This window comes from Ovis canadensis, chromosome 1 (genome assembly GCF_042477335.2).
Source record: "Ovis canadensis isolate MfBH-ARS-UI-01 breed Bighorn chromosome 1, ARS-UI_OviCan_v2, whole genome shotgun sequence".
Lineage (NCBI taxonomy): Eukaryota > Metazoa > Chordata > Mammalia > Artiodactyla > Bovidae > Ovis > Ovis canadensis.
The window spans coordinates 72,175,443-72,319,621 of NC_091245.1; the positions used below are offsets into that span (position 1 = coordinate 72,175,443).

The 144,179-nt window shown below is 39.1% G+C and overlaps 2 protein-coding genes across 2 annotated transcripts; one reads left to right on the forward strand and one right to left on the reverse strand.

Annotated features, from left to right (window-relative positions):
- The first annotated feature begins 34,111 nt into the window (after positions 1 to 34,111).
- Positions 34,112 to 114,461, forward strand: ABCD3 (ATP binding cassette subfamily D member 3). The gene is made up of 23 exons (XM_069598253.1): positions 34,112 to 34,689; positions 61,655 to 61,691; positions 68,796 to 68,894; positions 74,320 to 74,408; positions 81,982 to 82,051; positions 83,404 to 83,501; positions 83,859 to 83,982; positions 86,440 to 86,496; positions 88,771 to 88,913; positions 92,056 to 92,125; positions 94,320 to 94,389; positions 94,480 to 94,577; positions 94,692 to 94,783; positions 96,432 to 96,523; positions 96,610 to 96,673; positions 96,800 to 96,863; positions 101,988 to 102,065; positions 102,170 to 102,235; positions 102,332 to 102,421; positions 102,903 to 103,022; positions 108,449 to 108,553; positions 110,942 to 110,998; positions 112,991 to 114,461. The coding sequence occupies exons 1-23, from the start codon at positions 34,580 to 34,582 to the stop codon at positions 113,066 to 113,068; spliced, it is 1,971 nt and encodes a 656-aa protein (XP_069454354.1). The 5' UTR covers positions 34,112 to 34,579; the 3' UTR covers positions 113,069 to 114,461.
- An 18,608-nt stretch (positions 114,462 to 133,069) lies between these two features.
- On the reverse strand, positions 133,070 to 144,149 carry F3 (coagulation factor III, tissue factor). The gene is made up of 6 exons (XM_069573638.1): positions 143,799 to 144,149; positions 142,639 to 142,750; positions 138,639 to 138,829; positions 136,317 to 136,495; positions 135,403 to 135,562; positions 133,070 to 134,065 (listed from the first exon to the last, which is right to left on the reverse strand). Exons 1-6 carry the CDS (start codon positions 143,896 to 143,898, stop codon positions 133,929 to 133,931), a joined length of 879 nt encoding a protein of 292 aa, XP_069429739.1. The 5' UTR covers positions 143,899 to 144,149; the 3' UTR covers positions 133,070 to 133,928.
- Between the last annotated feature and the right edge of the window lie 30 nt (positions 144,150 to 144,179).

A 144,179-nucleotide genomic window follows, 5' to 3' on the forward strand; every position in this document is an offset into this window, starting at 1 on the left:
GTGGGACACGACTGAGCGATTTCACTTTCACTTTTCACTTTCATGCATTGAAGAAGGAAATGGCAACCCACTCCAGTATTCTTGCTTGGAGAATCCCAGGGACGGGGGAGCCTGGGCTGCCCTGGGCTGCCGTCTATGGGGTCACAGTGAGTTGGACACGACTAAAGCGACTTAGCAACAGCAGCAGCAGCAGCTTTTCTTGATCACACACAATAAATTTATTCTAATATTTTTACCTCCTTGAATCACTGGCATTTTCCCTCAATACTATGTCAAGGCAGTTCCAGCATCCCCGTCTCGTTTATGTTAATAGTAAGCTCTTAGTGCACAAGCTTCATAGAGTCATCTTAGCAGCACCATGCGAGATGGGCTCCTGGTGTCCCTGCCAGAACACCGAGCTCTAAGCATGGAGTGCTCCCACGTCAATAAACTATACTCCACCGAGCTTTATATCCCCACCAACCACCACCATCCCTGATCCAGTATCCTCAAGATCCTCATACATGTGTCCTCCTGAAATATTCATATTCACCAGGTCCTGAAATTTCTTTGGCATGTAGGCTACTTCCTCCCAGAATAGGAACTGTGTTTCTGCTCTGGGACTATGCTGAGCACTTACCATAGTTACCAGTCTGAAGGCAATGAGGGAAATAGGTCAGATCTTGAGGAAAAAAAGTATAACCTTGAGAGGAATCTGCCTCAGTTGTGATTTCTTTTTCAAGTGTCTCCAGACAAGGGAATGTTAATTTCATCTACTAAGTTCAAGAACTAGTGAAGAGAGGGTTGGCACCAGTTGCCACCAAGGAAAAAAGCAGTCTATCCCATTTACTATAGATCTGTGAGAACTTGGTTCTGCTCCACAGTACACTGGGGCGTGGACATCTTATAATCCTGGTAAGATTTGTGCAATGTGGGAAGTTGAAAAAAAAAAAGAATATAGGACTTCCTTGATGGTCCAGTGGTTAAGAATTGTCCTGCCAACGCAGGAGACATGGGTTCAATCCCTGGTCCAGGAAGATTCCACCTGCCACAGGGGCAACTAGGCCCATGTGCCACAACTGCTGAGCTCATGTTTCCCAGAGCCAGAGCTCTGCAGCAAGAGAAGCCGGCACACCTCAACTAGAGAGTAGCCCCTGATTGCCACAACTACAGAAAGCCCACACATGGCAACTGAGACCCTGCACAGCCAAAATAAGCAATAAAATAAATTTAAGAAAAGACTCCATTAAAAAAATAATATAAAATCTGAACATAACAAAGTCAATATATATAATCAAGCTTATTAAATACTGCACGAAAGAGAGGAAACTAAACTGGTAGGGCTAAAAATATACCTTGCGGTGCGGTTGATGCTGGGCACACTATATTCAGACGTGGCATAGCTGGAAGTCAGGACACAGAGTCAGGGTAAGACCCTGGGTAAGCAGAAGAGTTTGACTGCATTTTCTACATTATGGTTAAAGACAGATTCTTGGAAGTGTACCTTCAGTGCTTTCCACTGAAATTATATTCAAAGTTTCTTTGTGTCCGACAGAGCACTTTTAGAAGTCATCCCTCTTAATACGCCCTCTAATCTATAGTAACTCCCAACCATGTGGGGAAGGCAATGTGATTGTGGATATCTATGTAAACAGGTGAGCAGCCATGAATAAAATTTAGTAAATTTAGAAATCTGTATATATGGTAATTTGCTTGAAGTCGTTAAAAAAAATCTAGCTTAAAGAAGAATTTGTATACACCATTTGTATTTTAACTGAAAGCATTCAGGCCCGAGGAATTTGCTGAATTTGCCTGAAAACATTCTTCTCAATATTTAGTTGTATTGCAAGCAGTTTAAGAAAAGCTTTTTGGACTTACTGTTTCAGGAACATTTAATGCCCTCCACAGAAAAAAATTCAGTATTGTGATACTATTCTAAGCCTTTCCCCACTAGAAGGGAATCACTTCCCCACTGTGTGACACTGAGGTAGGGCTTACCCAGGTAATTCCATTTCTCACTTGGAGTAGGAATGGGGTGAAGTAAGCTTTAAGTTACTGAATTTGGAACAAAGAGGGGAGCCAAGACAGCGCCTTGGACAAAGATAGGTTATGGTAAAGGTTTAGAACATTTATAGCCTAATAACTAACACGGACCTATCGGATAGCACGTGAAACTCTGCTCAACGTTGTATGCCAGCCTGGATGGGAGGGATGTTTGTGGGAGAGTGGATGCATGTGTGTGTATGACTGAGTCCCTTTGCTGTTCACCTAAAACCACTACAACATTGTCAATCGGCCATACCCCAAAAGAAAATAAAAAGTTTAAAACTTGTAAAAAAAGAATCAGAGGAACATTTTGTGAGGCACCTCACGTCCCATAGCACAGAAATTTAGAACTCTTGTACCTCACATGATCTAAAGAATTTTGGAGCTCAGAGGGAATGAAAAGATCATCTTGATCAATATCTTCACCTGTCACACAAGTAAACAAGATCAGAGAGATTAAATGAACTGAACAAAATCACAAACAGGTTAACTGTAGGGTTAGGATTATAACCTTTGTCTACTTGTTTTTCTGGTCCTTTGTTCTGCTCTACTCTGTCAACTTTAATTATATAATATCCAGTTATTTTATCAGTACAAGGAAGTTTATTTGGGAACTGAAAGAGGAATTGCAATATGGGATATGAAGACTATGGCAGATCATAGCAAATCCAGAGAACAAGGAAGGGAAACTTGATTTTACAGGGAAAAGGGAGAAGCTGGGAAGGACTGTATAAGCAGGGTCCACTAGAGGAAACTGAGAGTAAAAAGTTAGATGCTTCTGATTCATTGGCCTGCTATAGTCTATGACTGACGGGCTGTTGTTGGGCAGAGAGACGTTTTCTGCTTCCTGCCGGGTAATAAAGTAGGCAACATTTTCCTGTCAGAGATGTAAATGTACATCTCTTCCTGATTGGAGTAATTTATGATGGCTGAGCATGACAGTTAAACCTGCAGGCCTGCCCCAACTCTAATTTTAACTGAAATTTCTTTAATTAATTCTACGTTCCCTCCTTTTGGTCAAGATCTTTCCCCTAAGGATTGCAGATCAAGTCAGGACCTCCACATGTACTGATTTGTCCCTCGGTGCCAGAAGGGACTTTGCCTGATTGTCATGTCCCGTATGAAAGAGAAAGTACACAAATCAGAAACCGCATGGAGCTGGAAAGTAGTAGGGAAAACTCTCATGCATTTTTTGGTTAAAAGTCCATTTAAAGTCAAGGTTGTAAGTGGTAGAAATAATCTCAAAGCGATGAGCTAGCACCTTCTTACACTGGGCAAGTCGTTTTTATAAAGGCCTGACAAGCAATAAATACAGAACTTAACAAGTATACAGAGCAGAATTTAAAACCACATAATAAACCCAGTGTGTAAGGTGGGTCTATACCAGGAACCCAGACCCGAAGGTAGCCAGGTGAATAAACTAAAAGACAGTGGGTTGTCTGGTAAAAGTTGATGTGACCAGTGTGTTTGCTGGTCACAAGAGAGACTCAATTTTATGTAATTTAGTCTCTCCTATTTCAGAGGCTTTTATCCAAGTGAAGCAAGAGGTGTTTGCTATTGCACAGATCCCTCCTTGCTCAGCAGATAGGTAATCAAGGACAATGTGATTATCTAAAACCACTTTGGCCAGGGATTTAAGTGACTATTGCTGAGCTAAAACTCTGTCTACAGAATCAACTAACTTTCTAATGTAGGGAGAGGCTCCTGACCATTTGTTTATTTGCACGCCAAAGCTCTTCCTAGGGAGGCAAAACCAGAACTACATACACCTCCCAGAAGTTCTCGCTTAAGGCAGTTACAGAAGCTTGATTGGACAGATCAATGAGAGGCTTCTCTTCAGTTATGTAGGGAGAATAGGACAGTGAACACAACAAAGACACCCGGACCTTGTATTCTCTAGCTACCAAGGCAATGGATTGCTCAAGCATAGAGGCCATTTCTCAAACTTCCATATACAAAAATAAAACCAGCTGGTATACTTAAGGTGCCCACATAAGGGATAGTATCTATGGATCTATTTGTTGGTGTAGAGACATTAGCATTATACTTAACAAAGCCTTAGACATTATATTGTTACACGCTGAGAGGTTACCTATGTGTATCGATATTCAACAAATTTATAAATAATCCAACTTGCATTTCTAACTCTGGAGAAACTTCCATATAAATATTCAAAAGATCTTGTTTACCCATTCTAGGACTGGGTCCAGTTGAAGCAAGGAATAAATTTCGGCAGTCACTGACTCTATAAAATGGACCCACAGAAGAATCTAGGCAGACAACAGCCTCTGGAACCCCAGTGAAATTACTTCTAGGAAGAACCAAAAGGTCATTGCAGTCTTGGACAGACTCAGCCAAAGGCTCATTGCCATCTTGGATGGACCGAGGTTTTCAATGGCACATCCAGCAATTAGAGAGCTTTCCTTCTTTTGCAAGGAATTGGGGGATATGGACCAAGGCATTGTCCTTCCATGGAGGGATGAGAAAATAAGGTAAGAGACAGTACTGAAAGAAAAGTATACAGGCCTGGCACAGACATCTTGGGACAGCTCCCAGCCTCAGATGTCTTCTACATCAGATCCTAGTGAGCTTTATCTTCAGGTTGCCATACAATATGCAGGTCCAGTTTGGGGTTTGGTGCCTCCTTAGGTATAGCATGAGCAAATGCTAAGAGTCTACTCCCTGGCCTTTGGTGGCACAGGGGTTAGTCAATGGGACCTGATAGTTGCCCTTCAGGCTGGAGGGAGTCCTGTTTGAGGTGCCTTTTCCAGTACACTAAATCTCCAGGTTGTAGCATGTGATGTCTGGAGTCTTTGTCTTCTAGGCGCATAATGAAAAAGAGTGCTCTACCAGAACAAGGCTGTTTTTAGTAGAAGCAATTTAGGCCTTTACAGTGTAGACGTCTGTCTCCATTTATCAGCTGTGGATCAAAAGATGCAGTAACTAGGTGCGTTGGGCATTCCATTACAAGGAGAACAGCCTGCCATCGAACCTACACAAATACTTATATTGTCATGAGAAAAAAGAATATTTAATAAGCACTTCAGAACACTTTGAGAGATCAAGTAGGGAGAAAAAAATAACTGTTTCAACCTTCGTTGTGAAGACATCATTTATTAAATTGCTGTAAGTTATAGGTAGCTTAGAGGAGAGGACAAAAGGTGATCCTTTACATCTGAAACATAAAACACTATGGCAATTAGTTTTCCACTGGAGTTTTAGAAATTCTTATCCAATTCAGTGCTATAATCTTAAACTTATTCAAAAAACCTTGTATTACGGAGTACCTATCAGAATCCTTTCCACAAAGTCTTTTGAAGATGAAATGCATTTTTCAAAAACACCAGAGTGAAGTAGTAACTTTCCATAAATGACAAAAAGACTTGAAGATGACCATTATTAAAGATCTGTTGAGATTTCATTATAATGAGATTGACAAGGGGATCTGCTTATTTCTGTGACATACATTTTAAAATATGGCCAGCAAAAGTGTATCAGGACAACTTAGAATTTTAGAGATTTCACACAACTTTGGAACACATATATTAATATGTACCTATACAAACAAAAGTTAACATCCCCTGGAGAAGAAAATGGCAACCCACTCCAGTATTCTTGAATCCCATGGACAGAGGAGCCTGATGGGCTACAGTCCATGGGGTCAAAAAAGAGTCAGATACAACTTAGCAACTAAACAACAACAACAACAACCACCCTACATTATGTGAACTTGAAAAGCATTTGGGGTTAGTTTCTGTAACATTTCTTTACTTCATATAAGTGCTTGCTTGTTTTTAAGTCAACTAAATAGAGCTCTTTACAAATAAATTTTAGAAATACCATCCAGAGATAAAAAATAGCACATATCAACAATACCTAGGTGTATATGAACACATGTTCAGTTGTTTCAGTCGAGTCCAAATCTGCGAGTGTATGAACTGTATCAGAATCACATAACCTTATCAATGGATACAGCAGGAAAAGCATTTGACAAAATCCAACACCATTCATGACTAAAAACTCAGTAAACGAAGAATAGAAGTGAATTTCCTCAACTTGGTTTTTTAAAAATATCTACCAAAACCTACAACTAACCTACTAAAACCTAACTAATAAGTGTTAGTTCTCAGTCGTGCCCGACTCTTTGCGACCCCATGGACTGCAGCCTTCCAGGCCCCTCTGTCCATGAGATTTTCCAGGCAAGGATACTGGAGTGGGTTGCCATTTCCTTCTCCAGGGCATCTTTCCAACCCAGGGATAGAACCCGGGTCTCCTGCACTGCAGGCAGATTCTTTACCAACTGAGCTACAAGGGAAGCCCCTATATCTATAGCTAATATCACACCTAACAGGAAAAGTTTGAAGTTTTCCCATTAAGATCCCAAACAAGGCAAAATGTCTTTCCCAGCTCACCTCTGCTTCTCAGCATTATACTGGAAGTCTTAGCTAATACAAAAAGGAAAGAACAAATATATATGCAGATTGAAAAGGAAGAAGTAAATTTGTGTTAATTTGTAGACAATATGATTACGTATTAATAGAAAGTCCACTAGAATTTACAAAACCAAGCAAACAACTGGAACTAATGAAAGATACAGCAAAGTTGCAGAATACAAAGTTAATGCACAAAAGTCTATTGTCTTCCTATATCAGCAGCAGTGAATAACTGCAATTTGAAATTAAAAGATGCTACCATTTACATTAGCACTAAATGCATGGACCTAAGATACGTATAAGACTTGAAGGAAAACAACAAAACAGGTGAAAGACAGTAAAGAAGGAATAAGTAAATGGAGCTGCACGTCCATGCTCAGGGACAGGGAGACTCGGTATCTAAGCTGTCACTTGATTATTACATTCAACTTGAGTCACAGATTCATAAGTTTAATTCATAAATTCAACACAATCCCAGTCAAAATCCCTGAAACTTATTTTATGGATACTGACAACTACTTCTCAAGTTTATATGAAGAAGAGAAAGGCTCAGAACAGCCAACACAGTATGGAAGGAGAACAACAAAGCTGGAAGACTGACATGACCCCTGCCAGGTTCCTCTGTCCACTGCATTCTCCAGGCAAGAATACTGGAGTGGGTGGCCATGTCCTTCTCCAGGGGATCTTCCTGATCTGGGGATCGAACCTGCATCTGCCTGTGACTCTTGCATTGCAGTTGGATCCTTTACCCACTGAGCCAACTGGGAAGCCCATACACGTGTATGTATACAGACAAACATAAGCATACAGACAGATGCAAACAGGAGCCTCATAGATTTGTTTTAAATTTTAGTCATGTCTCAGATACAAACTCAAAAGAATAGTTGGATACAAGTTGTGTTTTTGGTAGATGGACTAAGTTTACTTGCCCAGGTGATCAAAGTTTTTGTTTGTTTTTGTATGCTGTAAGGATCCTTTTAGAGCTATTTTGGAATCAGTTTGTCTGTCGGAAACTTGTGCATAAAAATTACAAAATGGATTTCATTGTCTCTTCTAAGTGTGCCTCTTAAGTGGACTTATTTAAAACAAAGTTTCCCCCTTTGAAACAGAATGGGTAACTTACCAAAAGGCTTCAACAGACTGCCAGAACCAGAAAGCAAGTTCTCTCCCAGAAGTTCCAAAGTATATTTGTCTACTATGAAGAATCAAGGGCCATTGCAATTTTAATCTTTCCTTCTAGTTGTTTATTTGCTCCAGTTAACTTAGAAACAGAATTGGGGGTTTTGGATTTGGATTCTTAGAGGGTCTGATTTGAAGGTGTCAAGTTTTCACAGAGACGGAGAGAGTAAGATGCTATCAGGCAGAGTTTGAGCACAAGATGCTTTCTGGAGAAGACACACAAGATGTCACCTGAAACAAAGAGGCTGGGGAAGAGGACCGTGAGGAAGATGAGGCTTTGAACATCATTTTGGTCTTCTTTAGCTTTTCAGTTGTTTTTTGCCAGTTTAGAAACTATCTCACCAGCAGGTATGAGAGCCCCAGACCACTTGCAGATAGCACTCTGTTGTGGTGAGAGTTCCCAGTCACTATCCAACAGCCTCCACTCTGCCAAGTTCATGGCCCTTTCAGGATGGAACCAGATGGAAAGCTGGCCCTGGGAAGGGAGACAAGCTTCTTCAGAAGGTGTATGAGGTTAGTGGTGATTCCAATTCCATTTCCTCTCTGAGTCTGAGATTTCTCTGTGTGTGTGTGCTTGTGAGTGTGTGTGTGTGTGCTTGTGTGTGTGTGTGTGTAAGGAGGTGGCGGAGAGCAGAAGTAAGTACTTTAATGTCTCTATGTCCATTGCCATTTCCTTATTTGTGCCAATGATAGGGCCTATACCTGGGAAACTCAGCAGTCTTTAGAAGTGAATCTCAGGTATTTGAGGCAAATACTAACCTCTCTCACATTATTCCTGCCTAGCCTTTCTTTGTTCTTGGTTCCTGTGTCTTTTCAGTTGCTACTCTTTTCATATTGTGGTTAAGAGCTCAAACTCTGAGGTCACATAAACTAAGTTCCAATTTGGCTTCCCCAGTTACCATGTGATATTTGGCAAATATTCTTAATGTCCCTAGGCTTTAGTTTCCTTAAAAGTAAATAAAATGAGCTATGTGCCTATAAGTGAAAGCTCCAATAATTATTCAGTCTTTCTCTGATAGCTCATTTGGTAAAGAATCCGCCTGCAATGCAGGAGTGGTTCGATTCCTGGGTAGGGAAGATCTGCTGGAAAAGGGATAGGCTATCGACCCCAGTATTCTTGGACTTCCTTTGTGGCTCAGTTGCTAAAGAATCCATGTGCAATGTGGGAGACCTGGATTCGATTCCTGACTTGGGAAGATCGCCTGGAGAAGGGAAAGGCTTCCCACTTCAGTATTCTGGCCTAGAGAATTCCATGGACTGTATACTTCATGGGGTTGCAAAGAGTCAGACACGACTGAGCGACTTTGACTTCACTCCCATTTTTAACTCTCAGACCTGACAACAGAATCTTGATGGTGGACTTTAACAGTCTTCCTTTACCAGGACATTGACTGCAGTTATTCTCAAGGGTTGCCTCCTCATGCAACCTCACTCTCTAGGGCACCACAAGAAGTTCAGCCATGAAGTCAGTGCCTGCCTTGGGGTAGCAGGCAGCTCCTCCTCCTCCCTCCTCCTCTCTCCTTTCCTTTTCATTCTATATACTTCCTAGTGTGAACAGAAGTTTGTCTTTTTTTCTACCTTCTTCTACCTTTATAGTAGAACAGATTCATGTAAACTCTTCTTAATTTTAAATGCACATGAGTATAACGTTACACATTTCTATCTCTGAAAAAACAACAGCAACTGAAAATGGCATTAAATCACTTTGTACTAATGCTTATGTTTTTCTATGGGTCTATTGGTCTGGATAGGAATGAAATGATTCCCCAGCCTGGGACTTGATGGACTCCTGAGGTTCTTTTAGCGATATGAAAAGCAAGCAATGACAAAATAATGAATTCCATGATGTGTAAGGTATGTGCACAGGTTTTGTTGATGAGTCCGAGATGTAGTTGGCTGGTATTCCAAGGGGAAAAAAAGCTATAGTGGCCTTTATTTCTTTACATTTAATTTTTTTTTCTAGGATTTTTAAAAATGCTAGTTTCTTTTTTGAGTTCTGGGTTCAACAATAGATACAGTACCTGATTAGATGTGCATATTTTTATATCAACACAATGCATTTTGTCATGGCATTTTTTTTTAACTTTTAATTTTGAAACAATTTAGATTTAGAGATGTTACAAAGATAGTACAAAGATAAGGTACACAGTGCAGAGATAAGTTACAAAGACAGTACAGAGAATTCTTGCATGTTTTATCTATCTTCCCCTCCTGTTATTACATTTGTGTTGTATTTATCAAAGCCTGAGAAATCAACTTTTGCTCAGCATTATTAACAAAATCACAGACTGTGTTTGAGTCTTTCCTCACTTATGCTTTTTCTGCTCCTGTGTTCAGTGGGATTCCACATTGCATTTAGTCACCGTATCTTCTTAGCCTCCTCCAACCTGCGATGAATCTTTCCTCATGTTTCATGAACTTGACACTTTTGAAGAGCACTGACCAGATGTTTTGTAGAAGGTTCCTCAATTTGAGTTTGTCTAATGTTTCCTCATGATTAGACTGAGGTTGTGGGTTAAGAATACCACACAATAAAGCACCCTTCTCATTGTATCATATCAAAGATTCATGATATCAACATGTACTAATCAACTTATTACTGGTGATCACTTGGTTACGTGGTATCTGCCGGGTTTCTGCACTGTCATTTTTCCTGTCTCCATGTTATATTCATCAGAAGTCGAAGTCCAGTTAACATTCAAGATCTGGGGAAATAAATGACATCTTCTGGAGGGAGGCATATTAAAGAATTTGTGGACATATTTTAAAACCATTAAAGCATTTAATAAATTCTAGGGGGAAGATACATTGAGGCTTTGCAACTATTCTGTTTCTCCTTAAATCTTCATTTACCAGTTTTTAAGCATACATCCTTGAATCTTGCCCACAGTAATTATTACTGTGGTGTTCAAATAGTGATTTTTCTATTGCCCTCATTCCTTCTACATGAAATTTTCTCTAAGGAAGAGTTTTCTCTTCTCCATTTTTATCAATTATTTATATCAATATGGAACAGACATTTATTCTATTCTCTAAGTTATAGCCCAACAATATTCCTATTAATTTCATTGCTCAAATTCCTCCAAGTTTGGTCAATGAAGTTCTTTTTATTTCTGTATCATTTCTATCTACCTATCTATATGTAAATAAGTTTATGCTGATATCTTTGACTCCCCAGATTCCACAGGGTTCATTCTAGCCTTTCTTTCTTTGCTTATTTGTAACTTGCTTTCTCTGGCAATGATTTCCAGTTATCTGTAATTTACTTGGTTTTGTTTACCGCTGGTATACTTGAATCAGAATTGTATCAGAGCCAGTATCAGAATTGCTAAACTGCATTCTTGTGTGCCACACAGTTACCAAGTAAAACACATCGGTGTTTTCATCAGTTCTTTTTGTCTTTAGTCTTACAGTTTCTGGTAAAAACACTCTTTTCTCAAATCACTTAGGCCAGCTCTTCTCCTATCCCCAGGCAGTTGTATAATGTATTTTCATACATTCTTTCCCTCTGCCATAACACCTTCTGGTAAAATGATGAACATTTTATACAATAAAGAATTTAGAAATCAAATTCTTTGATTTGATTTGGGACAAATTCCGGTCCAAAACTTCTCTATTTTATATATTTTTTTGTATTTTTATAATTTATAAAACACACACACATTTTTGTTTAATGGAAGAGAAAGTTGTAATGTGAAAAACAATTCTCCCCTAGTTGTTTGCATTTATGAACATGTAAGATCCTGTTTACATCTGTAGTTCCTTTATCTCCATTGGTGGGTCCTTATTTGCCCCAGTAGGTTATGGTTCCAAGCCCCATCCTCAGAATGAACCTTTATTTCCCATATGAGAAAGCTGAGAATCAGAGATTAAGGCCACATAAGTTTTGTTATGACATAACTTGAGGTGGAACTCAGACTCAAAACTCCCAGATTATTTTTCTTCTTACTTCCTGGTGTTTTGTTCAAAGGCATGTGCTCAGATCAACCTGCAACGCAAATATGTGTGAGTATGAAAAGGACAACAAGTAAAACAACGATGAGGTGTTAAGTAGAGCGTTTTGACCTCAGCTTCTGTAGCTGTAGATAAAGGGGCAGTCATGTGCTATCAGAGGGTGATTCTTATTTTCTGTTATGTCATGGAGGGTTGTAAAAAATCTTTACATATGATTATAGCTGTGAGTGCTTGAAAAATGGTGTAGATATTTAACATTATGTCCATTTTGCAGTTTAGTTTTTGTGAACTAATCCCTTTAGTTATTTGAATAAAATGAACTCCTTCTTGTACAGCTTAAAGACAGATGCCTGGATTGGGTGGAACTCAGCTAATGCGTAGTTGCAGCCTTGGTTGGTGCCAACCGTGGGCAAACCAAGAGAATACGCCCTAACAGGCCCCTATGAAAACATGCCACTCTTTATATGTACGAAAAAAAAAAAAACCCAAGTGGCAAAATCAGGACATTCTCCCAAGTTTAGCAATATACACATTGTTAACAAACTGGTTAGTTATGTTTTGAAATTAACCATAGATCCCGCAAAGACTTCTTAAACATTCTTAAATATTCTAAAGGTTGTTTGAGGGAAGGTTAAGACAAATTATTTCCCTTCCATATTTTCAGATACCCTAGGTCTTCTTAAGATAATTATCTCCCTTTCCTATTTTTAGAAAAACCAGGTCTTTTTCAGTACATAATGCTCTTAATATTGGAACAAATTCCAGGGATATTTAACTTCTCTTTCAACCTGAAATTTACCTTAAGTTATCTTCCTTAAAAAAACAATAATTAATTTGTTTGCTTATTTATTCATATTTATTCACTTAGTTGGAATTACAATTTACAGACCACAAAAGGCACAGATCTTAAGTGTTCAATTTGATGAGTTTTGACATTTGTGAACACCCATGAAACCACCTCTCCAAACAAAACGAAGAATATGTTATCACCCCAGAAAGCTTCTTCATGCTCCTTATCGTCGATTTTACTCCACTTCCAAACACAACCATGTTCTGACTTCTTTCATACATCTGTTTTTGTTATTGCTTTTGTTATTTTGCTTGTTATTGCACTTCACATTCACTGACTCAGGTAGCACGTGTGTGTGTGGATGTGTATGCGCGTGTATCTTCTTTCATCCAGCATTTTGGATATTCGTATCGCTGTGATTATCAGTAGTTCTTCCTTTTCCCTGCTGAGGTTCATGATTTGGCTATATTGCAATCTATTTACTCATTCTCTTGTCAATGGGCACCGGGGGAGTCCAGTTTTAGGATGCTATGAATAAGGTTTCTATGGATATTCTCAAATTATTCTTTGAATTTTCTCTTTTTAAAAACTTCTTTTAACAAACAATTTCAAACTTATCAATAGTGGCAAAAATTAAACTTGGTACTCAAATACTCAGAAAACAAAACACTCAAATAGTCTTTATCCAGATTTGTCCATTGTAACTATATAAACGTTGCTTTTACATTTGTGTGTGTGTGTTTCCTGAACAATTTGAAGGTCTTTTGCTTGAAAATTACTTTTACTCCTAAAAAGTTTAAGAATGTGGATATTCTCTAATATGGTCATAGTATAGTTACCAATTTCAGTGAACTTAACATCAATGTAATACTCTAATCTATCAATTGTATTCCAATTTTGTCAGTTATTGACTCAGTAATATCCTTAACTGAGTTGGACCATGGAGAAAGCTGAGTGCCAAAGAATTGATGCTTTTGAATTATGGTGTTGGAGAAGACTCTTGAGAGTCCCTTGGACTACAAGGAGATCCAACCAGTCCATCCTAAAGGAAATCAGTCCTGGGTGTTCATTGGAAGGACTGATGCTGAAGCTGAAACTCCAATAATTTGGCCATCTGATGCGAAGAACTGACTCATTGGATAAGACCCTGATGCTGGGCAAGACTGAAGGAAGGAGGAGAAGGGGGTGGCTGAGGATGAGATGGTTGGATATCATCACCAATTCAATGGACATGAGTTGGAGCAGGCTCTGGGGGTTGGTGATGGACAGCGAAGCCTGGCGTGCTGCAGTTCATGGGGTTACAAAGAGTCAGACACGACTGAATGACTAAACTGAACTGAACTGAATGCCCTTAACAAAGTCCCCTACTTCCCCAATTAAAAATAATCCCATTTAGGGTCAGCAATTGCTTTTCATTGTCACCTCTCATGAGGCTTCTTTAATCTGGAATATTTCTAAAGACTTTTTTTCCTAAAAGATTTTTCTGAAGTCTTTATACATTTGACAAATTGGTACCTCTTCTCTTTTTAAAAACGTCTTCCTCATTTCAGGTTCTCCTAATATTTCCTCACAATTAGATTCATGTTATGCAGACCAGAATACTGCGTGGGAGATGCTATATCCTTCTCAGAGTAGCACAGCTAAAAGCATGAAGTGTCCATCTGTCCAGCACTGGTGATGTTAATTTGGATTTCCCAGTCAAGATGTTTCTAATTTATTTACTATAAAATTACTGTTTTTCTCTAACTAATAGGTGGTCTATGGGAAGATAATTTAGAATCAAGAAAATATCCTGTTCCTTATGAAAGTCTCCTCCTAGATTTAGTATCATTGGTGATTCTTACCTGATACAATCTTTACTGTAATTATGGCAAAATGATCATTTTCCAACTTGCTAACTCCTCCACACTTACCAGTTGGTTCTCAATATTCAACTATAATCAAGAGCTCTTTCCTCTGCAATTTTATTTAGTTATTTATTTATTATAGGTACAAACTCATTAATTTCTATTTCCTCAATGGCTTACAATTCATTACTTACTTTGGCACACAAATTATTCCAGATTTGGCCAAGAGGAGTCTCTTTAAGATGGCTGTCATTTTCTTGTGACATTCTTTCCTCCATGATTTTTGTCGTATCACTTCCTTATTTCTGGCATAACTAGATGTTTCAGGTTCATCTAATACCTACTTTGCTCCATCCCTGGTGTTAATCATTTCTTTGAGGAGCCCTGGTTCAGCTTAGCAAAGAATGATATTAAAGACCAAGATTTGGATATTAGGTATAATCATTGCTCCCAGTATCTTTGCTTCTTGGTCTGTGCAGTGGACAGAATTAAAAACATAAACTTACATACTTAAACACACACACTTATGTATGCACACACCCCATATACATATTTTGTGTGTGTGCTCAGTCACTCAGTCATGTCTGATTCTTTGCAACCCCATGGACTGTAGCCCACCAGGCTCCTCTATTCATGGAGGTAACCACAGAGAAGGGATGCTTCTTCACATGCCTTCCACCCTATTTCCTCCCATTCTTGTGTGCTTTCACTTTCATTATTATCTGGTTTCTCCTTCAGTATTTCTTTTTGTAAAGATAAGCAAATATAGGTATGTATCCTTACTTTTCCTCTTTGGCACATAAAAGGTAATATATAAGCCGCTCTACATTTTAAAACTGTCATATCACCTAAAATTATGCTATTTCAATTCACAGAGATCTTTCCTATTATTATTTTTTACAGCTGCATAGAATGCATTGTGTGCCCATTCCAGAGATTCTTCAATCAACATCTGACATTTGAATCTTGGGTTCAGTTCAGTTCAGTCGCTCAGTCATGTCCGACTCTTTGCGACCCCATGAATCACAGCACGCCAGGCCTCCCTGTCCATCACCAACTCCAGAGTTCACTCAGACTCACATCCATTGAGTCAGTGATGCCATCCAGCCATCTCATCCTCTGTTGTCTCCTTCTCCTCCTGCCTCCAATCCTGCCCAGCATCAGAGTCTTTTCCAATGAGTCAACTCTTTGCATGAGGTGGCCAAAGTACTGGAGTTTCAGCTTTAGCATCGTTCCTTCCAAAGAACACCCAGGACTGATCTCCCTTAGAATGGACTGGTTGGATCTCCTTGCAGTCCAAGGGACTCTCAAGAAGTCTTCTTAGTTTCCATTATTTTGCAGTTTCAAATAATGCTATAAGAAAGAATTTTGTGCGTATACAGTTTTGTATTTCTGGAAGTGGATCTATTTCCTCTGACATCTTGATCCCTAGAAGTAGGGCAAGAGGCAAATGCATGTATATGTGTGTATAATTATGCCAAACTTCTCTTATTTTTTTTCATTCCCTTGGTGATGTATGAGGGACAAACATGTGAGAACATTTTCCTCATAGTATTGCCACAGGGTAACCTTGTTAAGCTTTTGAATTCTTGCCTCAGCATAACATTGCTGAGCTTTTGAATTCTTGCCAATGTTCTGGGTAAGAAATGTACCCCCAGCTAATTTCTTTTCAGTTCAGTTCAGTCACTCAGTCGTGTCTGATTCTTTGTGACCCATGGACTGCAGCACGCCAGGCCTTCCTGTCCATCACCAACTCCCTGAGTTTACTCAAACTCATGCCCATTGAGTCGATGATGCCATCCAACCATCTCATCCTCTGTCTTCCCTTCTCCTGCCTTCAATCTTTCCCAGCATCAGGGTCTTTTCAAACTAGTTAGCTGTTCACACCAGGTGGCCAAAGTACTGGAGTTTCAGCTTCAACATCAGTCCTTCCAGTAAATATTCAAGACTGATTTCCTTTAGGATGGACTGGTTGGATCTCCTTGCAGTCCAAGGGACTCTCAAGAGTCTTCTCCAGAACCAGAGTTCAAGAGCATCCATTCTTTGGTGCTCAGCTTTCTTTATAGTCCAATTTCTCTTGTTAAACATTTTTCAACATGTTCAAAGACCATTTTTTATCTCTTTTTGTGAACTGTCTGGGTTTTGTCATTTGTTCATTTTTCCCTCAAGTTTTATACATACATTATTTATAAATTAGGAATATTATTAACTGGGATGTAGGTTGCAAATATTTTTTTTTCTATCAATAGTTTATGATTGTCTTTTGACTTTGCTTATGCTGTCTTTTGGACATATTGAAGTTTTAAACTTTTTATTACTTATATTTATCAATTGTTTTCCTTTCATTGCATTTGGATTTTTAGTCACAGTTAGAAAAACTTTTCTGATACCTGGGTTAAAGAGAAATTAGTCTATGTTTTCTTGCAGCACTTGTGTAATTTATTTTTTACATTTGGAATATATTCTGGTGTATGATGTGGGAAATGGACTTAAGATGATGTTTTTTCAAATCATTATCCAGTTGTCTGAATATACTTTATTTTTAAAAAGTATATAATATTTGCCCAGTGATGAGAGATACTACTTGTATCAAATGCTAGATTGTTATACACAGTTAGCTCCATTTCTGGATTTTCTATCTATTCCATTGGTCTATCTATTCATGTGTCAATGGCATCACTTTTAATTATAGATGCATTATAGTATGTTTTAATATTTGAAAAGGTTAAATCTTTTCTTCTCAGTTACTCTTGTGTGTTTATTTTCCCATATGAACTTTAGAATTAACTTATCCACTTTCATACAAAGCTCACTGGGCTTTTTCTTGAAATTGTACCATTTACTAAGGGAGAACTGACATACTGATGATGCTGAAACACCCTAACCAAGAAACAGGATGTCTTTCTATTTGTTGAAAGCTATGTTTATATCTTTTGGTGGTGTTTTATAATTTTCTTCATATGGGTTTTGAATATTTTATTAATAAGTTTATTCTGAAATAGTTTTTCTTTTTTATTGCTGTTGTTAATGGAATTTTCTCATCTATTATAGTTTCTAAACTGGTTGTTATTTGTATATATGAATGTTATTGATTTTTGCATGACAAAGTTATATCTTGCTATTATAACTTTTTTATGGTTTGAGATAATTTTGTCATTGCTGCTTTAGGTCAGAGGGGGGCAAACATTTTATGCAAAGAACTGGAGAGTTAATATCTTCGACAGGAGGATCTAAAGGTCTCTAATGCAATGACTCAACCCTGTTGATGCAGTGCAAAAGCAGCCATAGACAAGTCACAGATGAGTGGGCATAGCTGTGTTTCATTCCATTGTTTTTCCCTATTGCTTGGCATTGCTCACTTAAAAAGGCTTTCTTTTCTCTCTTGGCTGTTCTCTGAAACTGCATTCATTTGGGTATATCTTTCCTTTTCTCCTTTGCCTTTCCAATAGAATGGGAAAGACTAGAGACCTATTCAAGAAAATTGGAGATACCAAGGGGACATTTCATGCAAAGATGGGCACAATGAATGATAGATACGGCAAGGAACTAACAGAAGCAGAAGATATTAAGAAGAGGTGGCAAGAATACAGAAGAACTATTTTTTAAAATCTCAATGACCCAGATAATCAAGATGGTGTGATCACTCACCTAGAGCTTCACATCCTGGAGTGTGAAGTCAAGTAGGCTTTAGGAAGCCTTACTACGAACAAAGCTAGCAGAGGTGATAGAATTACAGCTGAGCTATTTCAAATCCTAAAAGATGACGCTGTGAAAGTGCTGCACTCAATATGCAGGCAAATTTGGAAAACAGCAATGGCCACAGGACTAGAAAAGGTCAGTTTTCATTCCAATCCCAAAAAAGGGAAATGCCAAAGAAGGTTCAAAAACTGCCCTACAATTGCGCTCATTTCATATGGCAGCAAGGTCATGCTCAAAATCCTCCAATCTAGGCTTCAACAGTATGTGAACTGAAAACTCCCAGATGTACAAGTTGGATTTAGATAAGACAGAGGAACCAGAGATCAAATTGCCAACATCTGTTGGATCATAGAAAAAGCAAGAGAATTAAAAAAAAATCGACTTCTCCTTCATTCACTACGCTAAAGCCTTTGACTGTGTGGATCAAAACAAACTGAAAAATTCTTAAAGAGATGGGAAAACCAGACCACCTCAACTGCCTCTTGCAAAATCTGTATGCAGGTCAAGAAGCAACAGTTAGAACTGGATGTGAAACAACAGACTGATTCCAGATTAGAAAAGGAGTACATCAAGGCTATATACTATCAACTGGTACAGTCAAATAAATAAATATTTGTTAAAAAGAAAAACTATCCATCCATTATTGTAGCACAAATGAAACTATGAACAAAGCTGCTATCAGGTATATTAGGAACAATTAAGACCAAGAGAATGAACAGACCAAAAGATGAACCTAGCCTTCCAAGCAGAAAATAAATAACAATTTTAAACAAAACAATCAAAACCTTCTTAATGATCAGAGATTGGTAGTCAAGTCAACTTTTTCCTATGTATAGTATTCTTTAAAATGATTTAATCAACTATTTGTTGTTGTTTGTTTGCTAAGTTGTGTCCGACTCTGCGAACCCATGGACTGCAGCATACCATGCTCCTCTGTCCTCCACTGTCTCCTGGAGTTTATTCAAATTCATCTCCATTGAGTCAGTGATGCCATCCAACCGTCTCATCCTCAATTGCCTCCTTCTCCTCTTGTGCTCAATCTTTCCCAGCATCAGAATCTTTTCCAGTGAGTCAGCTCTTCGTACCACATGGCCAAAGTTTTGGAGCTTCAGCATCATTAAAGAGTTACAGTTAATAGTTAATTAGCTATAACTGTTTAATTAACTATAACTATTTAATTAGCAATTTCTTAATTTGTTTAATGAATCTCATTATTTATTTTCTAATAATACTGCTTTGATTATTAAAATCTCAACTTAACAACTTTAAATAGAAATATCTGAATTCAAGTGTGTAGTAACATTAATACGCTACTTTGAAAGGGTCTGTCTTCTTAATATAACTGTATTAAAGAGGAAAGAAGTGAGAAAGGTACAGAAATTAAAAAAATGGAACAGGGAAGATTATACTGATTCTGTCACTAATTAATCACAGAATATTGGCCAAGGTACTTCACTTCTCCTTAATTTAGTTCCTTCATCTGTAAACAGGCCATGGGTCTAAATATAAAGGTCCATTCATCTGTTGCTGGACATTTAGGTTGCTTCAATGTCTTGCTATTGTAAATAGCAATGTACTGAACATTGGGATACTTTTGAATTATGGTGTTCTCCAGATATATGCCCAGGAGTGGGATTGCAAGATCATACGTAGCTCTATTTTCATTGTTTAAAAAACTTAATGTTGGGACTTGCCTGGTAGCTTAATGGTGAAGGCTCCATACTCCCCATGCATGGGAACCCAAGTTCACTCCTTGGTCAGGGAACTAGATTCTGCATGCTGCAGCTAAAGAGCCCACAGGCTGCAATGAAGATTGAAGATGCTGTATGCCACAACTAAGACCCTCAGAGCTTAATGAAATACATACATATTTTTTAAAAATTAAATGTTTATTGACAGATGAATGGATAAAGATGTGTATATACATATATAAATGTATATACACACATATATGTGATGTGTGTGCATGTGTTAAGTTGCTTCATTTGTGTCTGACTCTTTGTGACCCCATGGACTGTAGCCTCCCTGCCTCCTCTGTCCATGGGATTCTCCAGGCAAGAATACTGGAGTAGGTTGTCATGCCCTTCTCCAGGGGATCTTCCCCATGCAGGGATCAAACATGAGTTTCCTGCAGTTTCTGCATTGCAGGCAGATTCTTTACTGCTGAGCCACTGGGGAATTATACAGATCCAATAGAATATTACTCTGCCATAAAAAAAAAAAAATTGTATCATTTGCAGCAACATAGCTGGACCTAGAGATTATCATACTAGATGAAATAAGCCAGACAGAGAAAGCCAAACATCATATGATATCACTTACATGTGGAATAAAAAAAAATGATACAAATGAACTTATATACAAAACAAATAGGTCAATAGACATAGAAAACAAACTTAAGGTTACTAAAGGGGATAGAGAAGGAAGGATAACTTAGAAGTGTGGGCTTAACATACTTCTATGTAGAAAATATGGAGAAGGCAATGGCACCCCACTCCAGTCCTCTTGCCTGGAGAATCCCAGGGACGGGGGAGCCTGGAAAGCTGCAGTCCATGGGGTAGCTGAGGGTCGGACACGACTGAGCGACTTCACTTTCACTTTTCAGTTTCATGCACTGGAGAAGGAAATGGCAACCCACTCCAGTGTTCTTGCCTGGAGAATCCCAGGGACGGGGGAGCCTGGCGGGCTGCTGTCTATGGGGTCGCACAGAGTCGGACACGACTGAAGTGACTTAGCAGTAGCTGCAGCATGTAGAAAATAAATAATCAACAAAGACCTACTGTATAGCACAGGGAACTCTACCCAATATTCTGTAATAGCTTATAAGGGAAAATAATCTAAAAAAGAATAGACATAGATATATGTGTCTTGCCATGACTTAGAACATAACATTGTATGTCAACTATACTTCAATTATAAAAAAGCATCAGCATCAGCTTTAGAATCTGTTCGCGCTTACCTTTTTACAGCTTTCCCCCTCATAGCTATCATTATGATTTAAATAATCATCTTCTTGTAATTGTTTCACAAAGTAGGACCCAAATAAATATAAAATAAATACCAAGCATTAAAGTAAACAAAGTAAATCAGTCAGTTTGGATAGAATCAGGACTCACATTTTAGTTATATTGATTACACATATTGTGATCCCTTATCAAACACGAATTTCCCCCATACTTGCTAATTTAAAGACCTATAAAATGAAGATATAGGTACTATATTTACTTAAAAAATTTGCATGAAAATGGACCCATTCAGTTCAATCTCATGTTGTTCAAGGGTCAATTATATTGGTAAAACTGTACATTTTCAGTTGTTAAAAATTTATATAAATGAAAATAATAAAGAGTTCATTGGCCTTTTTATAGTTTTTTAATTTCAAAACGTTCTGGCTTTATTATTACACACCAAATTTTAGTAACTTCTTAAGTTTCCATTCTGGTGGGTAGCACACAGTGCTAGAGAATCCGGGAATCAGGCAATCGTTGATCATCAAACAAAGAGGCTGTGGAGCAGGACCCTAGGCTGGGCAAGTAACTGTGCAAAGTTCTGTTTCTACACAGGACGCCTGAGAAGACTCAGCACAGTGTCTAATCCGAGTTGGGGTCAGGGCAGCACGTCAGTCCTGAAAGAGGGGTTAACTGGTTTCTAGATAAGCAATGAGTCAAACAGCATTACAGAGGCCAGAACTGTGTCTCTTTGACTGGATCCCCTATACAGATGGATGACTGAGAATTTAGCCAGTCTGATAGGGCATCAAAACTTTAACTATGGACTTCCCGGGTGGTACAGTGGGGAAGAAACCACCGGCCAATGCAGGGGACATGAGTTCGATCCCTGGTTCAGGACTATTTCACATGCTGCAGGGCAACTAAGTCTGTGCTCCACAACTACTGAAGCTCCAGTGCCTAGAGCCTGTGCTCCACAAGAGAAGCCGCTGCGATCAGAAGCCGCTGCACCACAACAAAGAGTAGTCCCTCCTCCTCACAGCTAGAGAAAGCCCTCATGCAGCAACAAAGACCCAGTGCAACCAAAAATAAATAAATTTTTTAAAAAGACTAACTGCTATTTGAATCAAGGTTTGCTTAAAATGATCGGAACTGAACATACGAGTGTGGGGCACAGAGTGCCAGACGGAGAACGGAAGTGAGTGTAAACGCAAAATTTGAGTGTAGAAGTAAGTGTTACCAGAAACTTGGCTCCTTATAATTCCCTAGCCGGTATTTGTCCTTACGTTGTTCATTTCAAGAGGGTAGGGGCTACCTTACTTACTTTAGAATTTCTTGTAAGTAGGTTCCCAGTACATGTGTAGCAGGATAATTTCTTGCGGCATCAGTTTATGCTTCTCCCTATGATTTCCCCTTTCCCCTCCCCATTCATTGCTTTATTTGGGCTTGGTAGGATGGCTTCATGACTTTTGACTGTCCAAGCTTACACTGAGATTGGAGTTTGAAGAAGAATAAAAAGATCACGCCCAAGACTGGAGGAGGAAGGGGGTTCTTAGCTGCATAGTGTATCAGGTTAGTTAAATACTAGGTCAGAAGATCCCAGCCTCATCCAAGAATTCCTAGCATGGAAGGAGCTGTGCAGGCTGAGATGATGCTTCAATCACAGCCAGTACAGAGGACTGATACAGGAGGGTGCCCCTAAAACTCCTAAGTCATGTAAGAGACCGCAAACCATTGACACTCCCCAAAGGAGGAAAGCCTGAAAAGACTAAGTCTATCATTTGTTTCATACTTAAATTTCATTTCAAAAATATAACAGGTTCAAAAATAGTTCTAGGACAACTGAATGTTCACATGCAAAACAATAAAGAACAAAATTAGACAGTTTCATACTAATGTGCAAAAATTAACAAAAGATTAATCAAAGGTCTAAATGTCAAAGCTAAAACTTACTCTGTAAGATAAAACAGATAAATCTTCATGATCTTGGCAATGGATTCTTAGATATGTCACCAAAATCACAAGCAACAAAAGAAAAAATAGATAAACTGGACTTGATTAAAATTAAAAACGAATGTTTCTTAAGGGACATTATCAAGAAAGTGAAAAGACAACTTTAACAATGAGAGAAACTATTTGCAAAAAAAATACCTGATAAAGATTGAGTATCCATATCCATAATATGTAAAGAACTCTTACAACTCAATAAAAAGACAATTTTTGAAAGGACAGAGGACTTGAACAGACATTTCTTCAAAGAAGATACACAAATGGCCAACAAACACATGAAAAGATACTCACCACATTAGTTCCTAGGAACAGGCAAGTTATTACCACCATGAGTATTTGCACTCACTAGGGTGGCTATAATTAAAAAGCCAAAAAATAACAGGTGTTGGTGAAAATGTTGAGAAATTGGAACTTTCATTTACTGCTGGTGGAAACACAAAATGGTTCAGTTGCCGTGAAAATCAGTTCGGTGATTCCTCAAAAAATGTCAACAGAATTACCATACATGTGATTCATGGGGTCGCAAAGAGTCGGACACAACTGAGCGACTGAACTGAACTGAACTGAGCAATTCTACTCTGAGGTATACATCCAAGGAACTGAAAACAGGTACTCTAGCCAACACTTGCGCATGCGTGTTCATAATAGCACTATTCACGGTAGCCCAAAGGTAGAAACAATCCAAACTTCCATTAGCTGATAAATAAAATGTGGTCTATCTATACAACGTAACATTATTCAGTCATAAAAAGGAATGCTACAAAGTGGATTAACCTGGAAAATAGTATGCTCTGCAGAAGAAGCCAGACACAAAATGTCACATATTGTATGATTTTGCTTATAGGAAATATCCAGGATAGATAAATCCATAGAGACAGAAGATTGGTGGTTGCTAGGAGCTGAGGGAGGGGAACAGTGAAGAGGAAACTGCTTAATGGGTACAAGGTTTTCTTTTCCGGTAATGAAAATGATGATGATCTAGACAGAGGTTGTAGTTGTATAACATTGTAAACATACTAAATGCCACTGAATTGTTGATTTAAAAATAGGTAATATTATCTTATATGAATTTCATCTCATTGAATTTTTTTCTGAAATGTATTAGATGATATATTCACATGGTTAAAACATAAAAGGTACAAATTTATTCAGTGCAAATCTTTCTTCCTACTTCTCAATTCCATTCTACCCTTCCTGCAACTGACCAATATGATCAACTTTATGAGTATCCTTTTAAAGGTATTATATTTATCTATAAACACTTTTATGAATGGTAACATTTTACAAATTATTCTACTCCTAGCTTTTTTCCCCTTGTTAACATCATATTTTAATATCATTCCATCATAGTACATACAGAATTGCTTCTTTCTTTTAGTGCATGTATAATATTCCATTACATTATTAATAAGAATGACATTACAGGAATATATTACATTACAGAATTAAAGAATATTCCCATTCCTTGCTTTTATAGAAAGATATATCCTATCTATGTGAGAGTGAATCTATGGAATCAATTCTCTGAAATGAATTGCTCAGTCAGAATATATTTGGGACTATTTTAAAGCTTTTTGAGGTAGGAGATAGATGGGCCCTTGGACTGGACAGCTGGTATTTGTCAAGTGCAGTAAAATTGAAGCTTTGTTCTCAACCAGACACTCCAAGGACAAAGCTAGTGGCAAAAGCTAAGCTCTGCTAAAGTAAAGAGATAAGGTGCCCACTTCTGATGTCAAGGTAAACTTCCCTGTCTGCACCTGCCCAGGAAGGCTTCTTGGAGGTCAAAAAGGGAAGAGGGTGCCACACCCGTAATAAGTGTGGACATGCACCCATAGGCCTCTGCAGTGGGATCCAACTTAGCAAAGACTTGTGCACACATATTTGGGGGGAGAGGTGGTCCTAGGACCAGGTGTGAAAAAAGAAACAAGATAATTTGCCAAAGGTAAGCAAAATCTCAGATGAACTGTCCTATATAAGTGATTTAAATTTCCTTTTTACTGCCCTCCTTATTCAGGGCGCCCACACTCCTCTCTGGCTGTGTATTTCTGCCTTGCTTCTGACTTAAACTGTTTTTCTATGGGCTCTCCCACGTGTCATACTGTGTCTCTAATGATAAAATTTGAACCTGTTTTTACAGTTTTTGCCTCCTTGAAACAGCTTTGCTTTCAAGCAGGAGAAAGAGCCAAGGACACTTTCCTTCTGGCCTATAGCCTCTTGTGGTCTGGTGGTGAGGATTTCTGATTTTCATACAGGGTAGGTACCCAGGTTCAATCCCTGGACAGGCAGCTAAGATCTCTCTTCAGGACCGCTCATTGCTGTCTCTTTCAGATCTTTTTGACCAATTATCTTACAGTTTGCTCTAATTTGCCTGGTCCTCAGAAATATTCATTAAAAAATGACATGAAGTGAAGTGGCTCAGTCGTGTCCGACTCTTTGTGACCCCGTGGACTGTAGCCTACCAGGCTCCTCTGTTCATGGGATTTTTCCAGGCAATAGTACTGGAGTGGATTGCCATTTCCTTCTCCAGGGGATCTTCCTGACCCAGGGATCGAACCCGGGTCTCCCGCATTGTAGACAGATGCTTTACCGTCTGAGCCACCAGGGAAGTCCTGGAAAAAATGACATAGTATGTTTTAAAATTGGGGATCTTGCCCTATTTAGTGGGTGAAAATTGTGTTTTACTGTAGCTTTGTTTTGTGTCACATATCATGTGTGATAAAAGTTTTCAAATTTGACTTTTTTATTCTGTGAACTATTCTTATTATTTACCCAGTTTTCCATTTAGCTGTGGCTTTTTTCTTACTGATTTGATGTACTTTTAGGAAAACAAACCTCTAGTGTAAGAAATAAAGTGAAGCTTTTTCCTACAGTTTTCTTTCTGCTTAGTTTATGGCGTGGGTTTTTTTTTTTAAATCAAGAAGACATTATTTTTAGTAGCCAGTATCAATTATTTTCATCTACAGTTTCTGGATTTTAATACTTGTGGAGGTCTTCCTCATGTCAAGATTATAATTATTTCATGAGGAATTCTTTGTTTTCTTTCAGTGATTTTAATAGTTTCTTTTAATTTCCTTTTTCTTTTTATTCACTCTTAGAGCAGTTTATAAATTATTCTGTTTCTTTTGTTTGCAGTATGAGGTATGGTTCCAATTTTTTTTATTGAGGTGATGTGGGGTTACAGAAAAATAAGGGGCTTCCCTGGTGGCTAAGTGGTAAAGAATCTGCCTGCAGTGTAGGAGACCAGGGTTCAATCCCTAGATTGGGAAGATCTGGAGAAGGGCATGGCAACCCACCCCAGTATTCTTGCCTGGAGAATCCCATAGACAGGGGAGCTTGGCGGGCTCCAGTCTGTGGGGTCACAGAGCATTAGACACGACTGAGCAACTGACACTTTCACTTTTTCCTCGTGGTCCAAGGGCTTCCCTAGTGGCTCAGACAGTAAAGAACCCCCCTGCAATTTGGGAGACCTGGGTTTTAAAACTTCACTTTCAAAGCAGGGGGTACAGGTTTAATCCTTGATGGGAGAGCTAAGATCCCATATGCGTTGGGGCCAAAATATCAAAACATAAAACAGAGCAATATTGTGACAAATTCAATAAAGACTTTAAACTTGGTCCACATCAAAAAAGAAAAAAAAGAAATGTAAGACTTGGTTCCTCCCCTTGTTACTTCCATTTACATGAATAAGCATTATAAAGGAGCTGTCACAAAAGTCAGAACAGTGTGCTTTAGGGACACCAGAGAGAGGACAGGAGAGTCCAGGAAAGGCCAATAATCTGAATTAACAATCCTATACCCTTCTGGAACTCTCTTTTATCTTGACTTTTCTGAGTATCACGCCTCTGTGTTCCTATACTACCATACAAATTATTCTCACTGCTCTTTTTCCTTCCTTTATCCCTGAAATGTAGGTGTTTCATAAGATTATACTTCACTTCTCAACTGCCCCTTTTTCTTTTTAATTCTTATTCCGTTCCAAGAATTCATCTGTTTGTAAACAGAAGACTTCTAAATCCATGTCTGTGTGTGCTTAGTCGCTCAGTTATGTCCAATTCTTTGCGACCCTGTGGACCATATCCCACCAGGGGTTCTCCAGGCAAGAATATTGGAGTGGGTTGCCATGCCCTCCTCCAGGGGATCTTCCTGACCCAGGAATCGAACCCATGTCTCTTTAAGTCTCCTGCATTGGCAGGCAGGTTCTTTACCACTAGCTCCACCGCGTATCTTTGCTAAACGTATACTTGAAACTCTTACTGTATTTGGATTTTATAATTATTTTATTTTTTGCTTAATATCTGTTCAGGGTGAAGACTATTCTGTTTTTCTCACCACTGGCCTCAGTTCCTGGCCCATGGTAAGTCATTAATAAATATTTTCCTATGAAAAAATGTTTAGTACTGATCTTTTCTCCTATGAACTAGATCTTAATTTTGTAATCACCTGCTGGGCATTTTCCACAGGACATTCCTGTTGACACTAGAAAATATTTGGTCAGTTTAACAAACATTTGCTATGTGTCTGCTATGTGCCAACAGTATACAGGGCTTAGGAATATACCTACTCTATAGAAAACAAAAAGCACAACTGTGTATGTAGGGGGGTGCTTCCCAGGTGGCACTAGTGGTAAAGAACCCATCTGCCAATTCAGGAGACATAAGAGACGCAGGTTCGATCCCCGGGTCGGGAAGATTCCCTGGAAGAGGACATGGCGACCCACTCCAGTATTCTTGCCTGGAGAATCCCGTGGACAGAGGGGTTTGGCAGGTTATGGTCCATGGGGTCATGGAGTCTGACACAACTGAGTATGCACACATGTGTGTATGCTTTTAATCAGTTTGACCTGCTTCATCAGTTTGGGGTAATACTCACATATCACTTCACATCATTTATTTTTTCAGCTAATTGACTAATTGAGGTCCTTATTAGGAAACCCAGTACCTGATCTTTGAGACTGCCTTTCTCAGCCAATTCACCTCAGGTGCTAATTCAGCTCACAGAAGTTAGATCTCTGTCTCCACACAAGACAGGAAACTGTTACCAAAAATCTTTGGCTACTAGGTGGTGTCGCCATTGCGAGTTGGCTTTCCTCACCATCCTTGCTCCCCTGCCATGACATCCTGGGGGCACAGCTTGTAGAGCAGTTGAAGCATGGATCCCCAAGGTGTTTCTGTGTTTGGATACTGTTCCCAAAGAATGCGGGTATTCCTAGATGACTGGATTTATTTAACATATATATTATTATTATTATTATTTTTTTAATTCAGATGGCTTTCATGGCTTAGCCGGGCTTCCCAGGTGGCTCAGCGGTAGAGAATCTGTCTCCGATGCAGGAGATGCAGGTTCAATCCCTGAGTCAGGAAAGATCCCCTGGAGTTGGAAATGGAAAAGTCTTGCTTGGAAAAATTCCATGGACAGAGGAGCCTGGCAGGCTACAGTCCATGGGGTTGCAAAGAGTTGGACACGATGGAGCACATGTGCCATGCAAGGCTTTGCCAAGTACTGTGCTGGAAACAGGTCTTGTGGCCATGAGACTCTATTGTTGAATTGGTTCACCAGCCCAGGCTTCCTATTTCACCTGGGAAGTTTGTCTTTAGGATCCTGAGCTGTGAGATAGGACTATCTCAGTCTATCAAAGTCTATCTCAGTCTTATTACAAAAGGTTGTAGTAATGTTGAACCTGGAAAGCAAAGAGGTTGACATCTCAATCTTTCTTCCCAAGAGGCAATCCCAGGCAAGCTTTCCCATTACCAACTTGGGCTAACTAGGATTATTTGGAGGAATGATCTTGTCCAGATATCCTGTTACACACTTTCCCCAGTGCAGTCGGTACAAAACGCTCCTATAAAGGTGTCAGTAAGAAGGGCCTTTCAAGTGTTTCTTTTCCAAACAAAGATGAACTGTTCCTGGTGACTTGAGGTTTACTTCGTCAGAGAAATGACTAGCAGTTTGTCTTAAAAGAAAGTCTTATGATCTGCTTCCCTGATAACTTACTATCAGTTCAGTTCAGTTCAGTCGCTCAGTTGTGTCCGTCTCTTTGCAACCCCATGGACTGCAGCAGCACGCCAGGCCTCCCTGTCCATTGCCAACTCCCGGAGTTTACTCAAACTCATGACCATTGAGTCGGTGATGCCATCCAACCATCTCATCCTCTGTCATCCCCTTCTCCTCCTGCCCTCAATCTGTCCCAGCATCAGAATCTTTTCAAATGAGTCAGCTCTTCACATCAGGTGGCCAAAGTACTGGAGTTTCAGCTTCGGCATCAGTCCTTCCAATGAATATTTAGGACCGATTTCCTTTAGGATGGACTGGTTGGATCTCCCTGCAGTCCAAGGGACCCTCAAGAGTCTTCTTCAACACCACTGTTCAAAAGCATCAATTCTTCGGCGCTAAGCTTTCTTTACAGTCCAACTCTCACATCCATACATGACTCCTGGAAAAAACATAGCTTTGACTAGACCGGCCTTTGATGGCAAAGTAATGTCTCTGGTTTTGAATGTGCTGTCTAGGTTGGTCATAACTTTTCTTCCAAGGAGCAAGCGTCTTTTGATTTCATGGCCACTATACGTTAGCCTGTTATACATTAACAGAATTACATATGAAACAGAAGTAGTACAAAGGAGGGAGTAGTTAACTTTGCTGGGAGTGGGGGTGGATCGTGGTGGGGAAGTGGTTTCAGAAAAGACAGTTTGGGGTAGGAGACCATCAAAGCTTCATTTCAAAGGATGTTAGGACAAAACTGTATTGGTATTTCAAGTAGAAGGAATAACATACTCAAGGGAAAACCACAGAGGGGAATAGGAATGTGTGTTTGTCTCCTGGGTCAGGGGTAGACTATAGGTGCTGGGGGTGGGGAAGAGTGCAAAGTTAGGAATTCAGAGAGGTGGTGGTTTAGTTGCTAAGTCATGTCCAACTCTTGCAAACTCATGGACTGTAGCCTGCCAGGCTCCTCTGTCCATGGGATTTCCCAGGCAAGATTACTGGAGTGGGTTGCCATTTTCTTCTCCAGGGGATCGTCCCAATCCAGGGACTGAACTCCTGTCTCCTACACTGTAGGCAGATTCTTTACCAACTGAGCTACCAGGGAATTCCCTTCAGAGAGGTAGACAGAGCTTATATAATTGCCTTTGAATAGGATGCTAAGAATCTTGGTGTTTATCTCAGTGATGAGGAACTAGTGAGGAATTCATTTATCTGCATCTCATTATCTTTCCTGACAAGCAGGTGCCATTTCTGTGCCTCTGCCTTCTGGTAAATATTATGGTCCTCTCAGGCACTCAACCTGGAAATATCAGAGTTAATTAAAAAATAACTAAATAATGATCCTACTAAACAACAATCTCACCCATCTCCATCCAATCTGAATCCACAAAGTGCTTTCCTTCCTGTTTGCTCTGTGCTGGTCTCACTCAGATGCCCACGACCTTTTATCTAGATTATTTCAAAAGTGTTCAAACTGGTCTCTCTACTTGATGTTTTCTCCTTCAATCCATCCTACACACTACCTTTCTTAAACGATAGCTGAGGCCCTGAAACCTGCAATACTCCCTTTTATACACAGAATAAAGTCCCAACTGGTTACCTTGGCGTTTTAGACCTTCCATTAAACACTGCATCCTCGTCTGTCATTTCACACCCCTTCTTGAACCTCCATCCACACCAGACTTAATCATCTTCCTGCTCTGTATCGTCTTGTCTTTTTCCTTCTAATATATCTTCTCCTAAAGTCCTTTTCCTCCATCCATTTTACAAGGGTTAGCCCTAATCACATCAGCTGCATAATACATTACTTCAAAATTCAGTAGTTTAAAACAGCGATCAGCATGTATTCTCTCTCATAGTTAGTGTCAGTTAGGAATTCCGGGGTATCTGGGTTTAGTGTTCCAGCTGGTGATGGCTGATGAGGCTGCAGTCATCTGAGACTTGACTGGAGACGAAAGATCTGCTTCCAGGGCTCAGTGACCTGGTGCTGGCTCTTGGCAGGAGTCCTCAATTCCTCCCCAGGGCTGTTTGTTCCTTGCAGCAGTTGGCTTCCCCAGCAGCAGCAATCTGAGAGACCAAGGCAGGAAGGACAACACCTTTCATGATCTGATTTCAGAAGTCACATATCATCACCTTTGCCATAATCTTTTTTTTCACACATATCAGCCCTTATATATGGGAGATTACACAAAGGTATGAATACCAGGAAGCAAGAATCATCTAGGAAAGTGCTGGAGGCTGTCTATCACTCTATCTCTTCAAGAAGTTTTCTAGATTCCTTAGCTCCATATACCCCTCTATTCCCTATTCTCAATAGTTCAAATTCTTTAAAAATCAGAGCTCCTGGAGATTGCCCAATAAAGTCACATTAAAAAAATTACAAAGTATGAATCTGAAAACTTGCTTTGGTTAATTACTGAAGGATACAGTACTAAGGAAATGTCTCTAAAATCCTAGGTTGACAGAAACTTCATTGTTTGGAACTCCTATTAGTGAGGGGCTTCCCAGGTGGCACTAGTGGTAAAGAACCTGCCTGCCAATGCAGGAGACAAAAGAGACTCGGGTTTGATCCCTGGGTCAGGAAGATTCCCTGGAGGAGGAAAAGGCAACCCACTCCAGTGTACTTGCCTGGGAAATCCCATAGACAGAGGAGCCTGGTGGGCTACGATCCATAGAGTGCAAAGAGTTGGACACGACTGAAGTGAACTTAGCACACACAAGCCTATTCTACATTAATCTTACCTTCTGCTTCTCGATGCAGGTCTGATATTAATTCCTTTACATATAGATCTGATTTGCTCTGAGGCTATTAAGTACTGTTTCATTTAGTCTACCTAAATTCTTTCTTTCCCCTAATATGATAACCATCCACTTTTCCTCCGTTTTTTGGAGACATACCCATAATTCCTCTGTTTCCTCCGCTCTGTGGTTTCCTTTGCTGCTGCAAACTAGTAAACATAACTTGGTTGGGTTACAGATTTTTCCCTGGTGGTATTTATATGATGGGATAAAATTATTTGAGCTCATATTTAACTAATTTCATTTTTAAGAATCAGTTATGCTTCTTTTTAAAATTACTTATTTATTTTATTTTTTGGCTGCATTGGATCATCTTTGCTTTCTCTAGTTGCAGTGTGGGGGCTACTCTTTTTTGATTTTTTAAAAAAATTATTATTTTTTTAACACCAAAAACATTTTCTGCTGGGGTATAACTGATTAACAATGTTGCTGTAGTTTCAAATATATAGGGAAGGGACTCAGCCATACATATACATGTATCCATTCTCCCCCAAACCGCTCTCCCATCCAGGCTGGCACATAACTTTGAGCAGAGTTCCATGTGCTATCAGTTCAGTTCAGTTCAGTCGCTCAGTTGTGTCTGACTCTTTGCGACCCCATGAACCGCAGCACGCCAGGCCTCCCTATCCATCACCAACTCCCAGAGTTCACCCAAACTCATGTCCATTGAGTCGGTGATGCCATCCAACCATCTCATCCTCTGTCATCCCCTTCTCCTCCTGCCCTCAATCTTTCCCAGCATCAGGGTCTTTTCAAATGAGCTAGCTCTTCACATCAGGTGGCCAAAGTATTGGAGTTTCAGCCTCAACATCAGTCCTTCCAATGAACACCCAGGACTGATCTCCTTTAGGATGGACTGGCTGGATCTCCCTGCAGTCCAAGGGACTCTAAAGAGTCTTCTCCAACACCACATTTCAAAAGAATCAATTCTTTGGTGGTCAGTTTTCTTTATAGTCCACCTCTCTCATCCATAGATGACTACTGGAAAAAGCACAGCCTTGACTAGACGGAACTTTGTTGACAAAGTAATGTCTTTACTTTTTAATATGCTGTCTAGGTTGGTCATAACTTTCCTTCCAAGGAGTAAGCGTCTTTTAATTTCATGGCTATACAGTAGGTCTTTGTTGGTTGTCCATTTTAAATACAGCAATGTGTACATGACCTTCCCAAAGTCCCTAACAATCCCTTCCGCCAGCGGGGTCTACTCTTGATTGCAGTGCATGGGCTTCTCATTGCCCTGGCTTCTCTTGTTGAGGAGCCCAGGTTCTAGGCACGTGGGCTTCAGTAGTTGCAGCACCTGGGTTCAGAAGTTGTGGCTCATGGACTTAGTTGCTCCGAGGTATGTGTGATCTTCCCAGACCAGGGATCTAACCTGTTTCCCCTGCATTGGCAGGCAGACTCTCATCCACTGGGCCACCAGGGAAGTCCACTGATGCATCTTGAACAAGGGTATTTTTAGAATATCTTGCCCAATGAATCATTCATGTCTTTTCTCTGAACTATAGTCTACTTCCTAAATGTATCTTTTTTTTTAAAAAATAAAATCTATTTACTAACTAGACATATTTTGGATTAACCTTGAATGCCCTTTCTTCACTGCTAGGAGCTCCAAGATGATAATCACTTTCTCCCAAGTCCCTAACACTTTCACAATGCTATGCAATTTTTAAATGAACTAGTAATTTCCCCTTTTGCCTTCTTGAGTGATTCTTGTAATCTGTATCAAGAAATTGCCAATTTATATTGAGAAAACACCTTAGGAAATCACTGTTTTGTGGGCTACTTCAAATGGGCTACTTTAATATAGGAACTTGTTTTCTAATTGACACACTTGGTTTTTTCTCCTTTCCTCAACTAAAGACAGGGACTCACTAGTCACTGTACAAAGCTGTCTAAATGCTAAGGATTTCTGTATCACAGGCCCTAGCTGAAGAATGCTGTAATCTCCAATGCCCTTCTGATTCCGGGAGTAAGGCCAACATGATCACAATGCACTCTTGTTATGGCTGAATGTCCCTCTGCAGAGAATAGTGTTTCTCAAATGTGTTTGATCAGAGCCACATTAAGTAATACATTTTGTTTCACTTCTCGGGGCACATAGATCCAAAAGACTGGTATAAACATTTCTCAGAACAACTCCATTACACGTAAAGCACCCTGAGATTGTTCTATTCTTCTATATTTCGTTAAAAAAAAAAAGTGATGGTCTCCATCTACCAAACCGATATATAATCCCCTAGAGGTGATAATTTATGGTTTAGAAAACACTGGCTTGGAAAAAGACTTTTGATTTGTAGTCAGTCTTTCCACATTTCCGTACACCTCTGAGAGTTTCCTACAGTTGTTTTCCTCTAAAGGATTACTGCGCCCTCTGTTTTGTGTAAAGGTTCTGTGATAGGGCCGGTCCCCTTCTTCCTGGCTCCTTTAAGAGGATGGTAACTGCCCAACAGTGGAGGCGGAGTGGTGAGTCTCAACAAGCCCCTGATGCAGCCCAGGCCCGCTTTTCCAGTTCTTGTGAAAGCCTTGTGTGTGTGCGCGCGCGGAGGTGGGGGTAAGGGTGAGACCGCGGGATACACAGACGGATTGTTAAGAGCGAGCAGCGGCAAATAGAGCCTCAGGGGGCGTCTCTGCGCTCGCGTGCCCGGCGAACCCAGGAGGGTAGGCGCGTGCGCAGAGCGAGTCTGTTCCGGCCCCTGTGGCGCCCGCGCGCGCTCCCGCCGAGCCAAAGTCCGGGGTGGGCTCCGGAGCGCGGCCGGCGCGGCGGCGCGCGCCAGGGGGCGGGCCTGAGCGGTCGGCACCGCCCTCCCTCCGCGCGCTCCTCTCCTCCCAGTCTCCCTCGCGCTTCCTGCACTACGGTAGTCGCTGCTGCGTCCGCCTCCCCGGTCCCTTCCCTGTCTCGCTCGTGCTGGCTGTGCCATGGCGGCCTTCAGCAAGTACCTGACCGTGCGAAACTCCTCGCTGGCGGGTGCCACGTTCCTGCTGCTTTGCCTGCTTCACAAGCGGCGCCGCGCCCTCGGCCTGCACAGGTAAGAAGGCCCGTGGCCGCGCCGCCTTCCCGGGCCCGAGCTGGAGCTCCCCGGGCGCTCTTCTCCTTCGCCCGGCGGACGATCCCCTTTGCCCCGCGGGGTCAAGTGGAGCCGGGGCTGGCCGCGGGCGCTGCCAGGCTCCAATGTCAGGGTGTCCGGGTGTCCCGCGACGCGGGAGTTCTCCGTGCTCCCTGCGCTCCGCCTGCTTGTCCAGTCGCCTACTCTGTCCCCGGGGGTGTGAATCTTTTTCTTGCACCCGCTAGCAAACCTGTGCCTCTGACCCGAGGAGTCGCCCCCCATATCCTCCCCTTTTTACATCCACTCCACCACCTCCTTTTTTGCATCAACTTTCTGGGTGTGTTGCAGTTTTGCCATCTCATCTGATTGTCAGTGGGTTTGCTTTGTGGACGGTTATGTGTGATTTGAGGATGGGGATTGGACGCACACGCTGGAGGCTGTTGTTTTAAGTCAGTGGGTGAGGTTTGGCATGAATCCTTAGTAGTTGCCATTGAAAGTCGCTAGGATGGTTCTTGTGAACTATCCCGGATCCACTTCAAAGTTGCTTTCTAAAGTGCTGTCCCCTTGGAGTTGGTCAATGGACGCCCTGGCATTTCAGCCGAAAAGGCCGAATGGGTTCCGAGGTATTTGGAGGGCAAGGTTCCCTTTCCTGATTCGCAGGTGGAAGGTGCAAGTGTGCTTTAGATAAGGGTTAGGAGCTCTTTGGATTATACGCCGTTGCTTCTCCTTAGAGAATTTTAATGTTTAAATTTAACTTTGGGAGATTATAAGATTAGAGAAGGAAGAGAGAATTGAGTTACTTGTTGTGGGGTTATAGATATAATTTATTTGCTTCAGCAAATGAATGAGAAAAGGCTATGTCAAGCATGCTTGCCTGGAAAGTATTGGATATTTCATATTGAATCTTGGCATAGTGTTTTCATACATTTTATCTCATTCATTTCTTTGGGCAGGTATTGTTGACTTCTCTTTTGATTTGCCTATTATGTCTGATTAGTAGTAGACGTTGGTTTAAAACATTGACAAGTGGGCTTCCTTCCCATGAAGTTCTTCCTAAACCTTCCCCTGTCCCTGATTTCTTTATCTTATTAAAGTCTGAAGTAGTGGCCTTTCTTTTCCTTTGTAAATCTGCTTAACAAAGTTGAAAATGCTTGGCATCTTCGTCAGAACAGTACAGAGCTTTTTCTTCTATCCAGTTAGCTGTTAAAATGACTTATTCTGGAAAATATAAACAGAATTGTAGATGAGATTGTATGTTTTCTGAGCTCCCAGTTGCCAATGGCAGTTATGCATTGTCTGGGAATATGCCAGTAGAAAATATTGAATGTTGTAAAATAACTTTGAATTACACTTTTGTGGAGAAGTATTTCACATGGAACAGGTGTTTTATTATGGGAGAGGGGGATTTGAGGACTGCCCTAACAGCTCTGGCTTGCTTTTATGATTTTTTAAAAAAATAAAAACATTGTTTTATTGTAGAATTACATATTTGTAGAAAGTTACACGTTAGTGTAGGGCTTGAAGAATTTTCACAAATGAAACTCACTCATGTAATCATCACTCAGATCTGCACCCAGTTAAGAACACTGTCAGCATCCCAGAAACACTCTCCAAGTCTTTCAGGTCCCTTCCAGTCACAGCTAAAGTAGTTCCTGATTAATAAAGCCATAGATAATTGAGTGAGGGAAAGTTTAAGCATAATCAGATGGGAAATAGTAGCAATAATAGCAAAATAGTAGAGTATAGTCTGGCTTAGTAAATAATTTTGGATGTTTATTCATTATTAATGTAAAAGGCTGTATAGATCTCTTTTTGAGAAATTTTGTAAACTTTGGAGGGGATTAAACTATGCAGCAGTTAATTTACTAAACAAAAGATTCTTGTTAATTTTTTGCACTGGCGGTACAGTACTAAGGAATATCTGTATTTTACACATTAAATAGTTTGTGGGAGGGGAATGCAAATTATGAGCAGATAAGCTTGAATTTTAAATTACAGAAATAAAATGGTTGAATTATTTTAAAGTCATGAAGAATGGTGTCAAATCTATCTTTGTAGATAATATACTTCCAGAATCACTTGGATATCTTTCAGTTGCCGTCTTTGGCATCATAGTGTTGCAGCCACTTGTTCCAGCAAGCAAACTCACTCAGAAGGACAAGGCAGATAGTGGAGTGCAGTTATTACACCAGCGGGCCCAAGGCAGAGTCTCCTCTTAGCCAAGGACCCCAACCAGTTTTTGTGAAAACCTTATATACCCTGAGTGTACATGCCCAAACCCACCTCCCCAAATTCCCTGAAACTAGTCTGAACAAAGGAAAAGAAAGATACAGTCAAAGTTAATCTGGGAATCATTTGCCTTAAGCCTAGGTAATTAACAGTGGACAATTATCAATAGGCCTGTGGCCATACCCCAATAAGCATAATAAAATTTATGATTCTGTTTGGTTACATAGATAATTAGGATATTCTTTTAGGCTATGGAGAGTCTAGGTACAAGCCCTGGGGCTCTTACATCCCGGGGGTCTGGTTTTCCAGTTGCTATGTCGTTTCCATAGATAACTGGGCTCAGTCCACAAGTCCAGCCCAAGATGGGGTCCTGCTTTCAAGATGGAGCTTGTTCTGTCTGTTTCCTCCTTCAATAGTTTGAAGATTAGAAAATTGTAACTTTATATTTTACTGGCTTTTTGGGTATCTTTGGTAACAGGGCTAATTAACTTTACTATCTAGTACCTAATTAAGGAAATTGTGACTGCTTGACCTTTATAGCTTGTCTGTGCTATTGACAGATTTGTCTTAGAAGATATTCCTTAGAACCAGATAGGTAATAAAGATAGTAAAATCAAGATACAATGTTACATTATTCCAGACATTGGGAGAATGAGTAATTTAATCTTCTGAGTAGTTTTTTAGTTATATATGATTTGACTGGGAGAAATATACTTTTTATTACAGAAAATCTCACATGCATTCAAAGTAGGCAGAATAATTTTGTGGACCCCCGTACACTCCACACAAAAAGTACTGTCAACATTCTATCGTTCTTGTTTCATCTATAGCTCCTTGCTCCCTACCCTTATTTTTTTTAAAGATTTTTAGGTAAAATTTGTATATATTGAGCTGTACACATCCTGTGTATTTTTAAAATAAATAGATGGCAACAGTTTAACACATTCCTTTCATAAAATTAGAATCTTTTCATCTCCCCAGAAAGTTCCCTCGTATTTGTTCTATATGACCACTGTACTAACTTTTTCACCCTAGTTTTGATTAGTCATACATCTTATTTGTTTATTATTTATATGGAGATTAGTGGAATCATTTTATTCATGGATAAAGGAGACTCATGTATTCAGTTCAAAGGAATTCTCTGTTTCATAATGTATTACCACACTAGGTGCTGTGGGATGGAGGTGTGTCACACATACATTCAAAAAATATATGACATCTTTAAGTGTGAATTAGTCAAAAAGGTAAGATGATGACAATGCAGTGTACAGACAGTCAGGCCTTAGAAATTTCTGAAAGAAGAGATTAATATGGTTGGGAAGAGCTAAGGAAGGCTTTCTGAAGGATATGAGCTAAGCCTAGAATGAGGGTAGGAATGAATGACTGGAGATAAATTGAATGTTAACAGAAGCCTTTATCAGATTTTTGTTGCATTTTATGAGGCATGGTCGTGCTCTTTCCATCCATTGTCCACTGCCATGAGAGCTCTTTTTAAGAAACACAAATATGGTCGTGTTATTTCATCATTCAACTCTTTCAGTTCAGTTCAGTTCAGTCGCTCAGTCGTGTCCGACTCTTTGCGACCCCATGAATCGCAGCACGCCAGGCCTCCCTGTCCATCACCATCTCCCCGAGTTCACTCAGACTCACGTCCATCGAGTCAGTGATGCCATCCAGCCATCTCATCCTCAGTCGTCCCCTTCTCCTCCCGCCCCCATTCCCTCCCAGCATCAGAGTCTTTTCTAAAGAGTCAACTCTTCGCATGAGGTGGCCAAAGTACTGGAGCAACTCTTTCAGCTATTCTAAAATACAGAATTCTTAACATGAGAGAATGGTGTCGTGATCTGGTCCTCTGCTACATACTCAGCCAGCCATATGAAATTAACAGTCTCTGAGCGGGATGGGCTCTGCCCAGCCGTTGCAGTCTAACTGTAATCATTCTCATCCCCACCACTTCTTCCCACCCTTTGATGTTCATTTTCCCTCATGACTCAGTTCAGCTAGCACTTTCTTTTAAATATTGTCTGTCTTTTCCTGATCTCCAGACTGGTGGTGTGCCCTCTCAGGCTGCACTAAGCATTCCTCTACTCTGTATTGTACCAGCTTATTTTCTTGGCTTCTGCCTGCGTCAGACTGTGAGTTTCTGGAGGCTCTGGACTGAGTTATCTTTACGTTCCTAGTTTGCCTATGTCACAGGATAGACATTCAGAAGCATTTATAGGGTGGACAAATGATGCAGGGTAGTTGGAGACTTTTTAAGGATAATTGACAGGCAGTTGGAGATGGGGTACTAGCACAAACATGAGTTAAAGGCATTATCTTCAGAGAGGTGATAGTTGTGTGCCTGAGATTGTATAACAGGAACTGGGGGTAGGGGAGGGTAGGAAATCAGCGGGCCAGTTTTAGAAGGCAAGGAAGGGACGAGTCAACATTGCTAAACTATTTTATAATCTTAAAAAAAAAACCAAAAACAGAAGCAGAACAAAGCAGTTTTCTTTCTCTTCCCATGAATGCTTGTCAAAGTTCAGATTTCATCCTGGATTTCAGAATCTGCCTTTATCTGGTCTCACCTTACCTGGCTAATCTTTTATTCCATTACCTGTTCCAAATAGACCAGTCTCTGCACTGTTTTCTGAACAGGCCACACTGCTTCTTGGCTTTGGAGCCTTATTCATGATTTAGCTGTACCTGGAATATCTCTTCCTATATTCTCGGTTCTTCAACTCTTATCCTTTAAAGGTTAGGTCAGGGTCAACTTTTCCATGAAGTGTTTTTAAACAACTTTTAATCTGAATGATAAGCATCCCCCTTTAGTCTTATGAACTGTGTGTTTAGGTACTTTTTTTGTTTCATCTATTAATTGTTTGACTGAGTGTGATCTAGTTGTTGGCCATCAAAGTGTAGCCATGTTCACCAGCTTATGGGGTGGTCCTTCGTCTTTTTCAAAGCCCCAGTCTAATAGATGGTAGGAATAGCCAAATGTTTCTGAAGAGTTTCAGGAAGTTGTGTTTTTCTTAGTCATGCCTTGCTTCACTTCTGTGTTTCTGCTCTATTTTAGATTCCACTTATATCTTGTCTCTTGAGCCTGTCATTTTGGTGTCTGCCTTGATTCCTCTAAATTCACAAATCAGGTTTTGCTGTAGAGGTTTTTGAAAATTTGGAAGTAGTGGCAGGGATTATGTCACAACATGTTGTTGTTTATTCACCCAGTTGTGTGGACTCCTTTGCAGCCCCACGCACGCTAGCCCACTAGGCTCCGCTGTCCATGGAATTTCCCAGGAAAGAATACTGGAGTGCTCTTCTCCAGGGGTCTTCCCAACCCAGGGGTCGAACCCAGGTCACCTGCATTGCAGGAGGATTCTTTACTTCTGAGCCATCGGGGAAGCACCGTGTCACGACACAGAGAACAGCTTAAAATGAAGTTCTTTTGTTTACAGGTTTCTTGGACATCCCCATATGGGGGCAACCTCTATAACATCCACTCCCATGGTTCACCCTAAGGGTCTCAATCCCCTTGTTGGAAATTTGTTAGCTTTTTGGATGCTATAGGGGTTGGCCCCATATGGTTCCTCAGAATAAAAAGGAGATGCTTAAGTAGCTCTAGGTGAAGAAGCTCTCAAAGGATTTGCCAGGAAAAGCAGCTATGTGCAGAAACCAGCTGATGCAGTTCACTTTCTCAGAACTGTGTAGCTGCCTGTGGTATGCTTCAGGTAACTGGGTACAGACTGCTTAATAAATTACATGTCTCCGTTTTTGGCACATTAGCATCACTGGCCAGGCAGTCTGTTCTAGGGCTTTTGCTCTTGCCATTCCCCTGCCTGGAATTCTCTTTCCCCATTTATCACTACTGTTTTCTCTCCCATTTTTCAGTCTTTTAGCAGATGTCTTCTCAGTGAAACCCTCCACTGGCGCTTAGTGTAAAATTGCGTCCTTCACATACACACTCACTGCCTGCTTTCTTGGCTCTATTTTTCTCCGTAGCACTTAGCAGTTTCAATTGCTTATTTAATTTACATATTAACTTACTTATTGTATCTCTGCTGCTGGAATGTAAGTTCCATGAGGGCAGGAAATTTTTGTTTGTTTTGTTCATTGTTGTAACTCCAGTGGCAAGAGCTATGGCTGGCATATAGTAGGCACTCAAAAAAGTTTGTTAAATGACTACCTCTGAAATGCTCATTTCTTAGAGCTTTAGTTACTGTTGTTTTAAATAACAGTTTTTTTTTCTTGCTACAGATGTAAATGTTGTCTCCTTAAGTATATTATGAACTCTTTAGGAGCTGGGTTGCTTTTATATGCATGAGTAAAGCATGTCTTAGAAATTTATAAAAATAGTATCATTATTATCACATTTTATAGCCTGCTTTTGATAGTTCGCAATAGAGTGGAAACATTAAAAACAGTTTAAAAAAATTGAAAATCATGTATAATGTCATCACCATAATATACATATTGTTTTATTTTTACCTTTATTATTTATATGCATAGATTTTTACATAGCTGTATGCATGTTTTGCTATTTTCGTTTTAAAGCGTAGACATCATTCTTGTGTTTTTGCATGAGCCTCTACTATATTTTAAAAGAAATATATAAATACTCCTTTGTGTGACTGTATCATAATTTATTTTACCCTTAAATATTGGCTATCTAGATTGCTTCTGTAATTTTTGTGGACAATACTATATATATTTGTGAGTGAACATTTCTCTCTCTGCTGAATTATTTCCTTGGAATAATTTCCAGAAGTAGGATTAATGAAGGAAAGTTACAAGCTTTCCTTAGTGTAGTTTATACCTTAGTTTATACCTTTCCTTTTCCAGAAAAGGTGTAAACATTCTGGAGCTACACAAATTCTACATATTACTTTTTAAGAATTGTGCCATAGAATACTAGGAATGAGTGCTAATTTCTCTAATCATCATTAAGGGATATTAGAAATTTTTTGGTAGGGAGACTATTTTAGAGGGGTAAAGTAATGTTGCAGACTTATTTTAATTGGCATGAATGCATATTTTTACTTGTGAACCTTACCTTTATTATGGAGACACTTGGTATAGTATAAACCATAGTCATTGGTGTTAGACACAGGTTCAGGGTTTTATTCAACTGTCTGCTAGACCTGTGATCTTGGTCAATTACTCAACTTCTTTGAGCCTCAGTTTTCTTACCTGTAGAACACAAATAATAGTATTTACTTAACTCAGTAGTTTTGAGGATTAAATGAGAAAATGTCCTAACTCAGTAGCTGGAACAAAGCTCAGTAGATAAAGTGAAGTGGCCCAGTCGTGTCCGACTCTTTGCGACCCCGTGGACTGTAGCATCTGTTCATGGCTCCTCCGTCCATGGGATTTTCATGGCTAGAGTACTGGAGTGGGTTGCCATTTCCTTCTCCAGGGAATCTTCCCAACCCAGGGATCAAAGCCAGGTCTCCCGCATTGTAGGCAGATGCTCTCACCGTCTGAGCCACCAGGGATAAAAGATAACTTTAACTTTCCCTTTGCTTGCTAATAGACAGCAAAAATCCCATTGTTAGGTTCTCAATAATTATTGAGCCTTCCTAAAAATTTTCCTCACAAAAAAAATATACCCACAAAAATCTCCCTAAAGAAGCCTTTTGAATCAGAGTTGGAAAGTATTTAAGTTACTTTTATATGACATGGCTTCAGGCCTTTGTGTTTTTTCAGTTGTTGCTTCCTGAATATGATACTATTTTTCTCAGCCTCTTAAAGAGGAGGTCTGAAACTGAATTAGTTATTCTAAGTGTGGTCTGATGGAGTGGAATAGGTTGTTACCTGATTTGTAGATCCAAAGCTTTTGTTAAAATAGATGACGTTGCATTCATTATCATGGCAGTAAGTATTTACTCATATTTTAGCTTTCACAATTGTTTCCCTCCTTTCCCCTTCTCAACTTGCTGGTTTGATTGTTTGTTTTTTTTTTAAAACCTGGGTATGGGTATTTACAAGTTATCTTTGGGCATGTTACTTCCTCCAAAATTTATTTTATCCTGCACATTTAATTAGTATTCCTTCTGTATATTTTGTCAGTAAATTAAGTTATTGGATGGGACTAAGTATAGAACAATATATTTGTAGCACTGTAAACCTTTCTTGTAGTGATGCCCTTTGGGTGTTATATTGGTTCTCATCTTTACCTTGGTTCCTTTTCACATGTGTTTGTCTGGTGATGATTTGGCCCTCTGACAACAGGGCTAGGCGTCGGGGCCAGTCAGAGTCCTTCCTACACTGTGATGTTTCTGCTGGAGTCAGTGGTGAAGGGTCTTTCTTTTTTTTGTCATGGATGATGAATATCACCACCTTCCACTCTGCTGCAATAAAATATAAACTGAAATTATAATTTTTGGCCACACCACATGGCCTGCGGGATCTTAGTCCCCTGACTGGGGATCAAACCTGTGCCCCCTGAAGTGGAAAGGCAGAATCCTAACCACTGGACCACCAGGGAATTCACTAAATTGGAATTGTGAAGAAGAGATAGGCACTCTTTGTAATTTTCTTTATAGAGTTATAAATACCAAATTAAGTTTTATTCAAAATGGGTGGTATATTTCTCTATTATTATTTTTTTGGAATGATTCTTTACAGAATGTTAGAGATGTTTAAAAATGACATTTGTAGTCATTTCTAGAAAAAATTAGGCATAAGGCCCTTGGTTAAGAATATGGCTTTTATCATAACATTCTTTTAATGAGGAAATAACTTTCGTTTTAGACATCTCTGTCAGGAATATAACCTTCCATAGCATTAGGATAAAATGCTCTGGATAATTGATTGGTTGTTCCCAATAGTTGTGGGGACTACTATGCATATTTAAGATAGTTTGAAGTCCTGCTATGTGAAACTAGTAAGTGTGCTTAAAGGTATTTTTGTTTTATTTAAAAAAAAATTCATTTGTTGACCTTTGGATAATTAGCAGTCCTAAATGAATGCAGTTAAATTAATAAAGTATAAAATTGAAACTAAAGCTCATCAAAGCATTCAGCCATATTGATATCTGTGACTCACCACTATAATGATACTGTAATAATAGAAATAAACGTGGGTTATATGATCTATTCTCTGCTTAAGAAGTTAACTGTTGGCATTAAAAATAAATGAATTATGTGAAATGCATGTACTATGCGTATCTTCAACTTGTTTGTAAAAAGTGCTTCATAATAATTTGCGTCAAACTCAGTCTTCTGACCCCAAACTCAGTGTCACTGTCATTGTCTCTTCATTGTATCCTAGAGGTGAACTTAGATTCTAGCAGAAGGAGGAACTGAGGTACAGGCAGATCTTTTCCTCATTTCAGAACAAGGACTGGAGGCCTAGGTTGGCATGGGGATCAGTGAACCACTCAAAGAAAGGAACCCAAAGATCATGCACTAACTCATAAAACGTTGCATGCCTGCTACGTGTTAGATGCTGGGTTTTTCAGTCCAGTCGCTCAGTTGTGTTCGACTCTCTGTGACCGCCTGGAGTGCAGCACACCAGACCTCCCTGTCCATCACCAACTCCTGGAGCTTACTCACACTCATGCCCATCAAGTCGGTGATGTTATCCAACCATCTCATCCTCTGCCATCCTGGGTTAATAGAGATGAATAAAAGCTCCTGTTCTCAAGAGTTGGGGGTATGATACAAGTCTGTATCTTCGTTCAACACCTAGTGGTAGCTACTGAGGACACACAGTAGTAAGTGAGGTAGGTCTGTTTCCTAGGTGTATCCCATAATGGGAGAAGACCTATTTCATTTTAGTTTTGTGTTGGGCACTTGGGAAGATTAAAAACTGAATTAGAATTTTTGCTGTTAAGAAAACTCACAAACTATTCAAAGAATCCTATGTCTTAACATTTCACACTGAATTTCTAGTTTAAAACATCTGGTATATTTTATTTAAAATATTATTTTTCCATTTACCTGTGAATACAGTTTTGTGGTATCAGGAAATGAGATTTAATTCAACATTTTAAACATTTGCTTTCCCCTGCAGTAATGCCCAAGATGTGTTGTTTAGGAAGCAAGTGTCAGAGAATCAATGAAATGATCCCCATTTTTAATAGATCAGATAATTTCCAGTTTAACTATTGATGGGTGAATACATTTCTTTATGTATTTTATCATTGGCTCAACAAAATAGCTACTTCCCCATCACTGAAGAAAGTTTCAGTATTGGAGGAAATAAAACATTGATCCAGTACATTCTACTGAATGCTTGTTATATGTCACTAGGCTAGGTAAGTACTGAGATACCAAATTGATGAACATTATTTCTAACCTCAGTCTTATGGAGATGCAAATACATAGAAAAGTTTTATTGTACAAATCAATATCATTAGATGTTTGGTCTAATAATAATTCTGTGGAAGGAGGCTCTGAGCTGAGAATGTTTGATTGTTTTGGTTATTACCTGGGGAGGTTTCAGTCTTGTACGTGATCTTAATAGCCAGGACATGGAAGCAACCTAGATGTCCATCAGCAGATGAATGGATAAGAAAGCTGTGGTACATATACACAATGGAGTATTAGTCAGCCATTAAAAAGAATACATTTGAATCAGTTCTAATGAGGTGGATGAAACTGGAGCCGATTATTCAGAGTGAAGTAAGCCAGAAAGAAAAACACCAATACAGTATACTAATGCATATATATGGAGTTTAGAAAGATGGTAACGATAACCCTATATGTGAGACAGCAAAAGAGACACAGATGTATATAGAACAGTCTTTTGGACTCTGTGGGAGAGGGAGAGGGTGGGATGATGTGGGAGAATGGCATTGAAACATGTATAATATCATATAAGAAACGAATCGCCAGTCTAGGTTCGATGCAGGGTGCAGGATGCTTGGGGCTGGTGCACTGGGATGACCCGGAGGGATGATGTGGGGCGGGAGGTGGGAGGGAGGTTCGGGATTGGGAACACCCGTGGTGGATTCATGTTGATGTGTGGCAAAACCAGTACAATATTGTAAAGTAAAAAAAAATAATAGTAATAATTAAAAAAAAAAGTAGTAAAAGGCATTCCAGGTGGGGAAGGTAGCATGAGCAAAGGCATGGTGTTGGTGGAATTATGATTCGAGAAGAAGGAATTTCAAGACATGAAACTGATAACGTTACTATTAACTGTTTATCGAGTACTTGTCGTATTATAGGTTTAAATATTTTGTATTTATTCCTTCGACCCCGTGTAACCTACTAGGCTTCTCTGTCCATGGGATTCTCCAGGCAAGAATACTGGAGTGGATTGCCATTTCCTTCTCCAGGGGATCTTCCCGACCCAGGGATCGAACCCGGGTCTCCCGAATTGGAGGCAGACGCTTTAACCTCTGAGCCACCAGGGAAGCCCATTTATTCCTTACAACAGTGTTTTGAGATAGTTGTTTTTATTTTATTGGGGAGTAATCAGAAAGGTAAAAATGACCCCTGGTGATAAGAGTTCTTATGGTTGAACTAGCCACGTAGAGGGTAAAGGACAGAGTAAAACATTTATATCAGTCCTTCAGGTTGACTTAGATTTGTAACCAAGCAAGGCCTCATGTGCCCATTGACACAGAAAGCCAGACTCCTGACGGCAGGTGTTTTCAGCCAAGTAAGGGTGTATTGCAAGGGGCCAGGCCGGAGAGCGAGAGACTGTCCTCAGATCCGTCTTGTTTTTTGAGTTGGAGATTGTTTTAAAGGGGAAGAACAAAGAGGATGGGCCTAATCACCATCCGAGATGTTTCTTAATCATAGTTTCAGGGAGTCTCAGACCAGGTGGTCCATGGCGTGGGGGTCTGTTAGCTCATCTTGCCCTGGAGAAACAACCTGGGTTAGTATGTTAATGAAGATACACAGACTGGCGATTTTAGTACATTAACGATGTCATCGACACCAGCAGTTTTAGTCATCTGACTGTGGTTGGTTAGTGTTCAGTTAGCACAGGATTGAGGTCAGAGGGGACAAAAAAAGGAGTAAAGAATTGGATAGAGAGATTAATTATAAACTCAGTAAGGGAGCTTAGATTCAAAAGAACAGCCAAGAATCATTGGGGGGTGGGGTGGGGAAGGGAAAGAATTATTCAGGGGCTAAAAAGAAGTCTTACGTTGAACTCAAAGTGAAGTTAATTGTTACATTAACAGTTTTGTCTTAGTACTTTAGTATCGAAGTATTATAATCATTGGAGGAGGTGGTGGTAACCCACTCCAGTATTTTGCCAGGAAAATCCCATGGACAGAGAAGCCTGGTGAGCTACAGTCCATGGGGCTGCAAAAGAGTGGGACACAAGTGAGCAACTGGGCACTGAACACATTGCAGTCATGGTGAAATACTGTTTAAGATCTTGAAAGCTTTTTTATTGTACATTATACAACAAAATGTCGGAGAAGGCAATGGCACCCCACTCCAGTACTCTTGCCTGGAAAATTCCACGGACGGAGGAGCCTGGTAGGCTGCAGTCCATGGGGTCGATAAGAGTCTGACATGACTGAGCGACTTCCCTTTCACTCTTCACTTTCATGCATTGGAGAAGGGAATGGCAACCCACTCCAGCGTTCTTGCCTGGAGAATCCCAGGGACGGGGGAGCCTGGTGGGCTGCCGTCGGGGTCGCACAGAGTCGGACACGACTGAAGTGACTTAGCAGCAGCAGCAGCAGCGTACAACAAAATGTGGAAAAGTGTGTGAAATACATATATGAATTAATGTCTTTTTTTTTTTGTAACTAGCGCCCAAGTCAAGAAACACCTTTGCCATCCACCCAGAAGCCTTCCACTTGGCCCTTCCTAATCACAGCCCCTTCGCTCTATAGTCCTGACTTCTCTGGTAATAGCATCTTTGTATTTCTTGATAATTTTTATCATCCAAAGCTACACTCCTGAGCACTGTAATTTAATTGTGTTTGTGGGTTTTTCTTTTTGTTCAAATGTCTCTTAATCTCTGTGTCCCCGTGCCCTTTCTCTTTCCCTTTTCTTTATTATAGTTTATTTGTTGAAGCAGCCAGGTATTTTCACCTGTACAGGCTTGCTAATCTGCATCATGCCAGTTGTGTCATTTTTCCTCATTCTCTGTATTTCCTCTAAATTGGTAGTTGAATCGAAGGGCTTGATCGAGTTTAGATTTTGTTTTTTGGACAAGAATGCTTCCTAGGTGTTGGTGTGGTGTACTCTGTTGCAAGGTATATAATGTCTGGTTCTTTCTCCTGTAATTTGAGCAGCCATTGATATTTGATGCCTAGAACAATGAGCTTATTAGGGCTTACAAAATGGTGCTATTTGAATTCTGTTACGACTTCATTTGTAAGGTGGAATGCTTCCATAAAAGGAAACTTCCCCATCTGTTTGGTTATCCAGTGACACAGTTCAGTTAGGAAAGGCAGGATAGATATTTTCTTCTTTATTAGTTTCTAAAATAATACAGTTTGTATGGCAGAAACCAACACAACATGGTAAAGCGATTTTCCTCCAATTAAAAAAAATAATGTATTAGTTTCTTATTATTCTCCAAAGGTGATCAGTGAGTTTTTCCCAAGTGTCATTATGAACTTATTGATTTACTCCTTGAAAAGAAGAATTTAATACTCTCTTTTAGATGCTTGGAGGAACCTTTATGAATGCAGTGAATCTTATACATGTATGAAGTGTGCCTCAGTTATCAACTCTTGCATTGGTATCATTTCTATTTAAATTTTAGAATCAGCATGTTGGGATATTGATGAGACTTTCGTCTCATTTATAGATTAATTTCTAATACTGGTTATATTGCCCTTGCCTTTTTTTGATCAATCTTGCTATGATTGTAAAATGTGTCAGTTTTTTTTTTTAATTGACTCTTAGTTTTGCCTTACCTTTTTTGTCTGTTTCATTATTTGCTTTCATCTAAATCCTTTTATTTATATTTTCTTCTGTTAATTTTGTTCTTTGTTCTGAAATGTTCAGATAGATCATGGATTTTCAGACTTCTTTTCTCATGTATGCCTTTTAGGTTATTAAGTTCCCTAAGCACTGTTTTGTTACATCCCCCAGGTTTTTTGATATGTAAACTCTTATTTTGTAAACATGTAATTTGATGTGTATGTCATTCATTTCAAATATTTAGAAAAATTTCTTAGACCCATGGCTTTTCACAAGAAAAAGTGAATCTCTTTATGTCAGTTGTAACATACCATGCCAACAGTTACGTGTGAGTGGCTGCATAGTTTCTTTGGTAGGTTTATCTAGCTTCCCGTATGCGCTGTATTCAGTAGAGGACTGGCTGTGCTTTGTCGTTCATATCTGGTAGTTGGTGCTGGCTGGTGGCTGGGATGGCCCGGTTTTCATTTTAGTGACTTTGTATCTTTCAGTAGGCTCTACAGTTGCTCAAATGGTCGTCTCAGCTCAGCATTCCAAGAAGTCAAGGTGAGAGCAGAAAGGCTTCCACACATTCTGTTGACTGGAGCAAGTCACAAGCCTGGCCCAGATTCAAGGATGGGAGAAGATTCCTCCATTTTAGGAATTTGTCTCAGTATTTAATCTACCACAATTTCCCAGCATTTAGGGGTTTTTCTTGTATTTTTCTTTTGGCTGTTAATTACCAGCAAAATTGCTTTGTGGTTATACAGTATTGATTTGTTTTTTCATCATTTTGTTTTTACCTCTTTTAGTTGTTTGGAAGTTATTCTCCATTTAAATTAAAAAAATTTTTTTTACTGATTACCCTAGAAATTTTGACATTTGCTTACCTTTTCAAGTCTAAACATTAATCAATAAGAAATACTTCATCATCCTCCCAGGCAGTAAAAGGATTTCAGAGCAGTGACCCCATTAATTTTATCCCTGATTTAGATGCCATTTGTTGTTGTTGTTGTTTTTTAAGTACTATAAGACATTATGCTGTTGTTTTATATAATATTCACTTAGAGGAAATTATATATTTGCCATATTTGCTTTCCATTCCACCTTGCAGTCTGTGCCTTCCAGCGGTAATCAACCCTCCTCTTCCCCATAATATGTCCTTTAGAAATTTCTTTAGTACAAGTCTGCTCCTGATGAACCCTCTCCATGTTGTCAGGTAATGTCTTTATTTGCCTTCGTTCTTATAAGTCTTTTTTCCATAAATGTTTAAGTGTAGATTGGCAGTAATTTTCTTTCTGTACATTGAAGATTTGATTCCATCATCTTCTGGTTCCCTTTATTAATGTTGAGAAGTCACCTGTCAGTTTGTAACTGTTGCTCCTTTGAAGGTAATTATTCTTTTTTTCTCCTGTAGCAGTTTTTAAGAATTTGTATTTGTCTTTGGTTTTCTGAAGCTCACTATAATTTGGTTAAGTGTGGATTTATTTTCTATCTATCTTGCTTAGGATTCCCAGACCTTTTAACTTTGGTGGATTGATGTCTTTCTTCCATTTTGGAATATTCTCAGCCTTTATCTGAGATCTATTGAACCAGTTGATTAGATATTTAATTTTAATTGTTGTATTTTTTATTTTTAAGAATTCCATTTGGTTTTAAGTCTGTGTAGCTTTTTATTATTTCCTTGTCTTGGTAGATATCTTTATTTTATTTTATTTCCTTAAATACAGTCTGCATTGTCTTATAGGATATGTTTGGAAATTCAAGTATCCGAAATCTTTTTAGGTCTGCTTCTGTTTCCTCTGATTTCTGCTAGTTCTTGGTTATGGAGTTTAGTTTCCTGTGTGCTTGGTTATTTTTGATTATGATCTGGACATGTTATTTAAAATTATTTGTAGGAATAATTTTGAGGCTTATAGTAAACATACTCTCATTTTAAGAGGAATGTTTGCTTCTTAAAGTGCCTAGGAGCAGTTTTAGTTAGGGAACAACTTAAACCAAATTTCTTAAGAGAACATACTAAATTTTTTAATATAGTACATACTGAAATTTTTAATAAGCAGATGCAAGACTCACATTTCAGGTTTCATAGTTTTGTTTCGCAGAGGAGTTATATCATTATATATTCACATTATTGTCATGTTGTTGTTAAGCGGCTAAGTGGAGTCCATTGTCAGATTAATTCCTTTAAAATTAACATCTCTACTTTTGAACTTCAAATGTCAATTTAAAAATAATTATATTCTGGACAATTCCATATACTTATCTTATCGAAACTTGAAAATTAGCACATTGACATTATTATTTCCCTGAATGCTTCTGTGATTATCCTTTATTATGGTAAATAGAATCACTGTTCTCAGGTCACTCAAGGTGTAAGCTATTTGTGAGGCAAGAGTTAAAATGATCTTTACCTTTCAGGGCATAAGTTTGGAGCTAATACCTCCAGTATCTTTACATGGTTCTTTAATCTTTGTTCTTCTTTCATTTCCATATTTAGTTAGGCCTTTATGGCACCCCACTCGAGTACTCTCGCCTGGAAAATCCCATGGACAGAGGAGCCTGGTGGGCTGCAGTCCACGGGGTCGCTAAGAGTCAGACACGACTGAGCGACTTCACTTTGACTTTTCACTTTTCATGCATTGGAGAAGGAAATGGCAACCCACTCCAGTGTTCTTGCCTGGAGAATCCCAGGGACAGGGGAGCCTGGTGGGCTGCCATCTATGGGGTCGCACAGAATTGGACACGACTGAAGCGACTTAGCAGCAGCAGTAGCAGTAGCTCTTGTCTGTTCCCTCATCCTGTTATTTCTAGCAAATTTTTTTGCGTCTTTCTTTCCATTTTCTTAGCCACCACCTTTGTCCAGCTCGTCAGTATTTCTGGTCCCTGATTGACCTTGGTTGTGTGTGTGCGCGTGTGCTTCCCCCACCCCCCACCTTCCCCCGCCTTGAGTACACTGAGTGTTTGATATGGCTATGGGAGTGAAGTGGGAGAGAATAGAAATGACAAGGAAAATCCTTAGAAAGCAGGTGGGGAAATTGTTAGTACGTGAGAAATTTTGATGGCCTGATTGAAGTCGGAGCAATAGAGGAAGAGGAGAGCATGGAGAGAGATTGGATAAAAAGAGTATGCGAAAGGGAGATTATCTGAGAATAATTCTCAAGTTTGTGGCTGGGGCTGGGTAGAAAAAGGTACATTCACTGAGTTAGGATCCACTTCAGTATGAGAAAACGGAAGAGTAGATTTGGGGTGGAACAGTAAGTTCAGACATAAAAGTACATGGAAAGTTTAAAGTAGTTTCAGTAGATGCAAGTACAATTACCTTATTTTAAAAAATGGATATTCAAGTCGGGAGTTCAGGAAAGATTAGGAACTAGAGGTTTGGGGAGTCTTTGGAGTACAGGTGATAGCTGATATCATGGTTTTGACTGAGGTGTTCTAGAGCGGTATCTCTAGGCTCTAATGGGCCGAATGATTCTGATAATTTTTTAACTTTGTGTTTTCATTTAAGTGATGTTATAAATAAAAGAATATATACACCTTCTGGGTCATCTGAATCACTACTGTTGCAGATTTTTGTGTCTCTGTTTGTGTTTGAATGGCTGTTTAATTGTCTCCAGAGAGACCACATGTAAACAGTAAACAGACCTGCTGCATTAGAACCTGTATTAGGTTGACATGTCGTAATGTAAAACTAAGAAAATCATTTTCAACTTTTACATTCATGTTGTTCAGTCGCTAAGTTGTGTCCGACTCTTTGCCAGCCCATGCCCTGTAGCACATTAGACTCCCGTGTCCTCACTCTCTCCTGGACTTTGCTCAAATTCATGTCCATTGAGTCAGTGATGTTATCTAACCACCTCATCGTCTGTTGGCTCCTTCTCCTCCTGCCCTCAGGAAGTTCAGCATCAGGGTTTTTCCAATGAGTTGGCTCTTTGCATCAGGTGGCCCAAGTGTTGGAGCTTCAGTGTCAGCCCTTCCATTGAGTATTCAGGATTGATTTCCCTTAGGATTGACTGGTTTGATCTCCTTGCAGTCCAAGGGACTCTCACAAATCTTCTCTAGCACCACATTTTGAAACCATCAGGTCTATATTTGTACTGAATTTTTTTGCTGTTAAACGTTTCTTTTGTAGTGATAATTACAGGTGAAACTTGTCTTCATAGAATTTCTAAGTAACTGAACTCTTATTATAATGAAGCTTTGGATTTAAATAATGAAAAAGACATAGAGCAACTGAGCAGTGTATTACTGTAATTGTCACAAACTGATAAAAGAACATAGGGCTTTCATGTAGATGATGTGTTGAGGGCAAGTGAAGCCTTCATGAGATGTTATGGTACACACTGAATAAGATATTCTATGAAAGCTTGGAGGGACAAAAGTGATGGCAGAGCCGACTGATCATGTGACCTGTGGTGGGTGTGTTTATGTATATGCTTGTGTGGGTGGATATATGTATATATGTGTGTGCCTATGTTTTATTTATGCAGAATTCTCTTTTTGTGAGCAGTTATATTACACGAATCCCTGTTTATCTCTATAAATACCAATTTGTAATATTTATTTAAATAAGGCTTATGATATTTTCTCCTGAGTATTTTGATTTTTAGAATTTTGTTTGGGGATATACTAATAAATTGATTATCTCATCAGCATTAATAAAGCAGTGATTTAAAACCAGTTCATTGTTTACAAAGGAAAAATAATGAATATTATTAAAAACTCTCAGCTATTAACTAGCATATGGAACACATAAATAATTGCTTCTACTTTTTTATCCCAGCACTGGTGATTAGTTGTAGCAGTGCTATCTCACCTATCACTTTAAATAAACATTGATTCCATTTTTATTGTGGCTTTAAAGTTTTTGCTTGTTTTTAAGTGATACATTTTATTTTGTGAATGTAGAGGATCTGTAAAGGAAAAGAATATATTCAGCTGACTGTTGAACAGCATGGTTTTGAACTGCGAGAGTTTGCATACGTGTGGATTTTTTTTCACTAAATACTCACTTCAGTACTACACAATCCTTGGTTGAATCCAAGAATCTGGAACCTCAGATATGGAGGGCCTACTGTAGAGTTATAAGTGAATCTTCAACTTCATGGAGGATCAGTGCCCCTAAACCTCATGTCAAGGGTCAGTTGTACTTAATTTTATGCTTATACATATTTAAGGAAGAACCAATTTAAGGCAATGCTGGAGTCTGTAAGAATTTCTTTTCCTTCAGGAGAGGTTAATCCATTACCCCAAGTCTAGAAAACACTGGTCTAGGAAAAAAACTTAAGTGAGAAATTCTGTCAGAATTATTGTTCTGGATAACTAAACTCTGATTAAAGTTTTTAGAATTGTGTTCTTTTTTTGCTTAGTCTAGAAATCGTCTGAAAGCTTCTCTTCAATTTTTGTCAGTTTCTTTTTCGTAGTCTCATAGTTTGTTTTGGGGATGTTTCTGCTTATTAATTTTACATATTTTGTTGACTTTATTAAAGAACAATTAACTCCTTCTCCTTCTCCCTCACCTTTCCAATAAAGAACAAACAAAATTTACTTTTATATTGTATTCTTAGGAAAATGTCTCTCCTAAATTTTGATCTTTTTCCTTTGCTGCTGCTGCTGAGTTGCTTCAGTCATGTCTGACTCTGCGCGACCACATAGACGGCAGCCCACCAGGCTCCCCCGTCCCTGGGATTCTCCAGACAAGAACACTGGAGTGGGTTGCCATTTCCTTCTCCAGTGCATCAAAGTGAAAAGTGAAAGTGAAGTCGCTCAGTAGTGTCCGACTCAGTGACCCTGTGGACTGCAGCCCACCAGGCTCCTCTGTCCATGGGATTTTCCAGGCAAGAGTACTCGAGTGGGTCATCTTTTCATTTAGAGTTTTATTAAAGCTTTATTGATGCATAATAAACTGCTTATATTTAAAACACAACTTGGTAAGTTTTCACATGTAAGCATCAGTGAAACCAGTACTCCAGTCAAGATAACAAACGTCTCCATCACTCCAAAGGCCCCCTTTCCCCCTCTGTGGTCAGCCTTCTCCCCTCCACCAGCCTAAAGGCACCACTGACCTGCTGTATAAAACTGTAGATGAGATTTGGCTGCTCTGGAATTGCATATAAGTGGAATCTAACTATGTACATTTTTGTCTAGCTACTTTCAGTAGCTAGACATCGTGATTTCGAGATATATTCATATTTCATGCATCAATTTTTTAAAAATTGTTGAATACATTTTATGGAAGTACTTTGATTTTTAAAATCCACTTGCTTGTTGTTGAACATTTGGATGTTTCAAGGTTTTGACTATTAAAAATATAGCTACTGTGAACATTTGTGTAAGGTCTGTGTGTGGAAATACACTTTCATTTTCCTTGAGCAAATACTTAGTAGTGGAATGGCTGGGTTATATGGTAGGTATATGCTTAACTTTTTAAGAAACTTTTCCAAAGTGAGTGTTCCTTTTCATACTCCCATCAGCAGTATAAAAAAATTCCAGTTGCTCCACATATTGATAACCCTTGATATGATCGGTCTTTTTAATCTTACTCATTCTAGTGGATGCATGTAGTGGTTTCTCATTGTGGTTTTAATTTGAATTTCCCTTAGAACCAATGATATGGAGCATGTTTCCTGTTTATTTTTCATCCGTACATTTTCTTTGGCAACATATCTGTTTAAATCTTTAAATGAATTGCCTTCTTACTTGATTGTGAGAGTCTGTCATTTATTCTGAATACAGTTTTTTTTTTCTTGGGTGTGTATTTTGCATGTATTTTCTCCCACTTGGTGGCTTGCCTTTTACTTTTCTTAGTATCTTTTGAGAAACAAACATTTAGGATTTTGATGAATTCTAATTTATTGATTTTTTTTTCGTGTGCAGTTTATTCTATTTAATGAATCTTTATCTGTATTTAACTCTCTGGAGAAGGAAACGGCAACCCCATCCAGTACTCTTGCCTGGAAAATCCAATGGATGGAGGAGCCTGGCAGGCTACAGTCCATAGGGTCACGAAGAGTAGGACACGACTGAGCAACTTCACTTTACTTATTTAGCTCAAGATTACTGAGATCTTCTGTTCTCTTCTAGAAACTTTGTAGTTTTAGCTCTAACATTTAGGTCTCTGTTTCACTTCAGGTTAGTTTTTGTATGTGGTATGCAATGATGTTTGAGATTCCCTTTTTTTTCCCCCTCATATGTCTGTCCAGTTGATCTAGTGCATGCGTGCGTGCTAAGTCCCTTGAGTTGTGTCCGACTCTTCACAACCCCATGAACTGTAGCTCGCCAGGCTCCTCTGTCCGTGGGATCCTCTAGGCAAGAATGCTGGATTGGGTTGCCATTCCCTTCTCCAGGGCATCTTCCCAACCCAGGGATCAAACCTGAGTCTCCAGTGTCTCCTGCATTGGCAGTAGGGTTCTTTACCACTAGGGCCACCTGGGAAGCCCAGTTGATCCAGTACCATTGGTTAAAAGATTATCCTTTCCTTAATGAGTTGCTTTTGCACCATGTATGTGTAGGTCTACTTTGGACTTTTTTATTTCTTTGACTTCTATTTATACTTGATATCAAACTCTCTTAATTAGCATAGCTTTATGATAAGCCTTGAAGTCAGGTGCAGTTCCTCTGACTTTGTTCTTTGTCAGAATTTATTGGTTGTTCTAAGTCCTCTGCATTTACAAATGGAGTTTAGATTCAATTTGTTACTCTTTGCAAAAAAGTCTGGTAGGATTTTGATTGGGATTTCATTGAATTTCTAAATCAATTAGGGAAGAATTGACATTTTAATAATATTGACTCTTCTTGTCCTTGAGCATGATAGATCTCTCTAGTCTTCTTTGCAGGGTGTTGTATTTTTCAGCATGCAAGTCTTGTGCATCTTTTTTTGTTTTCTTTTTAATACTAAATATTTAATATTTTGATGCTTTTGAAAATGGTATGTTTAAAATTTCATTTCCAGTTGTTCTACACTCATATGTAAAATACAATTGATGTTTATGTATAGATGTTATATCCTAGAAACTAGTTGAACTTCCTTAGCTTTTTTGTAGATTCTTTAGGGTTTTCTACGTAGATATTAATAAGAGTCTGCAATAAAGATAGTTTTACTAATCCATTTTCATTCTATGTGCCTTTTGTTTCTTCTCCTTGCCTTATTGTAGTGTGTACTTCAGTCATGATATTGAATAAAAGTGCTGAGAGTTGGCATCTTTGGCGTATTCCAGATCTTACAGAGAGATTTAGTCTTTTGTTATTTGGTATGGTGATAGTTGTAGGTGTTTGTTGATGTCCTTTGTTATATTGAGGAAGTTTCTTTTATTTCTAGTCTGAGAGTTTTTTAGGATGAGCAGGTGTTGGGTATTGTCATAAGGCCTTTTCTGTATCTGATACAGAACATATGATCATATGTTTATTCTGTTCTAAACTGTTAATAGGATGAATTGCATTGATTTTTCAAATGTTAACATGATCTTGGAAAGTTATGACCAACCTAGACAGCATATTGAAAAGCAGAGACATTACTTTGTCAACAAAGGTCTGTCTAGTCAAGGCTATGGTTTTTCCAGTGGTCAAGTATGGATGTGAGAGTTGGACTCTAAAGAAAGCTGAGTGCCAAAGAGTTGATGCTTTTGAACTGTGGTGTTGGGAGAAGACTCTTGAGAGTCCCTTGGACTGCAAAGAGATCCAACCAGTCCATTCTAAAGGAGATCAGTCCTGAATATTCATTGGAAGGACTGATGTTGAGGCTGAAACTCCAATACTTTGGCCACCTGATGTGAAGAGCTAGCTCATTTGAAAAGACCCTGATGCTGGGAAAGATTGAGGGCAGGAGGAGAAGGGGACGACAGAGGATGAGATGGTTGGATGGCATCACCGACTCAATGGACATGGATTTGGGTGAACTCTGGGAGTTGGTGATGGACAGGGAGGCCTGGCATGCTGCGGTTCATGGGGTCGCAAAGAGTCGGACACGACTGAGCGACTGAGCTGAACTGAACCTGATCTTGCATTTCTTGGATAAAACCCTCATAAACTTTTTTATAAATAGTTGGTTACTGTTGTCTTTCTTTTTTGTAATGTGTTTGGCAGAGAAAAAGGAGAAATACGCAAAAGTACTTCTTGCAGTGTACTAAGTACAGAGGTGGTCTTCAGAAAAAGCACTGTTCAGTTATTTGAGTTGTGAACTGAACTAGCTACTTGGTGTGTGTGTGTGTGACATCATTTTTACTTGGAAGAAAGACTGAATAACTGTGTTTATTCAGCCTTGAATATTGCAGACATTTTCTTGTATTGCCTTCAAGGAAAAACAACTGGCAATATTTGTTGCTAATGTTATAATTTAAGCTTTCAAGTGAAAAATCAGAATTTGAAAAAGTTGTTTGCTACCATGAGCTTGATAGCTTCCCAGTGTTTAAGGCCTTTCTGGTAAGATTGGCGGCAACATTAACAAGTGTAATTTTGAAAAATACTGTATAATAAAATGTATTGCATTTGGAAAGCCTGCAGTTGAACTCAGTGAAGCATTATTGTCCAAATGACTAATACATGATCTTAGAAAATCTAGAATGGGTAAAAATAGCCATTGAAAGTGGAATATAATGTAGATTAGTGAATTTTATTGTATCTAAGTAGAAGTTTATTGATACAATTTTCAGACTGCATTGCCACATTATAGTATCACAGAAGAATATCCACACTTCCTAGAATACTCCTGTTTTACAGCTACCTAGTATTCTTGCCTGGGAAATCCCATGGACAGAGGAACCCGGTGGGCTACAGTCCATGGAGTTGCAAGGAGTCAGACACAACTTTATCAACTAAACAGCAACAACAGATCTGTATTGCCGTAGATAGAATGCATACAGACTCAGATATGAGAATCCACTTGTCCTCTGTTAAGCCAGACGTTAAGGAGATTTGTCAAAATATGAAACAATGGCACTTTTCTTACTAAGTTGTTTTTTTTTTTTTAGGAAAATACAGCTTTTTTTAAATAAAAATTTTACTTAATGTGTTTATTATCTTTAAATGAGTAAATAAGTATTTTTAAAAAATTTCTGAGGTTGAAATTCTGTGTGATAAGTATTCATGTAACACAAATAAATAAAAGTTCTTGAGGACCCTGAGACTGGAAGTTTTGAGAAGTGCTGATCTAGAACAGTCCTTAGCATGCAGTAAGCAGTTAGTAGATGTCTGAATGATTCTTGACCATGTTGCTTTATAATTTACCTGTCTTTTCAGTAACACATGCATTTGATAATGTATCTATTCTGTGTGCCTCTGTTTCTTACTCTAGCAATCAAATTGTTTTTATACCTCTTATCCTGGTACTGTGATCCTCTTTTCCTTCCCTCTGCCCAGGCTTAGCTATTGGGAAGGCAATGAAAAGGATTGATGCAGGACTGCCATCCCATGTGCTGATTTATTGAGCAAGAAGAAAATAGATGAGCAGCTCCTGTCTGAACATAACATCGATTTTGATATAATAGACTGGTTTAAGGTCATCATTCACATTGTCACAAAATTAGATTTAAAAATAATTTCAGTCGGTTATTCCCTGAGATGTAACAAAACACCTGATATTTAGCGACTGCTCCAAATCAGATTACGGATACCTCACCTGGTGGCTCAGCTGGTAAAGAATCCGCCCGCAATGCAGGAGACCTGAGTTTGATCCCTGGGTTTGGAACATCCCCTGAAGAAGGGAATGGCTACCCACTCCAGTATTCTGCCCTGGAGAATTCCATGGACTGTATTATCCATGGGGTCGCAAAGAGTCGGACATGACTGAGTGACTTTTACTTTCACCATTTTGTGTTCATACTGGTAATATATTTTGAACATGTTGAATGCTTTTATTTTAATGAATTTAATTTAGCTGCTATATTTATTTTTTTTGGTAGTCAAAAGAAACATAGAAGGGTAGAAGACATGTCTGTTGTAGAGCCTTTCTAGTTTCATAGGATAAAAATCAAAAAAAGGAAAATACTGAATTTTTGTTAAACTTGAATCTGCCTACTAGTAGATCTTGTTTTTGGAAGTACATTAACTTCTCTCCACCCTTTAGACATATGAAGTAAAAAAAAATAATAATCTTTTTGACATATGAAGTTAAAAAAAATGTAATCCAATAAACAGGATTCTAATATACTGCTCTCATATATCCTAAGCAATTTATATGTATTTATATAGCTGATAAGGACTTCCCTGGTAGTTTAGTCTAAAGAATCTGCCTGCAATGCAGGAGACCCAGGTTCGATTCCTGTGTCAAGAAGATCCTTTGGAGAAGGAAATGGCAACCCACTCCAGTATTCTTGCCTGGAGAATCCCATGGACAGAGGAGCCTGGCAGGCTATAGTCCATGAGGTCGCAAGAGTTGGACACGACTTAGTGACTAAATCACATACAGCTGGTATCTTCAAAACTGAGGAAACTTCAAAGAATTCTTTAAAAAGAGGAATTTAGAAAGCCTTATAAAAGGGGCTCATAATTAACTGTGCACACTTGAACATGTATATATGTATAAAAGGCATCTTCTGAAATGGTTTTGTAGTCTCATGAAAATTTAAAAACAAATGAGCAATCCTGTAGTGTAGTTGAAATTAGAAACAGTAATATGCCTAAGCATTTTAAAAATGATAGCATTTACCACGTTGTAGTTGTGTGTCTTTCTTGCCTTACTCAGTGACATGGTGTCCTGTAATGAAAATGTTCAATCTGCAAATTGCTGGGGCTCAACTAGGTATTGAACATAGAGGATTGGGCAATATATGACCCTTGCAGTAAGAAAAGGAGATGTGCTATCCAGATTCCCCTTCAAAGAAGGGCTTATTGTCCAGCTATGAGCAGTGCGAATCACCAGGTAACCCCTTCTGCACACGTCTTATGGTCTGCCTCAGCTGCAGGGCTACCTTCTCCAAGGTCATGATCTCGCTGGAGCGGGATAGATTTGCTTATTGAGTTAGGAAGAGGTTTAAAAAACCCTACCATTTCATCCCATCTCAGAGCACTAGGATGAACTTTTCTTGCTTCAGGGCTTCCCACCTGGTTGGCTGAAATTTTGTTGGTGTGTATCACAGTTTTGAGTTCTGCCTAGCTTTCCTTCTTTGCCTTTCTTTCACGGATGCTGATCTCTAATAGACATTTTGTACTCTACTTTGGAGAGACCAACCTGCAGTAGCTCCTGATTTCATGGAACTAATTTACTGGGAGGAAACGTACGTTAAACAAGAGATTTTAACTGTGATCAATATTATTTAGAAGCATAGGGTGAGGTGGTAGTGTATATAAACAGAAGCCAAGTTTGGTTATTATACTGTTTAGGGGAGGAAGCCTGGGTTAGTAGTCAGATCTGGGTTCAAGTGGTAGATAAACTACTTTGAGTTGCTTGAACCTTGGTCGTGCTACTGACTCTTCTAAGCCGGTTTTTTCATTTGTAACATGGAAATGACACATAGTCTCCCATCCTTTAGGCTACAGACTGGGATCGCTCACATGTCTGGGAAAGGATTCCCACCAGCAAGAGAGTGAGCCTAGTACATGAATGTTTTCAGCCCCTTGTTTGTATCAGTTTGCTAATGTCATGGCCAAGCCTTGATTCAAGGATGGAAAGATAGATTCCATATCTTCATGGGAGAAATCATAGAATAAGTATATTTGTGTGTGTATGAAAAAATTACAATGTAATGCCTGACACATGATAGTGGTAGTTAACATTTATTGAGCATTTTCTGTGAATTATACTTAGTAAGAGGCAGTTGGACTATTGTATTTAATATATTCTGTCTCAGTGTGACATGTAAAAGAAGAAACTCATTTGGAGAATTTGGTATATTCTTTTTATTTCTTAAAATAATTCTTTTATGATGGAAACAATTTGCAAATAAAGCTCTCTTGCTCTTTTTTCTTTTTCTCTGCAGTAAGAAAAATGGAAAACCACCATTACAGAACAATGAGGTAAAATTTATATCATTTACTCTTTGGGATTTCATGCATTTACTTCATTTGTTTCATTATGTATTTTTGAACTAGGATAAAGTCAGGGAATTTTAGGATTGGAAGGGAACTTAAGTATCATCCCAAACCCACTACATATTATAGAGATTATTCCTAAGATAGAAAGCCTTGATAGGTGACTTCTAGTATTTACTTGAATCTGTTTATTTGGTGGAAAGTACTACCTAGGAGATAGCTGTAACTTTGGTGCAACTAATCTTCTTTCTCTAAGATTCTATTTTGTCTTCTGAAGAGACACAGAACAAGTTTACTCTGCTCTCTCTAACAGACTCTGATATTGTTTGAAGGTAGTTGTATTTTCTGAATCCTTTTTTTCCCCCCATGCTAAGCAGTTATCATTCCTTCAAGAGTTTCTCAGGTAACGTGGTTTCTGATTGTTCTTCAATTATGTATACACTCCTCTGGATCTGTACGAGTTAGTTCCTCCAGACACTATGTTTAGGATAAAATGTAGTTGTCCAGAAATGGTCTGACTAGCACGGAATGCATCTGCACTATTACATCTCTTGATATGAGTACCATATTGCTAAAATTCAGCCTAAAGTTGCTTGTACTTTTTTAGCCATTACTTCTGTTTACATCAAGTGGAGTTTGTGGTAAATTGTAAGCTTGAGATATCTTTCTGATGAACAGCTCTTTTAACAGACACCGGTATTCATCAGTTATTTCTTTTTTGGGGTGACAGTTTTATTGAGATGTAATTCATATACCATAAAATCCATCCATTTAAGTATACAATTTAGTGGTTTTAGTATGTTTACAGAGCTTTACAGCCATCACCACTATCTAATTTAAAAAACTTGCAACTCCTCATGAAGAAGTTCTGTGCCCATTAGTAATCATTCCTCTCCTCCTGTCCCTTGGTAACCACTGCGCCACTGGTCTCTGCTGATTTGCCTATTTTGGACATTTCATATAAATAGAATCATGTGGTAATATTTGGCATTTTGTGACCGGCTTCTTTTATTTAACATGATGTTTTTAGGGTTCATATGTGTTGTTGAATACATCAGTACGTCATTTTTTTTTTTTTAATTGCTGAATTGTAATCCTCTGGAGAAGGAAATGGCAACCCATTCCAGTATTCTTCCCTGGAAAATCCCATGGACAGAGGAGCATGGCAGGCTATAGTCCATGGGGTCACAGAGAGTTGGACACAACGGAACGACTTCATTTCATTGTTTAGATATACCACATTTGCTTAACCATTAGTTGTGGGAAATTTAAGTGGTTTCCTCCTTTTTGATCATTTTGAATTATGCTGCTATGAACTTTCATGCATTCATGTACAGGTTTTCATATGGACATGTGGAGATAGGTTTTCGTTTCTCTTGGGTATATACCCAGGAGTAAAATTTCTAGGTCATATGGGAACTCCGGTTGTTGGTTTTAGATAAACATTAAGTCCACCTGTAGGGTCTATGCCGCTGCTACCGCTGCTAAGTTGCTTCAGTCGTGTCCGACTCTTTGCAACCCCATCCCTGAGATTCTCCAGGCAAGAACACTGGGGTGGGTTGCCATTTCCTTCTCTAATGCATGAAAGTGAAAAGTGAAAGTGAAGTCGCTCAGTCATGTCTGACTCTTAGCAACCCCATGGACTGCAGCCCACCAGGCTCCTCCATCCATGGGATTTTCCAGGCAAGACTACTGGAGCGGGTAGGGTCTATACTACTAGACTATTCTATAATATATGTATTCTAGTACTGTAATTTTTTTTTCTTTTTGGCCACACTACACGGCCTTCAGGATCTCAGTTCCCTGACCAGGATATAAACCAGGGCCATGGCAATGAAAGCCAAGAATCCTAACCACGAGGCCACCAGGGAACTCCTAGTGTAATTTTGAATATAATTCTAACACCTAATGTGTTAGGTGGAAGGTATTATGTACAAATTTAATTTGTCTCCTCTTTCTCACAATTGCTGATAGTATTGTCTAGGTTAGGACAAGAAAATTCCTCTGTGGCGTCTCTTAATCTTTTGTTTTTTTTTGTGATGGTTTATTTAGCTGTGACTATATCCAACTGTCACAAAATCTGGTCTTTATTTCTCCATTAAGCCATGATAGTTTTATAAGAAATATCAAATTCCGTGATTAATTTATTAATTCATTTATTAAGTCAGTCTGTCACCATGTATTGTTTGAGCGCCTCATGTATGCCTGGCATTGTTCTGGTTTTGTGTGTATAGCAGTTACAAAAGTTCCTACCATCATGGAGCTTATGTGACCTTACGTCAGCTAATATACTAGTACGATATTCTTGACAAGAACAAAATTAGAAGGGTTAGATATGCCTCATTCCTAGTAAACTTCTGCCGGCTGTTTGTGATTAGAGTCTCGTAGGTCTTCCTGAGCCCTCATATTAATGTCTATTCTTTGAATATCCTGGATATTGACATCAAATTGCTACTCTTTAGTTTCCATAGTCTAAAAAGTGGGACATTTTATGCTTATCTTGTTATTTTCATCTTCATAATCTCTCATATGTAAGTTATACCTGAGTCTTCAAAGCTCAGTTATCTTAGTTATATCACTATCTGTATACCACCATACCTGCAAGTTTTAGGATGTGACTGAAACTAATTAGTACATCAGTATTCACACATTTAAAATTCTGCTATTTTTTGTATATTCCAAAAACATCTACTTGTTTGCTACTCATATAGTATAAGCAAGATAAATCTAGTTTTTGAACAAATGGTTGGCAGAAAAAGGTTTAAGACAGTGTACATATTGGTACCACATTTGTAAAATTTATAAGAAGTGCACACACAGACATATTGGTAAGATACGTGCCAAATGTTAATAGTTGACATCTCTAAATGGTAGGTATAGGCTCTCTTTTTGCTTGTCAGAATTTTCTAGTTTTTCTACAGTGAATGTGTCTTTTATGAGGGGACGCAATTAGAATTTTTTTTCATTGAAATTTTTAGTCTTTGGTGGGATGGGTTGGTAGGCTGCGGTCCATGGGGTTGCTGAGGGTTGGACACAACTGAGCGACTTTACTTTCACTTTTCACTTTCATGCATTGGAGAAGGAAATGGCAACCCACTCCAGTGTTCTTGCCTAGAGAATCCCAGGGATGGGGGAGCCTGCTGGGCTGCCGTCTATGGGGTCGCACAGAGTCGGACACGACTGAAGTGACTTAGCAGCAGCAGCAGCAGGATGGGTTGAGGTGAGATAATTTTCATAAGACATGAGATTTAAGGAGAAAAAATTTTAGAGAAGAGTATAAAAAGAGTGTTGACTTTAAAATGTTAATTCTTTTAATTTTGATGTAATACACAGGATATAAAATTCAAAATATGCAAAGATTGTGCTGGGTTTAGCATTTAGCATTCCCATGCGTATTTTTATCCTTTTGAAGTATGTGGATAGCTCCATAAACACTATGCGTAGAATTATTTTGCTTATTGGAAAATTTTATAAATCAAATCATTGTATTTATTGTTCTACTTTATTTCAGCATATATTTTTTTAAGATCCACCTATAGCTATAGGTCGATAGCTATAGACCTAGTTAATTTAACCACTCTGTAGTAGTCTCTTGTATAAATATGAGCTGCTTCCTTTTCTGCAATTGTGTAGAATCTTCACTGCATAAATTTGCCATGATTTATATAGTATCTCATAATTGATGCACATTTAGGTTAATTTTATAATATTATAAAACAGTATATGAGTTTTTTCATTTATGTATTTAAGCACATGTGCAGGAATACCTCTAGGATAAGTTTCTGAAAGTAAATTTGCTGGATTGTTTTACCTATAACAGTGAGTATGCTTTGTACATTTTGATGTATACAACATGATAGTTATGTTGATTTACAGTTTCTCTAACAATATACAGAGGTGCTTACACTTTGTCAGCACCCGATGACCTTTTATTTGCTGTTTCAAGCATCTGTCTTTTTTGGTCAACTCTAGTTCATGTCACCTTTCCAAGTTGGCTGACACATCAATAGAATCTCATTGCCCTTTGGCATTGTTGCCTCCTGAATGTTAGGGACATATATATATATATATATATTTTTTTTTTTTCTGAATGCTTTATTACTTTAGCTTCTTAAATGGTCTCTATCTAATGTTTTTTTCCCCCTATGATTTGCATGTCAGATTTATATCATCAAAGTGTTTTTAATATTTTAAAAAATCACTGGGAAGTTTATAGGTGGGGGAAGTCAACTGTGAATTTAAAATGGATTCTTAGAAGAGACTTGTAGTGTTTATGAGATGTGCTGTCTCTGTAGTTATTTGTGTTTAGATTGGTGTCAGGCATGAATTTTATGATGTGTCAGGAGTGGTAGAGCACCTTGATACTTCTTCAGCCTTTCTGAGTAAGCCCTCCAGTCCAGGTGTCGGGTGTTTCCTCATTTTAGGAAGTATATAGTTCCCTTCATGGATTCAAATTTAACAAAAATAATAAAGTCAGCTTTCAGACAGCGTAAGAAACAGGAGCAGTGACGATAGGAACAGGAGGAAAAGAGGAGGGGAAGCTATGCACCAGGTAAGGTGCTGATTGTATTCCAGGTGCTTCATGTTGCTTTCTTATAACTTTTTTTTTTTAAACCTTTCTCATGGTTTGCCCTGCTGCTGCTAAGTCGCTTCAGTCGTGTCCGACTCTGTGTGACTCCATAGACGGCAGCCCACCAGGCTCCCCTCTCCCTGGGATTCTCCAGGCAAGAACACTGGAGTGGGTTGCCATTTCCTTCTCCAATGCATGAAAGTGAAAAGTGAAAGTGAAGTCGCTCAGTCGTGTCCGACTCTTAGCGACCCCATGGACTGCACCCCACCAGGCTCCTCCGTCCATGGGATTTTCCAGGCAAGAGTAGTGGAGTGGGGTGCCATTGCCTTCTCCGCCCTAGATCCTTTCTTTAGAGCAGCTAGAAATAGTAGTTCTTTGTTTAAATCAGAGGAGGTCATTTTATCTTAAAATTATTCTAAGGTTCAAGCTAGAAATGGAGAAGGTATTGACTACAGGTGGGATGAAGTGAGGTCAGGAGGCAGTTTAACTTTTTCTTTATAAGATAGTTGATGTTATATTGCTTTCTCTTTATTCTTCCTATACTTAGTTTGGGTGGGGGGCAGTGAAAGGAGAGATTTAGGTTGAAGTTGTACAGTTTGGCTTGAGGAGAATAGACTAGCTAGAGTGAATTGACTGTGAATAGGGTGTTTTAAGTTTTGTTCACTAGTGTATCCCTATGATTTAGAACAATGCCTGGGACCAAGTAAATATTGAATGAATGAATGCCTGTACATGTGAATAGAGTAGACTTTCGCCTGTGACTCAGTAGGATGAGGTTTATAACCTTTATAAGTTTTGAAAGACCTGAACTTTGTTCCAGCAGGAATCAGAGGTACATGATAAGTTGATTCTTATCCAGTTATTTCTGTCTTAGTCTTTCTGACCTAACTCCGCACATTCAGTGCCTTCGTGTTTTAGACTACAATTCTGTAATCTATGCAGTGACTGTTTATTAGGATTATATATATAAAGCACTTAGTACAGTGTCTAACATGTGGATGGTAGCTTATTATTCTAATTCAGTTTACAGACTACTCACAAGGTTTAATAAGATATTAATTTAATTAAAGCACATTTACAACAAAGTTTGTCTAATAGAATTTACTATAGCATGGGTATTTGTTTATCACGGGCATAGTATCAAGAGCATAGTAGTTAGTAAATAAGTGAGCAGCGATTATGGGAGTTGGGGAAAGGAGCTAAATTGAGGATGAGGTCCTTCTGGAGAGTCTTGCCTGTTCTGAAAAGTTTCTTCTGCTCGTTCTTGCAGACAGCCCAGAAAAAATAAGGTAAATAACGTCCACTATATCCAGTGCACATCACTTTTTTCTTATCCTTGCAAGTGGTTTGTATCTAGGTTTTCATGGACTAGCGGCAATGAAGAAATGTCTGAGAGTAGTCTCTGTTGCTCAGATGGTTAAGAATCTGCTTGCAATGCAGGAGACCTGGGTTCGATCCCTAGTTTGGGAGGATCCTCTGGAGAAGGGAATGGCAATCCACTCCAGTATTCTTGCCTGGAGAATCCCATGGACAGAGGAGCCTGGCAGACTATATAGTCCGTGGGGTCGCAAAGAGTCGACACGGCTGAGTGACTAACACTGCTAGTAGGGCGCCTTCCTGCTCTTGATTGTCTTCAGTGGTCTCCCTCTGCACTGACAGTGAACTCTGAATCCTGTCGGTGGCTTCAGGGCTCTGTTCTTCGGGGCCCTGCCCGCCCCTTCTTCTCCCTCCTGTCTCCTCTGCTCGGTCATCTTGCGCTTCAGTGCGCACACCAGTTTTATTCCTGAACTGGGTTTTGTGCCTGGTGTTCCCCGTGCCTTACTACCCTCACCCAAAGAGATCTTTCTTCTCAAACTTTTCTGAAGTCATTCTTTTCCTCTTGACCCTGCCTGGTCTATCTGTAATAACTTGGTTATTGGTTTCTTTTTAATTTGTGTTTCCCCTGCTAGAATGTGAACTGAATGAGTGAGGGAGCCTTGTCTGTCTTTGAATTCTTAAGGAAGAGAGTGCACATTAGAAATGCTAAATGATAAATCTAGGAATCCCAACGTTTCCTGTAATTGATAGAAGGAAACTTCCTGTTAAAGATTTTTCAAAAATTCTGTTGTTAATCAGGAAGAGGATAATGAACAGACAGTAAGTACTTGGCCATTGCTTAGTTGTCCTCTAGCCTCATCTGCTGCTGCTATCTCTTGCTCACGGCTCCTGCCAGATTCGCCGTTTTGTTGGTGAATGGGCTTTCACCTTGGCATTTGACACTTACTGTTCCTTCTGCTTGCAGTGTTCTTTTTCCATATATTTTCTGCAGTTTCAGAACTTATCACCTCCTTTTTCAGTTTTTGGTAAAGTCTTATTTTCTTGAAAGCATGTTTGAATATGAAGAACAGTATAGGACTGTGTTCTTCAAATACTGTATCCATCTTGATAGTTGTTTATATTGACTTAGATGAGACATGGTTTTAAAATCTTTTTTGTTATAGCTATTTAAAAAGCTTTCTTTCTTTTTTTTTTTAATGTAGAAAGAAGGGAAAAAAGAGCGAGCTGTGGTGGACAGGGTGTTTTTTTCAAGGCTCATGCGAATTCTGAAAATCATGGTACCTAAAACATTTTGTAAAGAGGTAAGTCTTAATGAAATCATTGCTTTATGAAACTGTTCACTGTTCACCTTTAATGGTTACATGAGGTCAAAATGACAGAATTATAAAGCCTTTGTTCTGCTACAAGTCAAATATCACTGTTGTTCAGTGCCAGTTTTTAAATGATTTGCTATTGCTTGTGAAATATTTTATTATATTTTATGTGAAATACTGGAGTACTGCGATATAGCTATCCTAAATGGTGTTGCTTTATTATATTGAAGACAAGATTAAATTTAGAAAGATCTTTTTATTACATTAAGATGTTAATAAGTAGCATTGATATGAAGTATGTTTGAAGGTTGCTTTTTCATATTTGATTTAATGTTTTTAAGATACCTGAATTCTTTATTTTTAGGAAGTGAACTGGTTGTTGGAATAAAGTTTTATTATTCTTTCCTTTGCCCTTCTATCAAGATTATCTTTGTCACTATTTATTATTTTTAATGATTAAAAAATAATACTGTGTTCTCCATCTTTAATTACCTTAGTGTTCTCCTTTTGTACAACTGGAAATATTATCACCTTTGACTCTTTCTCCTCCCCATACATACCTGTCATCCTTTTAGTCACTGGTATCTGCTAATTTTTCTTTCTGAATATTCTTACCTAGATACTGCAGTGTTTTTCAATTAGCCTCCTTTCAAAGAATCTCTTTTAAAATCTTTCCTGCCAAATTTGTCTTCTTCAAAGATAATTGTTTCCTACTCTTCACATTTTAAACATCATTAGCCTTATAATCTAGTGACATCAAGAAAAGGGTAAGACACTGAAGCACTGTAATTCTCAGAGAAAAGACACATTCCTCCGTATACTGGGCTTGCTCTCCTTCCCCTCAGTTTAGCATCGTGTCTTGTTGACTACCCATAAGAAACTCTAAAAAGTAATTTAATAACATTTGTTTTTTTCCTAATTGGATAGAGATAATGTGTGTTTAGATAGTATCACCAACTCAGTGGACATGCATTTGAGCAAATTCCAGAAGATAATGAAGGGCAGGGAAGTTGGTGCGTTGCAATCCATGGGTCGCAAAGAGGTAGACACGACTTAGCGACTGAACAACAGTATGTGTTTCGTGGAGGAAAGCTGGACACGCGCTTTTTAAATCTGCTTCATCCCTTATATTTTAAATGTCTTTTTTTCCCCCAAGTATCCTTGAGTTTCTCGTTGATTAGTCCCTTGCTTTCCTTTTATACTGTTCTCCATTACTTGGATTATTATAATCTCTTAATTGGTCTTCTTTTTCAAACTAGTCTTTCTTTCTGAAACACTTACAAGGCCATTTGGCTTCTTTTACCTTGTAAATCACCACCTGACTTTGCTTTTCTTTTCAATATCATCTACGTATAAGATTCTTTGCTGTTTTATAGCCAGGCCCTGTGTTCTCATTTTTTGATGATACCATGTTTATGACAACACTCACAATAAAAAATATGTTTTGAAAACAGTTTAATGCTCATTATCTTCTTTGTGAAGGCACCCCATGTATCTTCCGGGGACAGTTAATTGTTTCCTCATTCCACAACCTACCTGACTTTGAAGAATCTTTATTTAAAATATAAGCTTCGCTGGAAGGATTTGTGTTACACGTCCCCCTCCCCCTCCATCACTTTATAGCTTAATGTTCATTTAACCTTTTAGCAGGGGTTTGAAAGCAATGGCACCCCACTCCAGTACTCTTGCCTGGAAAATCCCACGGACGGAGGAGCCTGGTGGGCTGCAGTCCATGGGGTTGTGAAGAGTCGGACACGACTGAGCGACTTCACTTTGACTTTTCACTTTCATGCATTGAAGAAGGAAATGGCAACCCACTCCAGTGTTCTTGCCTGGAGAATCCCAGGGATGGGGGAGCCTGGTGGGCTGCCGTCTCTGGGGTCGCACAGAGTCAGACACGACTGAAGCGACTTAGCAGTAGCAGCAGCTGAATATAAAATGAATATGATATTTTGGATAGATCTCTGGGAGTTAGTAAGTAGCTTGACAAGCCTAACTTGGCCAACCTTCCAGTTCTGTCAAGGTGTATCCATGCCACAGAGCCATTTTATGAATCATCTTTGAGAGACAGAAAAATCCAAGCTTAACCCCAGTTCAAGAAAGTGAAATAAACTCCAGTAGACATAGAGATAGAGATTATGGAATAAATAAAAATACTGCATATGAATATATGGAAGTTCATCTATATCATGAGGTGAGGGACTGCCTAAATCAGGGTGATCTTTAGTTTCTGACATATTCTGCAAACCCAGGAATTATGGTGATTCTAAGGACATCTTTTGCACAAAAATGCATTTCGGATGGTCAGTAGTCAAAAGTTTAGTAGATTTTGCTAAAGTGAGCTAAATAAACTTGGTAGTTATTTTAAGACTAAATTAAGCAAAGTACATAAAATAAAGGAAAATATAAACTGTCTTTGTCTAATGTTACCTTTATTCCTCAAATGATTAATTTAGGATTGAGACTGTATATAAGGTCTGAACTAAAAGTTAGCATTATAGTTAGAGTGTCATCTACAGAGAGCATTTATTAAAAATCAATGGGTTCTTCTGTTGTCAGTTTAATACCTAACTTTGAGATGGTGGGACAAGGTAGGAAGATGGTACCCTTCTAGCCAGCCAACTCTGGGAGACTTTGGGGGAGCAGCTGTCACAACTCAGTCCCATAGACTCTTTTTTGACGTTGTTTTCTTTCTTATGGATTCACTTATTACTTCTCTGTTTTTGACTCCCTGCCTTGTCTTTCACATTTTTAGTTATCTTCACCTTTTTTGAAAACAAGATTTGTTTGCAAAAATTGCAGAAGTCATAGATGCATTTGCCCCTCAATTCTGTAAATTCAAAATCAAACACTTTATCCAGCAAACATTTCCCCTGCCATACCCTGCCTCTCTGACGTTAGCTTCTGTGTTGCTGTATATATTCTTCTGATTTAGAAAGATTAAGGTCAGCTTTGAGTGGGTGTGTGTGTGAGTTAGAGACTGGAGTGTAGATTCTCGTCCGGCACACAAGACAGTTGACTCCTCACCAGCGATTCAGTCTCTCACCTCTCCTCAGTAATCTCTCTCTCCCAGCATTGCTTAAGTAATGTTCTTTAAACAACAGTTTTTAATATTTTGTTCTAGCCTAAAGTTTGCAGTAGCTTTTTAAGCTCTGATGGATATGATAATTCATGTGGTTTAAATCTATTTTTTATTCTCCATTAAATCTTTTTTTTTTTTAAACTCATAATCCTCATTCTCTTTTTGGTTTACTTGGTTTATCTGATGTATTTCTAATGTTATAACCCTCTTCTGTTACTTCACACCTTCCAATTTGTCACTTACTGCATGAAGTGATGCAAATATACTTTCTTATATTGGTCTATTTTCTTACTTGTTATGTGTAAATCTTGCCTTAATAACTAAATTGAAAGCCCTGCTAGGGTAGGGGCACTGCCTATTAAAGGTTTTTCTAACAAACTGAACCAAATTTATTCTACTTAAGCAAAATTTTAGGCTTCAGAATTTGTTGATAACTGTATATTGGTAGTTGTCATTTTTCTTTATTAGAGTCGCATATTCAAAACATAGGACAATCACAATACATTGTAATTTAGGTAGTCTAGGTTATACTGCTGGTTTCTGTCATTGACAAGGCAAACCGTTGACCTGCCTAGGATTCACTTTTTAATGTGATTCTGGTTAATGGTGGCCTTCAAGAGGGTCTGCACCAAAGGGACCGTCCCATCCTAGTGCCCACATCCCTGTAGGGACCCCTCTGACCCACGCCTCCGCAGGAAGCCCGCCCAGCACTAGCAGGGACTTGTGTTTCAATCTCCTGTGGGATCGCTGCTCCTTTCCTCTGAGTCTTCAGTTCAGTTCAGTTCAGTCGCTCAGTCGTGTCTGACTCTTTGCGACCCCATGGACTGCAGCACACCAGGCCTCCCTGTCCATCACCAACTCCCGGAGTTTACTCAAAGTCCTGTCCATTGAGTCAGTGATGCCATCCAACCATCTCATCCTCTGTTGTCCCCTTTTATCACCTTCAATCTTTCCTAGCATCAGGGTCTTTTCAAATGAGCTAGCTCTTCACATCAGGTGGCCAAAGTATTGGAGTTTTAGCTTCAGCATCAGTCCTTCCAATGACCATTCAGGATTGATTTCCTTTAGGATGAACTGGTTGGATCTCCTTGCAGTCCAAGGGACTCTCAAGAGTCTTCTTCAACACCATAGTTCAAAAGCATCAATTCTTCGGTGCTCAGCTTTCTTTATAGTCCAACTCTCACATCCATACGTGACTATTGGAAAAAGCATAGCCTTGACTAGACGAACCTTTGTTGGCAAAGTAATGTCTCTGCTTTTTAATATGCTGTCTAGGTTGGTCATAACTTTTCTTTCAAGGAGTAAGCGTCTTTTAATTTCATGGCTGCAGTCACCATCTGCAGTGATTTTGAAGCCCAAGAAAATAAAGTCTGAGACTGTTTCCACTATTTCCCCATCAATTTGCCATGAAGTGATGGGACTGGATGCCATGATCTTTGTTTTCTGAATGTTGAGCTTTAAGCCAACTTTTTCACTCTCCCCTTTCACTTTCATCAAGAGGCTCTGTAGTTCTTCGCTTTCTGCCATAAGGGTGGTGTCATCTGCACATCTGAGGTTATTGATATTTCTCCCGGTAATCTTGGTTCCAGCTTGTGCTGCATCCAACCCAGCGTTTCTCCTGATGGTCTCTGCACATAAGTCTTGGTGTGTGCCAAGTTTTGTTTGTGCCCTCCCAAGACTGGAATCTCTGTTTGCCCTAGTCCTATGGAAGTCTTGTAATCAGATCCCACTGGCCATCAAGGTCTGATACCCTGGGGATTCCTAGTCCCTTTATCAGATCTGCAGGCTGGGAAGCCTGACGTGGGGTTCAGAACCTTTGCAACAGTGGGAGAACTTCTTTTGGTATTATTTTTCTCCAGTTTGTGGGTCACCACTTGGTGGGTATGGGCTTTGATTTTATCATGATTGTGGTGCCCCTCCTACCATCTTGCTACAGTTTCTTCTTTGTCTTTGGATGTGGGGTGTCTCTTCTTGGTAGGTTCTAGCGTCCTCCTGTCGATAGGTGTTCAACAGCTACTTGTGACTTTGGTGTTCTCGCGTGAGGAGATGAGGGCACGTCCTTCTACTCCGCCGTCTTGAGCTGGAAGCACTTTTTAATTCTGGATGAAACAGTTAGATTAGCTGATCTACAAGGCCTTTTCCATTTGTCATATCTATTTAAACTTCTTTCAAAATTATTTTTAAAAATTACCTATCAGTAAAATGTCAGCCAACTACAGTAAAGGTAGAGTAAAGCTTTGAATTTAGAAACAAAAAATCTTTATCAAAGTAATGTTTCTTTTAACTTTCTAAAATGCATTTAATTAATTTACTATACCTGGTTTATTTTAGACAGGTTACTTGATACTTATTGCTGTTATGCTGGTGTCTCGAACATACTGTGATGTTTGGATGATTCAAAATGGGACACTCATTGAAAGGTACTTTTCATCTTCCTCCCTTTTGTATGAAATTAACCATTATATTAAGCAAGAAATAGATTCTAATTAGGCGTAAATAACCTAAGTCAAATTATGTCTTTGTTCATTTATTTAGTAGATATTGATTGTCTCCCTTGTGCCATAGGCAGAGATGAGGATGTACCTGTTAGTGAACAGGAGAAACCCTAGCAGAGCTGGCAGTTTATAGAGGGTCAGAGACAAGTAAATGGAAAATTATGGGACACCCTGGTGGTCCAGTGGTTAAGACTGTGCTTCCACTGCAGGGCCACTCATCTGATTCCTGGTTTGGAACCAAGATCCTATGTGCTGTGTGACGTGGCCAAAAAGAAAAAAAAAAAAGGAATGTGCTATATATTAAATTCTGTAATGGGAACTTAAGTCACCAAATTGGATGTCTGATATTAATGAGATAATTTGAGGAAAATATCAAAGCATTTTAGGGAATAATGTTGAGAATGTTTATTAAACAAAAATTATAAGGCATTTTCTTCAACTTCTGAAGTTAGTGCTTTGTGTATATTTTTATAGTCTTTGTACATTTATTATATTATTAATTGCTATAATAGATGACTTTGAATTTAAAAACAAAAATAACAGTTGTGATATTAACTTTGATCTGTAGATAAAGGATTTATTCCTTGTGATAATGCCAATTTGAATGTCAGTAAAAATATTTTTCTTGAAATTTTCTTGGTATGTAGTATTTTATCAGAAAATTTCTTAAAAACATTTAAGATAACTTTTTAAATGACAGTACTTAAAATTTTTAAATGCTTCCAAATTTGGAAGGTTTTTTTTTTTTCTTTGACATCCTTGATTTCTGACTTAAGACGGTTTGTAGGAGAGGAAGAATGTTTTATGCAGATATTTTCTGACTCTTGTCTCTAGGAAAACTAAGAAGGTTGTCTGCATGGGAGTAAGGCCCCAACCACAGATGTCTGAATATGTAAATTCCACATGCCTTAGAATACGTATATGGGTGTCCCGGGGCTTTCCTAGTGGCTCAGATGGTAAAGAATCCACCAGCAGTGAGGGAAACTTTGGTTTGGAAGATCTCCTGGGAAAGAGAATGGGCTACCCACTCCAGTATTTTTGCCTGGAGAATTCTATGAACAGAGGAGCCTGGCAGGCTAGTCAATGGGGTATAGATCCAGTATTCAACTCAGAACTCCCTGAATCCTTTGGTTAGCCCCATGGCTTTTTATTTTAATCAAGATACTGTATGGATAGCTTAAGAAGTAAAACATGAATGTAGTTTAATATCAAATAACCTTACAGAACTTCATCACAAAATCATCAATCCTCTGTGATTCCTGGAGCCAACTGCCTTCTGTTTTTACTGTTTCATCTCTTACTTTGTCTGCATTTCATTGTAACATTCTTACGTTGCTGTCTCTAGATTTTTCATTTTTAGCCACTATGTGTGTATCTCTTAGAAGATGAGAGTTGGCTCTTTTACAGTCCTATGCGTGTCCATACTCATTCTCTCAATGTTGTATCACAGTTTTTTGTTAAATCAAAATTTATTGTTTACATAATTTTGATTATTATTTATAGCTGAGCCACATGCTCTTCTTTGGTAGTTTCTTTTAATACAACTTTTTGTTTTTCCTGGCATTTAGAAACTATAGGTTTTTGTGTACATTAATGTTTTGCCTACTTACTAATTCAGCTCAAGTTTATTGTCAACACTTTCAAATCTCAATTTTGTAAACACAGCAGATAACTTACTGATTTCTATTTCTATTACCATCCCTCCCCATAGCTCTTGTTAGTTTTCTGTCTTCCTGCTCTCATCAGGATTGATTGTGCTTTAGCGCCATTAAATACCAGTCATGTTTGGATTTACTTTCATCATGATCTTAGGAATTTTTTCATCTTCCTCTCCTGCACTGAATAACTCGTGTCTTCTGGATCTTTGGTTCTCCTCTTCCTCACTTTCCTTTGTCTTTTTGGCAGATGCAGTCTTCTTCTGAACAAAGGTTACAAGCGAAGTAAAATTGTGAGACCTTGTAGGTCTGATAGAGTCTTCTGTTCTCACACGTGATTGATAATTTAGCTTTATTTATGCGTTCTAAATTGGAAATCACTTTGTCAGAATGTGGAAAGCATCACCCTGTTGTCTTCTATAGGGCTCCGTGGTTCTCAACCCTGGCTGCAGAATAATTAGACTCATCTGGGGAATTTTGAGAACTACTAATGCCTCGGCCTACCCCTCGGGATTCTGATTCAATTAGTTATTCCTTTTTTGAAGCATCCCAGGTGATCCTACTGTGTAGCCAGGGTTAGAAACTACTGATCCAGTTTCCACATTGGGTGTTAGGCCCATTCCTGTGCTGGTTGCCCACCCTTAGGAGCAGAGCTGCTTTTACCTCCTTTGGAAGCTTTATTATTTCTTTATTGTCGATTCTGTATTGCCAGTGTTTAGGCATTTCACTGAATGTTAGTGTGAATTTTTTTTTGCATTCCTTGTCATTGTACTAGGCTCTTTCAGTCTCATTCCAAAGTAATTTCTTGTGTTTTTAAAAAAGTTCTTCCTCTCCATTTTTTTTCTTTACTTTTTCTGGAATTCTTACTAGTTGAGTGTTAGACTTCCTGGACTGATCATCTGCCTGTAATTTCTCTTCTGTTTACATCTCTGACATTATATTGTATATTCTAGGAGCTCTCTTTTATCATGCAGTGAATTTTTGTCTTATTTCCAAGTACTGTCTTTTTGTGCGAATGTTCATTTTTGGTAGTAGTCATTCTTTCAAGTCTTTGACTGTCACTGTCCTTTGTTATTCTGATCTTTGTCATTCATGTTAGAGCTTTCCTCAAGCAGTCACTCTTGGCTATGTATTCATATTTAACTTGTCAGAAGCCAAGTTGTGGGATTGTTGATTGTCTGGTTTCCCTGAAGGGAATTTGTAGGGAGAGTCTGGCCGGTTTGTGTGTGTGTGTGTGTGTGTGTGTGTGTGTGTGTGTCCGTGTCCCAGTGAGAAATCTTCTAAAGAATCCTGAGAAGTAAAGCGTTAATATAATTGAAGTGTTTGTTTATTGCTGCTAGCACGTCAACTTTAGCAAGGTCAGTTTCATTGCTAATTTCTCTTTCTGTGAGCTTTGTGCACAAGTAATTTGAGTCCTTTGTATAATTAACATAGAGAAGACTTTTATGTCCTTTTACAAACTATAGAATTTTATATATTTTTCCTTTGGCTTTACTTATTATTTAAATGCCATATCTGTTAATAAAAATAGGCTTCCTAACTATAGCATTATTAATTACCTATGGCAAAAATAACAGGTTACATCCACTGTGAACATTATATTAGATATGTATGTAGAATGTGTCACATGATACATATAAAGAACCCTGCACAATCATGGTATAGTATAGAAGATTATTTTTAAAAGGTTTTTCCCTTTTACTCAGATTTTGTGATTTCATGTTTTTGTAACCTAAAAGAATAATTTTTAATTTTCTAAACTAGGGATTTCCAACTTTAATTAAATAGATGCTTATTTTAATTTTCTCAAAGATTGAATGCTCTGGAGAAAATACATTACTAAGAGTAGTTCAGTTCAGTCACTCAGTCGTCTCTGACTCTTTGTGACCCCATGAACTGCAGCACACCAGGCCTCCCTGTCCATCAACTCCCAGAGTTTACTCAAACTCATATCCATTGAATCGGTGATGCCATCCAACCATCTCATCCTCTTGTCGTCCCCTTCTCCTGCCCTCAATCTTTCCCAGCATCATGGTCTTTTCCAGTGAGTCAGCTCTTCGCATCAGGTGGCGCAAGTATTGGAGTTTCAGCTTCAACATCAGTTCTTCCATTGAACACCCAGGACTGATCTTTAGGATGGACTGGTTGGATCTCCTTGCAGTCCAAGGGACTCTCAAGAGTCTTCTCCAACACCACAGTTCAGAAGCATCAATTCTTCGGCGCTCAGCTTTCTTTATAGTCCAACTCTCACATCCATACATGACTACTGGAAAAATCATAGCCTTGACTAGACTAAGAGTAGGTGGTGGATGAATTGGTGATGATAGATAAGAGGAAATTATTGCGTAGCATGAGCCAGCTTATAATTCTGCCAGAGTAATCAACTTGTTGGGTACTCAGTTTTAAAATTTAGTTATAAGATGTAGAAAAAGTAAGAAAACAAAAAATTTTAAGAGTTTTAAGAAGCATATTATTTTGCTGTAATTTAAACTTGCTGAGATATTGCAAGAATAGTACGAGGATCTCCTTATCATGGACATAAAAAATTACTCACAACCTAAAAGTTGAGAGTTATGTTTTATTCGGTGGGAATTTTTAGGACTTCAAACCTGGGAGACAGCATCTCCAGTGACCCAGGAGAGGCGAGGAGCCAGGTTATATAGAAGTTTTGCAGCAAAGGGCAGGTTGTCTGAACATCAAGAGGTTATTGTTACTTAAAGAAAACCAAATATCCCAAGTTAAGGAATTTAGTGCTTTTCTATGTATGGGAAAATACAAGAGTCTGGGCTCACAGAAATTCATCATTCCTTTAATAAGCACCTCATCTATCTGGGGCCAGCGTTCTGTCTTTTACATCCTGAGCCTGCTTTCATCAGAGCTCGTTGTAGGAGCAGCTGCAGCCTGATGGCTGCTAGATGGCAGGTATTCTTTCCTTCCTGAGAACCCTCAGGGCTCAGCAGCTTAACCGTCTGTGGTGGCTTCAGTTGCTGATGACTGTGACATCCTTTGTTTACTGATATGACAGGAAATATTCCATTTCTCATTATATTCTTAACATACACTCATGGGTTCTAAAGCAGTTGTTTTAAAGTTAATTGTTGAGGTCAGGGGGTTTTGAGCACGAGCCACCCGTTCTCCTTGCTTGACCTTGCAATAAACTTTTCTCTGCTCTAAAAATTTAAAAAGTTAATTGTTAACTTTCTCCTGAATGTTTCTGAGCTTCTGCTGTGCATGAGTTATTTGATATTTGGTCATACTTCAAGTTCTAAGATACTGTGAATTTGTAATATAAAACAATTTGATTTGAAAAAGTAACACTTTGTTTAACCTGCTACTAAAGCTACATTGTAAATTTGTTTTGACTCTTCCAAAGTGTGTTTAGATTCATATACACTTCTGCTAAAATAGAGTCTCAAAGAGACTTGTTATGATCCTTGATGTGCTTAATTTTAGTATCCTTTACATTTTTTAGGCTTACTTGTTAGCAGTGACTGATGTCTTTGGAATGAGGCAAATTTTAATAGGATAGGTAGAGGTTGACAGTTCTATGATATGGAAGGTAATCCTTCATATCTTGTTGCTGTTGCTAGAGAGGAAGAAATTTTCCTGTACTCTCCTGGATTCTTTTGGCTGATCTAAGAATTAAATTGACATGAGACAGATTAACAGGAGAAAATGAAACAAAATTTTAATAACATATATACATGGGCGAGACCCTGGAGAACTTAATAACTCTCCAAAATGGCCAAAGCCCTCATCTTAAAGACCATCTTCAGCTAAAAACAGAAGAGGGTGTTAGGGGTAGTGGTTTGGAACTTTACAGGGGAGACAGGCAATTTATATGAAGATGGAAAAATAAATGTTTGGTAAACAAATGTTTGCTGGACCTTGGGGCCCAGACTTAGAGTGGACTCAGAGTGGACTCTGATATCTGACTCCCTCAGCACATTTGGCCCATGTGCTTTGCAGATAAATGTGGTCATAGCTCTGTCCTAGGAGCAGGCCCTTTTTTCTGAATTCTTTAGGTAGCTAAAGGGAAGTCAAAAAAGAAAGGCTTCCTGACACTTCTGTTTCTTAAAAATAATCAGCCTAAAACTAGCCTGAGGCCAAAGAGATGTACTTTGGCAAATTTGTTCCCCTATACTGCCATATGTAATCATAAATGTATATTTTATTTTCATCCTCTTGGCTGTAAGCAGCATTTTAAAATTACCAAACTATCTTAATTCCTATATGTTTTAGAAGTAATTATGATTGGGACTACTATAAAGTTACTCTTTATTGATGATTATTTTTCTTTTGCAGCGGAATAATAAGCAGAAATAAAGCTTTATTCAAGAAACCATTTTTTAAATTTATAGCTGCTACTCCAATGGTAAACCATTGCTGAATGATGGCATGTGCTTTACCAGTGTTTGATAATCTTGTGTGTTTCACAGCTTGGGCGGCACTAAAGCACTTTGATTTTATGTGAAGTTTGGTTCAGTTTTGATTTAAACCTCTAAACTTTTGTACTGTCTTAATTGCTTCTCATCTCTAATATTCTTATTGCTGTAGACAGCATTTTTGTGTGGTTCTGTTTTAACTTTTTTCTAGTTCAGCTTAAATTTTTTTTCTTTTTAAATTTTTAGCAGCTATGTCAAGATTGGATTATTACTTTTTCTATTGGTCTAGAGTGACATTTCCCAAAATATGTTCTTTGGAATCTTAGCTATGGTGAAGGAAATGCTACAGTGCTACAGTGCTGCAAAACGATCTCAGAGAGCTTTATGATGTATAATATACTTGAGAGCTTTGAGAGGCTCTTTGGTAAAGAAATTTGTTCGCTTTAACTCAGGTTTTCCCAAATTTCTTTGACCATGGAATTTTTTTGCCCTAAAAGATCAGTTCATGTTACTTGGCATTATTCACCTACTCCCTCATAAAAAGCAAATTATTTCTGTCAGTGTGTATCCCAGTCATTTGTGTGTGTGTGTGTGTCTGTGTGTGTAGCTAGGTTTGAATCATTTAGCACAATTGTTTTTAAAAATATATTTGGGGAATATTAGTATTATTTGGAAAAACAGTACATGATCAAATAAATTATATTTTTTTCACTAGTGCCTTTGATAGTCAAAGATCCTTTACTTATAATGATATCCTGGCTTTCTAGGTTAAAAGAAGCAGAATCCTTTAAATAAATTCTTAGTGGATATTTTAAAAACAGTAAATATTTTAAATAGATTAAAAACAGACGAAAGATCTTGTTTCATTGAAATCTCACTATCATCACAGTTAATTGCTTTCTTAGTTGTTTTTGCTCTCCAGTAGCAGAATTGAGTAGTTGCAGCAGAGACCTTATGGCCTGCAAAGCTTAAGACGGTTGCTCTTGGCCCTTTATAATAAGAAGGGTTTACTGATCTCTCATTAGTCTGTCTCCCTGCCATTAGTTCATACAAATGGCAATCAGTATGTTAAAATATTTAAAACAAACAAATGCTAGTTTGTTTTATCCACAGTGATCCACTCCTGGGTCTGTGAAGTTTATTGTTTCACCATATAAAACCCCTTTTGTGACTGCTTAATTAAGCATGCTGTTTAATTATCATTTTTATGAGGGAAAGAACTAGCTGTCATTCTTATTTAATTTTGGCATTTATAGAGTGATTTCCAGGCAAGCTGTTTAAATGGTAAAATTTCAAAAGTTCAAGCTTTTGTTAGAAAATGATTTTAGCATCTTTTTTTTTATTGATTCGATTCAATAAAATTTTCCAAAAATAATTTTAGAGATTTACAGAGGAATTTTTTTTTGTGACAAATATTGCTTCTTTTGCAACTAATGCATTGCATGTGGTGGTTTGCAGTGGTATCATTGGTCGTAGCAGAAAAGATTTCAAGAAATACTTATTCAACTTCATTGCTGCTATGCCTCTCGTAAGTGTTATTTCTTTAAAAATTTTTACATAGAAAAAAATTGCATCTTACTAAAATCTTTTAAGGATTTTTACTTACTAAGTTCTTTAAAGATTTATATGCTAAATTTTTTCAAGTTTAGTTTTGTAACTTATAGGAAATGTATCAATGCAAACCTTTATACTAGATGGAAAAACTTAAAGGAATTATGCTTGGATCAGTTTTTTTGCATCGTTTGTGGGTATGTACAACTGAAGATGTTTTCTGACCCTTAGGCCAGGGTTTCTCATAGTAACATCTCACTAGATGGAAGTAGTATCCCTCCCCAAGCTGTGACGACAAAAAATGTCTTCATTGTCTCCAAACATTGCCAGATAGGTGAGGGCTAAGGTGAGGTTGTGGAGGCAGTGAGCTGAGGGCAGAAATCCTGGTTGAGAGTCATTGATGTGGGCTATAAACTGTTACTTGAACCACTAATGTGATTTAAGTTGAATTGGAATTTATTGCCTGGATTTACTAAAAATAAAGATAAGTGGTCCAAATCATAAGTAATTTTCTTAGCTTGAGTGTTTATTTTATTGGCACAATAAGAATTTTAGTATTGTTTGTGTAAGAGTAATAGGGAGGAGCTTGATTGTAAAATTTACTTGATTGTAAAATCTAATTATTAGAAAATATGTCAGATTTAATAAAGCTTGAGGATAGTCATACATGGAAAACCTTCTAAAAGAGAAAATTAAGCAGCACTGGTGTCAAAGACTAAGATTGAGCAGACCAGTGTTTTCTTGACAAAATTTTTATGCAAATGTGACTTTAGAACTGTGGAAGAATTAATTTTAATACAGTGGTAGAAAAGAGTAAAGGTGACTCCAGAAATAATCTAGAAAATGGCATTAATTGGTGTAAAACTTGTAGTTCTTTTTCTTTAACAGATGCAAATGTGGTGTGTATAGTATTCCATTAGCTAGGATTGTAGTGCTGGTAGTAGCAAAGAAAAGATATACTAAGCATTAATGTCAGTACTCCTGAAGCAGGTTCTTTACATTGAATAAAAAGGTGACAAATTTGGCCTTTTGTTTGTTTATACACAGCTTCCCCACCGCAAAAAGTTGCAAGATTCTTTTATAATTAATACTAATATATTTCAAAATTAATTTTCAAGTAAAGGGTAATAGCTAATTGCATTTGATGTAGCATATTCTCTTTGTGTGTTTGGGAATGTTAAGTAAAACAGAACTGAAATATATCAATTCAAACTATCAGTTATTAAAAAATTATAGGATTTGGGGACAAAGCCAATGATAGGGAAATAAATTATGATTTCATAAGTAGAAATGAAGCAAAACTAAATAATTTGTGTTTGTTTGTTTTAGATTTCTCTGGTTAATAACTTCTTGAAGTTTGGGTTAAATGAGCTCAAACTGTGCTTCCGAGTAAGATTAACCAAGTACCTCTATGAGGAGTATCTCCAGTAAGTGATAACCTAATTTTATATTAAAAATACTTTAAAAATAACACTTATGATAATGAGATATAGAAGTGTTTCTTTTTTATTAGATATGTTTTTCAAGTGAATTGCTGTTGAACCGGAAGCATATATGGAAAGATCAACTATTTGGAATCTAATCCTTACTCTTCCATTAACTGGCAAACCATCCTTCTCTAGACTGGCATCTTCATCTCTAAAAGAAATTAAGACAATCTTTAAGTCCTCTTCTAGCTCCAAATTTTTTTGTTTCTACAAATTTGCACTGCATAGTATAACGTGATTTTGTTGTTGTTGTTTAGAATCATTTGTTTTAAAGTCGTCATCTTCTTGTTATTTTAGAGCTTTCACATATTATAAAATGGGAAATCTGGACAACAGAATAGCTAATCCAGACCAGCTGCTTACTCAAGATGTAGAAAAGTTCTGCAATAGTGTAGTTGATCTGTATTCAAATCTTAGTAAGGTAAGTTTGTCTGTTTTTGTTGTTAATTCGCTAAATTTTGAATCTAAGCAAATGTATATGATGAACATGATAGCAGCCTGTAAGTATTTAATGCTTTTATAAAAATATTATAAAGTTCTTAATAATGATTTTAACTACAACTACTTAATTTTTTAAGTTATTATTGTGAGGTGCCTTGGCCAAGAACTGAGAATTTAGTGTCTCATAAAGATTTTATGAGAATTTTGCGGGCTGATTTCAGTAAAATAGCAGAAACTTGGATTTTTTGACTTTCGACCTGTGTACTTCTGGCAGTTGTTAAAGTTTAATGGTCAATTTATTTTTAATGCACAACCATAACCCTAGGCGTGGACGTCTTCCTACTCATTTCTCTGCTTCAGTATTTCTAATTCTAACAGCTCATGTAAGTAATAGTCAAAAAAGTTTCATAAGATATTAGTATATTTCAGTTTTTCTAATTACTGTTTTTTCCCCTTTCCAGAATATTGCCAGAGCTTTTGACTCTGACCTTAACCAGTTTTCTTCATGCTGGTTGTATCAGCTCTTACTTACTCTTCTTATCTCACCATCCTTACAGTTTTTGCTGTGATTTTCTCATTAAGCCATTTTCTTTGCCTTTACTTCCTGCATTAGCTGGGAGGTGCAGTGGTCATCTCGAAGACTGTCTGCCTAGCATTCCCCGCCCTGCTTCCTCTCAGATGCCCCATCCCCCATCTGATCCATATGACTGCTCTTGGTCTGTGGTCGGAGCTTGTCTCGAAGTGGACCACTTATAGTATCTTGCCTTGGGCCGCAGTTGGTCCAAGTATCCAGTCTTGAGACAGAAAACTGTATACAAGGGGCTGGGTCACAATGGAAGACTAGGAATATTTCCTCTTCAACCATGTGGATGAAGAGGGATAGGTAGGTCTTAGAAAAGTAATGTGTATTCACAAGAACTTTACCCCTCTTGACAGGCCTACTACTAAGATGCCTTTTCACTTCATGCCAAACTTTGTCCTTTATTTAGCTCTCTTTAAGTCTTTACTGATCCAAACTCTAGAAACTGAGGTAGCAACAAATTGCTTGGTAATCCAGCTGCCTTTTTCCTCTGCCTTTTACCACATTTTAAAGTTTATTCTCCGTGTGTGTGTGTGGTGGTTGGGGAAGGAGAGGTGCTGTATATATTATTCTTGTAATTTTGTAGACCTTGTTGTGCATTCTTTATTACATCTTGGCACTTGAGTTAGTCCATAGCTCAGGACTTATCACATCTGCAATAAAGAAAAATGTTAACAAACTAATTGTAGTGGTGCTATATACTACAGCAGATTTACTTTATAAAATATGTAATTGTTTGAACTTTGACTTAAATTGAATCATCATTTTTGTCAGTAATTTAAGTGCAGTTGAACTTCATATGTACAGGTAAGTATGCCTAACTTCTTGATAGTTCATAAGATAGGAAAGAAGAGGTTCATCTTGGTACAAGCCAGTTATGAACCAACCCACCTACCTTAGTAATGATGTAGATATTAGAAAAGGTGGCTGTGGATTTAAATGAACACAACTTAGGTTTCTTGAAAAACACTTCAAAATATGTACAGCTTTTACATCAATTAAATTGTCTCTATGTGAAGAGCAGTAAGTTAATGTTATTTTAGTTTTAGGAGCTTGAGTTTTAGATCATAAAATTAGATTTATAAACTTACTCAACATATTTCAACATATAGATGTGATAAAGTCCAACATCAAGAGCAGAAAGAGTCCAACATCAAGAGCAGAAAGAGTCTCTCATTTTTCAGATGAAGATATATAGAAACCAGAAAAACAGGTAGTAGATTTGGGGTTATAACTCAGATCATTTTCTTGCATCTTTATACTATACTGAGAAATTGCTAAGTAAGAAATGATTAGTTGTCACAGTAGAGCTGTCTTAGTTGATGGAAAGTGGTAAATATTTTCCCTAATTGATGGTCAGTATGGCAACCCACTCTAGCACTCTTGCCTGGCAAATCCCATGGATGGAGGAGCCTGGTAGGCTGCAGTCCATGGGGTCGCTAAGAGGCGGACATGACTGAGCGACTTCACTTTCACTTTTCACTTGCATGCATTGGAGAAGGAAATGGCAACCCACTCCAGTGTTCTTGCCTGGAGAATCCCACGGACGGGTGAGCCTAGTGGGCTGCCATCTATGGGGTTGCACAGAGTCGGACACGACTGAAGTGACTGGGCAGCAGCAGCAGCAGACATTGGTCAGGCTGTCTCCATTTTGAGCTTCTTGAGAATAAGAACTGTGTCTTTTATGTATTCATCAAGCTGCATACTGTACAGTACCTTATACATAGTGAGAACTCTACATGTTGACAATTATGTGTTGAATGTTGACTAGCATTGTGTATTTAACATGTTTATTAGCTATCAGTGTAGGCAGTTTTGTTCTTTTTAATTCTGTGCCTTCTGATTTTTATTTTACAGCCATTTTTAGACATAGTTTTGTATATCTTCAGGTTAACCAGTGCAATAGGAGCTCAGGTGAGTTTACTTTTTCTATCTTTTAAATTGCTATAATACTGTACTGTGAATAGCTGGATGTTTGTTGGAATTTTTATGTATCTCAAAGAGTATAATTTTACAAGTGTAGCTAATAAAGTCTGGTTATAAAATAATACTCTACTAGAGATTTTTAAAGTTTTCTGATTCAGCTTTTCAGTTTTTCTTAAGCCAGACACTTGGCAAGTTTTTGTGGGTTTAATAACCAGAAATGCTTAAACATTGAACACACCTGTATTTATTGTTGCAAGGTAACGCCTAAAAGGGGCTTCACTGTTAGCTCAGCTGGTAAAGAATCCATCTGTAATGTAGTAGATCCCGGTTTGATTACTGGGTTGGGAAGATACGCTGGAGAAGGGATAGGCTACCCACTCCAGTATTCCTGGGCTTACCTGGTGGCTCAGCTGATAAAGGATCTGCCTGCAATGTGGGAGACCTGGGTTCGACTGCTGGGTTGGGAAGATCCCCTGGAGAAGGTAAAGGCTACCCTCTCCAGTATTCTGGCCTGGAGAATTGCATGGACTGTATAGTCAATGGGGTCGCAAAGAGTCAGACACGACTGAGCGACTTTCACTTTCTTTTTTATTTGATGGCCTAAAAAGAGATTTGGAGACAGCTATTTTAATATGAAATATGTATGTTTAATTACATTTAGAATGACTATAACAGTTTCAATAGTATTTTATAATAATATAAATTGTTGATTGTCCCATGAGGTCATCTTATTAGGTCTCTCTGACATTTGTGTTGGTAAGATCTTTAAATGTTCTGAGTATTCTTATTGGAGTCTAACTTTAGTCATTTAATATGTAAGATTATTGTTATATATTTATAACAATCATATAATAATGTGGTTGTTTTATGTATATATGAACATATGTATGTATATATTTTTATATATTTTTGTGGTTATTAATAAATAATTTATATAGTGATCTTTGTTCCATTTCAAAACATTGGGGAAAGTAGTGTTTTATTTTAATTTTCTTGTCTATCTTCCTAACCTTTTGATACCTCATAAGCTGGGTTAAATCATTTTTATAACTTGTTTTTATTATAAATAAGTAAATAGCCTTAATGCCTCTTATTGGTATAATTTTTTATGATACTTATTACATGTTTGTAACATTTAAGTATTATATTTATATTTTAAAATGTCTCCATATATTCTTATTTTCTGATTTTGTATTTCTTCGAGTTAGAAAGTATGCTTTAGTTATCTCTTTTGTCCATACTTCTAGTAATTACTGAAATGCATTGAATCAGTCACATTGAATTTAAAAATAATACACACCATATTCCAATATAATACACGCTATATTCCATATACACTGTCTGAATAAAAAGATGAGTAAGACACAGTTCCTACTGAAGTGGAGTTATGATCTGGTGAAAAGATAGATCTTCAAACATTTGTAAAGGACAGTGATAAGCCCAGTAGTGGAAGTGTGAATAATGTCTTTAGTGTCCAGAAGAATTGGAGGTGATATTGGAGCTGCTTTGAGGATGAGTCGGCCTTTTTTAGATATGTCAGACTTGCTAGACAGAAGAACAACTTCATTGAGTAGCATGTTCAGGAAACAATGATTTCAGTATGGCAGAACATAAGGATATGTATGGGAATGCAGAGTTTGAAAAGGCAAGCTTGAAGCTTCTCTCTTGGAAGGGTCGATGCACATGGAGGTACTTTACCACATTAGAAAGTATGGCAGCTAGAAGCAAGACGCCGGAGAAGGGAAAGACAAATTGAGCTCATTTGAGGGAATTGAGCTTGAGGTTCTACAGAGAAGTAAACTGAAGATGTACAGTAAATATTTGGAAACAGTATCTAGGAGTGATGGGATTAGAGAGATAAATTTCAGAGGCAAAGGGAGCAAGAAAAGGAAACCTCAGGCAATACTAACGGTCAGTGAGAAGGTGAGAAAGAGTTCTGCAGGTTATTGTGGGATCAAGAATATCAAGAAGAGCTCCATCAGAAGAGTTTTTAGATGCTCTCGGAAGAGGGAGGACTGCAATTAGGAGTTTTTAAATGAGCAAATTTGGGAGAGCTGGGGGAGAGATGTATGGTGGGAGGAGAAGTAGATGAGTAGTAAAAACAAAGAGGCCCAGTGGGTATCTTCTTAGAAAAGAAACAAGGGGAAAAGTCAAAAGAGTGATTTCTTTCAAAGTCACTGGAGGTAATTATAAACTGTGCATGTTGCATTCAGTGACTTTATTCTATCCTTGATCTTTGTATATCTTTCTCTCCTATATCAGGGCCCAGCAAGCATGATGGCCTACTTGCTTGTTTCTGGGCTATTCCTAACTCGAATTAGAAGACCCATTGGTAAGATGACAATAACTGAGCAAAAACTTGAAGGAGAGTATAGATATGTTAATTCTCGGCTCATCACAAACAGGTAAGGACAAATTATTAAATGTATTTAACTGTACTAAAAATCCCTTTATGTGGATATTGAAGTCATGTAAGCCAACTCCAAAAAATCTAGTAACACTGTTACTGAAATTATGTCCCTGTGTATTTACTTCTTTTGAAAATACACATTATGAAGGATATTGGTTTTATTAAGTAGTTATCTTAATAACTACATTTCTAACCCTTTTTCTTATTAACTATTTAGTATCCCTGATTGACCTCTTGTGTCTTCTGTTGGCTAATTTTCTGTTAATTTCACATAAAGCAAAGTCAGAAATTTAAATTCAAATTTACTTACTTCTTCAAAGAAAATTTTATCTCAGTTTATCCACAAGTGTTTTTTGTTTGAGTCTGTATTTGGAGCACTCAAAGTTAATGCAGTCTCTTTGCATGTGTCTCTGTCTATTTTCCAGATAGTTTAAAAATCCAAAGTAGGGAAAAGTATTGGGCTTTAGAGCCAGCATCTACCTTCTCCACCTATCAATTATATAATATATGACTTTTGGAAAGTTACTTATAGTTTCACTTTTCTTATTTACACTAGGTAGCTAATTCAGGGTTGCCATGAGGACTAATATGATATATATAAAACTTCGAGCACTGTTTTTAATGTGTAGCAGGTACTCAATAAATTTTCTCATGTATTGATGATCTGTCAACCTTAAGTCATTTTGAGGGTCCTGATATTTATTTACTACCCTGTTGGCATTACAAAATTATTTAGGAAATGGTCCTTTAAAAGTTCCCTCTTCCTTCATTTCCTTGGATTGATAAAACAGTACATACTGGTTTTAAATAGGCTTTTTGTGTTGTAGGGAGGCAGAAGAATAGCAGGTTGTGTACAGAGGTGATTTGCCAAGTGAATGAAAGAGGAATTAGCTAGGATGTTTTCCAATGCAAGAAATGGAAAACCCTGACTCGGGTGGCTCCAACAATAAGGACATTTACTACTTCACATAAAAACTCTTAAGATGGACCAGCTCCAGGCACAGCATGATCAGGGTGTCTGACTCTTCTCCTGACTCTGTCCTCTATATGTTCCCCTTTTCCTCTGGCTAATTCTTTTTCTGATGACAGGATGGCAAAAGCAGTTCTAAATCTAGATCCACCAGCCGTCGTCCCCTGCAAAAAGTCCAGAAACAAAAGCAGCCGCTTTTGCTGTCTCTTTAAGAGAGTGGGAAGCCCCCAAACAGCTTTCTTTTCACATCTCATTGGCCAGAATGATCACTAAAGCAGTTACAGCAAAGTCACTGGCTTAGATCAGTTGGAACTCTTTCCGCTTTGGATTGGGGCTTGAGGCTATTTCTCAACCATTTGGGTGCCTAGAAAAGGATACAAAACTTTAGGAAAATTGGGGTTCTCTTAGGAGGAGGGATATGAAAGAGAAAAGATGCTGAATAGGCAGCTGTTAGTATTTTGGAAGTTCTGAGCTTTCAGGTTTGAAATTTAGGGTAAAATGTTCAGGAAAAGTAGAGTTTTCACCTTGTTTGAAAACAAGAGTTTTCTCCTTTCTCAATGGACGTAATGTGCGGAGGAGGCAGAAGGAATTAAGAAATTTTAGGTACAGAATTGTGTTAAACTAGGATTCTGATACCCTGGGGCTCTCTGGTGCTGCTGCTGAGTCGCGTCAGTGGTGTTCGACTCTGTGTGACCCCATAGATGGCAGCCCACCAGGCTCCCCCGTCCGTGGGATTCTCCAGGCAAGAACACTGGAGTGGGTTGCCATTTCCTTCTCCAGTGCATGAAAGTGGAAAGTGAAAGTGAAGTTGCTCAGTCGCGTCAGACTCTTAGCGACCCCATGGACTGGCAGCCCACCAGGCTTCTCCATCCATGGGATTTTCCAGGCAAGAGAACTGGAGTGGGGTGCCATTGCCTTCTCCCTGGGGCTATTATTGTATAAAGGAAACTGGGAAAGGCTGGTCAAACATGATGCAACTATATGGAAAGTTAATTTACTTAAAAGGTGTTGAGGTAAGGGCTACCTTGTTTTTATGATGCAAAAAAAATACAGGTACATTTTAGACTAGAATATAATGTTCACATAAATTTTTGAGGCGGGGGAAGAGACTTTTAAGAAATACTGTTTTTTAACTCTGCCTTCTAGACTCGTACGTAAATCTTTCCTTTCTTCTGCTGTAAGAGATACTTTGCTGGGACAGTTTGCATCAGTCTGGGTAGAGCAGAAAACTAGATGTTAGGGTCAGATACAGGTTATCATCTCAGCTGTTTAACTTGTCAGCTGCATGACCTCTGCAAATTAACTACACTGAACCTTTCTTCAGTCATAAAATGCTCTTTTTTACCTAGTTAAGATTGTTGTGGGCTTTCCTGGTGGCTCAGAGGTTAAAGCGTCTGCCTCCAATGCGGGAGACCCGGGTTCAATCCCTGGGTTGGGAAGATCCCCTGGAGAGGGAAATGGCAACCCACTCCAGTATTCTTGCCTGGAGAATCCCATGGACGGAGAAGCCTAGTAGTTTACAGTCCACGGGGCTGCAAAGAGTCGGACACGACTGAGCAACTTCACCTTCACCTTCAAGATAGTTGTGGCCCCTGTGTACCCGTTCAGATCAGCTCAAGGAAACGGGGATTGTTGTGAGGTTATGGTGGGGCTCCAAGAATAAGGGCAGCTGTGCAGCTAGGCCTCCTGGGAGCTGGCAACTGTCAGGCGGGCAGGAATTAGTTTTTCTGTCCTTTAAAGGCTATGTGTGATGCACCACTACCTGTTTTCTTCCTAACTCTTGTTGTCTCCTTTCCCTTCTGGCTGGATCTTTACCCAGTTTGTAGCCTGAGATGGCTGTCCCAGTCCTGCCTTCCTATATCATGGCATCTTCCTTCTTGTTTCTTTATTCACTTTTCTGAGAACTAGCTGAGCACATCTTTTCCAGCCAGGCTGCAGGTGGGATATGCAGCTCGTGTCACTAGTGCCGCCTGTGATGCCGTCAGGTGTATATTCCTGTGCTCTGATCAGTTGAGCTCTGTACAGATTATGGCTTGAGAAGTATCCACTAAACTGTTAGTCACAGAGTGTCCATTTATATACAAATACTTAGTAAATATGGTTTTTTAAATTATTTTCTAGGCTTAAGTAGCATTAAAACTAATTGCTAAACTATTTTCCTTAATAGTGAAGAAGTTGCCTTTTACAATGGAAATAAAAGAGAAAAGCAGACAATCCACTCAGTCTTCCAAAAACTGGTAAGATAACATGTTGGAGGCTCATGTATGTACGGAAAAAAAAATTTTGACCTGTGCCAGGATACGTATATACCTTTAGTCTTTCAAACATTTATTTTTAAATACCTATAAAGAATTTTTATGCTGTGTTTTCCTAAAAACTATCAAACCAATATGTTAAGCTGCCCACTAATTAAAATGGGTAGATTTATTAAAATAATTATCAGTGTATTTTTGAAGTGGTTACTTAGGAGTCTTATTTAATGATAAATTTAGTGATAATTACAGAAAGAATTTGTTCCTGGGAATACTGTGAGCACAGTTCAGCAAACATTTTCTATAGTGGGCAAGATAAGTACCACGTATGGCCTTTTCGGGCCCTGTGGTCTCTCTTGCAACTATTCAACTCTCTCCTTCAAAGAGGCCATATGTAAATGAATGGATGTCGTGTGTTCTAATAAAACTTTATTTACTAAAGTAAGTGGCAGGCTGCCTATGAACTGTGGATCATAGTTTGCTGACCCTTTACTTAGAATATAAACATTGTTTCTTATGTAAACTGTATGCAAACTGTGCTTCGGTTTTTATCTACTTGCCACGTGGAAGATTTGAATTTAGTTAATTTTGTTGATTATTCATTCAGAAGATACGGAGCACCACCTAAAGGTGTCTTGCTTGTCCAGGTGACAGTGGTGTGTAATGGACCAAATCTTGCCTTTAAGGAGCTTACATTTTAGTGGAAAGTTTTGAAATCAAATACGTATTTGAGGTGATTTTTAAAGGTTAAAGAAGTTGTTATTTTAAATTATTTAAATTAAGGTTAAAGAAATTGAATTTTTGTCTTTTTTATGTTTAACATGACTGAAATTTGATAGCATTCACTGATAAAATGTATTTACGGTAATTGTCTAAGGGACTGCTGTTAACTAGTTCACTCTTCACATAGCTTGCCCATGATTTTGCATTAGAGTTCAGCCCCAAAGTTAACACCTTTGGGGGCCATGTCTTCTTTGATTAATCCATCTAAAATGACCTTCACCAGTTACTTCCCATTTTAATGATCTGTTTTTCTTGAAAGCATTCATTACAATTTCTAATTATCTTGTTTTTTTACTGGTTGTCTTCTTCATTAGAATGTAAATTCCATGAGCTCAGGAACCTTGTCTTCTTATTCACTGTTGCATCTTCATCACTGAGCTCAATATATAACATCTGGCATTCACTGAATAATTGTTCCAGCCATTGTTCTTTTGCAGAAGATATTAAGAGCAAGCTACCTTGTACTCAGGAAACCCACATTTTAGTGGGGGAGATATAACCAAGTAAACAAATATTTTATATGCTTTCAGGTCATAGTGAATTCTGTGACCAAAAATAAAATGGGATCAAGTGGTAGAGTGTGATGGGGGCTATTGCCAGGCAATTTAGGGTGACAAGAAAGTCTCTCTTGAAGGTGGCAATTATATCTAGGAAATCAGTAGTCCTGACAGAGGAAACAAGGCGAGCAAAGGCCTGAGGCAGAAGCATGTTTGAGGAACCAGTATTTCTGGAGCTCAGTGAGAAAGAGCAAAGTAGCAGCAGATGAGGTTGAAGATGGAGCCCAGTGGCAGATCATGCAGGGCCTGAGTAATCTGAAAGATGAAAAAGTCAAGAACATTAAAAATGCAGAATAAAATACATTTTTAGATTTGCAAATTTGGGGTAATGCATGCTGAGATTAAAACTACAGGCTCAAGCTATGCGGCGTTACATTAGCACTTGGCTCAAATTGAATGTAGTACAAGTCTTAGAGAAAGACCAGGTGTTTCCAACTAAAGCAAAGCATTGAATGCTATTTCCAGACAGCTAGTTTCACCTAAATTATCTTTCTGTTTCTGTTTTTTGTTTTGATTATCAATTTTTGCATGTATGTATCCGACAGTATTATGAATACAGTATCATTGTACTATTTCATGCAAGGGACACCACACACATAGTCTTTATGTTTTCCACTCTGTTTGCATAAAAATGGATTTATGAAGGCTTTGTTTGGCACCTGTTCTGTGATTAGCATTGTGCTCAATGAAGTGTGATGTATACTGTAATCAGAAATTATAGGTACTCAGTAAATATTTGTTGAATACATAAATTATACAGTTTCTTTCGTCCTCATGGTAGATTAATTTTCCTTAATACATGGGAAGTGTATATATATTTTGTGTTTGCTTTCTGTCAGGTGGAGCACCTGCATAATTTCATCTTGTTTCGGTTCTCTATGGGCTTCATTGACAGCATAATTGCCAAATGTAAGTATGCTTTAAAAGAGATGGTAGAATGGGATTTGTGGGGAAAGTGAGGTGTTGTTGTGGTTTTCAACCTTAACTGTTTGGTTGCAGATCTTGCCACTGTGGTTGGTTACCTAGTCGTCAGTCGTCCTTTCTTAGACTTGTCTCATCCTCGACATCTTAAGAGCTCACATTCGGAACTTCTGGAGGTAAAGTGGTAATGGTAGTCAGACTCAATTGAACTCTTAAAAATAAAAAATGTGAAAAAAGCTAGTTTTAATCTTCGAAATACAACTGAAAACTAATATTTCTTTCTATTTCAGGATTACTACCAGAGTGGAAGAATGCTTTTGCGAATGTCTCAGGCTCTGGGTCGAATAGTTTTGGCTGGCCGTGAAATGACTCGATTGGCTGGGTAAGTTAAGATTTGTAATACTGAGCAACTGCAGAGAATCTTTTTTTTTTTTTTTTTTTAGATGTTATCCTTAATGATTGTGACCAGTTGAGGTTGAGATAAGGAGCCCCTGAATCCTCATATTTCTTACTCTTGGAAGCTGGTTTTGATAGAAAATGAGGAGGAGTTTTTTCTGATAGTGTACTTTTCATGTTTCCTTAAGATAGCTGTAAAGCCTTAAACTAGGTTAGTTGTTCTCAAGCTGTCTGCTCTGTGAATACTGGTATTCAGTAAGATGGGAAATGTTGAATCATGGCAGTCTTTCCTTAATTTACAGAAAATTAAGTTAGTGAATAAAATTTTTTCATTTGGACTTTTTTGTCCTCTATGAGACTTTTCTTCCCCTTCGCTCTTTGGTACTGGTAATGTATAAGCAAGGATAAAGTTTATTATAATGGGAAAAAAAAAAAGAAAAAGTTACCTTGTGGTAGCTCTAAGTCCAGTTGTAAACCTGTCAGGGTGTCTGGTAAAATTATTCTTAGACCATCAAATGGAATTAAATATTTCAAAATTTCAAAGTCTAGTATAAAGGGCTTGGTATGGTATTTAAGACAACACATAATGTAAAAAAAGGCCTTAAGTTTCAGGTTATCTGAAGAAGTTGAATGACTTTGGATCTTTTCCAGGCCTGTGATTAATTTGCATATCCCTTCTTCTCTACTCCTTTAGCAGTTAAGGCCTTTATGACAAGATAGAAGAAGCTGTAACTCCTGTGAGGAGTCTTTCTTGAGAATGCTGACTTTCTTCCAACTTGTTAATAACTTCCTCAGGCCTTTACATTTCCTGGCATAGAGAATGCTTCCATTCCTTTAGGAAGTTTCTGCTTGTTATTCACAGAACAATTCTGTTTGCTTCTCTGGTTAGAATGCTTTCTCCTCGACCATCATGCCATTCATACTTTTCAACTTCTTGTCAGTAGTTTTGATTTCTCTCTTATCACCACAGTGATTTCTCTCTAATATTAAGAACACTTCATCTTTTCCCCTCTTCAGAGGAAGAAGGAGAAGGATCTCCCCAACTCTTCCCTGTTTGCAGGAAAGTAGTGTGCATGTGGCATACTTAGAATAAATGATGTCCTCAGAGAAAAGGCCAGCTTTATCCAAGGCTGTGTAGCTCACCCCAGCAGGGACTCAGGGTTCGTGCTTCATCGACCTAAGAAATGCCACTAGCGTGTGTCCTTTTTTAGTATTTACTAAATATTTATTAGTAATATTTGCTAGTATTTAGTAAATTCCTTAAAGTTCTAGTGGCAGACAACCTTCTTGACTTGCCTATTAATAAAGTCAGTATCTGTTGCGGTGGGATCCTATGAGACCTCTTTTCTTAGCCCCATCTTCCTGCTCTCCTACTAAACCATAATAGTAAAATGTGTATAGTATCACTAATACTTGTATAATATCATTAATGTTGGTGAGAATTCTTTTAAGTGATTTCATTGAAACTGCATAATAAGTTTAGAAACTTAAGTCAGGTTTGTATAAAATAAAATAAAAGAACTTGATGTTACATGTCAATTATATTCAAATACATAATAAAAAATAAAAGATATGATAGCCTTTGGAGTTTTGCTTGTGGCTTTCTTAGTTTCTTTTTCTTTTTTTAATTCCAGCTTTACTGCTCGGATTACAGAATTAATGCAAGTACTAAAGGATTTAAATCAGGGCAAATATGAACGCACTATGGTCTCACAACAGGAAAAGGGTAAATATGAAGGCACTCAGTCACATACGTTTTTGCTGACATGACTTGATGCTTTAATACTTATTTTTCCATTTAATGTGTTGAAGGAGCACAAGACATTCCCTTGATACCTGGAATTGGAGAAATCATCAATACAGATAACATTATAAAGTATGTACAGAAAAGGGTTCTTTAGCACCATAAACATTTGTTAAACTACACAGTAGCCTTTCTCTTTCAGCTACATCTACTTAGTGTTTAATGTCAAACTATTCTCTTTATTAATTTCCTCTATAGATTTGATCATGTTCCTTTAGCAACGCCAAATGGAGATATCTTGATTCGAGACCTTAATTTTGAAGTAAGTTTTTACATGGTTATATAAAAGCTTAAATCATCTTCAAAATGTGAACTGAGAAACTGTTGTCTGAATGTTTAAAAGAATTTTAAGGCTTCACTTATTCTCTGAATCCACAAAATTGCTTTGAAAAGTAAGCCTTTGTAAAGGAGGACTGCCTTGGAGTAAGGTATTTTAAATTTCCAGTTACAGGATAAATCAGTACTAGGGATGTAATATACAACATGATAAATATAAAAACAATACTGGATGTTGTATGTGAAAGTTGTTAAGAGCGGAAAATCTAAGAGTTCTCATCACACACATACTTTTTTTTTTCTGTTTCTTTAATCTGGCATCCGTATGAGATGTTCACTGAACTTACTATGATAATCATTTCATGGTGAATGGGCATCAAATCACTGTGCTGTATACCTTAAACAGTACTGCACGCCAGTGAGATCTCAGTATAATTGGAATAAAAAGTAAAAAGTCTTTGAAACAGAAATTTTATTTGACAGGACTTTAAAGTTTCAAATACTGCTATCAAAAAACCTTTTTGCAAATAAAGTCCCTTTCAAAAAAGCCATAGAAGATATAGATAATTGGAATCTTCACTATAAGATGAATATTTAACCTTGCATATATACCATTAGTCTCTTTAAATTAAAATAATTTATGAGTTGGTATTGTTTTGATGGTACAGGAAGATCTATACCTATAAAAACAAAATATAGTTTTCTGTATTACTGATGAAAACCATGTGAGACCAGCACAGTAGCACTGCAGATTGCCCTTCACCCGAGACACAAGGCAGCTCGAGCCAAGTGAACTGTGATGCTGATTCACAAGTCTATTAACCAAAAGAGCAGGCCAAATTAAAAAGCAAAAGCAAACCATGAGAATTATTGTATGATTTTATACGATTCTCACAGACCCAGGGGTTATTATTTTGTTTTATCTATTGTGACTTTATGAATATAGTTCACATCTGAAAATCTTGAAGATAGTAGTCAATGTCTATTGCATGTGCTGTCTCTCTAGTTCCAGATAGCATTACTCTGGAATAACACTATCCAATAGAACTTTCTGAGATGTGGAAATGGTCTGTATCTGCATTGTCCAGTATAGTAGCCACATGTGGCTATTGCACTCTTGAAATGTGGCTAGTACAGTTGAGGAACTGAATTTTAAGTTTTTCTTAATTTTAATAAATTTGCCCTTAAATAGCCACATGTGACTAGTGGCTATCGTATTGGAAAGCACAACTCCAGAATTCTTTTCCACATTCTCTATGTTCATGGCCCTCTGTAATTTGTGTTGTATATAGAGATTATTTCCAATTGCTTGCATTGAAGAATGTTGTCTGATAGCTTGTAAAATAGAAGTAGAGTTATTATTTTCAAAGTGTTATTAGGTAAGTCTTCAGTTTTTCTACTTTAAGCGTGTATATTTATTATGTACATCTCCACTTTCTTTTTAAAAAACTATAAAACTGTAAAGTGTTAGTTTTGTAAAGTACTTGAGACTTACTCAGTATTGAATATTATATATTGTCATGCTTGTTTTAAAGCCAGGAAACACAAAGGGAAGTACCAAAAATGTGAATATGGTTGATAAATGTTTAATGGTACAAGTATTACAGAAGTGTGTTTTTCATTTAGCCCTGGGTGCTACAGTCAAGTAGGCTCCGTTGACAGAGTACGTGGCCACCGACAGGGCTTGGTAGCAGGAATAAACAGAGCTCAAAACCCCGTCTTTGATAGATTTCCAGTAGCCCCTTTATTGTTATCACCCAGGCATAGAAAGAGCCATGAGGTTTTCTCCATGAAGAGTCCTCCGGGCCCTTTCTCCTGCTTTGCCTTACTTCTGTCTTTATGCAGCACAGAGTACACCAGCAGCACAGATGCAGACATGTCTTGTGCCTGGTGAGGAGAGATCTGGGATCTGTGTGTACAGATGCAGGAGAAAGTAGATCATGGTTCTGGTCTGCTCACTTTGTCATAAGGTGACCACACTACTGCTGTCCTTTTCATTCTGGTCCAAAGCCCTTCCCTTTAAAACCTTTATATTTGAATTTTAGTATACTTCTGGCCAGTCCTGGTAACTTCACTTTTTTAGCCTCGGAGAGGCCCTTACTTTTTCGCTTTTATTTTGGTTTCATTTTGGAGAGTCTTACTTTACAGTCCTGTTTGTGTAAGTTTTTTTAACTCTGTGATCGCATTCTATACCACTCTGACCTGTTCTATGATTCTCGTATTGTGTTCTTCTCCACTGGGAGCTTTGTTTGGCATCTGTCCTTTTGGTCCACTGTTAAAAGCTTTTCTTCTGTCTGTTTCTGACTTAAGATATTTTGTTAGATTTGCCTTTTTCTCATTTACTTTGTCTTTCCCAACATTTGTTTAACGTAATTTTTACAAAATTCAACAAACATCTTTTTTTTTTTTTTTTTAGCATCTGATTGTTTTCTCCCCATCTGGCTTGCTGGAAAATAAAGAAAAATATGTAGTTCAAAGCATTCGTTGCCCTAGTAAAGCAATCCAGGATCTTCAGTAATAGAGTGTTCTTAAGAACTTGATTTTCAGTGAAAGTTTATCCTTGGCTTTAAGTCGTAATTCAATCCGGGGCGGGGGCGGGGAAATATGGTCCTATAACTCTTTAATTTGGAAAAATTATCACTGGCTTACCAGTGATATCACTGGCTTATCAGCTTATGGCTGATGGCATAATTGGAAGTTTTGTCCAACATTATTACCGTGGAGTAAAGAAAAGTTCATGCTGAGTCTTAAGACATATATGCATAAGAGTATCTAAGGATTTTAGTAACTCTAGCTATTATTTATACATATCATTACAAACTTGGTTTCTAGGTTTCCTGGCATGTTGCGCCAAATAATGTGGAGAGCTATAGGATGGCAGTGAAAACCACAATAAGTAGTTAGGTGCAGGAAAAAATACTTATGGCTAACATTATCTAGATAAATCAGAGTGATAGGGATCCATTTATTTAATAGTTCTCTGAACTTCAGGCACTCCTCAAGGCACCCTATTATAATACAGTTATTATATATAATGTATTATTAGGAATATTCACTATTTTCAGTTATATAGAAGCAAGAAGTATGTATTTAGAAGTCCATCAAAATGACTCTCTAGTTTCTCAGAAAAAGAGACCGCTCCTCATTTGGAAAAGTAATTCACAATAGCTCCTTCTCTAATATTGATATGCATAAGTTGTGGCATTTTGTTAGAGATCAACTGTGGTAAAATGCACACAACATGAAATTTACCATTTTGACTATTTTTAAGTATACAGTTAAGTGGCAGTAAGTACATTTAGTGTATGGTCCAGCCATCACCACTGTCTTCGCAGCAAACAGAAACCACCCATTAAACAATAGCTCCTTTTTCTCCCCACCCCTCAGTCCCGCGTAACCTCTGTTCTACTTTGTGTCTCAATGAATTTGCCTATTCTGAGGACCTCGTGTGAGTGGAGTCATCATATTTGTCCTTTTGTGTCTGGCATCTTTTGCATAACATCATGTCTTCAGGTTCATTCATGTGGCACATACAGAATCTCATTCCTTTTAAGGCTGAATGGTAATATTCCATTGTCTGTATATGCCACGCTTTGTTGCTTCCACTTTTTGACTGGTGTGACTAATGCATGTGGCTGGGTGTATTGCATCAGGAGAAGCTCCTTCAGTGGCTTACAGCGCCCTGTAGGATTTGCCCGCTACTGCCCTGCCACCCCGTCTCCCCTCTGAGCTCAGTTCTCCCGTTCTCTCCGGCTCTTACTTCTTTAGCTCTTACTTCTTTTAAAAAACCTCTCTGATTCAGGACAGGTGCATTCCTGCTCAGCTTTTGTAGCTCCTCTTTGTGGGTGGAAACTATAATGATCTTCCTCCAGATAAACTTCTAGTTTACTTCTTTCAAAAGTTGTGCCCAGTTGTCATGTTCAGTGAGGCCTGGCCTGACCAGCTTGAAAATGCAGCACCCCCCAACCCCTAGTTGGTTTTTTTTTTTTACCTTGATCTATTTTTTTCCCCATTGTATTTATTTTCTAACGTATTGTTTAATTTACTTATTTATTATGCATGTTCCTCATTGCCTGTGTCTCCCACTAGAATGTATACTGGTAAGGGTAAGGATTTTGGTGTGTTGTTGTTGTTTGGGGTTTTTTTTTTGGTCTCTTTTACTCACTAATGTATCTGTATTGCCTTAGAACAGAGCCTGACACGTAGTATTCAATACATATTCATTGAGTTAAGTAATAGGAACCTAAGACTCAACAGTTTTTAAAAAGACAGGTTCCACAGCTAGGGTAATTCGTCTCTCTCTGATGTGTTTCCTGCTGTGCTGCATTGCTATTGAAGGCTAGAATTATGATCCAGGGTTTTTGATTCATCACAGGTTTGATTAACTCACATTATATTACCTTAGAACTCAATCCCTCTTGACATTTTTGCATTTAACTTCATCTTTACATTCTTGCAGAACAGTTTGGTGAACTTATAAATATTTATAATATACACATACTTTGATGCAACTTATAATTTCTAAGAATCTGATCTATAGAAATAGTTCTCACTAGTGTTATCAATTTGCTTGCTGACTTGGAGTTTCATTGCAGTATTATTAAAAAGCAAACAAAATGCAGATGACCTAAATAATTAACAAAAGGAGAGTATTTAGATAAAATTTGATACATCCTTACTATGGAATACAGTGCAGGCATTAAGAAAAGAATGGGGAGAATCTGAATATACTGACCTAAAAGAACATCTGTGATATATTGTTAAATAATAACAAGTTATAGAGTGGTATATATAGAACAACTGCATTAAAAAAAAATAGATTGTATATATACATAATTGCTGTTTTCAAGAATTCAAGCTTTAGCTCTTTGTATTCTGATTGAGATTTAAGTTGATATCAGTCAATAGTGGTTTTTAATGAGGAAAAGAAGTGACTGAGTAAAAATGGAAAGTAAACAAAAGGCCTCTTCATCCATACTGTCCACTGCCTCTATCTAATGTCACGTCTGTAGACAAAGTGGAAAGCTTATCATTAACCTATTTGACTCTGAGGAAATGTTCATTGTGTGTATATTCTATGTAATTAATTCATAGACTGATTTTTTTTCAGGTTCGATCTGGGGCCAACGTTCTAATCTGTGGTCCAAACGGCTGTGGAAAGAGTTCACTTTTCCGTGTTCTTGGTGAAGTAAGTAAAAGCTGGCCTTAGGGTTTTGCAGCCTTACTTTGCCGTGTCATCTGTACCACATTGTGAAGTTTACAACTGTTCCTCTTCCTCCTGTGCCTTTATAGTTATGGCCTCTTTTTGGAGGACGTCTAACTAAACCTGAGAGAGGAAAGTTATTTTATGTTCCTCAGGTAAGACCTTGCTTGAGCTATTTTATAATCTTTGGTTTAAAGCTCTTTTGTTTTTAATAAATTTGCTTCTAATGATTTTTGCTCTTTTACTATCAGAGACCTTATATGACCCTTGGAACACTTCGAGACCAAGTGATATATCCAGATGGAAAGGAAGATCAGAAAAAGAAGGGGATTTCTGACCTCGTAAGGAAGTGTTTATATACTAGACTTACTGAAAACACTCCATTTCAGAGTCTTTATCTTAATCAATTAAGTATTTTAGATGCCAGGAGGTTAATCCTAACCTTTTGTAAAGAACTTCTAAAACCTTATCATTAATTATAACTTTTCAGGTTGTGGTAAGATGTTAACCATTTTGCTTAAATATGACTGTTGAATGTTTAATGTCATCTTTACACTATTATTTGTTTCCTCATTGTCCTCATCCCTTAATTGTGCACAATAATGTTATTCTTTTTAAGCTGCTAGATTTATTTTGTCAAAATTACTATAAATAGGCAGTAAAAGAGTTTTTGGTGTACCTTTCACATTCTTTGGTGAAATGTACGTTTTTTTAGTGACATTAGCAATAGAATTATAGCAATTGTAGTTTCAAAAATAAAGCAAGACAGATAATGTTGGTTTATATTAAATACAGTTTCATCTTTAATCATTTTGCTGAAAGGTGCTGAAGGAGTACTTAGATAATGTCCAGTTGAGTCATATCCTTGAACGTGAAGGTGGCTGGGACAGTGTTCAGGACTGGATGGATGTGCTAAGTGGTGGAGAGAAGCAAAGAATGGCGGTAAGTGTGCTCTGAAGACACTGCACAGCAATGCAGCTGGTTGCATGAAGTCCACTCTTAGAATCCAGTATTTTGGTAATCAAGGCATACAGTTTTATTAATCTTTTTATTTATCAGTGATTATAGTATAGTTGTTTATATGATAATAAAAGAATAATTTGCATGTAAATTTAGAATTCTGAAAAATTCATAAATATTCCCTTGAAAGGAAAAGATGCAGATCCAATTATATACCATTAATCTGTTTTTCTAAAAGTTAGGGGAACTTTGTAGCACATTGGTTCTGGTTGGGTTGTGAGATCCCTTTTAGTAGTTTTTCCCCTGTAGACATCTCTCTGTCTTACTCAGGCTGTTCTCTCTAAAGTAGCTGAAGGTGTTAGAGATGTTAATTTTACTTTTATTCTTTGTTCTGTTCTTGCCCTTTCCCTCTATCATTATATGTATTCTTGTTTCAGAGCTCAGTATTTACTGCTTAAAGTTATTTAGAATTTCAAAAATCTCCTAATATAAAGAAACATTTGAAAGGAATTGTTTTAGTTTTTCTGTAATTGACTAAACTTACCCCAATCCAACATGGCTATAAAACCAGCATGTTAAGGGTGATTCGTGGAGTACTCTGTCAAGAGGGATAGCGTTTAAAGAGTCATTTTCTAACTAGTAACCATAACTTGAGTAGATCCGGAGGAATTTTGGAGGGAGAGAGTGTAGACTTTGTGTAAATTAGAGAAAACCGCAGCCAAGGAAACATAGCAAAAGAGTTGGCGTGTTGCTGAATTGCTTCTTCTCTGTCTTCAGGTTATGCCCAGCCTCAGGGTTGCCTCCCACTCTGAGGAACACGTTTTGCATGCTGTTTTCCCCCAATTCATACCCATTCTTTATGAACTTAATATCAACCTAATATTGTGATTCATTTGGCTAGTGCTATAAGGTGAAATTAATCTAGAGTGATGAATAAGTCATAAACAGAAGAGATACATCAGCCATTCTCAAAGTGGATATTGAGCTGGAGGAGTGATTATTTGAAGTGATTGATTGGGCATTATATTGAGTGATTGGGTGACATGTTTTTTTCCTTCATTACACTCATTTGGGTCCAGCACCATCAGCCAGGGTTGCTCCAGATAATATTATAGATTGGCCTGCTTTATTTCTTTGACTCATAGTCATCTTTTCTGCTCCACTATTCTTTCTTTAATATTTATTTGGCTACATGAGGTCTGAGTTGCAGCAAACAGAACCTTTAGTCACAGCATGAAAGATCTTTTTTTTAAGTTGCTGCATGCTAACTCTTAGTTGTGTTGTCTGGGGGGTCTAGTTCCCTGCTCAGGGATAGAACCTGAGCCCCCTGCATTTGGGAACGTGAAGTCTTAGCCACTGGAACACCAGGGAAGTCCGTCTGCTCCGCTATTCCTTCCTCTTCCTCTTTAGTGATATATATATATATAGATAGATTTTTTTTAAATGAAAAAGTATATATGATGGAAAAGTTGAAATATTTACAAAAGTATGAAGAAAGGCCCAAAGCCTCTTACCAGAGATTCCACTGTCATAAGATTTTGAGTGTTTTTTTTAAAGTCCGTTTTGTAATTATTTATTTTACCTTATTGGCAGTTGTTCCCGTTCCTCAGAGTCACTGAGATCTCTCTAATATTGACCCATTCCTTTTCTACAATTGATCAGGTCCCTTTTGACTCTGCCTTCTTTCCTATCCAGCACAGACTTACTAATCCAGGCCCTGGCACATAGGAGGTACAGAGGAGATATTTCTTAGATGAACAAGTGATCTCTTCCCCTTAACTTCCTTTCTCACTTTTTGTTTTCTCATATTATTTGAATACTGACCCCAAGAGCAGCTGTTTGCCTTGGCGTTTCTGTACATGGGCTTCTGAGCACCGCTGGAAAAAAAGTCAGAGAAAGATGGATTGCTGCCACCGCACTCCCATGGTTTCCAGTCTTTCAGGCACTCACAGCATGTCTTGGCAGTCACGTTCCTGATTTTTGTCCCTCTGTCTCATTTTTCATGATAATCATATGAAAACTACCAGTTTCAGGCCTTCTACCCCATTATTACCCTACCACCCTCAACAGAATAACGCACCTCCTATTCCTTGATGCAGCATGCTTGGGGCTGGTGCATGGGGATGACCCAGAAAGATGCTATGGGGAGGGAGGTGGAAGGGGGGTTCATGTTTGGGAATGCATGTAAGAATTAAAGATTTTAAAATTTAAAAAATAAAAAACTAAAAAAAAAAAAATAAAAAATAAATAAATAAATAAATAAAAAGAAAAGAAAAAAAAAAAGAAAAAAGAGAAGCTGTTATTTCAGTTAAATGACAGCTAATTTTTATTGAGTGCTCCATAGGTGATAGGCAGCACGCCAAGCACTTTACACAGGTTATCTCACTTCATTCTCTCAGCAGTCCTGTGAGATGAGAGCTACGAGAATCCCATTCCACAGAGGGAACAGAACTGTAGAACAGTCAAGTGGCTTGCCAGGCAAAGATATCTAGTAAATGCTAAAGCTGGTAGAAGGCTGTGGGTGGCTTGTCAAGCTCAGGCAGCAGTATGACTGCAATGTTCATATTCTTCAAAATCTCCTTGCATTGCAATACCAAGTGGCTAACCACATAGTAGGAGAGAGAAAGACACATGATGAGAAAATTTCCATATGGTGTGGTCAGTGTGGAGGCAAAGGAATGCAAAGCATTCCTTGGGAACACAGAGGAGGGGCATTTGAATGCTTTCAAATAACCGCTCCTCTTAATAACCTTGCACTGGGCTGTCCTGAACTCCTGTTTCCTCTGTTTGTGGAGGATATATCATCCTTCCTCTTGAGAAAGCCTAATTAGGCTAACAGTTTCCATCTGTGTTTTTGGACCCTCCCTCCTCCAACTTGATCACATCCCTTTCCTTCAGTTCTGCAACACCCTGAGATACACACACACACACACACACACACACATACACAGACAGACACAGACACACACACACACAGACACACACACACACACACACACACCACCCCCACCACCCCCCATGTTTAATTTCTTCTAGTCCTCTTTCCAGAGAAGGCAGTGGCACCCCACTCCAGTACTCTTGCCTGGAAAATCCCATGGACGGAGAAGCCTGGTAGGCTGCAGTCCCTGGGGTCGCTGCGAGTCGGACACGACTGAACAACTTCACTTTCACTTTTTACTTTCATGCACTGGAGAAGGAAATGGCAACCCACTCCAGTGTTCTTGCCTGGAGAATCCCAGGAAGGGGGAGCCTGGTGGGCTGCCGTCTATGGGGTTGCACAGAGTTGGACATGACTGAGGTGACTTAGCAGTAGCAGCAGCAGTCTTCTTTCAGAAAGATATTTTCAGGTCTCTGTGATCTAGAAACCAAACTCTCCATTAACCAAAGTTCCCAGGTTGTCTATACCTTTCATTCTCTGCACAGCTGAACTTCTTGATAGTCTGTCCTTGCTGTTTCCCCTTCCTCACCCTTTATAAATAAAATGTAAACTCCAAGAAAGCTGTTGTGGTTATTCATTGATCAAATATTTGAATGTCTGCTATGCTATACAGGCATTAGGTATGCAGGAGTGATTAAAACGGTGTCTTGGTTTTTGTGAGTATTACAGCCTAAGGGATAGACAAAGAAACAGACAATGTAGTTTATGCTGTGTTAAGAGCTACAGAGATGTTACAAAAGGGACCCCCTTGGGTTGGGAGGGATCAGGTAGGTTTGTCTGAGAAGGTGACGTTAAGCAGAAATTTGAATGATGCAGGGAACAGAGTGAGGCGTTTGAGACATGAGGAAGGTGACACGTACTAAGCCTCTAAGGCCTATGACACCTTGTCTCCTGGTTGTTGAGAGGAGGTGATGGTGCTGGAGTGTTGAGGTTAGAGAGTGAGTAGGAATAAGGTTGTGCAGCATCTTGTAGCTCATGGTAAGGAGTTTGGATTTTATTCTAAGCAAAATGGGAAGTCATTGAAGGGTTTTAAGTAGAAGAATGAAATTCTCACATTTCTGGAAGATCCTCTCTGATTACATGGAGAATTAAAGAGGCACAAAGGAGGAAGCAGGAAGCTATTTGTGGTTATCCAGGCAGGAGAAGATTGTGCTCTGGGCTGCGGGCATGATTGTAAGCTGGGGGAAAGTGAGTAGACGTCACAGGGCTGACTTGGACTAAAGATGAGGGTAGGGGAGGAGAAGACCAGGGAGGACTCACAGCTTTCTAGTTTGAGCAGCTGCTCTGAAGTGTTCAGTATGGGGTGGAGGAAACAGATGAATGGCTTTAAGGGGGAAATCTAGGAAATCCGTTGAGTTTTAGATGTTTAAAGTCTGTGAGTCCTGTAAGATTCCAAATAGAAAGATTAAATAGGAATTTTTATGTATCAACCTGGAAATTAGAACAGAAGTATGGGTGGGAGAGATATTTGGGGGAGTTTACAAATGTAAATAATATTTGAAATCATGAGACGTGAAAAGATCACTCAGAGAAACAAAACAGGAAAAACAGAAGAGGGCCTAGAAGTTAACCCTCAGGGACCCCAACATTTAATGGTCCAGCGAAAGAGAAAACACTGGAAAAGAAACTTGAGAAAACAGCTTAAGATACTTGAAACGCCATGGTCTCACTCTCACTTTCTCAAGGAGGGAGTGGTCACCTGAGTTCAGTGTTGCAGAGAAGATAAATTGGGCAAGGATAGAAAGTGCCCACTTTATATCATCGAGATTGGTGTTAGGAGGCAGACGACAATTTGGAATATTTGTTAGACAAAGGGTCAGGATAAATAATTCCTGGAAAATAAAATACATATGGAAAATAAACAGCAACATGTTCAGCATTCCTGCTAATCAAAGAAATGTTAAGCTGTAACAGTCTTGATGTTAATTTTCACTTATAAAATTTACATAGACTTTTAAAAATGAACATGCCCAATATTGACCACAGGGATATATACAACATGTGCACTCAGACATTACTGGTAGGAATATACATTCGCAACTTAATATTAGTTGGCATTACTTAAGCAACAGACTGTTTAAAAATAGTCAGTTTTTGCATTGAGTTATCTATAGTCTGAATTCTAAGAGTTCATTAAAATGTGTATCCTCTAATCTTGTTTAGAGAATTTTTTAATATTAATTTAAAACTCGACTTCATCTCATATCAGTCAAGAGCTTTTGCTTTACTCTTAACAGCATTTCCCATGTGTTACATTTTTCCCTTTGCTTGGGAAGACAATGAAAGCAATCAAGTTTCTTTATGTTGTTTTTGTTTCTGAGAAGTAAATTTTTTGAGTTAGAATATATTTCCTTCTCTGTTTACAAGAATATAAATGTATATTTAATTTAAAGTAAATCTGTTTTAGCTTACTAATTTTATTCAGTAGTGTGATGTTTGATTATACAGAGTATTTCCTTTCATGCTTCAGATGGCAAGATTATTTTATCATAAGCCCCAGTTTGCTATTTTGGATGAATGTACAAGTGCCGTTAGTGTGGATGTGGAAGACTACATTTACAGTCATTGTCGAAAGGTAAGTGTGATAAATTCTCAGTCCCTGCTCCCAGTTTACTCTGTGTCCAGCCAAACATCTATCCAAAGAGAAGATTCCAAGTTATGAAGTGACAAAATTGCTATCAAAGGAAGGTATCTTGCCTTCATAAAGATTTTAAACTGATAAATAGATACGACTAAAAGAGAAAATTGTCAGTGAGTTCTGTATATAATTCTTTCTAGCCATGTGTTAGATATAAAATAAATATTAAAATTTTTCCCCTTTTATCTCATTCCCTATCCTCAGTGTTAATAAACTGATATTTTCTTAATTTGTTCCATTAGCTTTACCTAAATATCGTTTGTTTTTTTTTATAAAGAAAATTTAAAAAAATTTTTAATTAAAAAAATTGGCTAATTATTTGGCAACTTTTAATGTATCTATTTTTTTTGTCTGGCCTGGTCAATATTTTACTAAGGCTTCTTTTAGTATAGTAGTCTTTTTTTTTTTTTTAATCCATTTGTCTATAGGATTTTCAGATTGGAAGGTATTAAGAGGTGTTTGTGGAATTCTCTTATACATAAAACAATGTAGTCTCTATTTGATTAGTGACTTAGAAGCTCCATGCAATTTCCTCTTATATCTAGCTGTAGGCTGCAAGTTCACATAAAATATACAATTCTCCTGTGTATAGATTCCATTTAAAAGAAAAAAATTCCTGTGGGGCCCCCCGTTGATAAACTGTATTACTTAAATGGCACTTGAAAATGGATAAACATGAAATGAGGTATGAACTTAAAACTCCTTTACAGCTACAGAACCAGTACAAACTTACAAATTAAGTACAGAAGAAATTTTAAACAGTTTCAAAATGCAGCATTAGAAAGACATTTGATACTATTTTGCTGAAACTAAACTACTGGTTTGGATTTAATGTGAGGTCCAAATATAATATGAAGAGGTCCAGATCTTGTTTTGAATTTTGCTTATATATTTTGACTTAAATAATTCTGAGATAAAGAATGCCTTCATTCAGTTGAGATCTGATCTAATTATTTTAGAATTATAAGAGAAATAATATCTGAAGTAAGCTTTCAAAAATCACATCTGTGTTGCACCATTGAAATATATGTTTTATTAATAACTGCCAGTATACTTGTCATGCAGTTTCTGACCTGTCTGATAACCTTTCCTTTGGCACCCGAACTTATTACACATTAAAAGTTTTAAATGATACCAGTTTAAGTCATCACATGTACCAGCAGAAGTGTATACAGGAACCTAGGTACTTAAATTTCATGATAGAAGTGATAAGAAGAATATACTTACCCAAATTCTTTTTAATTCTCAAAATGAAAATAAGATTTGGAACTCATGGTGGAGATGTCCTGGTTACTCTAGCCTGTTTCTCAGCCTCGAGAGACCCATGTTGAGAAACTGTGATCCTAGAGCAGCGTTGCTCGGTCTCAGCGCTATTGACGTTTTGGATGGATTATTCTTAGTTGTGGGAGGCTGTCCTCTGATTTGTGGGATGTTTGGCAACATTTTTTATCTCAACTCATTAGATGTCTCTAGCACTGTTAGTTTTGACAATCAGAAGACCTTGAAATGTGTCCCCTACGGGGCGAAATATCCTGCCTCTTCTCCCTGGTTGAGAGTCACTGATCCAGAGCAACTAGCTACATCTCTTGATGTTGTTTTGAAAATCTGAAGAATGGTCCATAAACCCTAATTCACAGTCTAAAATCCAGTAAGCTTTTAAAACTGAAAAAGGTTTTTCATTGTTTTGTGGCAAGCTTACTGGGTAGCCAGAGCTGGCCTGAACTAACAGAAGATTTTTAAGCCCTTTTATTGATATTTATCTTACCGAATGTCCATGTCCATATGTGTTGCTGCAGAAACATTGATATGTTAACTTCAGAATTCTACCGCAGAACCCTCTGGGAGTGGTAAATGCTGCTTTTCCAAAATCTGAATTCTACGACATGTTCCAAAATAAGGAGTTCTAGTAAAGATTATACTGTATTTGAAAAACAGATTTATTGTAGGCAATACTATATTGATTTAATTTTCCTGATTTTGACCTTTTGCTATTTTTACCATCTTTATGCTCTTTTCATATATTTTTCACAATAAAATAGAAAATATGCTAGGATATATATTTTGTGCCCGAAACAAAATAATACACTTAATTAAGCTAGTAACTGTTAGTTTAGTTTTTTTTCTTTCTTAGACTCTATTGATACTTGTTAGTTTTTATTATGTAGTTGAAGGCCTATACTTTGTGTTACTTTAAACATTTGGTGTCAGTTGATTTTTAACTATAGCTACTGAAGCCAGTCATCTTAACAGCTTAAATTATATAAACTAATTTAATTTGTAACTCTGTGTTATTGATGTAAACCTAAATCATTTTCCTTGTATTAGGTTGGCATTACCCTCTTCACTGTGTCACATAGAAAGTCTCTTTGGAAACACCATGAGGTTTGTATTTCTTATACTGAATGGTATAGTGAGAGTTTGTTTTATTTTCAAATGTGAATTTAGGTGATTATGACTTCAGATTTCTTGGTGTGTGTTCCATTATAGATATATAATTTAAGGGGAAAAGGTGATTCTAATTCATTGTTATAAAATAGCATTTTTATGAATATTATTGTAGTTGTCAATTTTGAGGGCTATAATATATATTAACACGGATAGTCTCTAGTTGTATAGGAAAGGTATTAGAGAACCAGTTAATGATTTTCCAGTTTTATAAATCACTGTTACATAGTAAACTGACTAAAATGTACATAATCTGATCACAGCCTTTTCTTACCATTCTCTATTGACCAAAAGGAAAGAGAGTCTTAAGAAGGATCAGATGGCAAAAAGTTTAGGGACAGCTTTAGTAGAAATCAGGACTATAAGGAGGAAACTATAATGTTAGCTGTTTATCATCACACACTATAATAAAATAGAATTCATTAAGTGGTCACTCTAATTTACAAAGATACTACAGTGAGTTTTACAGCAGTTCAGGTTCTCCAGCAGTGTCATAGTGCCATTCTCTCTCCTAATGTAAAATGATCAACCCTGAAGAATAAACCCAGCTTAGTTCATTTTTTCTTTCTTCCTTTTTTTCTTTCTTTCTCCCTGCTTACTTTCTCTCGCTCTTTTTCTTTCTTTCTTCCTCCCTCCTCTTTTTTTCTCTCTTTCTTTCCTTCCTCCTTTCCTTCCTAAATGATACAGAATTTCAGGTGAAAGAAAGGGTATGAGGTAAGGCTATCTTGTCCCATAAAATACACCTTTTTAAAAAAAAAGCCAAATACTGGGGTAAGTGTTATGAGGGGTGTAGAGTACTGTCTTTGGTCTCAGGAATATTATGGTCCAAATGATAGTGTATAGATGGTTAAATGAAGACCATGGAATTTGAAGTCAGAATACCTGGGTTTAGGCAACACTGTTTCTGACACTGTTTCCTCTGTATAATAGAGTTACTGATCCTTGCCCAGCTGTCTCATAGGTTACCATGAGGATCAGATGTAGTCTGTATGAAAGTTCTTAATAAACTTTAATGAAATTGTGTATAGCTGTTGACTTTTAAAGATAGCTTTATAATGGCACATTATAATTTTCCCATTTTTGTTAATTGAATGGAAGACTAACTGGATATCAAGGCAGTTTAAAATATATCCAAGCCTTTGTGTTTTCATAGAAGTTCATAAACATTACAACCATAGGATGCTGAAAGGACTTGGCTTTCCCCTTTCTTCTTCTCCTGGAGGTGTAGACAAGTAGCAGAGTAACCATTGGATCAGGGACCATGTGATGGAGGGGGTGACACAAAGAACTGCAGTGTTGAGTCCAAAATAGCTTAAACTAACAATATAGAAAACTGGAATAAAGAAGATCTTTTCAGTAAACAAAAAAACCACTAAATCAAACAGAAGGCTTTGTAGCTGCTATCCTAAGCATCTTTGTAGGATGGAATTATATGGGCTCTTTTCCTCCTTTGCCAAGTCAACAAATGAACAAAAAGCCTCAAGTTAGAGGATCTGAACTGATCTGGGAAACCAGCTAAAGTAAATGTTTTAGAGGCTGTCCTATCTGATGGGCTTGCATGTAGTGCAGTTGCACCTCTGTTGACCAGGTCCTTGGTTGTGGAGTGACAGAAGCATTCTAATTTGTGGGATGCTTACAGATTTGGTTCCTTTAAAATGAATAAGGAAGTCTGGTATTTTAGTTCTCATAATGGAAAGTGCTATATCCACTACAAGCAGAGGTATTTTGTGACTATTTTTAAAAAGAGCAGACTTTGTCATTTAGTCTTTCCTTGGAAAATGGTATCCATTTCTGAGTATAAACTTCCGAAAATTTTAGTGGCTTAAAATGCTTGTTACCAGTCATTTTCTTGTATGATAACCTCTACATAAATTCCTGGCTGAAAGAAGATTCTCATTTATTGATTTCTTTCTCCCTTTTTTCCTGTAGTACTACCTGCATATGGATGGCAGAGGCAATTATGAATTCAAACAGATAACAGAAGATACAGTTGAATTTGGCTCCTAGAACCCAGAGAACTGTATTGTACCAGCTTCAATGAAATAATTACACAATACAATTAGAAATACAAAGTACACTGTTAAATGAAGTTGAGCTTGTTTTTTAAAACAAAGCAACAAATTAGGTACCAAATAATCAAGAACAAGTTATTGAAACATTTAATATTATATAGGATATTGCTAATTGTGTATATGTTGGTTTAATTATTAATATGTACTAAGAATGTCCTTATTCTTGTGGTTAAAAACCTGCCTAAATTAAATTGGGCTTAAATCAGTGTAACCTGATTCATCCTGGGATGTAAACCATTTGAAGTCAGCTACTTTGACTTTTATGGCTCTATGTTTTCCTTCAATGAAGAACCCTATTTAAAGCTGGGGTCATCACTTGTCCTGTTCTAACCAGAGTCTTGAGTTTCATTTTCTCGTGTCCCATGATAGCGGGAAACAAATCACAGTGTTTTATCAAAATGTGCATCTTGGCATAATGGCATTTATGACACCGTGGCAGAGTTCTTGGGCTGCCACAGTTATCCTCATTCCTTGCATATGTCTTGGGGTACCCTGGACTCCAGGAAAGCCATTTGAATTTTCTTTGCCTAAGTAATAAATATGCCCCTCACAGTCTTCAGTATTGAGTTGTCTTGGGGGTTCTTTGTGATGATGCAACGAAAGTACATGTGCATTCTTGCTTACAGGGCAGGGTTACTGTGTTTCCACCTAGTCTTCTCAGTGATTGGGATATTAAGACACAAAATCCTTACATGTCAAGCTCAAAGTCTTCTCAGATTTTTAGAATTTTTAATGAATTAAGTGGATTTGTGTATGTTAGAAGCCCGTTCATTAGATGCATGGTGGTTACATGGTGTTAAACTCCAGATGAGCCTTAAGAATGCACTACAGGAAGTGAAGCACTGAGTATGCGACGTTATCACTGTCTCTGACCGTGACTGTGTGTTTAAGAAGTATGTTATAAAATTATGCACGTGGGTGAATTATGTTTCCTGAGGCACTGGTTTATCTCTGTGAATCTTTAATAACTTTTTTATATTTGGGTTATTATATTGAACTGTATCCTAAGAGAAATCAATTTTATCTCAGCAAACCACCATTAATGACTATGTGTATTATCTGCACAGGGAGCACTGCACTTGAGTATTATCAATAAGCTAGATATGAAGTCAGGTTTATCAAACTGGGATTCAGAAAGGGGCTTTTTATATTCTTGTTTTTGCATAACTGGTTTTGGTTTTTTTGCAGAATTAACTCTAAGAATCACCAACTACCGAAGTAAAACTTGTACTGATTCCATAATACATGACATTCAGTTTTTACAACTTCTGTTTAGCAAACTTGTATACTTATTTTCTGTTCAGATTAAAAAAGAATCAGATATCCTATACAATCTTTGCTCATTCTTTTTATTCTGGTATATAACTCCTAGATAGTTCATACAGAGTTCATACAGTCTTGACTTGAAAAATACAAAAATAAAAATTCAGAGGGCCTTTTTGGCACCCAGTGTCTCATTTTTAAAAAGTTTTATCAAATGTGGTTTTATTGAAATGAATTCCTTTTCAGAAAAGTCATGAAAAAACCTTAGGTGTACTTCACAAATGCTACCAAATAGTCAGGGGATCTTGAAAGATCATATCAGCCCTAGGGAAGATTTTATGACATGGGGGAAGTTTCAGATTATCAGATTTCTAAGTTACCTTAAACCTACTAATAGAAATATTTTCCTAACTGCCCCGTTATTCCTCTCGCGATCAAAAAAAAGTTTCTCCTTGATTTTTTCTTCCCTAGAAATTAAAAATTGCCTCACCATTTGAGGTGTGAAAGAAGATCCCTTCCCTGGAGAATCACCATGTACATTAACTTGATAGTTCTAGCTGCTACTGCTAAGTCACCTCAGTCATGTCCGACTCTGTGCGACCCCATAGACGGCAGCCCACCAGGCTCCCCTGTCCCTGGGACTCTCCAGGCAAGAACACTGGAGTGGGTTGCCATTTCCTTCTCCAGTGCATGAAAATGAAAAGTGAAAGGGAAGTCGCTCAGTCATGTCCGACTCTTAGCAACCCCATGCACTGCAGCCTACCAGGCTCCTCCATCCATGGGATTTTCCAGGCAAGAGTACTGGAGTGGGGTGCCATCACCTTCTCCATGATAGTTCTAGGAAGACTTACAATAAAGGAATCCAGTGTTTCCAGGATGCGATTGACCATGGGACATCTTTTTCCACATAATTCCTGTTAGCGTCATCCATAGACTGCAGTGGGAAATAAATGGCAGTTTAATCTGCAAATAGATGGGGAAACAGTAGAAACAGTGAAATACTTTATTTTTTGAGGCTGCAAAATTGCTGAGGATGGTGACTGCAGCCATGAAATTAAAAGATGCTTACTCCTTGGAAGAAAAGTTATGACCAACCTAGACAGCATATTAAAGAGCAGAGACATTACTTTGCCAACAAAGGTCCATCTAGTCAAAGCTATGGTTTTTCTAGTACATGTATGGGTATGAGAGTTGGACTATAAAGAAAGCTGAGTGCCAAAGAATCGATGCTTTTGAACTGTGGTGTTGGAGAAGACTCTTGAGAGTCCCTTGGACTGCAAGGAGATCCAACCAGTCCATCCTAAAGGAAATCAGTCCTGAATATTCATTGGAAGGACTGATGCTGCAGCTGAAACTCCAGTACTTTGGCCACCTGGTGCGAAGAGCTGACTCATTTGAAAAGTCTCTGATGCTGGGAAAGACTGAAGGCAGGAGAAGGGGACGACAAGAGGATGAGATGATTGGATGGCATCACCGACTCAATGGACATGAGTTTGGTAAACTCTGGGAGTTGATGATGGACAGGGAGGCCTGGCGTGCTGCAGTCCATGGTCGCAAAGAGTTGGACACGACTGAGCGACTGAACTAACTGAAGCTAAAGATAAGAGCATTCATCCATGAGCAACACTGCATATCAAGTTTATCACTTGGTTCTCGTAGCAAGCTTCTACTTTTATATGAGAAAACAGGGATGTAAACAACTAGCATTGTATGCTGTGCACTAACAGAATAGCAGGTGCCTGGGGTTTGCCTCTATAGGGGAGGTAAAATTTTATTTCTACCCTCTTAGAGGTAAAATTCAAGTTTTATGGGAGCCCTTGAAAGGAAGCCCCAAAGTAGTGGCAAAATTAAAGCCGATGATGCTGCAAAGAGAGGTGACTGTGGAAAAGTAACTGTGGAGAGCCTAGAGGAAAGTAACCATTATTTTAATAAGGTTTGTATAGAATTCTGTCAGCCTCAACATCCTGTCCTTGGAAAGAGTTATTTTCCTTCTGGTGTAGGAAGGACATCTTGTCTATGGGGGTTTTACTTCCTGTTTTTAGGAAGAAAGGGGGAAGAGTCAGAGTGACCTTCCTGCACCAGCTGTTTTAAGTGCCTTTAGCTCAAACTAGTCCTTATTGCAAAGTGGGTATTTTGGGATGACAAATCCTGCCACCCTTCACCTCCACCCTACTTAACGATTAGCATTTGACTTAAAACTGTGGTGATGTTATAACATCTGTCATTTCCTTATATAATTTCTTAACTTTTAAATTTGATGTGTAAAACCATAATTTGCCTAAAAACAGAATGAATTTTCTTCTCGTGGATGGACTTCAGCATTGTTAACTGTAGGAAATGGTTTACATTTTTCCCTATGTCAGTTATTTTTCCTTTGTGAAGAATTGAAATGCTCTAACCTGTAAACAAGCATGTCACTTAATAAATTCTAGTACCAGGAATTAGTGAATAACAGCCCCTCCCCATGCCCTGAGGGCAACCATTTTTAACTTCTAATTGTTTTGTGGTGGTTTTTATTTTTTAGATAGTGTGTTACATAACTTTTTAAATTTATCAGTTTTAGGCGTTCCCTACTGCTTGTATTCCTGTCACACCCACCACATATAGTTAAATCATTTAAAAAAATTTGTAAACACTTTATTGCAATATAATATATAAACAGAAAAGCCCATAAATCTTAGGCTCATTGAATTTTTAGAACGTGTTCATGCTCATTACCATCCCCACCCAGATCAAGAAATAGGACATTGTCACACTTCAAGGCCACCTTCATGTCTTCGTTCAATCATGACTGTAAAAACCATTTTATTTAGACTTATAAACTTGGTACCTATTTTCGAGCTTCATATTGTAATTAAATACCCTTTGTGTGTGTTTTCTTTCTGTCAACCTTGTGAAAATGACTGGTCCATTTTAGATGTGGCAGTAGTGCCTTCACTTTTATTTGCTGTATAATATTATATGAATAGATGACACTTCATGAATCTTACCGTCAGTGGGCATTGTGCTTTCTCTTTGGAGCTATTACAAATAGTTCCTATAAACGCTATGCATGTCTTTTGGTGCACATACGTATTCATTTCTGGAATGTAATGTATTCAGCTTTGGTATGTATACCACCACCAAACTGTTCACTGAAGTGCCATTTTGACGCTGCCACTGTAAGTGTATGAGAATCTGTTTTCCCAGTCCTTGGAATTATGAATGCTTTTTTATTTATGTACTTTCAGCCATCAACAGTAAATCATCATGGTTTCGTTTTGCATTTCCCTGACCAGTAACAAGATTGAACTCATCTCATGTTTCCATTTGGATATCCTCCTTTTTGAAGGGGCCATTTAAATCTTTGGGCCTCCTTTTATGAATTATCCTATTGATGTTAGAGATTTATATATATTCTGAACATGAGTCCTTTATTAGATGAATGTTTAAATATCAAAGTAGACTCTTAAAGCCAGATCTACATGTTTATTGTTTATTTGACAACTATACTATAAGATGGTTATAATGATCCCCAGAAAGGGAAGGTAAGACTCATAGTACTAAGTAAATTATTCGGCTTATATAAAAAGTAAATGGCAGACCAACAGTTTGAGTTCTGAATTGTCTGATTACAAAACAAGCTGGTCCTTCTTAATTATCTGCTTTATACATAGTAGTGTGTATATGTTAATCCCAAATTCCTGATTTTTTCCTTTCCCTGCAGCCTCCCCTTTTGGGTAACCATAAGTTTGTTTTATATGTTTGTGAGTCTGTCTAGGTTTTGTAAATAATTTCATTTGTGTCATTTTTTTAGATTTCACATATTAATGATATATATTTGTCTTTCTCTGACTGACTTCGCTGAGTTTGATAATCTCTGTGTTGTAACAAATGGTGTTATTTCATTCTTTATGTCTGCGTAATATTCTGTGGTATATATGTACCACATTTTATTTATCCTTTCCTCTGTCCATGGGCGTTTAGGTAGCTTCCCTGTCTTGGCTATTGTAAATAATGCTGCAGTGAACATTGAAATGCGTGTATATTTTCAAATTATGGTATATGTTCTTTGGGAAAATGTCTGTTTGGATCTTCTGCCCACTTTTTGGATTAAGTTGTTTGTTTTGATATTGAGCTGCATGAACTGTTTCTATAGTTTATCTTTTCATTCTGTGTGTGGTTTCCTTTGCTTTGTAAAAACTTTTAAGTTGAATTAGGACCCATTAGTTTATGTTTGTCTTTATTTTCGTTACTCTTAGAAGTGAATCCAAAAAGATATTTCTGCAATTTATGTCAGAGTGTCCTGCCTATGTTTCCTCTAAGTATTTTGTAGTATCCAGTCTTACATTTTGGTCTTTAGTCTATTCTGAGTTTATTTTTATATATGGTGTTAGAGAATGTTCTAATTCCATTCTTTCACATACAGTTGTCCAGGTTTTCCAGTACCACTTACTGAAGAGAATATCTTTTCTCCACTCTACATTCTTGCCTCCTTTGTTTTAGATTGATTGAGCGTAGGTGCTTAGGTTTATGCTTGTTTTGCTAGTGTCTTAATTTCAAAGGCATTTCCATTTGTACTCTCCTCACAGTGCCGAAGAATTGATGCTTTTAAACTGTGGTGTTGGAGAAGACTCGAGAGTCCCTTGGACTGCAAGGAGATCCAACCAGTCCATTCTAAAGGAGATCAGCCCTGGGATTTCTTTGGAAGGAATGATGCTAAAGCTGAAACTCCAATACTTTGGCCACCTCATGTGAAGAGTTGACTCATTGGAAAAGACCCTGATGCTGAGAGGGATCGGGGGCAGGAGGAGAAGGGGACGACAGAGGATGAGATGGCTGGATGGCATCACCGACTCGATGGACATGAGTTTGAGTGAACTCCGGGAGTTGGTGATGGACAGGGAGGCCTGGTGTGCTGCGATTCATGGGGTCGCAAAGAGTCGGACACAACTGAGCGACTGAACTGAACTGAACACAGTTTTGGTATCATACTTGTGTGTGGATGATTCCTGCTTTTACTGTATGTTTGCCTTTACTAGTGAGCTTTCCCATTCATAATTTTCTTGTTTGTAGCTGTGGTCTTGTCTTTTCTACTTAGAAAAGTTCTTTGAGCATTTGTTGGGAAGCTGATTTGGTGGTGCTGAATTCGCTTTGATTTTTCCTGTTTGTAAAGCTTTCAATTTCTCTGTTGAGTCTGAATGAGAACCTTGCTGGGTAGAGTATTCTTGGTTGTAGGTCTTCTCCTTTTGTCAGTATAAAAAATATTGTGCCACTTCCTGGTAGGCTGCAGTTTCTGCTGCAAAATCAGCTGATAACCTTATGGGGATTCCCTTATGTATTATTTGTTGCTTTTGCCTGTTGCTTTTAATGTTTTTTCTTTAACTTTTGTTGTTTAATTTCTTTAATGTTGTCTTTGATTTTTGTCAAGTTGATTATTATGTGTCTTGGCATGTTCTTTTTTTGGATTTATCGTGTATGGGGCTCTCTGTGCTTCTTGGACTTGGGTGGCTGTTTCCTTTCCCACGCTAGAGAAGTTTTCAGCTACCATGTCTTTGGGTATTTTTTTCAGGCTCTTTCTCTCTTTTTCCTTTGGGACCTCTATTGTGTGAATGTTGGTGCACTTAAGTGTGTCCCAGAGGTCTCTTAAACTGTCCTCATTGGTTTTCATTCTGTTTTCTTTATTCTGTTCCACAGCAGTAATTCCCATCATTCTGTCTTCCAGCTCACTTATCCATGGTTCTGCCTCATTTATTCTGCTATTGATTCCTTTTTGTGTATTTTTTCATTTCAATTATTGTACTGTTCAACTGTTCTTTATATCTTCTAGCTCTTTGTTAAGCATTGCTTCTGTCTTCTCAGTCTGTGCCCCCATTCTTTCTCCAAAATCTCGGATCATCTTTACACTCATTACTCTGAGTTCTTTTTCAGGTAATCACTGATCTCTGCTTCACTTCGTTACTCTTCTGGGGTTTTGTCTTGTTCCTTCATCTGGAGCATATTCCTCTGCTGTCTCATTTTGTCTAACTTTCTGTGTGTGTGACCTCCTGTCCTGGGAATGCAGGGTTGTAGGTCCTTTTGCTTCTGGTGTCTGCCTGTTGGTGGGTGAGGTTGATCTAGAAACTTGTGTGGGCTTCTTAGTGGGAAGCACTAGTGCCTGCCCACTGGTGGGTGGAGCTGAGTCTTGTCTGTCTCTCCAGTGCGCAGTGCTGTGTCAACAGGTGTGTTTGCCGGTGGCTGTGGACTCAGGAAGACTTTAGGCAGCCTGTCCCGTCTCACCCTATTTGTTGTCTGCCTGAGGCGTCCCAGCACTGGCACCTGTGGGCTGTTGGGGGTGCCTCCGCCACTGGTGTCCTTGTCCCCACAATGAGCCATAGCCGCACCCTGCCCCTACATCTCCCAGAGTCCTTCCAAGACCACGAGGTGCTTCTGGCCCAGGCTCCTAGGAAGTCACTGCTTTCCCCCTGGGTCCCGTGCACATGAGATTTGTGTGTACCCTCCAAGAGTGGATTTTCTGTTTCCCCTTGTCCTGTAAAGTTCCTTTCATCAAGCCCCTCTGGCCTTCCAAACCAGATGCTCTGAGGGCTCCTCTACCTGATGCCAGACCCCCAGCCTGGGAAGCCTGATGGGGGCTCAGAACTCTAACTCCTGTGAGAGAAGCTCTGTGATAAAAGTATTTTCCAGCTTGTGGGTCGCCCACCTGGGAGGTATGGGATTTGATTAGGTCCCAGATCTCTCCTGCTGTCTCACTATGGTTGCTGCTTTGTCTCTGGATGTAAAGTATCTTTTTTGCGTAGGTTCCAGTCTTTTTTGTCAATGTGTGCTTTGGTCTCTTTCTTTAGCAGATGGTTGTGATTTTGGTGTTTTTGTGAGAGGAGGTGAGCTCGAATCCTTCTACTCCATCATTTTGTCTCAGGACCCAAAGTATACTTTTAAGACAATGAGCATTTCTAAACATTAAAAAGGATATTTCATAATGATAAAGGCTTTATCAACCAACAACAAAACAAAACCCCACATATATATTGAACACAGCTAACCACCTTGACCTGATTAAAATTAGCAGCTGCAAAATTCCTGAACATGATAGATTCCTCTGCTTAAGACTTTTTCAATTCCTGTGAACTCCTTATTGCCAAATTCAGAGTTAAATTGAAGAAAGTAGGGAAAACCACTAGACCATTCAGATATGACCTAAATCAAGTCCTTATGATTATACAGTGGAAGTGACAAAGAGATTAAAGGGACTGAAGAACTATGGACGGAGGTTTATAACATTGTACAGAAGGCTGTGATCAAAACCATCCTGAAGACAAAGAAATGCAAAAAGGCAAAAATTTGGTTGTCTGAGAAGGCCTTTCAAATAGCTGAGAAAAGAAGAGAAGCAAAACGCAAAGGAGAAGAGGAAAGATTTATCCATCTGAATGCAGAGTTCCAAAGAACAGCAAAGAGAGAGAAAGCCCTCCTCAGTGATCAATACAAATAAATAGAGGAAAACAATAGGATGGGAAAGACTAGCGATCTCTTCAAGAAAATTAGAGATACCAAGGGAACATTTCATGCAAAGATGGGTACAATTGGATACAATAAAAGACAAAAACAGGTGGACCTAACAGAAGTAGAAGATATTAAGAAGAGGTGGCAAGAATACACAGAAGAACTGTACAAAAAAGATCTTAGTGACCCAGAAAACCATGATGGTGTGATCACTCACCTAAAGCCAGATACCCTGGAGTGTGAGGTCAAGTGGGCCTTAGGAAGCATCACTACAAACAAAGCTAGTGGAGGTGATGGAATTCCAGTAGAGCTATTTCAAATCCTGAAAGATGATGCTGTGAAAGTGCTGCACTCAATATGCCTGCAAATTTGGAAAACTCAGCAGCAGCTGCAGGATTGGAAAAGGTCAGTTTTCATTCCCATCCCAAAGAAAAGCAATGCCAAAGAATGTTCACACTACTGCACAATTACCCTCATCTCACATGCTATCAAAGGAAGGCTCAAAATTCTCCAAGCTAGGCTTCAACAGTATGTGAACTGAGGATTTCCAGATGTTCAAGCTGGATTTAGAAAAGGCAGAGGAACCAGAAATCAAATCGCCAACATCCGTTGGATCATAGAAAACGAGAATTCCAGAAAAATATCTACTGCTTTATTGAGTACTCCAAAACCTTTTACTGTGTGGATCACAACAAACTGTGGAAAATTCTTAAACAGATGGGAATACCAGACTACCTGACCTGCCTCCTGAGAAATTTGTATGCAGGTCAAGAAGCAACAGTTAGAACTGGGCATATAACAACAAACTGGCTCCAAATTGGGAAAGGAGTACGTCAAGGCTGTATATTGTTACCCTGCTTCTTTTACTTTATGCAGAGTACATCATGCAAAATGCCGAGCTGGATGAAGCACAAGCTGGGATCAAGATTGCTGGGAGAAATATCAATAACCTCAGATATGCAGATGACACCACCCTTATGAAAGAAAGTGAAGAGGAAATGAAGAGCCTCTTGATGAAAGTGAAAGAAGAGATTGAAAAAGCTGGCTTAAAACTCAACATTCAGAAAATGAAGATCATGGCATCCGGTCCCATCACTTCATGGTAAATAGATGGGGAAACAATGGAAACAATGACAGACTTATTTTCTTGGGCTCCAAAATCACTGCAGATGGTGACTGAAGCCATAAAATTAAAAAGATGCTCCTTGGAAGGAAAGCTATGATCAACCTAGACAGCATATTAAAAAGCAGAGATATTACTTTCCAACAAAGTTTCGTTTAGTCAAAGATAGTTTTTTCTATGTTGTGTATGGATGTGAGAGTTGGACTATAAAGAAAGCTGAGCACTGAAGAATTGATGCTTTTGAACTGTAGTGTTGGAGAAGACTCTTGAGAGTCCCTTGAACTGCAGGGAGATCAGTCAATCCTAAAGGAAATCAGTCCTGAATATTCATTGGAAGGACTGATGCTGAAGCTGGAGCTCCAATACTTAGGCCGCCTGATGTGAAAAGACCCTGATGCTGGGAAGGATTGAGGGCAGGAGAAGGGGACGACAGAGGATGAGATGGTTGGATGGCATCACCGACTCGATGGACATGAGTTTGGGCAAGCTCCGGGAGTTGGTAACAGACAGAGAACCCTGGCAGGCTGCAGTCCATGGGGTCTCAAAGAGTCGGACACGACTGAGCAACTGAACTGAATGTTTTTTTTTTTTTTTTCAGTGTAGAGGTATTACATATTTTCATTAGCTTTATTGCTAGGCATTTGATGTTTGTTGATTCTATTTTATTTTCTGATTCTTGTATCTGTCTTATTTCCTAGTCGTTACTTTTTATAAACGTGCCTTTGTGACAGATAGTGTCTTCCAAGGATGGTCCCACCCCACATGTTCTGTGCAGTGTGGGATCAACATACTGCATCGGGAAGTGAGGTCTCTGTTCCCTCCCCTTGGGCTTGTAGACCTTTGTAACTTCTGGTGGGAAGCTCAGGGGCTTGGGAGTTGATCAAGGAGACAGAATCGTGGGAAGCAATAACACATAAGCTTTATTTGGGCGGCACTTGGACAGGACTGCACAAGAGAGAAAGTCCTTCCACATGTGGAAACTGACAGAACTAAGAAACACTTAGTTCCAGAGATGGTGGTGTGAGACCACCACCTATAAGGCAGTAGGACAGGGGACTCCCAGGGGGATCGTGGAAATCAGAGAAGGGCTCACATGTCTAGGTGATGTCCCTCAGCAGCAACTGCTCTGTGACAACAGTGGTTTGGGGTCTTACAGGATTATCTTATCTATGGTCAGCAGATGTTCATACAATTTCATGGTATATGTAAAGTAGGTAGGCTCTGATCGGCTAAAACTATGGTTTGGGACTATATTTAAAGCAGTCGATGTGTGAGGGTTTGACTTTGTCACAGGTGGGCTTTTAGCTAATCATCCTAACTTCCTGTGAAGAAATAAGCAACACAGGAGCCATTATAGGTGATTACTGAAGAGCTGTCTCTGGCTCATTTATAGAATACTTCTGCAATTGATAGAATACAGCAGAAGTTCCAGTTAAATTATTTAAAAGTAATGATCCATGTTTGTTTTTTTCCCACTGTTTTTCTCTAGTGAATCTGTAATTCTGTTTACTGGAGAACCAAACGGAAAACTATGTCCCTTTCTTACTGTCTTTCCCCTCTAGTTTTTGATTGCCTTCCTTCAAAAAAAAAAAAAATTTGTCCCATCTGCGGTAATTGTCATACAACAATCTCCAATTATTCCCAGCTGTGCTACCATGTCAATGTTCTATTACTTTGCCAGAGATAGTCTCCCTGGGGTCCTCTGTTCCTCTTCACTGTGGTTCTGTAGGCCCACCGAGCTGTCAGCCTGACACTGAGCTCTCTTGCATTGCATCCCACATCTTCCTCTGTTTGGGATTTACTCACTTGTTCAGTGGAACGTGTCCTACAGCAGCATCCTGGGAAAGAAAGCATGGAAGGAAAATTCTGTGAAGTCCCTTATGTGTGAAAATATCCTGTTCTGTTACACTTGGTGGGAAGTTCAGCTATAATAACTGAACTTAAGCTTAAGATCATTTTCCCCTAAATATTTTATATAGCCACTGTCCTTCCATTTATAGTCACTGAATATAGTCTCAAGAATATCCTCTGCCATATCTGGCACGTCGGAGTGTCTGAGCCTCTTGAGAACTCTGTGAGGGCAAATTAATTTTCCTCTCCTCCTTTCCTCCTCTGCACACAATAGGGTATGACTCCCCTTTCTGTGTATAAACTTTTTCTATGCCTCAGTGCATTATTAACTGAGTCCATTAATTTCCTCTCTCTTTTTTTCTTTGTCTCTATAGATTATAACCTTTTAAGATTACTTAGTATCATGGTAGTGGGGTCTTAGGAAGGAGAAGAGAAGCATGTTTCATCTTTGGAAGTCCATAAAGACTTTTAAAAGTCATTATATTAATTTTTTTTTTCACAAAAGTTTGCTTATTTTAGCAATAAAGAGGATACTACATTTAAGAAAACTCAGAATGAAAAATCAGGCCATGATTCTGAGGTGTTCTTTAGAGTATCATATTTCCAGTGATTATGTAGAGCAGACCCATGATGTATAATCTTTTTAGAATGTTCCGCTGACTCAAGTAAAGCTCTTTTTGCTAGTTCTTAGAATGAAAGAGCAAGCTCTGTGACCTGGTCATTCTGGTTCTCTGAAAATGCTTCTTAAAGTATTAATGATCATCCTAAATTAAAAAAAATAGAGCTCAGTTCAGTTCAGTTCAGTCGCTCAGTCGTGTCCGACTCTTTGCGACCCCATGAATCGCAGCACACCAGGCCTCCCTGTCCATCACCAACTCCCGGAGTTCACTCAGACTCGCGTCCATCGAGTCGGTGATGCCATCCAGCCATCTCATCCTCTGTTGTCCCCTTCTCCTCCTGCCCCCAGTCCCTCCCAGCATCAAAGTCTTATCCAATGAGTCAACTCTTCGCATGAGGTGGCCAAAGTACTGGAGTTTCAGCTTTAGCATCATTCCTTCCAAAGAAATCCCAGGGTTGATCTCCTTCAGAATGGACTGGTTGGATCTTGTAGTTCAAGGGACTTTCAAGAGTCTTCTCCAACACCACAGTTCAAAAGCATCAATTCTTCGGCACTCAGCCTTCTTCACAGTCCAACTCTCACATCCATACATGACTACTGGAAAAACTGTAGTCTTGACTAGACGGACCTTAGTTGGCAAGGTAATGTCTCTGCTTTTGAATATACTATCTATATTGGTCATAACTTTTTTTCCAAGGAGTAAGCGTCTTTTAATTTCATGGCTACAGTCACCATCTGCAGTGATTTTGGAGCCCCCCCCTCAAAATAAAGTCTGACACTGTTTCCACTGTTTCCCCATCTATTTCCCATGAAGTGATGGGACCAGATGCCATGATCTTCGTTTTCTGAATGTTGAGCTTTAAGCCAACATTTTCACTCTCCTCTTTTACTTTCATCAAGAGGCTTTTTAGTTCCTCTTCACTTTCTGCCATAAGGGTGGTGTCATCTGCATATCTGAGGTTATTGATATTTCTCCCGGCAATCTTGATTGCAGCTTGTGTTTCTTCCAATCCAGCGTTTCTCACGATGTACTTTGCATATAAGTTAAATAAGCAGGGTGACAATATACAGCCTTGACGTACTCCTTTTCCTATTTGGAACCAGTCTGTTGTTCCATATCCAGTTCTAACTGTTGCTTCCTGGCCTGCATACAGATTTCTCAAGAGGCAGGTCAGGTGGTCTGGTATTCCCCATCTCTTTCAGAATTTTCCACAGTTTATTGTGATCCACACAGTCAAAGGCTTTGGCATAGTCAAGAAAGCAGAAATAGATGTTTTTCTGGAACTCTCTTGCTTTTTCCATGATCCAGTGGGGATGTTGGCAATTTGATCTCTGGTTCCTCTGCCTTTTCTAAAACCAGCTTGAACATCAGGAAGTTCACAGTTCACATATTGCTGAAGTCTGGCTTGGAGAATTTTGAGCATTACTTTACTAGCGTGTGAGATGAGAGCAATTGTGCAGTAGTTTGAGCATTCTTTGGCATTGCCTTTCTTTGGGATTGGAATGAAAACTGACCTTTTCCAGTCCTGTGGCCACTGCTGAGTTTTCCAAATTTGTTGGCATATTGTGTGCAGCACTTTCACAGCATCATCTTTCAGGATATGAAATAGCTCTACTGGAATTCCATCACCTCCACTAGCTTTGTTCCTAGTGATGCTTTTTAAGGCCCACTTGACTTCACATACAGCTAGTACTTTCTAAAAATTTTTTTAAAGAAAGATACATATGTAGTTTTTAGTTGATAAAGGTCTCTTTGTTGTTTTCAACCTAGATAATAGTCTTCTAATTGGAGACTGTGTGGGGAAATGCGGAAGCTCTGTTGCAGCTAAGTAAGAATTGACCACACCCTGTAATGATGCTCTTCTAAAGGGGAGGAAACTCCTAATCAGTGCTACTTCTGCACCTGCTCGGTTGAAGACATCGCTTCTGTGTACTGCATGACAATTATTTACCATCATATCTGTCTCCCATGTCAGACTATGAAGTCCTAGAGGACAGAGGCTGTATATTCTTTTTAAATTTTTATTGGAGTATAGTTGCTTTACAATATTGTGTTAGTTTTTGCTATACAGCAAAGTGAATCAGTTATACATATACATATATCCCCTAGAAAGATAAATTTTAAACAAATTAATTGGCCCAACTCTCAAGTTAGCCAAAGATATTTAGCCAAATGGCTTTGACTTTGGGATGCTGGAGGCAATATAAAACTCCAGATTTTGTCAAACACGCATTTATTTTTGGCATTTTCCTATGTTCACGTTACTGTTTGTGATCAAGCCTTCCCTCTTCTGGAACCCTTCTCATGCTTCCTCTTCTCCCTTTCCTCCATCCAATTGGTTAACTCTGTCCTTCAGCTGATATTTTTAGATACCCTTCCAAGTCCAGGTTAGAGGGCCCCACCTGAGTTCCCCAAAGCACCCTAGACTTCCCTTATCATAATGTTTATGTTCTGTTGCCATTACCTGTTTGTCATTTTACCCCACAAACACATGAGCTCCACAAGAGCTGAGATTGAACCGTTTATATTTCATCAAATAGTAGGTGCTTAATATTAGAATGCAGGAGACGCAAGAGATGTGGGTTTGATCCTGGGTCAGGAAGATACCCTGGACAAGTAAATGACAACGCACTCCAGTATTCTTGCCTGGAAAATCCCATGGACAGAGGAGCCTGGTGGGGTACAGTCCATGGGGCTGCAAAAGAGTCAGACACGACTGCGTACACACAATATTAGAATAAATGAATGAATTCAAATGCATAAGCGTGGTTCTTGCCGGAAAAAATTACCATCTAGAAAGGGGCCATGGCAAGTAAATATCTATTCTGTACAACATTACGGGTGGGAAGAAAGACCTGTGAGAGTGCGGGAAGGAGGTAGGAAGAGTACCCTGGGCATCTGGGAGAGGAAGGCACCTGAGAGATCAGGAATTATTATCCACAGTCTTGGAGGCCGGGTAGGTAGAAGCAGGGCACATGAATCTGAGAAATTGAGGCAGGAAAGCTTTTGGTGTTCAGAAACTTGTCAATTAAAGCAGAGGTCCTCAAAATACTATCCTAGTGAAATGTGTAGTATTTGAGTATGATCATGTCTCTGCTTTTAGTTTTGGCATGGATTAATAACTTGCTGATATTTAAGGTTACTAAATGGCATCTTCTTGTCAGGGCTGTGCACTTCTATCCATTGCTGAAGTGTCTCTCTCCTTTCTCCACCTTACTTCCCCTACCCTGCCTTTGTGAAATCAGAAGAGTGGGCTAAATGACTGGGGAAAGCGCAGAGCTTCCCAGACTTCAGTGTGCATACGAAGTGCCTGGAAAATGCAGATGCTAGTAGGACGGGGGTAGGATCCGAAAATTTCCATCTCTAACTACCTCTCAAATGATGTCCCAAGGCCACACTTTGTATTGCAAGCAGATTCTGGAGTGGAGCTCTCCAGCTTTGGACTGAAGAGACCATCACAGGTAGACTTGTAGCACCTTGGAGAAGGTTCTCTGGTCCAGTGATTCTGACCACTCCAACCCCCATGTTCCTTCATTCTTAATCATTTATGGGTGTTCTGGGTTTTATTTACTGTGTATGTGTGAAAGTCGCTCAGTCGTATCTGATTCTTTGCGACCCCATGGACTATACAGTCCATGGAATTCTCCAGGCCAGAATACTGGAGTGGGTAGCTGTTCCCTTCTCCAGGGGATCTTCCCATCCTAGGGATTGAACCCATGTCTCCCACACTGCAGGCAGACACTTTACCAGTTTAGTCACCAGGGAAGCCCAGTTGATGAATTCTAGTCAAGTTGCAATCTTTCTCAGCAACCGAAGATGGCGCCACAATCTTGGTCTTAAAGGGTACTTCCCACCCAGATGCTGTTATGCAAAGGAAAAGCATCTTCCTGCCCCTCTGAAAGTTTCTTGTTCTCTGACCTTATAAACTTAGAAAAGACATGTTGCTTCGCAGATGGAGCATAGATTTCCAGTGATTTTTGAAATTCAGGCTGCATTATGTCAAAAACCTTTCTTAAAGCTTTTTTAGAACCCCGTTCTAAATGTTTGTTGGATATCGTGTGTTCAAGGTGGATTGCAATTTCTGTTACAAAACTCCTGGATTGTTATAAAGTATTTCCATTTCTGCCAGAGGTACTGTTATCTTTCAGTTGGTAATTATTTGTGTTGTATCTAATAACACATAATCATGGAATTTAAGCTAAAAAGTATTGAAGAACTTTCGAGCAATTAGCTCACTTGACAAAAAGAGAGAATAGGCTTCCCAATTTTGCTTAAGTTCTCCTGAGTTTTGGCACCTTGCAACAGGAAAAGTCCCAACAGACCATGTGTGATAGACCTTCCAGTGCAGCAGCTGTAGACCGAGGATCTTATCTAGGCTCTGTGTATTCTTCCTTTGATTTAGGCTTCACAGCAGACTGAGTTCGGACCTCTCTTGGCTCAGAAATGTCCCGTTTGAGAACAGAACTATTCCTAGTCTCTCATGGCAGTAAATTAGAGATTAAGCCAATGGTTCTGAAACTTTACTGAGCATTAGATCACTTGAAAGACTTCTTGTTAAAATATAGATTTCTAAGTCAGTAAGTCTGAGGTCAGGGTTATGAATTTACTTCTCTAATAAGTTCTCAAATGATGCTCACTCTTATTCCATCACGTGCGATAGGGACCACATTTTGAGGACCATTGGATTCAGCTAACATTGTGGCTAACACATTTCTTCATTATGTTCAGCAAGAGAGAGAGCATCCTGACATTCCCAGAAAGAGCCCCGAGAGTCACCCTTCCTAGAACAGGTTAGCACATGTGCCAATTTCTGCAGACACGAGGAAGTAATGGGCTGAATGGCAAAGCCAGAATCACCTCTGTCTGCAGCTGAAAAGCAGGGGTGTGAGAAAGAACTAGCGTCCATTGAATGCGTGTGGTATGAATGAAAGTCACAATGCTTCTCAGGTAACTACTGGAGGAAAATCACACATGCTAAATACACACGTCTTAGAACAGGTGAAAACTACATTTGGAAATAAGTTTATTTACTATGTGGTTGAATTGTTTCCTTTGTTTATTTGAGACAAGTCCTTAGATTACTGGCTGTCAGCTGTAACTAAGGTAAAATATCTTTGGATTTCACAAATATTAGTCTCTTATATGTAAGTCAAACTTAGTTAATGATTTAAGATCGTAAAAACCTGTCTTCAAAGCACGAACGTTTAGTTTACTAGCAGTTAGCTTTTCGGGACACTTTAAGGGGCCAGAATAAATAACGAAGTATGATTTGGCCCACTAGAGGGCAGCAAATCCTGGAGAACAGTCAAAAGCTTATTCTTCTGCCCCAGCACTAACTACGATGTTGGTGATGTTCAGAGTAGCTCTTTAGTCTCAGCAATAAGGACGAGTGTGGAAACCTGAGTCGTGGTTAGAATTTGCAGTGTTGAAGCGTCCCAGTCATTGCACTGTAGCCCTGTTTGGATCTATAATGAATTCCTTCCCTGTGAACAGCCAGACACCTCATTCCTACCCAGACCAGCTTTCAGTCTCCCAGTGCTTTCTTTAGTGGGACCATTCACATTCCTTAGATTATGAGGCCACGGGATTGCATAACGCGGTACTAATTCCTGGCAGGGAGAGAGCAGCCAGATGCCGTCTCTGGGAGCTTGTTCTACCCTCGTGCACTAAGCTCTTTGCCCCAGTTAGCCCCATGGGAGCAGGAATTCAAGATAACAGCCAGCGCACACTTCTTTCAGGACATGCCTCCGTGCCAACCCCTCTCTACTGCAAATGCACACCCTCCTCTGGTGTGAATGCCACTCTGGCGCTGACACAGACTGACTATGGCAAACAACCCAACCCAACTGGCCCAATAAACCAACCACTGGTCCGCTTCCCTTACTTTCTCCAAAATATCTACCTTTTTTCCCCCTTTCTTTCAGGCTGCCATCTTTATGAAGACATGAAAGGTTTGTTTGGCCTGTGCTTCCTTAGAATATGGTGTTCTATCTAGCATTTCATGTTTAGAATTTTACTGACAATGCTTAGAGTTCTTTAGAGCAAAGGAACAAAATGCACTTAAAATTCGTGAACAGGTGGGCAGGGAGCTGGGTGTTTGCCGAGGGTCTCCTCTGTGGGACCCTGTGCAGGTGGGGGTGCCCTCTGAGACCTTACCTAGGCAGCACTACCCCCACCCGCCCCTCCCACACCCCCGCTCCCCCCCACCCTCCCCCTCCCCCACCTCCATCCCCCCACCCCTCCCCGCCCTCCCCCACCCCTCCCCGCCCTCCCCCACCCCCACTCCTCCCACCCTCCCCCACCCCCACCCCCCTCCCGCTCCTCCCCACCCTCCCCCTTCTCCCCCCCATCCCCCACGCTGTGCAGGAAGCAAACAAGACTGTGGCTCAATGGTGTGCCAGGAGTCTCATTTTCATCTCTATTTAGAATCCTCTTTCAATCTGTTGGATTATATTTGCATTTGAATGGAGGACTCATTTTCTACATTCCAGACAGAGGTAGTGAAGTCAGTGGCCCATTGGCAAGGCCACTGTCAAGGAGCAGCCCTTGACGTCACAAAGGGCTCTCAACTGTGTGTATGCGCGCGTGCTCAGTCATGTCTGACTCTTTGTGACCCCATGGACTGTAGCCCCCAGGCTCCTCTGTCCATGGAATCTTCCAGGCAAGAATAATGGAGTGGGTTGCCATTTTCTGCTTCAGGGGATCTTCCCAACTCAGGATCAAAACCATGTCTCCCGTGTCTCCTGCACTGGCAGAGGAGTTCTTTACCAACTGCGCCACCTGGGATGCCCCTCAGTCTAGTTTGCTTTTAATTAATTCTAGAAACTCCACTCCACTTCCCTCTCTTCCTATCTTACATTGTCCTTTTATCCAATTTTCTTTGAACAATCCAAAAAATTTTTCTTCTGTTCTCCTCTCCAACCTTCATGTGCAACTCAAACTAATGCCCACGGGAAGAACTCTCTCCCGATAAGTCGGTGGTAGATGGCAGGCAATTTCCACCCTTCCCTGGAAACTATGCATCCCTGCCCATTGCCGTGTGACCTGCGGTGCCTCCCACAGGGTAATGTCAGGCTTTGTCATATGTCCTGCCTGGGCCAATGGTACGTAAGCAGAAGTGACATATTGCCACTCTGGAGCAGAAGTTTTAGGAGGCAGCTTAAGTCTCCTGTGTTGGTAGGTGGGCTCTTTACCACTAGCACCACCTGGGAAGCCCTAGGAGGCAGCTTAAAGCCTGAAGACATGGCTGCCTGTTCTACCTGTTTTTCCTTTGCCCTCTATGAGAAGGAAACGGCCACCCACTCTAGTATTCTGGCCTGGAGAATTGCATGGACTGCATAGTCCATGGGGTCGCAAAGAGTCGGACACGACTAAGCCACATTCATTTCACTGTCCTGATCCTAAGAGGGGTTTCACCTTTGATTTGGGTCCTAGAATGAATGAGAAGACATTAAGAAGAGCTGCAGTCAGCCCACAGCCTCCAAGCCATAAGTGTAACATAAAGATACCATTGTCATAAGCCATTAAAAATTTCAGGGTCACTTGCTACTGCAGTAGAATCAACCAATACAAAGGCCAAACCATAAATAATAACTGGAACATGTAATAGTCACATTTCCCAATCACCTTTATTTATATAAAAGTATATTAAATAAATTATCTCAAAATATACAAACAGAAAAATATTACCTCTATAAATAGAAAATCCCCATATATAAAACCTCTTTTCAAATTATATAAATACATACAATGTGGACCATAAAGTTTGAAGTACCTTAAATCTTAAACTCTATATAATTTGTTGGTAGAGTAGTCTTATAAAAACATAGTTAGCTGTCAAGTGTTTCATCAACAGCATTTGTCAGTTAAAGTGCTAAACTGTAATGCATATTAAGAATGTGCCCCAAATACAAGTCTTCTGCTTTTAACACATTCATATAAATGTTTGCTAATTGTTCAAACCTCCGAAAGCACTCAAAAAAAAAAAAAAAAGACCTTAAACACCATATTACAAAAAGACAGACGTTATAAAGTCCACCCAGTTTCACCTTACTTGCCCACATGGTTTGATGTCAGCCTCTCAAAAGTTCTCCAAAAGTCCACGCAGGAATTTTTAAGGCATTTGTTCATTTGTTTTTCCTTAGATAATCTGGCTTCAACTTGAATGTAGAAAATATACAGTATGAAACCATGATATGTGCAAAAGGTGCCTTAGTGTTAAAACAGCAATTTTAAAAACTTGGAGTTGGTTGTACCGCTCATTACATTCCAAAGTGTCTTAATGCTGGTGTTGAAACCAAGATGCTAATCGCAAGAAGAGGTCAGATAAGAACTTTCTTTGAGCCTCAGGGTCTGTATGCTCCAGTCACTTGTGTTTCCATGTGCTCTGCTGCCTTAAGAGCTCTTGGTCACAGGGCAGCACGAGCTCTGCAGCTGGCAGAAAGATCTAAGAGCAGGATCTTTTATGCAGCGTTGAGGGGCATGTTCTCCTTCCCACTTTGCCCTGCTCTCACCTTCCTGCACTTGTGCAGAGTCACAGACAGGACGACGATGAAGATGATGATCACAAGCATCACTGCTCCAATGATGAAGAAAAGTTCTGAAAAATAAAAGGTACCAAGTCAACTCAGAGAGAGAGCCTGAATCTCATTTTTCAGTGGGCAGAACCCAGGGCAGAACCCCAAATTATACCATCCAGCTTTTGTGTAACTTGAAATCTCCTTTCTCCACCACACATTTCTGTTAGGAAAGAATCTCTCAAACCCTAGATGTTTGCAGGCAATTGACAACAATGAAAAAGCATTTAACAAACTGGATAATGCTCACAGTCTAGAAAGATACATGTAGATGGAAGCAAGAATAGCTGTTAGAAACAAGTGGCTAAAGATGATGCCGAGTTGGGTAGCAATGATTATAGTAGAAGATGAACTATCAGTGCAAAGAGAGATACAGAGTGCTACCCAGATTCACATAAAGAAGATATAACTGGTTGGGGCAATAAGAAGGCTTCCTGGTAGAGGCGGCACATGAAACGATTCTCAGAGGACACATTTCAGCAGAGAGAGAAGAGGCAGGGGAAGCAGTGATCTAGGTGTGCGCGAAGACAGCGAGGCAGGGGAACTCAAGCTGGCTTTAGGAATTTGGATGTGAGGGCTGCGGGTGTGATGGCCCAAACAGTGCAGGACCTGGGAGAAGGAGAGCCCTTTGCTTTTGTCATTGTCAGTTAACAGGAGAGAATTTTTAAAGTGACTTTAAAATATTTAAACTACCTCTCAGCAAGGCACTAGGTCATTATTACTATCCTCTCACTCTTCTGTTCCCTTACTCAGAGCACAATCCCAATCAAGCCTGGAGGCAGATTCCTGGGCTCTCAGCCTCGTGCACATGTCTGAGCCTCCATGGCACCTCCAGATAAGATCCACTCCTCACCTGGTGTCTGTGCTGTGGTGTGGCACATGTGTGCACACGTGTGCCAATGAGGCACACACATGTACACATGTATCTGCTAGCCCCAATCCCTTTGCTTCATGGGTTATGACCCTGGGCTAACAGCAGCCCATGATAGGTGCTCACAAACGTCTATGGGGTGTTGCTATACCCAGTTCCCCAGGTGAGCTGGTGAAGCTCACCACAAACCAGGAGTATGAAAAAATGCCCAGAGAAATCTGTGATTTGATACTAAATCCTAAACATCTACCATGGGCCCAGGGCTCGCTCAGCTTAGTGCATGCTAGGTGCTAGAAAAAAAAAAAAACAACAAACTAAAAAACACCTGTTAATACAAGGGAATGACACAGAAACTAAACGTCTAAAATCATGAGTACCCTCCCCCTGCCCCAACCACAAGAAACCCTGAAGATAGTACGTCTAGTCCTGAGGGTGTAGCTAGTCCCGCGGAAGGCAGCCCTGCCTCCCAGACCGCGGGCAGAGCCTCACCTGTGGCCAGACCTTTCTCGTGGCTAGTGCACACGATGGGACTTTCTGGACTCTTCTGGTTAGCTCTTCGTGATAGAATCACTGCTTGAACATGGAAACAATAGTTTTCGCCTTTATCCACATCAATCAAAAACCCATTAGTGTTTGTCGTGGCCTTTTTCTGTTAAAAGATAAGAGTTCTTTATTCATCCAGGCTCAGAGTGAATTCTGTTGCCTTTACTAAGTCCGTGTGGTAGTAAAATGAAAGTGTTAGTCGCTCAGTTGTGTCTGACTCTGCAACCCCATGGACTGTAGCCCGCCAGGCTCCTTAGTCCATGGAATTCTCCAGTCAAGAATACTGGAGTGGGTAGCCATTCCCTTTCCCAAGGGATCTTTCCAGCTCAGGGATAGAACCTGGGTCTCCTGTATTGCAGGCAGATTCTTTATGGCCTGAGCCACCAGGGAAGCCCAGCCTATGTGGACACATCTGACATAAAGATTGGAAGTCAGTTGGCTCATCAAGCTCCCCCTGATAACTGCTAAGGATTTTTTCCCCCAAGGATGAAGACACTTTGGATACAGTCAACCCAATATTTAGCCCCATTAGAAGATATCTGCAAGAAAGGAAAAAAGGAAAGAAGTACTAATTGTTGAATGAAAAACAAATTCTGTCTCTGGGATCCTCAATAGAAGAAGAAATGTGGGAGCTAGTGGGAACCCTAGAGATGACTGGTCTGCCCCTTGGCTGGGAATCTGGGTACCCGAGGCGGGCCAGTCCAAAGCAGCTGAAGTCACAGGCAGAACCAAGACAGCAGTCTGCTTCCCACTCCACAACACTGCCCTGTCAACGACTTGCTTTGATGTTTGACTTGGAGAAGAAGTGAAATCAAGGATTTGCAATTTTTAAAAAGTCATAAAAACAAAAGAATGCTCACCTTTCCTGTACTGGAAGCTTTCCAGTAATAAAGTGTGTAATTCAAGTCCTTGCCAAAAACATCCCGGAGGCTTAGAAATTTGCCGTCCGCTCTGACTAACGTACGTGCATCTTGTACGGTCACATTCAGTTTTGTCCCAACTTGTTCAAAACTCCAAATTGTTGGCTGTCCAAGGTTTGCTAAAACACAGAAAATGAGCTTCGTTGGGACTAAAGAGTTCTATACAAAGTAGAACCCCATTGAGTTATCATGGTTAATAACCACCTAGTCATCCCTCACGAAATACCTCAAAGAACCAGCTCCCTGGCACCGGAGCTGAACCAAGAGACATTCTACAGCAGTGCTGTCTAGCGGAAATGTACTGGGAGCCACAGATGTCACTTTAAATCTATCTCCTTGTGGTCTCATTAGAAAAAGTAAAAAGGTGAGTGAAGTTAATCTATTTCATTTAACCCAATATGGCTAAAATATTATAACTTTAACATTCAATCAATATGAAAACTTTGAGATCTTTCTCAAAATCTAGTGTATATTTTACACATACGGCATTAGCTGACATTTCAAGTGCTCAACAGCCACATGTGGTTAACCAAACAGCTGCAAAAGATTCCATATTTTAGATACAATAGAGGCTGTGGGAAAGCCCACGAAATGTCCTTGGTATCTCAAAAAATCACTTTTAACCACCAGGTCTCTTTGATGGCTCAATTATCTCATGTGCTTTGGTTGAATAATAGTGAAACAAATCCTCATAATTCAATAGGAATTATAGGCAAGGATGTGTGTGTATGAGCACACAGAAATATAAACTATTTTCTCTCTTGCACCAAAAAAGGATATGAAGTAGCTTACAAAAAGCTCAAGAACGGGGCTTGCCTGTTGGCTCAGTGTTAAAGAATCTGCCGGCCAATGCAGGGGACAGGGACTCGATCCCTGATCTGGTTAGATCCCACATGCCTCAGAGCAACTACGCCCTTGTGCCGCAACTACTGAGCCTGCGCTCCAGAGCCCAGAAACCACAGTCACTGAGGCCATGCACCCTAGAGCCGGTCTCCACAAGAGGAGCCATCGAAAAGAGAAGCCTGTGCACCGCACCTAGAGAGGGGCCCGTGCAGCAAGGAGGGCCCAGCACAGCCAAAAATAAAAATAAATGGAAATTATTTTAAAAGATCCTCATGAACTATAAAAGAAATCGTGAGGATGCTGCCCAAGGAGGGAGACTAAATATCAATGAACCTGTAGTTACTGTCAGTGGTCATGGGTGGGGTCTAAGCTTAGAACCGGGAGAGGCACACAGCTAAAAGCACTAAGGAGTCTGAAGACAGGCTCTGGCAGACAGAGGCTCAGGGCAGGTCGTCCGATTCACCTGGGGTGAGGCTGCCCCCTGTTTCCACCCTCAGAGTAGACACGAAGGGGAAAGGGGCTGCCTGTTCCTCTGCCCCATTCCCTCCACCCCTGCCTGGAGAAACTCCTCATGGGGTATCAGCGGGGTAAACATAAAAACACCAATAACACAACACTTTCATTCTAAATCTTCTACCAGAGCCGCTGATTTCACTCTTCTCAGTGTGCTACATGTGTGTTTATTTAAAACACTTAGTTCAGAACCATAGCCATCATCAAAAATCTGCATCTCCTACTTGGCAGGAATCCTTTGTACTCCCTTAGCAGAGGGTGGGGAGAAAAGCATTCTGTGTTTTCAAGAGCAGCACGAAGGAAGCAGGACGGGAGCTGGCCCGGCAAGGGCCAGCATCACAGGACTCAAATCCTGGTCAAGCGAGGAAAAAGGTCAGCAAGCCCAACGATGGGATGGGAGGGAAACCGAACTTTCCCAGTGGATTTGTAACCTTCTGTGAAAAACTCTAATTGGGACTTCTGGTCTGATGATGGGACACAAAATTCAGAAGATATATAAAAGCTCCTAAATATTGGGTCAGTCAAAAGTTTCATTTGGGCTTTCCCATAAGATCTTATGGAACTTTTTGGTCACCAATCTATATGGGGAAATATTGGAACTGCCAGCTTTTTGTGAATTTCCTACTCTCTGCCCCCTATCCAGCCAGTTACTGGTAGGGTCTGGAGACAGACTGGTGGAGAAAGCTACTTGATGACATTTTTATCAACTCCAAAGTTCACATCCCATGAGCCTCCTACCACATCCAGAATGAGCAAAGAGGGCTGTGGTGCTTGCTACTTTCTGAGAAGATGTGTTTATGGATAAACATTTTTTAATGTAATCATTCCTAAGGGTCACAAGCTCACAGAATATTTAGAGATTTATGAAAATAAGAATGAAAGGTTACTACAAATTGAGCTACTTACTCTCTAGGTAGGGTGTGAACTCCGGGGAGTTGGCAAACGGAGGCTCCACAGTGGAAATGCTGGTGTCCTCCGGGTAGGAAAGGACCCTCGCCAAATACGTCTCGTTCACATTTTTCACAATCTCATCAGTGACGTCGCACTCTGTGTTTGTTGTGTGAAAGCATTTGTTTTTCCAGTTTCCTAATCTAGGGCTGAGGAAAGGAAGGAAGAGAAATGGAGCATTATGATTTGCATCCAACAAGGTAACTGTTTTCTGGCTGGGCTGCTGTGTTCCTACACTGACTTCCACAGCAATCCTGAGGAGGCCTTTGCTACGCTGAGCACTTCAGGTCCTCTCAGCAACCTTTGGTGGGGGCGAGGGGGCGCTCTGAAATTGCCTTTGTTCTTACAGATAAGGCCACTCACTGAGGCAAAGGGAGGTTGGGTGACCAGCGCAAAGTCACACAGCTGGGTTTCTGAGCCAGACAGGAGTTTGACTACTGGGTCTGTGCTCTGAATCATTTTGTTAAATACCTTTCTTAAAATGTGGATGATTTGTCATGACTCTGTGGGAGAAGGGACAATTTTCCATCAAGACTCAATTATTTATTAGTCTACTTATTATATGATTATATTCTGTTTATCACATTCTGTATTCTATGTAGAATATAGTCAATGCAGTTATACAGTCTATATAATAATACATTCTATTCTATTACATTCTATTGTGACCATTATTGGTGTGGTTACTTAACAGTTATTAAAACTACCATAAGCCAGGTGCTCTACTAGACCCTTAAACATGTTACTTCGTTTGGTATTAATCCTTTCAAGAAAGTACTGGCTTTTTCTCACATATGAGGATACTGAAGCTCAGAGCTGCTACATAACTTGTATAAGGTCTTACAGCTTATGAGATGAGAGCTGGGTCTGTTCTCATTATACGATCAGTACTTGCCTCCCTCACTTTCACAGGATGAGCCATCAAAAATTATAGAGTAACAATACAGGTAGTGTCTGTCAAAGTCTGAGACTAAGAGACAGATCTGAGTCTCTCTTAAGACAGAATTTTCTTTTGTAAGATATCATCGAAGAGAAAATGATTTAAAGAAGCACTAAAAATGAAATTATCCTGAAATGATATAAAGAACTTCTATGAAAAACGTGAAACTATTCTGCAGACCTGAAACAATTCCTAGAAAAATGTCAGTGCCACTCGAGGCACTGACAAGTGTGCCACGCGAGCTGACAGCTGCTCTGTTGTTCCCCATCGTCAACCCCCAGAGTGTCCTGCCCGTCATTCCAGGCCACACTCCAGTCCCAGCTTCTACAAGAAACTCCAGATCTCCTTGCTCAGAACTGATCTCTCCCTTCCCTGGCCCCAGCACGGATATCTCATTAAAGCACTTAAGTGAGCCTGGTACTTCCAGCCCTGTGCTCCTCCAACAGTGGGGCTTTAGGGCTTGCACATGGCCAGGATTTGTGGAGCATTAGATGGTTTACATTTAGAGGCTGAACTGGGGAGGAAACAAGCTGCCATATGGATTTAACTGTCTAAATCCAGTCATAAGAATCATAAATAAGAATCTTTTAAAAGTCTGAACTAAATAACCAGGCTAAGAGGGTATGGACAAACATACTCTTGGTCCGTAAATTCACAAACTAAGATTAAGACAGAAATATATTTACATACTCTTGAATTTCTCTAGTTTTCTGTGATAAAAGTAGAGATGCAGCCTTAGTTCCAGAATGACCAGAATGCATTTTTGAAAACGGCATCATTTCTATTTTTAAAAGTGAACAAGCACCTGATGATTCTTCTCCACTGCTATGGCAAACAAGTTGTTCAGATAACAGGAGAAACACTTCTGGGTGCTGTGGCTACATTCCATCTGAGAGATAGCATTTGCGGTTCCTTCAGCTCACAGGAGGAACCACAGACCTCTGAAAAAACCTAGCACAGGTAATAAGCACCAAAAGTTATAGAGCTTTTAAGTACTGCGAACTGGTTGGGAAGGGGCAATTCTGCAGTCAGTTCCTCTTGACTGCTATTATCAGCATTAACACTATAAACGCCTCCGAGGTTCCTCTGGGTATTGCAAAATCTCCTGATTTGGAAATAATAAAAGTCCCGCCTGAACTTCTAAAAAATCCCAACAGAATTCAGACCCACCAATTAAGGAGCAGGTTATTTTCTACAAGCTCTGGAAGTTCCAATTTAGAATTTATGGAACCAGTATTTCAGGGGATGGTTGGGTGGCAAGGCTTGAGCCAGTAACACTTTGCGACTGAAAACTGCTTCCAAAGGGAAAAATGCAGTTGGAGCTCCAGGCACAGCTGTGGCGCCTTGTGTCTGGGGACAGGCTGGTGGTGGGGCGGCTGGCTCTGGAGGAGCCGCGGGTCAAGATGCTTTCTCTAGGGAAGAGGACCGGGAGGGAGAAATGTGCACTGAGGGGACCAGGGGGAACGGCTCTCTTTCCTCCTCCGGCTCTGGAGTCTCACATAAGACTCACGCAGACCCACTGAGAAGGTGGGGGTGTGCCTTGCTTCCTGACCCTGCTGTGAGCACACCAAGGTAAATCCCTTACCTTTCCAGGGCGGTTTCCTCGTCTATAAAATGACTACTATGGTCCCTTTACCTAGGAATCCCATTTACCCGTGGGCTGGTAACGGAAGAGTGCAGGTCTCCAGCAGGGGCTTGCCACCTCTCACAGTTCCTTCAGCACACGAGGATAGATGGCCCGCTGGGCCGGACCCAACACAGGGCCCGCGGGCGCCCCCAAGCTGCAGCTCTGCGCTAGGTTGTTTGCACACGGGGGCCATGTCCGCTTAAATAATAGCAGCCTTGCAGTTGAGAACTTAAGACTTGACATGCTTAGGTAACAGTAGCCTTGCAGTCTGACAACTCAGAATTGACAGTCTAAATGTTTAAAAATCTGGTAAATCAGAAATATGTTTTCTCACGTTCACCAAACTTAAGATTCAATATATTTAGGAGGTAAGCATCCTTCCTAAAATCTTTTCACTACTCAGAAACAAAGTGTCTACTAAGGTAAACTTCAGCCCTGCCTGCATTTGTGGAATTAGTAACTTTCATCAAGTGGAATCTGATTTGACAAGTTTGGCCATAATTGTAATTATTACCTCTACTTTTAAATTCCTCTAAATCTTTCTTTGTATATATACAAGCATGTATGCATGCACACACAAATTTTCTTCCCTGTTGGCTTGGCAATAGTTGTCATGAAGTTGATGTTGGAAAAAAAAAAAAAGAACATCTGCCTAAAAGACCCACTCCATACTTAAGAGCTGCATTTCAAATGCTATAAAAGACTTGGTACAAGTTAAACAAAACAGCAAAAAAACCTTTAATTTTAGTCAGCGACATGTCTGTGCCTTCTACAAGGAGTCTTAGTTTCCATAGCTGCTGTCCTCTACTTAATAAGATCTCTACCAAGCATCCTAGAACCTTTCAGAAACCAAAAACTTGCTAAAACCAAAAACTTGATGGTGTATTCCTTCCCTGCTCAGTGAATCACGGATTTGACCTCCTCCAAGGTCATGTATGCAACGGAATTTTGAATCATGAATCCAAAGAGTAATGAATCAAACACTGCTTAAGGGCAACGTATACGTCCAAACTCCTCCCTACCTCTTCTCTAACATGTTAGATTCAGCTGGCAGTCTAGACAGCACAAAAAAGGCTGTGTGTACTCAGAGAAATGAGTTATCAGTGATCCACGACCACATCTATCAGTGCCACCACGGCTTGCTCAAGAAAGTTCACATCTCCACAGCTTATACTCACAAATTTCCCCAATCATCTCCGGAAACCAAACATTCTATCAGTTTAAGGTCAGTGTTACAGACTCCGGCCAGCACATTACCATGAATGCCCTCTTATTCTCTGTTATCTGTTAAATAATTTCATCCGTCAATCAGCTTTAAAGATATCCGTATTCAGCACAGGAAAGTGGAAACAACAAAAATCTTATTTTTCTTTCTTTGGTACCTAGCTTACCTTATCTGAACAGTGTAGACATAATTGATGGGTTTGGGTTCCCACTCCAAAATGGTCTTGAAATTAGTTGACTTCCAAGTTATATTATATGCTACCACTACATCTGTAGTGCCTTTAAACAACAGAGAAACAGTTTAATGTTTACATGAACTTCTCAGCACACAATTTTATGTTGATGGTATAAAACATTCCCACTCTGTACCATCATCATAAACCTCACATTAATATTTTCCTAACCACAAAAGCTTTAACTGAATTATCATAAGAAAAAAATCGGCAATATTTTCCTAAACCCAGAGGTTCCTCATGGCAAGACGACCTGGTGATCTAAGGAAACACACAATAGTCTTGAAGTCCTTGTATGAAATTATTCGCGGGGAAAGCCCTGTGATAACGACCTGGAAGCACAGCTCAGGAGCCTTCTGGGGCCCAGGGTATCCACGGACCAACTGGAGAAGGGGGAAGGGCAGGATTCCAGGTTTAATTTAGCAAGGAAAGCCGGCTAGGATGGGTTTCTGCAAACTATGTTAAAGGGCAAAGCCCACATATGTCGGAAGAGTTAGGACTGCATCCAATAAAAAACAAATCTTGACTTTTTTCACTTTTATCTAACCCCATGAATAATTTCAGTCACTATTTCAGAAACTTCCACAAACACCCCAGCAGACAATAAGCCTGTACACTGTCGGCTGTATTCGGTTAGGATGCCTTATTGTTAAGGTCTTCTTTGCCAGTTCTCAGAAAGTTAGTCTCTGCCTGCATCTCACACAGAACAGGCTTACAGGGCCTGCTCCATTTTGGAAGGACTGACTAACCCAATCTAAAACACTGACGATCAAGAGAAGACCGAGAGCCGTTTCTCATTAAGGAAAGTCCACATACAATGAAGGATAACATTCAAACATTGCCTGTCGACCCCTGCAGGTGCGGAGCCTTGTCCCATCATTTTCAAGGTGTCGGCTCACTGGGAGACTAAAGCGAGAGCCCCAAAGGCACTTAGGCAACAATGGATGCCCAGAGCAAGCATCTCGAGCAGAAGGGGCGGCGGGTCCCGGGCGAGCCGCACCTCGGGGCGGCAGGGAGAGCCCGCGGTCAGCCAGACCCGTCCTCCCTCCTCCCGGTGGCTCACCCCAGGGCTCTTCGAGGCGGGTGCCACTCACCGGCGACTCCGGCCACCTGGATGAGGACTAAGCCGAATAGAAGAGCCCGAGCGACGGCGGCCTGGGGGCAGGGCACCCGGAGCCCGTTGGGGGTCGCCATGTCCCCGCGCTGACGGCGAGGTCTCAAAGATTCTGCTGAGCCCCGGAGGCTGGAGAAGTGAGGATGCTGCGGAGGCTGGGCTGGAGGCACCTGGGGCTGCAGGATGAACCGGGAGGGACGTGGAGAGCCCAGAATTTGTGGGAGCCCGTCCCCGCCGCGCTTTAAAGAGCTGGGCGCACGTTTGTGCCTCCGCCCGTGCGGAGTCCGACCCCGCTTCTCCTCCCGACTCCCCGCCCCCGGCCCGCCTTCGTCGCCTCGGTGGGCGGCCCCCGGCGAGTCCA

Excerpts from the sequence above, each read along its gene's own strand:
- ABCD3 (XM_069598253.1), top strand. The coding sequence starts at position 34,580 with ATGGCGGCCTTCAGCAAGTACCTGACCGTGCGAAACTCCTCGCTGGCG. Across the intron at positions 61,692-68,795 it reads CACCATTACAGAACAATGAG|AAAGAAGGGAAAAAAGAGCG; the intron begins GTAAAATTTATA and ends TTTTTAATGTAG. Across the intron at positions 82,052-83,403 it reads TCATTGCTGCTATGCCTCTC|ATTTCTCTGGTTAATAACTT; the intron begins GTAAGTGTTATT and ends TGTTTGTTTTAG.
- F3 (XM_069573638.1), bottom strand. The coding sequence starts at position 143,898 with ATGGCGACCCCCAACGGGCTCCGGGTGCCCTGCCCCCAGGCCGCCGTC. Across the intron at positions 138,830-142,638 it reads GTCTACACTGTTCAGATAAG|CCCTAGATTAGGAAACTGGA; the intron begins GTAAGCTAGGTA and ends TCCTTTCCTCAG. Across the intron at positions 136,496-138,638 it reads GTTCACACCCTACCTAGAGA|CAAACCTTGGACAGCCAACA; the intron begins GTAAGTAGCTCA and ends TCTGTGTTTTAG.